The sequence below is a fragment of the Brachypodium distachyon genome, chromosome 4 (genome assembly GCF_000005505.3).
Source record: "Brachypodium distachyon strain Bd21 chromosome 4, Brachypodium_distachyon_v3.0, whole genome shotgun sequence".
NCBI classification, from domain to species: Eukaryota; Viridiplantae; Streptophyta; class Magnoliopsida; order Poales; family Poaceae; genus Brachypodium; species Brachypodium distachyon.
The window spans coordinates 28,854,377-28,996,973 of record NC_016134.3 but is presented as its reverse complement, the minus strand read 5'-3'; the positions used below and the strand labels follow the sequence as shown (position 1 = coordinate 28,996,973).

At 44.0% G+C, this 142,597-nt stretch overlaps 9 protein-coding genes and 1 pseudogene across 24 annotated transcripts; 2 read left to right on the top strand and 8 right to left on the bottom strand.

The window, feature by feature from the left end:
* Window positions 1–31,882: 31,882 nt before the first annotated feature.
* LOC104585050 (NAC transcription factor NAM-B1) lies at window positions 31,883–32,797 on the bottom strand. Its single transcript, XM_010240967.1, has one exon. The coding sequence runs from the start codon at window positions 32,795–32,797 to the stop codon at window positions 31,883–31,885; it is 915 nt and encodes a 304-aa protein (XP_010239269.1).
* A 26,674-nt stretch (window positions 32,798–59,471) lies between these two features.
* LOC100839327 lies at window positions 59,472–60,716 on the top strand (annotated as a pseudogene).
* Window positions 60,717–61,442: 726 nt separating this feature from the next.
* LOC100838720 (dirigent protein 22) lies at window positions 61,443–62,379 on the top strand. Its single transcript, XM_003576193.4, has one exon. It carries the CDS (start codon window positions 61,536–61,538, stop codon window positions 62,133–62,135), a length of 600 nt encoding a protein of 199 aa, XP_003576241.1. The 5' UTR covers window positions 61,443–61,535; the 3' UTR covers window positions 62,136–62,379.
* Window positions 62,380–63,433: 1,054 nt separating this feature from the next.
* LOC100838411 lies at window positions 63,434–66,894 on the bottom strand. 2 transcript variants are annotated; one of them, XM_014902101.2, is made up of 9 exons: window positions 66,399–66,894; window positions 65,789–66,120; window positions 65,569–65,661; window positions 65,353–65,506; window positions 65,019–65,207; window positions 64,760–64,933; window positions 64,354–64,470; window positions 64,193–64,269; window positions 63,434–64,091 (listed from the first exon to the last, which is right to left on the bottom strand). In XM_014902101.2, the coding sequence occupies exons 1-9, from the start codon at window positions 66,633–66,635 to the stop codon at window positions 63,734–63,736; spliced, it is 1,731 nt and encodes a 576-aa protein (XP_014757587.1). In that variant the 5' UTR covers window positions 66,636–66,894; the 3' UTR covers window positions 63,434–63,733. The 2 variants fall into 2 exon arrangements, with proteins under 2 accessions (XP_014757587.1, XP_014757588.1); XM_014902102.2 differs by having other exon boundaries at window positions 65,353–65,443; window positions 66,399–66,892.
* Window positions 66,895–70,757: 3,863 nt separating this feature from the next.
* LOC100838116 lies at window positions 70,758–89,207 on the bottom strand. 14 transcript variants are annotated; one of them, XM_024463471.1, is made up of 19 exons: window positions 87,640–89,205; window positions 84,946–85,100; window positions 84,585–84,839; window positions 84,248–84,469; window positions 84,019–84,142; window positions 81,611–81,775; window positions 80,900–81,492; window positions 79,717–79,747; window positions 79,160–79,477; window positions 78,678–79,028; window positions 77,853–78,068; window positions 76,247–76,337; window positions 76,071–76,153; window positions 75,760–75,897; window positions 75,097–75,219; window positions 71,902–72,050; window positions 71,675–71,816; window positions 71,353–71,471; window positions 70,758–71,025 (listed from the first exon to the last, which is right to left on the bottom strand). In XM_024463471.1, exons 4-18 carry the CDS (start codon window positions 84,334–84,336, stop codon window positions 71,370–71,372), a joined length of 2,715 nt encoding a protein of 904 aa, XP_024319239.1. In that variant the 5' UTR covers window positions 84,337–84,469; window positions 84,585–84,839; window positions 84,946–85,100; window positions 87,640–89,205; the 3' UTR covers window positions 70,758–71,025; window positions 71,353–71,369. The 14 variants fall into 14 exon arrangements, with proteins under 14 accessions (XP_024319239.1, XP_024319243.1, XP_024319240.1 ...); XM_024463475.1 differs by having other exon boundaries at window positions 71,353–71,447; XM_024463472.1 differs by lacking the exon at window positions 70,758–71,025 and adding an exon at window positions 87,347–87,466 and having other exon boundaries at window positions 71,155–71,471; window positions 87,640–89,207.
* A 3,518-nt stretch (window positions 89,208–92,725) lies between these two features.
* Window positions 92,726–98,612, bottom strand: LOC100837509 (protein-tyrosine-phosphatase PTP1; the record flags this gene model as incomplete). Its single annotated transcript, XM_010239586.3, has 9 exons — window positions 92,726–93,243; window positions 93,676–93,759; window positions 94,332–94,473; window positions 94,558–94,700; window positions 95,223–95,345; window positions 95,913–96,050; window positions 96,133–96,215; window positions 96,311–96,404; window positions 98,070–98,612. Coding segments are annotated over 8 exons (1,332 nt in total), but the record flags the coding sequence as incomplete, so codon positions are not given.
* Window positions 98,613–99,732: 1,120 nt separating this feature from the next.
* Window positions 99,733–102,733, bottom strand: LOC104584628. Its single transcript, XM_024455161.1, has 4 exons — window positions 102,475–102,733; window positions 101,983–102,387; window positions 100,841–100,996; window positions 99,733–100,133 (listed from the first exon to the last, which is right to left on the bottom strand). Exons 1-4 carry the CDS (start codon window positions 102,703–102,705, stop codon window positions 100,110–100,112), a joined length of 816 nt encoding a protein of 271 aa, XP_024310929.1. The 5' UTR covers window positions 102,706–102,733; the 3' UTR covers window positions 99,733–100,109.
* Window positions 102,734–103,055: 322 nt separating this feature from the next.
* LOC100836896 (F-box/FBD/LRR-repeat protein At5g18770) lies at window positions 103,056–107,472 on the bottom strand. Of its 2 annotated transcripts, XM_010240962.3 has the most exons (6): window positions 107,338–107,472; window positions 106,343–107,259; window positions 106,159–106,201; window positions 105,776–105,927; window positions 105,484–105,685; window positions 103,056–103,326 (listed from the first exon to the last, which is right to left on the bottom strand). In XM_010240962.3, exons 2-6 carry the CDS (start codon window positions 107,219–107,221, stop codon window positions 103,286–103,288), a joined length of 1,317 nt encoding a protein of 438 aa, XP_010239264.1. In that variant the 5' UTR covers window positions 107,222–107,259; window positions 107,338–107,472; the 3' UTR covers window positions 103,056–103,285. The 2 variants fall into 2 exon arrangements, with proteins under 2 accessions (XP_010239264.1, XP_024310928.1); XM_024455160.1 differs by lacking the exon at window positions 106,159–106,201 and having other exon boundaries at window positions 106,933–107,259.
* A 1,797-nt stretch (window positions 107,473–109,269) lies between these two features.
* On the bottom strand, window positions 109,270–114,495 carry LOC100833318 (transmembrane 9 superfamily member 1). The gene is made up of 12 exons (XM_003577727.4): window positions 114,271–114,495; window positions 112,974–113,166; window positions 112,764–112,868; window positions 112,615–112,632; window positions 112,432–112,520; window positions 112,203–112,355; window positions 111,895–112,029; window positions 111,080–111,246; window positions 110,636–110,730; window positions 110,111–110,484; window positions 109,751–110,024; window positions 109,270–109,667 (listed from the first exon to the last, which is right to left on the bottom strand). The coding sequence occupies exons 1-12, from the start codon at window positions 114,355–114,357 to the stop codon at window positions 109,600–109,602; spliced, it is 1,758 nt and encodes a 585-aa protein (XP_003577775.1). The 5' UTR covers window positions 114,358–114,495; the 3' UTR covers window positions 109,270–109,599.
* Window positions 114,496–135,605: 21,110 nt separating this feature from the next.
* Window positions 135,606–137,099, bottom strand: LOC100835967 (transcription factor MYB8). The gene is made up of 3 exons (XM_003576186.4): window positions 136,792–137,099; window positions 136,568–136,697; window positions 135,606–136,471 (listed from the first exon to the last, which is right to left on the bottom strand). The coding sequence occupies exons 1-3, from the start codon at window positions 136,922–136,924 to the stop codon at window positions 135,937–135,939; spliced, it is 798 nt and encodes a 265-aa protein (XP_003576234.1). The 5' UTR covers window positions 136,925–137,099; the 3' UTR covers window positions 135,606–135,936.
* Between the last annotated feature and the right edge of the window lie 5,498 nt (window positions 137,100–142,597).

Sequence of the window (142,597 nt, the reverse complement as noted above, 5' to 3'; positions counted from 1 at the left end):
CTTTTGAAGATCTTGATGGCCACCTGGGCGGTCACCTTCCGCACTGGTTCCACCTTTACCCACTTGGAGAACTTGTCGATGGCCACGAACAAATATTCATAACCGCCAACCGCTCTCGGCCGCTTGCCGACGATGTCGAGCCCCCAGACCGCGAACGGCCACGAGGAAGGGATGACATGCAGGGCCTGCGCCGGTTGGTTGCTCTTCTTCGAGTGAAACTGGCACGGTTCGCACATCTTCACCAGCCGCTCCGCGTTAGTCAGGGCCGTGGGCCAGGAAAAACCGTGCCGAAATGCCTTGCCGGCTAAAGCCCGAGAAGCCACATGGAGTGAACATGTGCCTTGGTGTATTTCCTCCAACAGTGCACGCCCTTCATCTTGCGGCATACAGATGAGTTTGACCCCGTTCGCACGCCTGCGGTAGAGGTTCCTATCCACCACAGTGTACATCTTGGCTTGCCGTGCTACTCGTTCCGCGGCAACGTCATCTTCCGGGAGAGCCTCCCCTTTCAAGTAGCGGGTGATCTCTTCCGCCCAGGGAGGGATCTCCCGGCCAACGTATGCCGCTATGTCAGCGGCATGGACCCCTGCTGTTGTAGGGGTTCCTTCGGTTGCCGGAGGGGCGTACCCGGCAGCCGGCTGGGGGGGCGACTGAAGGGGCCGCTTGCTTCTGACAGAATACCCCCGCCGGAGGTTTCCGGCGCTCTGCTGCCATCTTGGCCAGCTCATCAGCAGCGAAGTTATCCTTCCGCTTGACGTGCTCGAAACGCAAACCCTTGAACTTACGTTCAATCTTGTGGACTTCTTCCACATACGGTGCCATCTGCGGGCAATCGTAGTCCTTGTTCACCTGGTTGATCACGAGCTGGGAATCCCCGCGAACAACTAGGCACTTGATGTCGAGGGCGACCGCCGCCCGCAACCCGGCGAGCAAGCCCTCGTACTCCGCCGTGTTGTTGGTGGAGTTCGCGAAGTCGAGCTGGACAGCGAACCTCAACTGGTCCCCTGTCGGTGAAGACCCCAGCGCCTGCTCCTTGGAGACTGAACGCGCTGTCGAAGTAGAGGACCCAATGGTCCTCGTCCAGCTTGCCGGGCAGGCTGGTCTCTGGTTCATTTTCTTCCACGCCTGCAGACGTCCATTCCGCGACGAAGTCCGCCAAGGCCGTACTCTTGATGCTTTTGGAGTTGGCGAAGTGGAGGTCGAACTCTGACAACTCCATCCTCCATTCGGCCACCCTCTCGGTGGCTTCACGTTTGGTGAGGGCCCGCTCAAGGCAGAACCCCGACACCACTGTGACGCGGTGCGCCTGAAAGTAGTGGCGCAGCTTGCGGGACGCAAGGAGAATCCCTAGAAGGAGCTTCTGTACTTGCGGGTACCTCGTTCGCGCGTCGCGCAGCACCATACTAACGAAGTACACCGGGTGCTGCGCCAACCGCTTCCGCGGTGCCGAAGCTGCCGGTTCGGGGGTGGTCCCTGGGTCCGAGGCGGTTGGCGGGGGTTGCTCAGCCCTCTGCCCCGCCGCCTCAGTCCTCAGGACATCTTCCTCCCTCTCGGCAACCAGCACCGAGCTGACCACCTGGTTAGTCACCGCTAGGTAGAGTAGCAGCGGCTCGCCCGGCTTGGGGGCGACGAGAACGGGCGGCGACCTCAGGTACTGTTTGAGTTCCCAGAACGCCGCCTCGGCCTCGGGGGTCCAGTCAACCGAACCCTTCTTCTTCATCACCTTGAAGAAAGGCAGGGCGCGTTCGCCCAGCCTGGAGATAAAACGTCCCAGCACGGCAACGCAGCCGTTGAGGCGCTGGACATGCTTCACCTCGCGGGGGGCCTCCATCTTCTCGATGGCTTCTATCTTGCTCGGGTTGGCCTGTATCCCCTGTGCAAAACCAAGAAACCCAGAAACTGCCCGGAGTTGACACCGAAGGTGCACTTCTCGGGATTTAGCTTGAGCTTGATTCTGCGGAGGTTATCAAACGTCTCCCGTAGGTCATCAATCAGTGAGTCCCCACGCTTCGACTTGATGACGATGTCGTCCATGTAGGCCTCCGTGTTGCGGCCTAGCTGGGGCCCCAAACATTCGCGCAGGGCGCGCTACAATGTGGAGCCCGCGTTCTTCAACCCGAAAGGCATGCATGTATAACAATAACAGCCAACCGAGGTGATGAACGCTGTTTTTTCCTCCTCTTCGACCGCCATCTTAATTTGATGGTAGCCGGAGAAAGCATCCAAAAAACTCAGCAAACCACAACCAGCGGTAGTCTCCCACCAAGATGCGGCAGGTCCTTCAAGCAGGTGAGCGGCAAACCTCACCTTGTCAGCTTCATTACAGCCAACTGTCACTAGGCACTTACTCACAGAACGGAGCCAATCATCAGCTACAATCGGTTCCGGGAGCTGGTGAATGTTGGTGGACGCAGTCTCAGAAACCTAGTTAACATGTCCACTTGAGGTGGTGGGTTGGGGTTCTGGTTGTTGTGGTTGTTGTTGTTGTTGTTCATCTGCTAGGTCAAAACTTGCAGGATTTGAGTCTGTGCTGCCAGCAGTTGCTGCATGGTGGCAGCGTTGTTGTCCTGACCCTCCTCATTGTTGTCAGCACCGCGGCGAGTATCGCGTCTCGGCGGCATCTGTTTTGGGACAGCATAGATGAGAAAATAGATAGACAGGATCTAAGAGAAAACTAAGCCCCACAACACAGGCAATACAACAGTTCAAACACAATTATAACACAAGCATGACAATTCAATCACGAAACAAGTCATCTATAAAACAAGCAAAAACATTCACTAGGATTTTAACATCCAAAACGAATAGTTCACAAGGCGTACCAACCCAAAACACAAGTGAAAAGCTGCAAGTAAAAACACGAATCTACATTGCCATACCATAACGACGGTATGGTCAATGACTAATACGATAACGAATATAATATAATAAATAGTCTGGCGGCTCTAAGCTGAAACTAAGGAAGTGAAAGGAAGTTGGTGTTCCCGGAGTTCTTCGCCCTAGAACGGGTGCGGGTGGCAGGTTTGTCCATCTCCTGTGCCTCCTGAGGTTCCTCCTCCTGTGGCTCCATCTCCTCGTCCTAAGGGGGTGGTGGAACTTGTGCTGGTGCAGGTGCAGGGTTGGTGTTGTTGACCTGGGCCTGGAGCTGATCATACTGAAGTTGCAGGAGATCCTTCTCGTACATAATCTGCTCCATGATCGCATGCATGTTCAGGATAACATCTCCCCTGCGGTTCACCTTGTTTGTCTTCAGCGTTAGTTGACCTTGGAGTATCCCCACCTGGTCTTCAGCTATGTCTGCACGGGTCATCTCGTTGTAGAGACTCTTCCCCATGTCCATCATGTTCTGCTCCAGAGCTTGAAACTGAATATCCTCCATGTGCGGATCCTCGCCTAGGATCTTCGGTCCCACGGCATTCCCGCCAACAACTCGCCTTTCGAAGCTACGGAAGACAGAGTCCGGAGGCAGTTCATCGTGGTACGCCTCACACACATGAGCTATCGCATGTTGCATGGCGAACTGGAGTCCCAGCATGAAGTCAGGGTAGCGCACGGAGTAGGTGATGTCGGGCGTCAATGGAACAACAGTCCGTCCTTTGATCTCCGTGTCGATCTCCCAGCGGCGTGCACCTCCCTGGGATCCCACCGGCTCAGCACGTCCTCGGAAATAGGGTGCTGCCAGGTGTAGTGTCGTGCACAAAGTAGCAAGCTGTCACCCAAACGGGATGTCATCGTCAACTGTCGGGTAATGGACGTGTGTGAAAGGTGGCTCATCTCCGAAATTTGGTGGACCATTCATCTACAAGATTTATGGTGGAGGGAAGGAATTAGTCATATGATCAAATAGGTGGATGCATAAATAAATGTAATAATGACAATATAAGGTGTATGTTATGCAAACATGACGTATGATTGTAATAGTGGAAAGCATGACATTGCAGTATGAGGTGTATACAAATGCATATAAAATCTGAAGATGCAAGTGGATGAAGTAAAACACAAGTAGTACATAGGCATTGGACCTTGGTAGGATTGTAAGTGTATATGAATATGCATGTATCTCAATATGCAAATTTAGAGTGGAATGAAATGCATAGAACAATCTTATGGTCTCTTTTGGTCTAATCCATGCTAGGGTCACGTTCCTATAGGCAACACAATGCTCTGATACCATCTGAAGCGACCACCCCCGTACAAGGGTTCGATCTCTGTGCTTTAGTGCTAGTCCCTGGATCGACTCACTAGCACACACAGTTTCAAGATGTAATATCTTAGAACAAAGGTCTCAATATTACAACGTATCATCCAAAATTTAAAAGGTACTTACAACTCGCATACCGTCACAGGTTAGCTGGAATAAAACAACTGTTTAGCAGCAGAAAACGAAAGATACAAGGGCACATCAACACCACGGTGAGAGCGTCTTGGAATGTATGCCCGTAACCCAAACAAGCAGAACGTACATCTTACTCGTCGTCAGAGCTTCCTGCATCATTAAATGATGCAGCCACTAGGGTCAATACATTGAATGTATTGGCAAGATTCACCAGAAGTTATACCAGAGCCTACCAAATATATGCATAATGTGGCAAAGTGGGGTTCAAGCTGTTTGCGTGGAAGCAGAACATAAATTACCCTACTACAAAGGAATGTTATAGTAATGTTAACTAATGGACACGGGGTAGACACACCCATGCTCCTATTAACCTAGAGTACATTGAGGTGGATTCTTCAAGTACCCCTACCCTGTTCAAACCATTCATTTTATTTAAGAAATTGGAATGAGTGAGACTTTCCTTACAGCTCCACATCTAGTCGCTCAAATTGTCCGTTGCCGGGGACACGGCTAAGTACTTAGTTTTGACGCTCTCGAGAGTTTGTACACATTCCCCACAAGAAACCGACGTCTTAATCTCTTGCTGTCCTCAGGGTAGAGTAGCAACGGCATCGATTCCGAGATTTTCAAAGCTAATTCCCTAAACCACGAGAGAATCACGCTCCCCCTACACGGCTACCTCAGTACAATTCCTCGGGTCTAGGTTCATACAACTTACTCTTGTCTCGCCAGAGCCCATATAGCATTGTGGTTGTACTAGAAGCTTCTAAATAGGAAACTAGTCCAGTCTCAGTTACCCCAGGTGGCATTCCACATTTGCAACGTAGGCGCTCCCCGAATCCACGGGAGAGACGTCCATGGACGATCCATTCCTGAATCCACAGGAACTCGACTCAGAGGGACCCATAGAAATGGACCTGGCGCCGCTAATCCTCAAAATCCTCAAAGGAGCCCACCCAGGATGGTTCATTGAATTAGTTGTTTTGCCTTACATCTAACAAAGACATTTCATATAGCCAAAGGCATAACAATATCATAATGTAGTTATTTCCCCCACGATACTGCCAAAGCTTAGCATTCAACTACAATCGATGGCAATTAGGTAGCAAGGTAATGGCGAGGGTAAACTATACTACCTGAGATTTATAGCTAGCATAGAGGTACGAGTAATAGTCCTATCAATGCATCTCTACCAACAACATTAATGCATAAGTATTTTAAAACAACAATAATAATGGGATATGATCAAAGCGAACTTGCCTTGTCCAAGGTTGTGATAGTTCTCGCACTCTTCGCAACAACTAGGAATCACACTCCACACAATCTAAAATAAAAGAAACATACACACAATAAACACAACATTCAATACAAAAGCCATGCCATGATGCATATGCCATGATGATGCACACAAAGGTTACTTCCAAAGTATAAGTTTTGCTTTTGTTTTGAAAAGTTTTTCAAAAGATTTGGACAGATTATACAACATCAAGTGGTAATTAATATGCATGATACATGGATAGGGTTTAAAACAAAAGATTGTGCGGCTTTTGCAACATAGGGCAATATTTAACTTGCATGCCATGATTATACACAAAATAATTTCTTTTCTGGTCCTAATGGACAGAGAACAAGTTTCAATAATTTTACAGCAAGATAACATGTTCAAAACTATTTTGAAACAATTCATTTGAAATTTAAACCATATTCAATCATTCTGTAAATAGCTTCTGTCTAAGTTGTTCAAAACTGAAATTAAATAGTGCCAAAATATTCTACACGTTGTGACGATTCTAGAAAGGTGTAGATCACAATTTTTGGACAAACGGTCTGAAAGATATGATGCTCTGAAGTTGTAGGGTCTTTTCTGCAAAAATGGACTATCTAATTCGGCCGAATTAAAATAAAACAAAATGCTTTGCCACGTAGCAGCGCGGGATTGGCCCGGGGCTAGGGTTCCGGCTGGCGGGGTGAGCTCGTCGGCGGCGGCGTGAGGCGGCGCGGCGCGGGCGGGCGGGCAACGGAGGCCGCGCGGGCGAGCGGCGGGGGCGGCGGCGCGGGCGCGGGCAGGCGGGAGGAGGCGGCGCGCGGGGCGGCGCGGGCGCAGGCAGGCGGCCGGAGGCGGGGAAGACGGGCGGCGAACGGCGGCGCGCGGACGGCGCGCGGGCGCGGGTGACGGGAGCGCGGGCGGAGCGGCGCGGCGGAGGTGCTATGTCCTTCAGCTGTTTCCAAGATCCTGGTTTGTTTCTCTTCGTATGTGTGATCACTTTGAATCTCCACTTCGTCAAGTGAAACTGTATCCCTTAGTGGCGTATCAGCCATTTCCGGGTGACACTTCTTTAACTGTGACACGTGGTAAACGTCGTGGACACTTGTCAACTTTTCGGGTAACTCCAACTTGTAAGCAATCTCGCCTTGGCGTGCTAAAACCTTGTAGGGTCCAATATAGCGTGGCGCTAGTTTTCCTTTAATCCCAAATCTCTTAACTCCGCGTATCGGAGAAACTCTTAGATACGCTTTGTCACCAACCTCATAGGTGACCTCCCTTCATTTGGAATCTGCATAACTCTTTTGCCTGGATTGAGCTATCTTAAGTCTGTCTCGAATCAGCCTGACTTTCTCTTCGGTATCCTTTATCATGTCGGGCCCGAATAGACTGCGGTCTTCTACACCATCCCATAGCAATGGTGTCCTGCATTTCTTGCCATACAAAGCTTTGAATGGTGCCCTTCCAATACTCGCTTGGAAACTGTTGTTGTATGAGAACTCTGCATAAGGTAGATTCCCATCCCAGCTAGAACCACAGTCCAGAGCGCAAGCTCTTCACATATCTTCAAGAATTTGGTTCATTATTTCTGTTTGTCCATCTGTCTGTGGATGAAACGCTGTGCTAAACTCTAGTCTCGTGCCTAGAGACTCGTGCAATTGCCCCCAAAATCTTGAGATAAATTGGGTACCTCTGTCTGAAACGATCTCTTTAGAACTCCATGTAGGCATACAATCCTAGACATGTATCGTTTGGCCAACTGTGCACTTGTATAGGTAGTTTTCACAGGTATGAAATGGGCAATTTTGGTCAAACGGTCTTCTACCACCCATATTGAATCATAACCAGATCTTGTCCTTGGCAAACTAGTGATGAAGTCCATGCCTACCTTATCCCATTTCCAGTCTGGCACTGGCAATGGTCGTAGTAAACCAGCTGGTTTCTGATGTTCAGCCTTGACTCTACTACAAACGTCACACAGAGCGATAAACTCAGCGATGTCTCGCTTCAATCCTGTCCACCAAAACTTTTCTTTCAAATCCATGTACATCTTTGTATTACCGGGGTGGATTGAGTACGGTGAATCATGAGCTTCCTGTAGTATTAGCTTTCTGATCTCGGGATCTTGTGGTACACAAATACGCTTATCAAACCATGCGGTACCTTGATCGTCTTCAACGAATCATTTTGCCTTCTCAATAGCCATATTATCCTTTATCGTTCTAATTTCTGAGTCTTCTTTCTGGGCTTCTCTAATGCTGTCCAATAGAGTGGGTTGTACCTCCATGTTGGCTAAGTAACCTTCCGGGACTAACTCCAATCTGAGATCCTTGAACTGCTCACACAATTCATCAGGTAACTCTCTAGCGGTAAGTCCATTAACATAGCCCTTGCGGCTCAAAGCATCAGCTACTACATTACCCTTGCCTGGGTGGTATTGAAGATTCAGGTTATAATCCTTGATTAACTCTAACCACTTCTTTGTCTCAAATTCAATTCCTTCTGCGTGAATATATACTTCAAGCTTTTATGATCGGTGAATAACTCACATTGCTTTCCCATGAGATAGTGCCCCCAAGTCTTGATTGCGTGCACTACCGATGCTAGTTCCAAATCATGAGTGGGGTAATTTCTCTCATGATTCTTAAGTTGTCTTGAGGCGTATGCTACGACTCTTCCTCCTTGCATCAAAACACATCCCAGTCCTAGACGCGAAGCGTCACAGTACACTTGAAAGTCTTCCAGTAAGTCGGGCAAAACGAGGATGGGTGCTGATACTAGCCTCTTCTTCAAATCTTGAAAACTTTCTTCACACTTTTCAGTCCATTCAAACTTCTTTTCTTTCTTCAAAAGTTCAGTCATAGGTTTGGCAATTTTGGAGAAATTCTCTATGAACCTTCTGTAATATCCAGCAAGTCCTAGGAAGCTGCGAACATCTCCGACGTTCTTAGGAACTTCCCATTTAGTCACCGCTGCTACTTTAGTGGGGTCGATGGCAATTCCATTTCCTGACACAATGTGTCCCAAGAAACCAACTTTAGACAACCAAAATTCACACTTGCTGAATTTTGCATAAAGCTTATGCTCTCTAAGCTTTTTCATAATCAGACGCAAATGTTCTTCATGTTCCTCTTTGCTCTTCGAGTAGATCAAAATGTCGTCGATGAATACTACGACAAACCTATCCAAATATTCCATGAATACCTTGTTCATCATATTCATGAAGTATGCCGGGGCATTGGTTAATCCAAAAGGCATCACTGTTTACTCATACAGGCCATACCTAGTGGTAAATGCTGTCTTGGGTATATCCACTTCTCGGATCTTTAACTGAAAATAACCTGATCGAAGGTCGATCTTTGAGAAAACACAGGCTCCTTTCAATTGATCGAATAGATCATTGATTATGGGTAGTGGGTACTTGTTCTTTATCGTCACCTCATTTAGTGAACGATAGTCTATGCACATCCTTTGGCTCTTGTCTTTCTTTTCCACAAATAGAACAGGTGCTCCCCATGGTGATGAGCTAGGGCGAATAAATCATTTGGCCAAATGTTCTGCCAATTGCTTCTTCAGCTCTTTCAATTCATCTACAGCCATCTTATACGGTCTCTTGGCTATAGGTCCACTTCCTAGCAATAACTCAATAAGAAATTCCACATCTCGGTCCGGTGGCATGCCTGGTAATTCTTCTGGAAACACATCCGGATATTCCTTCACTATCGGTACATCTTCTTGGCTAACCCCCTTAAGAGAATTTACCTTAGGTAATTTAAGCTCATAGGTTGACTTGAAGCGAATTCGCTTCTTCTCTGGGGTTGTGAGTGTAACAGTCCTCTTGACACAATCTATAAGTCCTTCATACTTGGCTAACCAATCCATTCCTAGGATCACATCCAAGCCTTTTGATCCTAACACTATCAGGTCTGTGGGGAAATTGTGTTTTCCAATTTCTAATGTCAGCATTCGGCATTCATGAGCCGTTATCATCTCTCCCCCAGGTGACTTCACCTTCATAGGGTTCACTAAGGTACTAGTGGTCAATCCATTCTCATGCACAAAACTCCTTGAGATAAAAGAATGCGATGCACCGGTATCAAACAGTACGAGTGCTTCAAAAGAATTTAGACGGAAGGTGCCGATTATGATAGCTTGCTCCTCCGTGATTTCCTCCATGTTGACGTGGTTCACATTGCCCTTCTAGAATGGGTTGGGCTTTGCTCCCGCCTCATTAAACTTCTCAGGACAATCATTGCAGTAGTGTCCCATCTTGTGACACTTAAAGCATTGCACTTGGCTCAGATCTCTGCCAGTGGTGCGGTTCTGCCCTAGGTTGCCTCCATTGTTCTGGCCACTGCCTTGTTGTTGTTGATCCTTTGACGCTGGTGATGATGCTGGTACTGGTTATTCTGATTAATATTCTGGTTGTTGGTTATCTGCCAGGTTACCATTTGGAAAAGTTGAGTCTGAGCTGCCGACAGAGTCTGCACGGTCACTGCATTGTCGTTCTCTCCCTCATGGTTGTCACTGTTGTTGATGGCATGGCTATTGTTGTTGGGGACACGTCATGGAGGCATCTTTTTAGGACAGCATAGATGAGAAATAGATAGACAGGGTCTAAGGAAAAACTAAGCCCCACAACACAGGCAAATCAACAGTTCAAACACAATTATAACACAAGCATGACAATTCAATCATGAACAAGTCAACTATAAAGCAAGCAGAAACATTCACTAGGATTTTAACATCCAAAACAAATAGTTCACAAAGCATAACAGCCTAAGACACAAGTAAAGAGTTGCAAGTAAAAACACGACTCTACATTGCCATACCACAACGACGGCATGGTCAATGACTAACACGATAACGAATATAGTATAATAAATAGTCCAGTGGCTCTAAACTGAAACTAAGGAAGTGAGAGGAAGTTGGCATTCCCTAAGTTCCTCGCCTTGGAACGGGTGCGGGTGGCAGGTGTGTCCATCTCGTGGACCTCCTGGGGCTCCTCCTCGGTTGGCACTCCCTCCTGAGGTTCCACCTTCTGATCCTGCGGTGGAGGTGGGGTCTGAACAGGTGCCGGTGCGGCAGCTGGTGCGGCTGCGGCGGCGGTTGCGGCTCCGATGAAAGCCTTAAACTGCTCGCAGTAGTAACGGGCTTGGTCCATCTCATGAATCAGCTGCTCTATGGCTCCTCCCATGTTGAGGACAGCGTTCTCCAACACGGTCTTGTCCTCCTGTAGCTGGGCATTCTCCACCAGTAAATTACCGGCCTGTTCCTCGGCTAGGTCAGCCCTGGTCATTTCCTCACCGAGGCAGGTCTCCAGATTCTCGGTGTTCTTCTCCATGCTCTCAAATTGGGTGGCCACCTCGGACACCTCTTGGTCGTCGGCTGCTGGCACGGCCTGGCACGTGTGGTTCCGCCTTCCAAAGAGACGGAAGGGGTAGTAGACGCGGGTACATGGCGGTACGTTGCCAAAGGGTGGTGGTGGGATTTCCATCTATAGGAAACAAAGAAGGAAAGGTAAGGAAGTATCAGTGACATGATCAAATGGTCGGGTGTAAGTAGAATAAAAGGATAAAGGTAGACGGGTGGATAAAAGACAAGAATTATAATTAAATGTGGAATTGCAATGACAAAATCGGATGCATGATGATATGTGCACAACATGACAACATGATTATAGTGGTGGTTGGTATAATAAAATAAATATGCATCTGCGGTATAATACAATAAACATGCATATGTGGTATAGCATAGTATTGGGTGTATATGTAAAATAAATCAACAAACATGTCATGCATATGTAAGATATAAATGCAATGATTTAGAAGAATAGGGATAAGGAGTAAAATACTTATAAAGATCAGATAGGGATAAGAATTTATCCTAAGGTTTGGTCTCATGGTTTAGTCTTATCCTAATCCAAGCTAGGGTCACGTTCCTACAGACAACACAATGCTCTGATACCATCTGAAGCGACCGCCCCCTTACAAGGGTTCGATCTCTGTGCTTTAGTGCTAGTCCCTAGATCGACTCACTAGCACACACAGTTTCAAGATGTAATATCATAGAACAAAGGTCTCAATATTACAACGAATCATCCAGAATTTAAAAAAAAAGGTACTTACAACTCGCATAACCTCACGGGTTAGCTGGAAAGAAAACAACTGTTTAGCAGCGGAAAAGGAAGATACAAGGGCACATCAACACCACGGTGAGAGCGTGTTGGAATGTAAGCCCGTAACCCAACAAACAGAACGTACATCTTACTCGTCGTCGGAGCTTCCTGCATCATTAAACGATGCAGCCGCTAGGGTCAATACATTGAATATATTGGCAAGATTCACTAGGAGTTATATCAGAACCTACCAAGTATATGCAGTATTTGGCAAGGTAGAGTTCAGGCTGTTTGCGTGGAAGCAGAACATAAATTACCCTACTACAAAGGAATGTTATAATAATGTTAACTAATGGACACGGGGTAGACACACCCATGCTCCTATTAACCTAGAGTACATTGAAGTGGATTCTTCAAGTGCTCCTACCCTGTTCAAACCATTCATTTTATTTAAGAAATTGGAATGAGTGAGACTTTCCTTACAGCTCCACATCTAGTCGCTCAAATTGTCCGTTGCCGGGGACACGGCTAAGTACTTAGTTTTGACGCTCTCGAGAGTTTGTACACATTCCCCACAAGAAACCGACGTGTTAATCCCTTGCTGTCCTCAGGGTAGAGTAGCAACGGCATCGATTACGAGATTTTCAGAGCTAATTCCCTAAACCACGAGATAATCACGCTCCCCCTACACGGCTACCTCAGTACAATTCCTCGGGTCTAGGTTCATACAACTTACTCTTGTCTCGCCAGAGCCCATATAGCATTGTGGTTGTACTAGAAGCTTCTAAATAGGAAACTAGTCCAGTCTCGGTTACCCCAGGTGGCATTCCACATTTGCAACGTAGGCGCTCCCCGAATCCACGGGAGAGACGTCCATGGACGATCCATTCCTGAATCCACAGGAACTCGACTCAGAGGGACCCATAGAAATGGACCTGACGCCGCTAATCCTCAAAATCCTCAAAGCAGCCCACCCAGGATGGTTCATTGAATTAGTTGTTTTGCCTTACATCTAACAAAACATTTCATATAGCCAAAGGCATAACAATATCATAATGTAGTTATTTCCCCCACGATACTACCATAGCTTAGCATTCAAACTACAATCGATGGCAATTTGGTAGCAAGGTAATGGCGAGGGTAAACTATACTACCTGGGATTTATAGCTAGCATAGAGGTACGAGTAATAGTCTTATCAATGCATCTCTACCAACAACACTAATGCATAAGTATTTTAAAACAACAATAATAATGGGATATGATCAAAGTGAACTTGCCTTGTCCAAGGTTGTGGTAGTTCTCGCACTCTTCGCAACAACAAGAAATACACTCCACACAATCTAAAATAAAAGATACACACACAATAAACACAACATTCAATACAAAAACCATGCCATGATGCATATGCCAAGATGATGCACACAAAGGTTACTTCTAACGTACAAAGTTTCGTTTCTGTTTTGAAAAGGCTCTCAAAAGATTTGGACAGATTATACAACATCAAAGTGGTAATTAATATGCATGATACATGAATAGCGTTTAAAACAAAAGATTGTGCGGCTTTTGCAACATAGAGCAATATTTAACCTGCATGCCATGATTATACACAAAATAATTTCTTTTCTGGTCCTAATGGATAGAGAACAAGTTTGTATAATTTTACAGCAAGATAACATGTTCAAAACTATTTTGAAACCATTCATTCGAAATTTAAACCATAAACCACCATTCTGTAAATAGCTACTGTCTAAGTTATTCAAAACTGAAAATAAACAGTGCCAAAGTATTCTACACGTTGAGACGATTCCAGAAAGGTGTGGATCGTAAATTTTGGACAAACGGTGTAAAAGATATGGGGTTTTGAAGTTGTTGGGGCTTTTCTGCAAAATTTCATTATCCAATTCGGCCGAAATAAAATAAAAACAAAAACCTGCCACGTGGCATGGCGGGACTGGCCGGTTTCTAGGGTTCCGGCCGGCGGGGTTAGCTCGCCGGACGGCGGCAGCGGGCGACGCGGGTAGGCGGCGCGGGGCGGCGCGGCGCGGGGCGCCGGAGCGCGCGGGCTCGCGGGGCAGCTGCGGGGGCAGGCGACGGCGTGCGGAGGGGCAGCGGCTGCGCGGGGCGGCCGGAGCGGGCAGAGGCGGCGCGGCGCGCGCGGCGCGGGCAGGCGGCGGGACAGCTGGTCGCGCGGGCGGCGCGGGAGCAGGGGGCCAGAGGCGGGGGACTCGGGCGGCGGCCGGTGCCGGGGAAGATGGCCGGCGCGGGCGGCCGGAGGCGGCGGCGGCGGCCAAACGCAAAGGTGAGCGCGTCACGGCGTTCGGAACGGGGAGAGGAGACAGGCTAGGGGAGTGGCGCGAGCGGAAGCTCACCGGAACGACGGCAAAACGCGAAGAACGGCGACGTCCGTGAAGAACTTCGGCGAGAAATTAAATCCTAACCGATGCGAAATTGGGTGAGCGGTTTGGGGGAACTGGTAGAGGAGTTCGGGGGCTTCGATATGACGCGCGGGGTTTCGGATTTGGTGGTTCGTGCGCGAAGAAATCGGAACGGAATCGTGGGAGTTCGCGGACGTGCGTGGCCGGATTTTTCAGACGGAGGTTGAAGATGACGCGTGGGTCCCACCGGTCAGTGAGAGCGGGCGGCTCAGGCTGGGCTGAGCCGGTCCGGTTCGGTCCGGTTTGACCGGGTCAGTCCGGTTCGGCCGGTTTTTCCTTTTCTTTTATCTATTTTCTGTTTTTGAACCTCAAAATTGATTCGGAGTTCCGAATCACTCCAAATAAAATGCAACAAAAATTTTGAAATCATATTTCATATGATCTAACTTTTGGAGCAAGAATTTTCTCAAAATAAAATATTTAAAAATACATTTTCCTATAAAATGGCTTTTAGGGTCCTTAGGTTATCAAAACAAATTATTTTTCAAAATACTTTCAAAAGCCAATTATGGGATAGCTCTATATATATGCATTAAATCCCTTTTTACCACAATACCCTCATGGGTTAAAAAATGCAAATACTCAAGAGCAAGATCAAAGCCCAAAATCAAATAAAAGCATTTTTGCAAAAGGGTTTTCTGGGCAAACTTTAGGGTTTTGAAAGTGATCAAATGCAAGGGTGGCATGATCCTTTGTAGTAGGGTAATTTATGTTGTGCTTCCACGCAAACAGCCTGAACTCCACTTTGCCAAATACTGCATATACTTGGTTGGTTCTATTATAACTCCTCGTGAATCTTGCCAATACATTCAATGTATTGACCCTAGTAGCTGCATCGTTTAATGATGCAGGAAGCTCCGAGGACGAGTAAGATGTACGTTCTGCTTGTTTGGGTTACGGGCATACATTCAACACGCTCTCACCGTGGTGTTGATGTGCCCTTGTATCTTTCGCTTTCCGCTGCTAAACTGTTGTTTTATTTCCAGCTAACCCGTGAGGTTATGCGAGTTGTAAGTACCTTTTAAATTCTGGATGATTCGTTGTAATATTGAGACCTTTGTTCTATGATATTACATCTTAAACTGTGTGTGCTAGTGAGTCGATCCAGGGACTAGCACTAAAGCACAGAGATCGAACCCATGTACGGGGGCGGTCGCTTCAGATGGTATCAGAGCATTGTGTTGTCTGTAGGAACGTGACCCTAGCTTGGATTAGGATAAGACTAACCATAAGACCAAACCTTAGGATAAATTCTTATCCCTATCTGATCTTTATAAGTATTTTACTCCTTATCCCTATTCTTCTAAATCATTGCATTTATATCTTACATATGCATGACATGTTTGTTGATTTATTTTACATATACACCCAATACTATGCTATATCACATATGCATGTTTATTTTATTATACCGCAGATGCATATTTATTTTATTATACCAACTACCACTATAATCATGTTGTCATGTTATGCACATATCATCATGCATCCAATTTTGTCTTTGCAATTCCACTTTTAATTATAATGCTTGTCTTTTTATCCACCCTTCTACATTTATCCTTTTATTCTACTTACACCCAACCATTTGATCATGTCACTGATACTTCCCTACCTTTCCTTCTCTATTTTCTATAGATGGAAAGCCCACCACCACCATTTCGCAACGTACCGCCGTTTACCCGTGTCTACTACCCCTCCACCGACGACGAGCAGTTGTTCAGTGCCCCTTTGGCGGCACTATGTGTGTTCCTCGACCTGCCACCTCCCAGGTTCAGAGGCCGAGTCGAGCCCGCCGTGCTAGAAGGATGGTAGCCACGGTGGGAGATTGAGGTGAAGATCCGCGGGCGTGAGATCGCGCCAGCGACTCCGGATATCACTTTCATCGCCCGCTGCCCCACCTTCGAGCAGGGCCTTCAGTTCGCCATGCAGTGCGCCTTCGCGCAGGTGTGCCGGGACTATCGGCATGAGTTTCCCGAGGACTCCCCCTTCCGACTCTTTGGAAGGTGGAACCACACGTGCCAGGCCGTGCCAGCAGCCGACGACCAGGAGGTGTCCGAAGTGGCCGCCCAGTTTGAGAGCATCGAGAAAAACACCGAGAATCTGGAGACCTGCCTCGGTGAGGAAATGACCAGGGCCAACCTAGCCAAGGAGCAGGCCGGAGAATGCCCAGCTACAGGAGGACAAGACCGTGTTGGAGAACGCTGTCCTCAACATGGGAGGAGCCATAGAGCAGCTGATGTATGAGAGGGACCAAGCCCGTTACTACTGCGAGCAGTTTAAGGCTTTCATCGAAGCCGCCGCCGCCGCAGCCGCACCAACTGTCGCACCGGCACCTGTTCAGACCCCAACTCCACCGCAGGATCAGGAGGTGGAACCTCAGGAGGGAGTGCCAACCGAGGAGGAGCCCCAGGAGGTCCACGAGATGGACACACCTGCCACCCACACCCGTTCCAAGGCGAAGAACTCCGGGAACACCAACTTCCTTTCACTTCCTTAGTTTCAGCTTAGAGCCCGCCAGACTATTTATTGCACTATATTCGTTATCGTGTTAGTCATTAACCATGCCGTCGTTGTGGTATGGTAATGTAGATTCGTGTTTTTACTTGCAGCTTTTCACTTGTGTTTTGGGCTGGTACACCTTGTGAACTATTCGTTTTGGATGTTAAAATCCTAGTGAATGCTTTTGTTTGTTTTATAGATGACTTGTTTCATGATTGAATTGTCATGCTTGTGTTATGCTTGTGTTTGAACTGTTGTTTTGCCTGTGTTGTGGGGCTTAGTTTTCCCTTAGACCCTGTCTATCTATTTCTCATCTATGCTATCCTAAAAAGATGCCTCCATGACGTGTCCTCAACAACAATAGCCATATCACCAACAACAATGACAACCATGAGGGAGAAAACGACAATGCAGTGACCATGCAGACTATGTTGGCAACTCAGACTCAATTTTCCAAATGGTAACCTGGCAGATAACCAACAACCAGAACATCAATCAGAATAACCAGCACCAGCATCCAAGGATCAACAACAACAAGGGCAGTGGCTAGAACAATGGAGGCAACCTAGGGCAGAACCGCACCACTGGCAGAGATCTGAGCCAAGTGCAATGCTTTAAGTGTCACAAGATGGGACACTACTGCAATGATTGTCCTGAGAAGTTTAATGAGGCGGGAGCAAAGCCCAACCCATTCTAGAAGGGCAATGTGAACCACGTCAACATGGAGGAAATCACGGAGGAGCAAGCTATCATAATCGGCACCTTCCGTCTAAATTCTTTTGAAGCACTCGTACTGTTTGATACCGGTGCATCGCATTCTTTTATCTCAAGGAGTTTTGTGCATGAGAATGGATTGACCACTAGTACCTTAGTGAACCCTATGAAGGTGAAGTCACCTGGGGGAGAGATGATAACGGCTCATGAATGCCGAATGCTGACATTAGAAATTGGAAAACACAATTTCCCCACAGACCTGATAGTGTTAGGATCAAAAGGCTTGGATGTGATCCTAGGAATGGATTGGTTAGCCAAGTATGAAGGACTTATAGATTGTGTCAAGAGGACTGTTACACTCACAACCCCAGAGAAGAAGCGAATTCGCTTCAAGTCAACCTATGAGCTTAAATTACCTAAGGTAAATTCTCTTAAGGGGGTTAGCCAAGAAGATGTACCGATAGTGAAGGAATATCCGGATGTGTTTCCAGAAGAATTACCAGGCATGCCACCGGACCGAGATGTGGAATTTCTTATTGAGTTATTGCTAGGAAGTGGACCTATAGCCAAGAGACCGTATAAGATGGCTGTAGATGAATTGAAAGAGCTGAAGAAGCAATTGGCAGAACATTTGGCCAAATGATTTATTCGCCCTAGCTCATCACCATGGGTAGCACCTGTTCTATTCGTGGAAAAGAAAGACAAGAGCCAAAGAATGTGCATAGACTATCGCTCACTAAATGAGGTGACAATAAAGAACAAGTACCCACTACCCATAATCAATGATCTATTCGATCAGTTGAAAGGAGCCTGTGTTTTCTCAAAGATCGATCTTCGATCAGGTTATTTTCAGTTAAAGATCTGAGAAGTGGATATACCCAAGACAGCGTTTACCACTAGGTATGGCCTTTATGAGTACACAGTGATGCCTTTTGGATTAACCAATGCCCCGGCTTACTTCATGAATATGATGAACAAGGTATTCATGGAATATTTGGATACGTTTGTCGTAGTATTCATCGACGACATTTTGATCTACTCGAAGAGCAAAGAAGAACATGAAGAACATTTGCGTCTGATCATGGAAAAGCTTAGAGAGCACAAGCTTTATGCAAAATTCAGCAAGTGTGAATTTTGGTTGTCTGAAGTTGGTTTCTTGGGACACATTGTGTCAGGAAATGGAATTGCCGTCGACCCCGCTAAAGTGGCAGCGGTGACTGAATGGGAAGTCCCTAAGAACGTCGGAGATGTTCGCAGCTTTTTAGGACTTGCTGGATATTACAGGAGGTTCATAGAGAATTTCTCCAAGATTGCGAAGCCTATGACTGAACTTTTGAAGAAAGAAAAGAAGTTTGAATGGACTGATAAATGTGAGGAAAGTTTTCAGGATTTGAAGAAGAGGTTAGTAACAGCACCCATCCTTGTTTTACCCGACTTACTGGAAGATTTTCAAGTGTACTGTGACGCTTCGCGTTTAGGATTGGGCTGTGTTTTGATGCAAGGAGGAAGAGTCGTAGCATACGCCTCAAGACAACTTAAGAATCATGAAGGAAATTACCCCACTCATGATCTGGAACTAGCATCGGTAGTGCACGCACTCAAGACTTGGAGGCACTATCTCATGGGAAAGCAATGTGAGTTATTCACCGATCATAAAAGCTTGAAGTATATATTCACACAGAAGGAATTGAACTTGAGACAAAGAAGATGGTTAGAGTTAATCAAGGATTATAATCTGAATCTTCAATACCATCCGGGCAAGTCTAACGTAGTAGCTGACGCTTGAGCCGCAAGGGCTATGTTAATGGACTTACCGCTGGAGAGTTACCTGCAGAATTGTGTGAGCAATTCAAGGACCTCAGATTGGAGTTAGTTCAAGAAGGTTACTTAGCCAACATGGAAGTACAACCCACTCTGCTGGATAGAATTAGAGAAGCCCAGAAAGAAGACTCAGAAATAAGAACGATAAAGGATAATATGGCTGTTGAGAAAGCAAAAGGATTCGTTGAGGACGATCAAGGTACCGTATGGTTTGAGAAGCGTATTTGTGTACCACAAGACCTCGAGATCAGAAAGCTAATACTACAGGAAGCTCATGATTCACCGTACTCAATCCACCCCGGTAATACAAAGATGTACATGGACTTGAAAGAAAAGTTTTGGTGGACGGGATTGAAGCGAGACATCGCTGAGTATATCGCTCTGTGTGATGTTTGTAGCAGAGTCAAGGCTGAACATCAGAAACCAGCTGGATTACTAAGACCATTGCCAGTGCCAGACTGGAAATGGGATAAGGTAGGCAATGGACTTCATCACCGGCTTACCAAAGACGAGATCTGGTTATGATTCAATATGGGTAGTAGTCGACCGTTTGACCAAAGTTGCTCATTTCATACCAGTAGAGACTACCTATAAGAGTGCACAGTTGGCCAAACGATACATGTCTAGGATGGTATGCCTACATGGAGTTCCTAAAGAGATCGTTTCAGACAGAGGTACCCAATTTACTTCAAGATTTTGGGGACAATTGCACGAGTCTCTAGGCACGAGACTAGAGTTTAGCACAACGTTTCACCCTCAAACAGATGGACAAACAGAAAGAGTGAACCAAATTCTTGAAGATATGTTAAGAGCTTGCGCTCTGGACTATGGTTCTAGCTGGGATGAGAATCTATCATATGCAGAGTTCTCATACAAAACAGTTTCCAAGTGAGTATTGGAATGGCACCATTCGAAGCTTTGTATGGCAAGAAGTGCAGGACACCTTTGCTATGGGATGGTGTAGGAGACCGCAGTCTATTCGGACCCGACATGATAAAAGACGCTGAAGAGAAGGTCAGACTGATTCGAGACAGACTTAAGATAGCTCAATCCAGACAAAAGAGTTATGCAGATTCCAAACGAAGGGATGTCATTAATGAGATTGGTGACAGAGCGTATCTCAGAGTTTCCCCGATACGCGGAGTTAAAAGATTTGGGATTAAAGGAAAACTAGCGCCACGCTATATCGGACCCTACAAGGTTTTAGCACGCCAAGGAGAGGTTGCTTACAAGTTGGAGTTACCTGAAAAGTTGACAAGTGTCCACGACGTTTTCCACATGTCACAGTTAAAAAAATGTCACCCGGAGATGTCAGATACGCCACTAACGGATACAGTTTCACTTGACGAAGTGGAGATTCAAAGCGATCTCACATACGAAGAGAAACCAACCAGGATCTTGGAAACAGCGGAAAGACATACCCGTTCCAAGACAATCAGGTTCTGCAAGGTTCAATGGAATCACCACACTGAAGAAGAAGCTATGTGGGAACGCGAAGATGATCTTCGAGAAGACCACCCACACCTTTTTGCTAACCAACAGGAATCTCGAGGACGAGATTCATCTTAAGGGGGTTAGTTCTGTAACATCCCAATTTTCAAAATTCTTCATATGCATTGCATATCATAAGCATCATGCCACCCTTGCATTGGATCACTTTCAAAACCCTAAAGTTTGCCCAGAAAACCCTTTTGCAAAAATGCTTTTATTTGATTTTGGGCTTTGATCTTGCTCTTGAGTATTTGCATTTTTTAACCCATGAGGGTATTGTGGTAAAAAGGGATTTAATGCATATATATAGAGCTATCCCATAATTGGCTTTTGAAAGTATTTTGAAAAATAATTTGTTTTGATAACCTAAGGACCCTAAAAGCCATTTTATAGGCAAATGTATTTTTAAATATTTTATTTTGAGAAAATTCTTGCTCCAAAAGTTAGATCATATGAAAATATGATTTTAAAAATTTTGTTGCATTTTATTTGGAGTGATTCGGAACTCCGAATCAATTTTGAGGTTCAAAAACAGAAAATAGATAAAAGAAAAGGAAAAACCGGCCGAACCGGCCGAACCGGACTGACCCGGTCAAACCGGACCGAACCGGACCGGCTCCGCCCAGCCCGAGCCGCCCGCTCTCCCTGACCGGTGGGACCCACGCGTCATCTTCAACCTCCGTCAGAAAAATCCGGCCACGCACGTCCGCGAACTCCCACGATTCCGTTCCGATTTCTTCGCGCACGAACCACCAAATCCGAAACCCCGCGCGTCATATCGAAGCCCCCGAACTCCTCTACCAGTTCCCCCAAACCGCTCACCCAATTTCGCATCGGTTAGGATTTAATTTCTCGCCGAAGTTCTTCACGGACGTCGCCGTTCTTCGCGTTTTGCCTATACTACCTGGGATTTATAGCTAGCATAGAGGTACGAGTAATAGTCCTATCAATGCATCTCTACCAACAACACTAATGCATAAGTATTTTAAAACAACAATAATAATGGGATATGATCAAAGCGAACTTGCCTTGTCCAAGGTTGTGATAGTTCTCGCACTCTTCGCAACAACTAGGAATCACACTCCACACAATCTAAAATAAAAGAAACATACACACAATAAACACAACATTCAATACAAAAGCCATGCCATGATGCATATGCCATGATGATGCACACAAAGGTTACTTCCAAAGTACAAGTTTTGTTTCTGTTTTGAAAAGTTTTTCAAAAGATTTGGACAGATTATACAACATCAAGTGGTAATTAATATGCATGATACATGGATAGGGTTTAAAACAAAATATTGTGCGGCTTTTGCAACATAGGGCAATATTTAACGTGTATGCCATGATTATACACAAAATAGTTTCTTTTCTGGTCCTAATGGACAGAGAACAAGTTTAAATAATTTTACAGCAAAATAGCATGTTCAAAACTATTTTGAAACAATTCATTTGAAATTTAAACCATATTCAATCATTCTGTAAATAGCTTCTGTCTAAGTTGTTCAAAACTGAAATTAAACAGTGCCAAAATATTCTACACGTTGTGACGATTCCAGAATGGTGTGGATCACAATTTTTGGACAAACGGTTTGAAAGATATGATGCTTTGAAGTTGTAGGGTCTTTTCTGCAAAAATGCACTATCTAATTCGGCCGAATTAAAATAAAACAAAATGCTTTGCCACGTGGCAGCGCAGGATTGGCCCGGGGCTAGGGTTCCGGCCGGCGGGGCGAGCGCGCCGGCGGCGGCGCGGGGCGGCGCGGCGCAGGCGGGCGGGCGACGCAGGCGGCGCGGGCGAGTGGCGGGGGCGGCGCGCGCGGGGCAGCGCGGGCGTGGGCAGGCGGGAGGAGGCGGCGCGCGGGGCAGCGCGGGCGCAGCCGGGCGGCCGGAGGTGGGGAAGACGGGCGGCGAACGGCGGCGCGCAGACGGCGCAAGGGCGCGGGTGCAGGACGCGGGTGACGGGAGCGTCGCGGGCGGCCGAAGGCGGCGGCGGTGGCCAATCGCAAAGGCAAGCACGTCACGGCGTTCGGGACGGGGAGAGGAGACAGGCTAGGGGGTTGGCGCGGGGAGAACCTCACCGGAACGGCGGAGAAACGCGAAGAACGGAGGTGGCAGCAACGAACTCCGGCGAGCAATTACTTTCTAACCGGTGCGAAATTGGACGTGGGGTTTGGGGGAAGTGGAAGAGTAGTTCGAGGGCTTCGATATGACGTGCGGGGTTTCGGATTTGGAGGTTCGTGCGCGAAGAAATCGGAGGTGGATTCGTGGGCAGTTCGCGGGCGTGCGTGGCCGGAATTCTCGGACGGAGGTTGAAGATGACGGCGGGGTGCACTGGTCAGGGAGAGCGGGCGGCTCGGCTGGGCGGAGCCGGTCGGTCCGGTCCGGTTCGGCCGGTTTTCCTCGGTTTTTCCTTTTCTTTTATCTATTTTCCGTTTTTGAACCTCAAAATTGATTCGGAGCTCGAAATCACTCCAAATAAAATGCAACAAAATTTGTAAAATCATATTTTCATATGATCTAACTTTTGGAACAAGAATTTTCTCAAAATAAAATATTTAAAAATACATTTGCCTATAAAATGGATTTTAGGGCCCTTAGGCTATCGAAACAAATTATTTTTTTCAAAATACTTTCAAAAGAGAAATTATGGGATAGCTCTATATATGCATTAAATCTCTTTTTATCACAATACCCTCATGGGTTAAAATGCAAATACTCAAAAGCAAGATCAACGACCAAAATCAAATAAAGGCGTTTCTGCAGAAGGGTTTTCTGGGCAAATTTTAGGGTTTTGAAAGTGATCAAATGCAAGGGTGACATGATGCTCATGATATGCAATGCATATGAAAAGTTTTGAAAATTGGGATGTTACAGTTCTGCACGGGAGTTGTTCATTTTGCCGATGTGTTGGTCCGGGACCAGGTGGTCTGCCGGCCTGGCTTCTTTCATCTTGCTGGAGACCGTGCTGTTTATTTCACTCATCAGAATGAAGGTCATAATGCTAGGCGTACTGAGGGTTTGTTGATGTTCTATGTCATGTTCTTGGGTTGGCCGATTGATTACTGTGATGAGCGTCTCTTCCGTCAGGCAGTGCTTAGATTCGGTTTCCCCCTCAATTGGGTTAATCGACACATGAAGGAGGCCTATATCCTGATTCGGTGTTTGGTCAAGGAGCATCTCAAGGTCCCGCGTAGCACCATCCTTGAACACATCTGTTTTTTTGGTGGAAGGGGGCGTTCCTGGACAATGCCCACTATGCTGCTTGATGGTGATATGGATGGAGTGTTACCTTTTGAAGAAGAGCTTCCGGAGGCCACTAGGAACCGCCACGGTCCGCTGCCTCCGCCTGAACCTGAAGATGGTTGGGAGTTCTGGGGGAATAATGGTGATGATGCCAATGCCAAGCCGGCTGTGCATGGCTGGCCCCAAGATGAACAGGATGTTCTGATGCCTGATATTCCAGATGCGCCTCAGGATCACCGTGCTCCTCAGCGTCCCCTTAGTCTGAGATTGGACCAGGCCCCTGCTGCGTCTGATAGCATGAACTCCAGCAGCGAGGGGGCTATTGTGCTGCGCCTCGGCCCTGATTATTCGGCCCCAAGACGCCGTGCTCTGCCTGGTCTCAACATTCGCAGTCCTCAGCGTGCTTCTGTGTCGGCGCCTACTTCCTATCAAGACATGGATCATGAGCTTCAGGTCTTCAGTCAGGACTTGGGGATTGCGTCTGCTTTTGACCGTGACCTCCAGATTGCTCTCCTGGATCAGCATGATCAAGCTCTGGAACTGAAGAACGAGGCATTCGATCCCTCTGATCCCAAAGGTAAAAAGATTGTTGTTGGCCCCTCTCGTACTGTGGTTCCTCCTGGCACCATCAAGTGTTCTGAACCTGCTCCTGTGATCGATTTGGTTGGACGTGTCAAGGATCCTTTTATTGTGCCAGCCAGCTCCTCTGTTATTTGGCCATCTCCCATGTTTCACATCCTTGGGTTGACTCCTCAGTCTGCTGTGCCTGATCGGCCAACGCTGCACAGTCCGGCAGAGAATGTTCATGCTGATCAGTCTCTCAGTCAGAATCAGTTGAATACACTCCAAGATATTGCTCCCACCTCTGCTAAGAAGAAATGGCTTATCCAGTACTTAGCTGATTTGGTTAACAAGGAGGACTCTGCTTCTGCCGTCATGGGGGACTCTCACTCTGATTTCTCTCCCATCCGCAAGTTGGATCCTCTCCTGGTCAATGATCTGGCGCCGGCCTCGTCTCACACCAGCTCTGCTCTCAAACCTCGAAGTGCTAGAAGCTTTGGGAAGGTGTACAAAAGAAGAAGTAAGCAGGGTGGGGGTGATGCTGCTCTTTCCCGCCACAGGATGTTTCAAGCTTTGGGCCTCAATTCGCCGGCGTCTGCTGGTCCGGCCCTTTCTGGCCCTGCTCGCATTAGCCATGGGCCAGTTTCTGAAGGTGATGTCAGGAGAAGCTCCAGACTCAGTGCTCTCCATCAGGGCTTCAAGAAAGACTTTGCCGCCATTCACCGTGGCTCCACCAGTCAGCTACCCCGTGGCTCCAAATCCAGCTCTCGTTCAAGTTCTCGTTCTGTTTCTAGCAGTGCGTCTCGTCGCTCCATCAACATGGCGCTGCCGGCTGATCTACAGCAACATCTTCAGCCCTCAGACGAAGTTCCTGTGCCTGGACCGATTCCCATGCAGGTGTTGCAATCGACTGGGATCTCCTTTTGTGGTCTTGCCCCTTCGGCGCTGGAGACCGAGAAGTTGACCAACCCTGACGTGCCTGATGTTGCTACACCAGATGCTTAGAGGGAGCTGGGGACACTTAACTCTGTGGAGGAGACTCTTGGTGCGCTCCGCTTTTTGGCTGGTTTGCCGTTTATGTCCCCCTTTTGTGTCTAAACTGCTTATTTTGTCGACCACCGCTGTGCTTTGGTCGTGTCCGCTCTTCTGCTTAGTTTGTTTTAATGAATAGTACAACATCTGCTTCTCGGTCGTGGAATGTCCTTTGCTGGAACGTTCGTGGCATTAATTCGTCTAGTAAACATGATGCAATTCGTGCGCGTATTTTTGAAGGATATTGCTCTGTTGTATGCTTGCAGGAAACTAAAAAGGGTGCGCTTTGATCTTGCGTATGTCAAGCAATTCGCCCCTCGCAAGCTTGATCGTTTCGCTTCGGTGCCGGCCGTGGGGACTGTTGGTAACTCTGGGACCTGATCACCATCTGGGATGTTGCTCTCTTCAGTGGCACCTTCCTTGACTCGCTCCCCTTTGCCCTTCATGTGATGCTCAGATCCCACATGTCGGCCGACTGCTTTCACATCATCAACGTCTCTGGCCCTTACACTGCGGAGGCGAGGTCGGAATTTCAGGACTGGCTATGTTCTCTGGATATTGGGGATGAGGAAGATTGGCTCTTCCTAGGTGACTTCAACCTCTACCACTCTCTCGAAAACCGCAACCGCCCGGGTGGAAATATTCAGGACATGCTTCGCTTCAACAACGTCCTTGCTGCTCTCGAACTCAATGAACTCCCCATTCTTGGGCGTGCCTTTACCTGGAGTAACATGCAAGAAGATCCCCTCTTGGAGCAAGTTGACTGGTTCTTTACCTCTAACGCCTGGGTCGTCAACCATCCCAATACTTCTGTTAGACCTCTTGTCCGTGCTACCTCTGATCACGTTCCTTGTGTGGTTACTATTGCTACTTCTATCCCCAAGCCTGTTGTTTTTCGTTTTGAGAACTATTGGATTCATATGCCGGGTTTCCTTGACGTGGTCAGTACGTTTTGGAACTTACCGGTTCATGCCAACAGTGTGGCTGGCAGAGTGGTGGCACGTCTCAAGGCTGTGCGTAGCGGGCTTCGGATGTGGAGTAAGCGCTCCCCTCGCCTGGATGTTTGGATCGGTAACAGTGAAATGGTGATTGTCGAGCTGGACTGCCTTGAAGAACTTAGGCCGCTCGTCTCCTATGAGTTCAATTTCAGAATTTTACTTAAGGCTCATGTGGCTAGGCTTAGATATCTGAAGAAAATCATTTGGAAGCAGAGGTGCTCTATTCGCCGGGCCAAATTGGGTGATGAATGCACCAAATTCTTCCATGCTTGGGCCACCAAAGCCCGTCGGTGCAATACCATCCCTCAGCTGTGCGGCCCAGGTGGTCTGGTGGCTGACACGCATCAAGACAAGGCCCAAGCCCTCTGGCTGGCCTTCAGGGATCGCTTGGCCCAGGCCGAGCCTCGCGTCCTGATTCCGGAAATTGCTGCCCTTATTCATCATCATCCTGGGCTGGATGATCTGTTGGCCCCGTTCTCGCCGGACGAAATCGATGCTGCGATTAGGCTTTCCCCATGTGACAGAGCTCCCGGTCCTAATGGATTCAATGGTCAGTTTGTCAAGTCCTGCTGGCAGATCATTAGATTTGAAATTTATGGAATATGCAATGAGTTCTTCCTCAACAATGTCAGTCTTCGCTGCATCAACTCCTCCTTCATCACCCTGATTCCTAAGGTCCTGTCCCCAGAATCCGTCAATGACTTCCGGCCCATTTCACTCCTCAATACCTGCCTCAAACTAATCACAAAGATTCTTTCCCTCCGTCTGCAAAGGATCATTCTGCAACTTGTTCATGCCAACCAATATGGCTTTCTCCAGAGTCGCACCAATCAGGACTGTCTCGTCTGGACCTTAGAGTATCTTCATCAGTGCAGGCACTCACGCAGAGAGATTGTGGTTATCAAGCTTGATTTTTAAAAGGCCTTTGATTTGATTGATCACTCCGCCATCATTGCCATCCTTCAGAATCTGGGTTTCGACGCCCGATGGGTCGGCTGGATTGAGATCCTCCTTTGTTAGGATAATCTTGAGTTTGAGTCTAGCTAGGTGCATGTGTTTGTGTCCTAATCAGATTAGGAGTGTGTCTATGCGTGAGTTAGTAGTGTTCATGTGCATGTGTGATTCAGCGTGAGTTGTGTTCGAGTAGGACTAGTAGTCCGTATGGTGTTGGGATTGTGCGTGTATATATACGCATGCAACCCTCTGGCTTGTAATCAAGGTGGTGGGATTTGAGAAAGAAATAAAAAGAAAATAGAGGGCATGATACACGCCCTTGGCCAAATAATTGTGTGATCGTTTCTGCATGCGCGTCTTCATGTCTTGATCTTTGGGCAAACCCAACATTTGGTATCAGAGCGAGGTCCAAGATTTGAAGACATGCTTGCCCCAGGGAGGGATGTGCTAGCGCCTCGGAGCGGGCAACGGTGGCGGAGCGGCGTCCGTGGATTGAAGCGGTCAATCGGCGCAGTGGCGTCTGCAGATCAAAGCGAGTGATCTGCGGCTGTGCGGTGGAGTAGAGTGCAACGGATTGGATCGAGTTGTCGTTGTGGTGGGCCGATCTTCTAGTAACGGAAGATCATAATACTGATCGCCAGAAAGTACTCGGCATCAGGGCAAACTATCGTTGGCAAGCTCGTTGAGGAGTTATGTGTGTCCAGGTCAGCGTCTGTGAGTCGTGGTTGTGTTCAAGTACCCGTCGGTGCGAGGTTCTGTTGCAGTGGAAGAATGTCATGGTCGAAGGTTGTCTGGTATGGTGTGTCATCGGAGCAAGAGATTGACGTGCGTGCAAACGAGGTGGCATGTGGTCATCTGCGTGTCTCGGCGAGAAGATCAAGTTCGGCGTGTAGTGGGACCATGACCAGTTTAGTTGAGTTCCTGCGTGAGATTAATGGTGCGTCTAATCTGGATGTAGCACGCGAGATGTGTCCGCGTGGGCTGGTAGTCCGGATCATGCGTTGAATTGAGTCGACGAGTCGTGAAGCTGAAGAGAGAGCCAAAAGCAAGGGGAGCATGGAAGACGTCAACTTCCAGATTAGGGGGAGATTGTTAGGATAATCTTGAGTTTGAGTCTAGCTAGGTGCATGTGTTTGTGTCCTAATCAGATTAGGAGTGTGTCTATGCGTGAGTTAGTAGTGTTCATGTGCATGTGTGATTCAGCGTGAGTTGTGTTAGAGTAGGACTAGTAGTCCGTATGGTGTTGGGCTTGTGCGTGTATATATACGCATGCAACCCTCTGGCTTGTAATCAAGGTGGTGGGATTTGAGAAAGAAATAAAGAGAAAATAGAGGGCACGATACACGCCCTTGGCCAAATAATTGTGTGATCGTTTCTGCGTGGGCGTCTTCATGTCTTGATCTTTGGGCAAACCCAACATGCTTGCTTCAGGCTCCTCCTCCATCCTTCTTAATGGTGTCCCGGGAAAGCAGTTTAGTTGTCTTCGTGGGGTTCGTCAGGGGGATCCGCTTTCCCCCCTTCTGTTTGTCATTGCTGCGGATCTCCTTCAACTCATCATCAACCGCGCCTTCCACCTCTTCTGGGCCTTCCTATTCCAAATGGTGATGAGCACTTCCCGATTGTTCAGTATGCGGATGACACCCTAATTGTTATGCAAGCCTCCATCCTTCAACTCCTCTGCCTTAAGGCCTTCCTGGAGTCGTTTCATTAAGCAACGGGCTTGAGGGTGAATTACTCCAAATCATGCCTCATTCCCATTAATGTCTCTGAGCAGAAAATTCAAATTTTGGCTGGCACTCTTGGTTGCTCTGTTGGAAAATTCCTGTTCACTTACCTTTGCCTTCCGGTTGGCACCACCAGACCTAAGCTTCAGGAGCTCATGCCCATCATTGATCGTATGGACAGAAGGCTTGCCTCTTGCTCCTCCTTTCTCTCCTTTGGTGGGCGTCTACAGGTTGTCAAATCGGTCTTCTCTGCTTTTCCGGCCTACGCCCTTAGTATCTTCAAGGTCAGAGATGGTTTTATTGAGGCGGTGGATAAGCGCCGCAGGATTGCTCTTTGGAATAAGTCTGAAATCACCGAAAGATGTAAATCTATTGCTGCCTGGGACAAAGTCTGTGCCCCTAAAGCTTGTGGCAGGCTTGGTGTGCTTAATCTTTCAGTTTTCAATGAAGCTCAGATGGTCAAGTTTTTGCACAAATTCTACAACAAGACAGACACTCCTTGGGTTAATCTTGTCTGGTCCTCCTATTACCTGAACTCGGTGCCTCGCTCTGACAATAGCTTTGGTTCCTTCTGGTGGAGGGATCTGGTTCGCCTTGTCCCTGCCTTTAATGAGGCTACTAAAGTGCTGCCGGGATCTGGCTCCTCCATTGCCTTCTGGCAGGATGCCTGGGAGGATAACCTTCCTCTGTGATAGATTCCCGCGTGCATTCTCTTTTGCCATTGATAAGGATATTTCCCTTCACGACTTTGCTGCTGTGGATGATCACTTTGAGCTGTTCGCCCTTCCTCTTTCCACACTTGCCTTCCAAGAGTTGCAGGACATCCTTCTCATCTTAGAGGAACTTATTCTTCATCATCAGGAACATGATCTCTGGCTTTGCCGTTGGGGCACGGGTGCCTTCTCTTCTAAGTGCTACTACTTACACCGCTTTTCTTGCCTCCAGACCACTGGGAACACAAATTGGATTTGGCACAACAAGTGCATCCCCAAGATCAAAGGCTTCATCTGGCTACTGAATTGTGATCAACTCAACACCAGAGATATTTTGGACAGAAAACACTGCAATCGAGATGGACTATTGTCCTGCGGACTCTGCAATGGAAATTCAAGGGAAACTAGGGATCATCTCTTTTTTCTTTGCTCCTTCAGCTCTTACTGCTGGCTCCGTATTGGCATCCAATGGCCTGGCGATACCCCCAACCTCTCCTGCCTTCATCGACTGCGTCTGAACAAGGGGGCCTTCGCACCAGCGATCCATCGGGAGGTCTTTATGTCGGCGGCTTGGGAACTCTGAAAATGCAGAAATGACTTTAGTTTCAATAATGTGCCCCCCTCGCTTAATACTTGGTTGGCCAAACTTCGTGCCTCCCTTGTTTCTCAAAGTTGTAAGTTTAGTAGTGGAGCCCAGGAGGCTCTGCGAGCCTGGCTCGTCTCCACGGTCTCTGTCCCCTGAGTAGGTATTTTCCTCCTCTCTTCTGATTGTATCCCTCCGGTAACTTGCTTGTGATTGTTTCTATATATATATTTTTCAGTCAAAAAAACGGAATAGCATAACGAATGTATGCATCGAGTGTAAACAACTAGCCAGCCCGGTTAAAAATCTTCTGACATACCATTTCTAGCAAGTTGCATCCAAAAGCCAAAAGTTTCCGCTGAACCACCGTGAGCAGGAAGGGCCACAGATGAGTCACCAGCCTTGTGAAAGCAAATGTCGTGTTCTGTCTTCTGACGTAGAATTCGAGCAAGAACAGAGTAATAAGCAGAGCAAGATCACATAGATAAGTAGTAGCTAGTTTTGGTGATTTTGGATGGTTTCTAGTGTTTCTTTTTGGTAAGATTATTAGCCATCTTGAACAAGACAGTTCCTTGTCTAAAAAAATCTTGAACGAGGCAGTAGAGGAGTTAAAAAAGACACTGATTAGATAATTCTTTCACCCAACAATTTTCAGAGAAAATAACCAACTAACAATAAACTGTCTTGAATGAAAAATCTACTCCCTCCATCCAACAAAAGATGTCTCAAGTTATACATGACTTAGTGTATAGATGCATTCCAATTTAGTCAAAATTAAGACATCCTTTGTTGGACGGAGGAATACCGAACTTCCTAAAAAAAACATCTACTGAACAAAGTCAGCAGGATCCTTTCTGAATCTGAGAACAACTTTGAAACAACTAAATAAGAAGATCATCAGTATGTAAAATTGTTAAGCCCTTCTAAATGCTTGAATGTCAATCGTGCTTTGTTAATCGATCACGTCTGGTCACAAAGCAAATCTTGCTAAAAAATCAAAACAATTAGATAAGAAAATCATCAGTAAATGTTCTTTATTTTTCCTCCTTTTTTGGGGAGATTTAGAAAAAAACTGCGACTCGATCGAAGCAAAGAACATCTCATATGAGTTTAAAAATTCTTCTTCTTCATTGAAACAAAGACAAAGATTCCCCTATTTAAAAAAAACTAAATTAATTAATTAAGGACACCAACAAAACGTTCTGAAGAGAACTTCCTACAAGGACAAACAAAGAGATCTTCCTGCAAGGACAAACAAAGAGATCCTTCGACCGACATCAATTTCCTCATCACTCAGTCAGTGGTTCCCAAGCTCGGTATCATCATCGTAACCAGTCTTCGTTACCGAGCGTGGTAGAAGCCCTCTCCGGCATCGGCTCAGGCATCGGCTCAGGCACCGGCGCTGTCGCCGCAGTGCGAGATGGTCGAGCCGCCCGTGCCCACGTCGCTGCCGTGATCGCTCCCGCCGTCGTAGCCACCACCACAGAACACACCGCCAGCTTCTTGCTGCTGCTCTTCTTCCCCGCCGCCGCCGCTGGACCCCTCTCCGCCATTGCTGGGATCCCCGGCCTGCCAACTCTGCTGCTCCATCTCGTACTGCTGGAACAAAAGAAAATGCTCGTACTCCTTCTTCTCGTAGAAATTGTCCAACACAGCCTGGGTGTACCCGCCGCCGGCAAACTCGCCGGGGCGGGGGAAGACGGCCTCCAGCGGATCCACGCAGTAATCCCCTTCCTCTCCCCCGCCATCGGCAGCCGCGGCAGCTTCCTGGGCGAGCTTCCCCGCCATCCTCTCCCGGGCCTTATCGAACTTAACGCGCGTGAGCATGGCGTTTAGGTGCGGCGGATCCACGATCTCGAACTCGTGCATCACGAACCCAGTGCTCCTCTCGCTCTTCCCATCATAGAACGTCAGATTATACCGATTGAAGGTCACTTCGAGCTCGGCGCCGTCGCCGGGGCGGAGGAAGACGACGACGCCGTCCTCGCCCTTCTGGCCCTGCCAGAACCCGCCGCCCTCGACGATGCGCACCATGCGCCCCCCGTTGTGGTCCGGGTCCGGCGCCGGGCCGAAGAAGAAGGCCTGGTCGGCGGCGCCCGAGAACATGTCGATGCCGTGCCTCTCGAGGACTTGCCATGGCGGGAGCCCGCCCGGGTCGGCGTCGATGACGGCGTGCGAGTAGGGGAAGGGCAGGCCGAGGGCGCGCGGGAGGAGGTAGTGGATGACCAGGTCCTCGTCCGTCGGGTCGAACTTGTACAACGGGGAGCCGCCCGGCGTCGCGAAGCCGTACCGCGCCGCCTCCATGGATGAGAGATCGAAGTTGGATGGGGATTGATTTGCTCTGTTCTGGACTCTGTTTTCTTGGGGGAATCGATCGGGATTGGTGTGGGATTCCGCCGGGGTGTGGCATTGGGGGGGTAATATAGAGGAAGGAAGGACGGCGGGGGGAGGCCGAGCTCGAGCCGGCGAGGATTTTGCCTTGGTTCCCTTGCTCAGCTCGGAGACGGATTCAGAAATTAACAAGGAAAGGGGAACGGGAAAACGCGGGAAGGACTAAGGAGAAAGCACGCGAATTAGCCAAGGATAGCGTGCGTGCGCGTCAAGTTCTGTCCGCAAATATTGATCTTCGTTTCACATGTATCAATCCTCAGTGTCTTGCGGACAAGGCCAGATGGGCAGTGACTGGATTGAAGCAAACAAAAATTCGTGCGAGTCAAAAGAAATTTTCTTCTTCATCGGAACATAGACAAAGATTCGCCTCGTTCAAAACAATTAACCAGTGTAACCACTAAAACCACGACAAATATTTAGAAACGGAGAGAGTATTTATATACTAAAAGCAATATGAGGGTACCGAGGGGAATTTCGTTGATCCACGTCATCAGAATTATTCTGGCAGTTAGATTTGAGATCAAAGGGCCATTGAAAACAAACACGTTCAGATCCGTACAAGCGTTCCAAAAAAAACGAAACGTAATAGCAAAGTTGGTATTTGGTATTAAAAAAAAGAAAAAAAAACATGTCACGTAGGCTGCAAATGAAAGGAAACGACCGAATCCATTCTCCAAACATGTCATGTTGGGATTTTGGTAAAATAAAAAGAAGCATGTCACGTCTTTTTAGGCCTACATCTCTCGTAAAAGGAAACCGACTCCCAATCTTTTCCTTCTTATTTTTTTACCGAAAACTGTTGGAGAGTCCCGACAGTAAGTCTATTTCGTAAACAAGAAGTTATGTACAAATGGATAATTACAAAGCTAAGGTAAGGACCTCAGCCATTAAAGAAAAGGAGCAACCCAGAGTGGTTTAAATCTATGCTGAAGAGAAATATCCTCAATAAAGTCTATCTTCCAATTTCTAAAACTAGGCCTAGTGCCCTCAAAGATGCATCTATTGCGCTGTTTCCAAGTATGCCAGCAACTCATGGCAGCCACCTCCACAAAGAAAGGGTGTCCAAAAGATCTCTGCGTGTCCTTAATAACTTGCTTCAAATCCACATCAGGAGACCACTGAATTTGCAAATAATTCCAAACCCTCTGACCGAATTGACACCTGCTGCCAATCCTCTCGGACGCCAAAATGGCACAGAACACAAGTATAATCATTAGTGACCTGCCAATGCCTCCTGTGCAACATATCCCTAGTGTTCAAACGGTCGTTAATCAACAACCAAGTAAAAACTTTGATGCTAGGAGTGAGACCACACTTCCACACTTTCATCAAATCAGAGCGAACGGGCAGATGATCAAAATTCAGCCCATATCTTTTGGATGAAGAGTAATTGGCTCCCCAAAAATAATTCCGTCCATCTGGTTGATCATGTTGAATACTTTGAAAAAGGCCCACAACCAGCTGCTCATATTCCAAATAAGCCTCCTTCGAGAGAGGCAACTGTAACATGCTTAAGATAGTGTCAGCATGTGAAGCCTGAGCAACCGACCACTTAAAATCAGTGACAGTGAGAAAAGCCGAGGAAATTGCAAGCAAAGAGGTTCACCATGCTAGGGGTCAAACCAGAATAAAAGCGACAAGCCATCCCCCACCTGGCAGTTAGTGAATGGCAAGTACTGATCAGATATTTTCATAATATCCCTCCACCAAAAAGATCCACACAGATTAGCAGCATGAGAAACCTCATTGGCATAATAAGAGTTCCAAATAAGTTCCACCCACGGCACCTTGACACGATTGTAGAATTTATGCAGGTGCTTCATGAGCAGGGCATCATTCTGAAGCCTGAGATTGACAATTCCCAGACCACCCCTAGACTTTGGCCTGCAAATAGCCTCCCAAGCAACCAAAGATTGACGATGACGATTCTGTGCAGACCCACTCCAAAGACAATGTCTCCTTGCACGATCAATCGAGGCAATCACACCTTGGGGGATATGAACACTTATAGTAAGTAGGCAGTGAGGAAAGAACCGAATTCACCATCTGCAATTTACCAGCCTGAGACAAAAAGGAGCAGCTCGCAGTAAGACGACGCTCCCCCCTATCCAACAGGGGTGTGAAATCAGAGACCCGAGGACGTGTCCATCCGAGAGGCAAGCCCAAATAAGTGAAAGGAAGAGCCCCAACCATAGCCAAAATTAGCAGCCACGGTGTCCACCTCCCCATCCTCCAAATTAATAAGGATCATCGAAGATTTATGGAAATTGACACGCAGCCCAGTGGACGTTTCATAATTCAAAAACAATTCTTTCAGCACCTCCAATTGATCTTGAGAAGCAGGCAAAATTAACAGTGTATCATCGGCATATTGGATAACTGGGAAATCCTCCAAACGCCGGGCCGGCACTGGGAGGGATAATCTACGCTGCCTAAAAGCCTCATTGATCACAGATTGAAGGAGATCAGCAGCAAGCGCAAAGAGCAGCGGTGACAAATGATCCCCTTGTCTGACACCCCTGCGGCAAAGAAACCTCTTGCCGGTAGTGCCATTGAGCAAGACACTTGAGGTACCAGAGGACATAATTTCCTTAACCCAACCAATCCATTTAACAGGAAAACCTTTGGCTCGAAGAACTTGAAGGATGGCCGAGTGCTCAATAGTATCAAATGCCTTTTCAAAGTCTAACTTTAAGATAATGATCTTCTCCTGAGATTGCTGGCAGATATGCAAGTACTCAAAAGCCCAAGAAAGGCAATCCTGAATAGTACGAGATTTGATAAACCCATACTGATTGGCATGCACAGATCTTAATATCTGCCCCTGTAATCTATCAGCTGCAAGCTTGGTCAAAAATTTGAGGCAAGTATTTTGTCAAATAGATAGGCCTAAAATGATTAACAGATTCAGGCGAGTTCTTCTTGGGAACCAATGTGATAAAGGACCCATTTATACATTGCAAGGATAAATTTCCATGGAAAAAAGCCTCGGACAAAGCATAGAAATCCTCTTTGATAATGCCCCAGAATTTTTCATAAAAAGCCCATTAAACCCATCTGGCCCAGGAGCCTTATCAATGGGCATCTTCTTCACAATATTGTCAATTTCCTCTCTATCAAAGGGGGCCACAAGCCCATCCAGATCCTCAACAGGCCGAATGATATTCTACAGATTAAAAACCATCATGGGCCCAGAAGACAAGCCCATTCTCTGCCGATAACTAGCCCATAGCGCTGTAGCTTTTTCATCGTGATCAGTCACCACCCTTCCATCTTCCAAAACTAATTGAGCAATGGAGGTTTTACGATATCTTTCAGTTGCCATAGCATGAAAGAATTTCGTGTTCTCATCTCCCAACTTGACCCAACGAATAGTGCATCATTTCCTCCAATAAAGCTGCTTGAAATGGATCGCAAGTTTGTGCTAAACAATGATACGAAAGTTCATCTCAATAGTACACAAAAGCCTCTGATCCTCCACTGAGTCAATAACAAAAATGACCCTATTACATTTATCAATTAAAGCATTAACCTTAGAAATATTTTTGCTCCAATGCTTCAATGAGTAACGAACTCTTTTGAACTTTTCAGAGATAACCAAAGCAATATCATCTCTTCTAGTCGGAACATTCCAGGCCTCCTTCACAACATCCAAAAAACCAGCTTGCTCAACCCAATAATTCTCAAACAGGAATTAATGACCACAACACAGGGAACATGATCCGAGGCAGTCTTAGCCAGCGGAAGCACTGTAGTGTCCGGGTAGACATAGGTCCAAGCAGCAGAAGTAAAAAACCAGTCCAATTGTTCCAACAGAGGGTTAGTCTTCATATTACACCAGGTGTACCTCCTTCCTTTAATAGGAAGCTCCAACAAGCAAAGGCGGCTGATGATCTCATTAAAGAGAAAAATATCATTCATATCCCCCCCTGCTGGTTTTTGTTATTAGGGGACCTAATGAAGTTGAAATCCCCTAACATAAGCCAATTGTCATCCTCATCAATTTCCAAATCAAAAGGCCATTGCACAAAATTATCTCTCAGTGGCCCAGAACATGGCCCATATACATTAACCAAGGTCCAAGTTTCCCCAGATTGCACTGAGGTGAACCTAATGATGATACCAAAAGAATGCATATCAATTAAGACACCAGTGAAGACTGAACTATTCCAGACAATCAAGATACCACTAGAAAGACCAACAGAGGGAGAAAAGACAAAATTGTCAAATATCTTAGGGCAAAACTGGCGAATGTAAGAGCTATCAAAGCAATCTCTCTTGGTCTCCTGTAAACAGATCACAGAACAAAGACTTTCCTCAATCTTGTTTCTAATGGCACGGTGTCTATCAGCAGAATTAATACCCCTCACATTCCAGCAGAGGACACGCCAATTTTTAACACTAGGAATGTTATTCATTAAAACAACCATAATGCAAAGCAGATAATCCAAATAGACCAGCTAAATGGAGCACAACACAAGGTTCCACAGTGCCATAAAAGTAAAACGGCACAAAAGAAGCTCAACCAGGAGCTGAAGATAATAAAAAGTTTTAATTATCATTGGAACCAACTGGTGTAGCAGCAGAGGATGCTCCCATAAGGGAGGCATCAGTAAGATCCTCAGCAGCAATCTCAAGCTCAGTCCCAATTCTTCTTGCCTGCTGCACTGTCAGAAATGGAATCACTGGCTTATCCTCCCCTTTAGCTGATGCCCGAGGCCTCTTGCTTCTTTTGGCAGTATCAGTTGGACCAATCAATTTGAATCCACCCTGCTTGACACTCTGCCTAGTGCACCTCCTCAATCCAGTGGAAACCAGTGGAGTAGCCACCTTAAGAGGACAACCACGCTTCTTAGGAGTGGCAATTGGAGTCTGAGAAAAGACTGGAGCCACCACCTGTGCAACCTCAGCAGAAGAGGAAGCATCAAAACTGAGTGATCTAGCCACCCTACGAGGGGCAACTCTAGGAGACAAATCCACCTGCTGCCAGGTCATTGAAAAACCAGAATCTTGCTCAAAAGCGCGCAACAGTCCAAGATATCTTGCATAAAGTGACAGGCAGCAATGGGCCCAATAAGGAGGGCAGCTGGGAAGGGATCTGCACAACCAGGATCCTAGGAAGAGCAGAAACAAAGTTCTAGGCCCATGCCTTCAAAAGCAAATCAGACTCAATAGGCCTAGGAGGAAGATAAGGCACAATCGCCCAGTTTTGTGGCATTTCTTCAGATGTGGCCTCATTCACCTCCAAAGTCTGACTAGGCCCAGAAGCACGAAGCAAGAGACTAGAAGAGCTTGAGCTAGGAGGAGTGATGTTCATCTCATCAACCAACACCCTCCATATCATCGTCGTCATCATCCTGATGTTGGTGCCAATTGCCCCAAGGTCCAGCAGCTTGCTAGGCAGGATCAGGAATCCAAGCAGGAGGCTGCACAACTAGCCCATGACCAGGCAAAAGATGCTGATTGCCACCATGTGGAGGAAGCTGATCGTCTGGTGGAGGGAACTCATCAGCAAAATCACTATTCAAAATATAAACAGGGATTGTCTAGCTGATAGTTCTCCCCCCCCCCCCCAATGACCTCCCTAACCACAATGTCACGAGGAACAGTGAAAGCATCCTCATATATGACTTTAGCAAGCACTATAACATCAGTAGATTCTCTTTGGATCCAGTACTCAAGCTTACCAAAAGTTTCAACAGCTTGCGTGATGAAAGCATCATCATGAAGATCAAGGGGAATTCCCAGCAGCATAACCCAGCCATTACGAGTAATCTCAGTAGTGCAGAAGTTATTGGCCTCATCATGCTTGACAAATCTCAAAGTACGGCCAGGCCCAAAAGCCACAAGAGGGAAACTGACCACCACATCTCTATCAATCGCATTGCACATGCGGAATCTAGCAAGACTAGAGGGGTGGCAGCGCAGACTAACCACCTCATAATGCAGAACCACAACCATATAAGCATGCACCTGAGCAATGACAGCAGGTACCTCTTCAGTTGGCGGCGGCGCCTCAACCATGGCGATGAGATAAGACTCATGACGGCGCGCCAGCGCACCCACGAGCGTGATGAAGGTGCCTTGCAGACGGAAAGGCCCACCGTCTTCAATCGCCATATCGCGAGGGATGTATGGGGCAGGGTCGAGGTCGAAGTTCTCCATGGAATCAAATGAGAGCGATGGTAGATTGGGATTCTTGAAAACCCTCTCAACTGTAACATCCGGACTCTCCAAGGAGCTAGCAAGGTAGGTTTCCATTCGGAATTAGAGGAGGCGTGATTGCCCCGCCAAGACCGAGGAGGATAGCAGTGCGTGCTGATCTGAGAGAACATGGGCCTGGATGGGCACTCCTTCAGAATGTGGCCCATCTTAAAACAGCCCTTGCAACGAACTTTCTTCGTACAGTCCAAAGCAGAGTGGCCCATTCGCAGGCAATTACCACAATCCCAGAACCTATATGCAAATATCATCCACCACTTTGTCCAGCCGACATAGACGGTCAGTAGAAAGTCCCAAATGGCCATCCAAATTCAAATTATCAGAAAAACCGCTCAGGGAAGATTGAGCCGGATCAGTCGGGTCAAATGACGGGGCCGGATCAGTCGGGGCAGATAATGGAGCCGGATCAGTCGGTGCCGTTAATACCTCCTCGCGAGAATTCCGATCAAACGAACCGAAGTGAATCTGACATGAAGAATCCAGAGTAACACCGGGAAAAAAGATAACCCCCGGCAAATTGAATTGGCGTAAAACTGCAGCTCAAGCATCAGCATGATCATAACCCGCATCCAAAAGATCGAGAACCAATTCCTCCGGATCAGGGGCAGAATAACCCTTGTAAGCCTCATAAGAAAGAATCGGAGCAAATGACACATTCTGAATTTTTCGCTTGCCCCAAGAAGCAGATTTCAGAACAGGGGAAGCCACAGAACTCATAGCACGCAAAGCACGATTGACGTAGTGATGAGAAGGCCGAATAAGGGTCCATTCCTCCTGATTCTTGCGCTGCCAGGCCTTGAACACAGAAGTCCAATGAGGTCCTCCATTTCCCCAAAGATGGAAGAAACACTTAAACTGAGCACAAGAGAACTTATGCAAATTGTGAATCATGAAGCCAACAAATTTGGTGGAGATCGAAAAACAAAAAACTCGATCCCTTAGATGAACCACCAAAAACTCATCACGGAGTCCCCCAAGGCAACACTCCAAAGCAAGATTGGCCGAATCCACATCCAAACGAAATTTTGCACGTCCGAATGAAACAGCCAGGAAGAAGTGTTTAGATTTACCCTCAGGATGAACGGTAACTCCATGGATCCTCTTGACCTCCTTGCGAAACGCCACTCCTGGCGCAAAGTCCAATCCCAACGAGATGGAGGCGTGCACCACCATGAGATGGGGATCAATCGAAAGCGCCAAGGACGTCGGAGAGAATGATTGGAGGAGTCACAGCAAAAGGCCACCGATCAGAGAGATCGCCGGACGGGAAGGTGTGGGTGGTTTAGGGTTGCGGTCGCCAGAGCGAGGCCGCCATCGTCTCGGAAGATACTCTACTACTTTTTTTTGTGAACCATGAGAATATTAAGGAGCAGTAAGCACTTTTCTTTTTTTTTACTAGTAAAACACCTCTTTATTCATTGGAGATAATTGTTACATCATTAAGCAGAAGAAGTGCAATACTAGGAGGTGGTTCATGCGGCCACACTCCAGGTGTCTCAATGCATTCAGAGTGATCTACATTTTTTTTTCAACTAAGAGTTATTAACCGTAATCCTAAAAACTGCAACTTTGTGTACCAACATATTGTTAGTAAGATAAATACAGGTTACACATGATCTCAAATTTCCATTCACCATAATCTATAATTTCACAAAGATGAGTTATTAACGGTATATATTAATGCTAAGAATATTGTAGTGCACGTGACCTTAAATTTTAACCTTATATACTAACTTAATATCATTATGAGTGAATGACGCGACCAAACACGTCATTATCAAATATTGCTACAAAGTCCGTAGAAAAAAAACAGCTAGCTCAAATGATCAACTTTCATCCCAGTATCGATAGAATAATCAAGTAAAACTTTAATCTTGCATTATAATTTATCATCACAAAAATCCTTCTACTATTATAACTTGGCATAAACCAGAGCTGTGAGTGCAAACAACCAATCCTCTAGATTTTGTTAACAAATGTATATCAGGTGTGATTAATCGTCTCACTTAAAGACCAAGGTCGATAGGTGGTCTAACGTTTGATTCTAGATTTTAATATAAAATTGCATACAAATAAAACATCGTATCATGTTCAAAACAAATTTGGTTCAATATATTTTCGTACTTCTAGGGGTCATGAGATTCTCGACTGCACATAACCACATTGGGTGCGGTTCGAGCTCAAGCAAACTCACAACCGTGCACCCTCGGGCCACCCGATGCAATGGCGACTCTGACCTAGACCCGCGGCCCGGTATAATTTCTTACCAGACTCATGACCTGCTGGGGTATGCAAGACCGTGCGGGTCTATTTTCCCGCCCCGCTCAACCGTACATGTTTTCCATTACCAGACCCAGACCCTCCAGACGTGATGGGTCTAAATATTTAGGGCCACTTTGATTCGAAGGATTTCTAAAACACAAGAATAGGAAAAACACGGGTTAGAATGACAAGTACTCGTGAACCCTACATGAAATAAAGATGACAGGAATTAGCATCGATTGTGTTTGACACACAACCAGAAAAATAGAGGATTTGTAAAAAGAGGTTTGACTGGATGAAAATTTTCCTCCATAGGAAAATTTCCTATATATTCCCATATATCAAACGACCAACAAAGGATTTTTTTTTTCAAAGGTTTCATACCCTCTAAAAATTCTAAGAATTTCCTTTGAATCAAATGAGCCCTTACCATTTACAGACACGTGGTATTTTTTTGCTTATTAAACCGGCACCTAATCGGGTTCGCAAGTACCCATTGCCACTGTATCTGAGATTGGTTAATTTTGCTTTTCTAGATATACTGTGTTGATTAATAGTCTTTCTAACAAGCTATCATGTAAATATTAGAACAATACATATATACGTCACGTCGGGGAGCCTCCACGTGATTGCCAATTCCGACATAAAGTTATTTGGAAGCTTAAGGTTCCTCTTAAAATTAAAAAAATTGCTTGGTATTTATGTCGTGGGGCGGTGCTTACTAAGGATAATTTGGCCAAAATAAATTGGGGTGGTAGCAAGAAATGTGTTTTTTGTGATCAAGATGAAACCATTCAACATCTATTTTTTCAGTATCCGATGGCGTGTTTCATCTGGCGAACCATCTTTGTGACATTTAATTTACCTCATCCATCATGTGTTACTAATATGTTTGGTCGGTGGCTTCGGGGTGTTGAATTTTTTTTTGCTTCGCTCATCCTTGTAAAGACTTGTGCGATATGTTGGTCTATATGGAATTGCATAAATGATTTGGTTTTTCATAACAAGAAAGTGGCTAATTTCTTGCAGGTTGTTCTTCGGGCGTCCCATTGGCTCCGTACGTGCTCCCTACTACTTCGGACGGAGGCACAGGGGTGTATAGAATCTGGGTGCAACCGTTTGGAGACGGTAGCATGGGAGTTATTCAGCCGGTTTGGATGGCGCGCAGGTTTTAGGCTGGAAGGATATTGATGTTTTCCTTTCATTCTTTTTTCATTATCTTGTGTAACTCTGAGACATGTACTTTGAATACTTTTAATAATTTATGGCTGTGTGCATCGGTCGATGCAGTGGCCGGGGGATGTCCTCCTTTTCGGAAAAAAAAAAGGGAGCCTCCACGTTGATCCACATCACCCCAATAATTTTTAGTCGTTGGATGTGAGATTGAGGGTCCTAAAGAAATGTTACATATGTTAGGCCACCTTAGTACGTTCTAAACATGTTACGTGCTATGTTGGAAAAAAAACAAGTGAAGTGATGTTGTTGCTGCTAAAAAACATAATCCCTTTCCAAACAAACATGTTAGCTTTTGGCTTTTGGTAAAAAAAAACATATGACGTTGGGTCGTAAAAAGAAACCGAGTACTCAAATGACATATACGAAACAAAATCTTGCGGCTATGTTCAACACAAGATCGATAAATGAAATAAAATAAAATAAAATGAATTAACAGCATGCAAAGCCTTGCACTGCTCAATTCCAGCTTGAAGATAATGTGCTCGACGGAAGTTAGGTATTGCCACTGGCCATGAAATCTGAAGACTTGGACGAAGAAGAAGACAGGGAAAGGTAAGACAACATCACAAAGAATACAAGAAGACCCACCGTTGGAGAAAGAAGAGACCGGCAGGGCGTCAACAGACACCGGCAACGACGATATGAGGAGGCAGATATCCGATACGGCTGGTGGTGGCTCGCCAAACTAGCAACATGAAGCATTGGGGTGCTGCCAGATCTGGGCGAGGCGCCGTCGAGCCGCTGGACATGAGATGGGAAGGCAGTGGCCGAGTGGCATCGAGGCCGGCACAGCGGCAACGAATGATGAAACAGCGTTGGTTGAGCAGTCGGTGGCGGCAGTGTTGGGGATGGGAGAGACCGCGGCGGAGTTGGGGATGGGGAGAGGCGGTCGGTGGCCTCGCCGGTGGCAGCAGAGGTTGATTTTGGCATCAGGTGAGCCTCAGCCTGAACGGGGAAAGGAACAGAGAGAGAAAATGAGAAAAAGGGTAGAGAGAGAAGGAGAAAAGGGGAACAACCATTGCTGCATGTGATATTCTTCATGTAGAGATCAAGGGTAGAGCAATTCAAGCAGTAGTAGGGACATAGATGTTGTTTGACATATGTGTTTTTGTTGCTGATTCACGTGGATAATATGCTTGCGTAGAATAGTTTGTAAAAAACACACCGCTGATTAAAAAAACTCTGTTAATTAAATCATAATCATTATGATACTGTGTATAGTTTATTTAAGTGCGATAAAATAAAATGATTCGATTTAAATAATATGAATAAGTCGGTTGAAACATAAAAGTTTAGAAAAGCGGTTGAATAAAATACTAGAAGAGTGAAATATGGTGAGTGCGATATGGAGTCTGTCGGAGAAAACACAAATTTAGTGGAAGAATTTTTTATAAGGAATCTTCATATAGGAATTTGGGGCTTGGAGTTGCTCTTAGAAATACAAATTTCATGTCTTCGATTTTAAAATTACAAATGTGACGAATAAATAAGTACAAGATATAATCCAATATCATTGAATTATACTTTTTCCATCAGGATTTATAAGGCCCGCATTGAATTTTGTGCCGAACTTTGACAAACAGTCATGCAAAAAACATGTATGTATACACACATTATACTATCGATCGAGTTTCAATACGAATACAACTTTTGTGTCCCAATAACGTCATATTACCAAAGTAATGTTTTGCCAAAGTTCCGCATGATATCTCGTGCGGGCCTTATAAACCTAAACAGAGAGAGTATACCGGTATGTCAAGGATTCAAAAGACAATGATCATCAGCACACATACAAAAAAATAATACAACAATGATCATCAGGTCTAGCCCGCGCATTTCGCGCAGGCTACCGTTTAGTATAAGAAATAGTAGAACCTAACGAAACCCCAGTACGACTCGCTCTATCAACAATTTCAGAATCAGGCAAAGACACAAATGAAAATTTGGAAATTAAATTCGTGCCTGAGTTGACGAGCTCATCACGACAACGAGCTCAGCGGGTGGCTCGATCCAACTGGGTATCATCGCCGTCCGGCTGGGCACGAAGCCTCGCACTGGACCTCACCCCGGACACCGCGGCATCCTGAATCCCGCCGAACGCTATCACCTCCGCCATCCTTCCCGTTCTCGTGTCCGTCTGACACACAAACCGGAGCAACAGAGGGCACGAGACCCTCGTGGACGACCTCAGCCTCTTGCCGAGGACGCACATGCGAGGGCGTCGCCGGGCTAGGCCCAGCAGCAGCCTGCCACTGACTCTGAGCACCCGCCACACCCTGCTTCTCCACAGGCCACAGCACGCAGCAGCCCACTCCCTGCTGCGCCCGCATCCTGCAACACAGCAGCAGCAGCAACGCGTGCTTCGGTTGGCTGCTCCTTGACCACATCTGCGGACAGCGAACCCATGGGCAAGGAGATGTGTTTTCGTTTTCCCTCTCTATTCGATTTCGTTTTCCTCTTTATATTTATATCAATTTTTTTTCTAGAATATGTGTTTTCTCTTCCCATTAGATTTCAACAAAATTTTGCATTGTCAAGCAGTGCACCCCACACACGTGTATATATAGCACACATGACCTGACACCCCACACCATGCTATTCACTTTTTTTAAGAAATAAAATAAAATACCCATGCACTCTGGTCAACAAAATTATGCACGCAGATCACATGCACTGGACTCACTGTAGTCCATTGGGTGGGAGTCTGGGGAGCATTGGGTCAGCGGGAAAGCCGTCAGGGAAGCGGGGTCCATGTGGACTGTGGTGCACGTCGCCTTTATCTGCTAGATTGCACGATGCTGTAGTCCTGGACTGTATTATGTTGGGGCGAAGCCTTTATCTGCTAGAGTGCAGACCAAAGTCAGAGAAGGGAAGAGATGAACCTGGTTTTGTCATTGTTGATCTTGCGACACGGCATGCTGCATGTAGGCCCTAGCTGCGTGCAGTGAAGACTGGCAGGTAAATATTCTCCGTACTTCAGTTTCATACGGTGTGGGAGTTTGATGGATTATTTTTTTATCTTAGCAAAGATTTTGCATTTTTTCAGATATTAGTACATGATGTAGCTTTTATTCAGTCAACGGAAGCTATTTAGGCCCCCTTTGATTCAAAGAAATTCCAAAGGATTTTTGGAGGATTTTGAATCCTCAGGAATTTTTCCTACATGGTTCGTTTGATTCGAAGGATTTACAAACCATAGAAAATTTTCCTTATTTCTACTAGGTTTTGTAGGAAAAATTCCATCCAATCCAACCCCGTTGTAAGAATCCTATGTTTTTCATGTGCACAATCAAACATCATGTAATTCATGTATTATTGAATATGACATGCCACTTTGAACTTGTATTTCAGATTGTCTCCAAGGATAAGCCGGTTTTCTGCAAAATCAACTCATCTAAAAGATAAGAGGAAGCACAACCTTGTTTTATTCAGTTTATTCATAATTAACCTCATGTATACCCCCTCCCCCGAAAACCAGATACTATTGGTTAATGTTTTGTTGGGCAACATTTACATGAATAATTTTCTGTGTGTCTCCAGTAGGAACTAGGCAGTAGTAATAAGAACTAACATCTGTTTAAATATACCAAACTGGTAATGGTTTACATCATGAATGATTTTTCTGACTCCATTTCAGAACTAAGAAGTAATACAAACTAATTGAGTTCTACACTTTTATAGTACATAAAGAACTACAGATTACAAAAGGACCCAAAGGTAGAGCAGGAGGAAGAGGGAGGAAAGAAACATAAGAAATACAGTCTTTTAGCTAGGCTGGTCAAGTAGCAAATCAGCCAATGCATATATTTTGTTGATTTTTTGGATCTATATAAAATAAAAGTGTTTAGTGCCATGCCAAAACTAATGTCATGAGATGTACTCAAACTTATCTTGAGCTGCATCTTTGCTAGGCATCAATTGAGTTTCTTCACAAGGCAGGAACAATGTTTGCTTGTCTATCTTATGGCTCAAATTGGTGGCTAGCACTCTAGGGCCTCCTTCACCGCGCTACAAGTATGAAATAGAGGAATAGTAGGTGTTTTGTGCAAAAAATACGAACAGTGAGTGTTTTGCGCAACAAACCTCACAATGATGGGTGGTTTGTGCAATTTCCTCTGTTTCAATGGGCTCCTCGGGTCGTCCGCATCTGGCTCTGGCAAGCCCCACCGCCACCATCCATAATCAGGCGCGTGCATGAGGTGTACATCAAGGGGTAAGACGAGGTGGATGCGACTGATGATATGATGACAATGAGTAGGACAACCTCGAATGACGAGCAGGAGCTCTCTAGGAGATGTCTCATTGCCATGTTTTTTTCCACCCACCTGCCCGTCAACATGACGGACGCACTCCATTCAAACAACATGAACGGGGTACAAATTTTTGGCAACTTTTGGCATGACCAAATATTTGGTAAATGGATGTTGTTTGGATTGCAACCATTACAAGGCCAATTTTTTTTTGGCGAGCTTTCTGTTCTTACATTTTGATTTGCAGTAAACTGAACTCAAACCTTTAAGAATAATGCTACGTACAATTATCATCGGAAAACTTTAGCATGAACTATTTCTATATTCTCGAGGTAGATCTAGAAGTGCCGGACTTGTAAAAGGTTGCTGAACTTTCTCTTTGATGCACCGATTCGTTTTTTCCTAGAGCAAAGCACCGGTTCACTTGAAAGGAGATAACGTGGAGATACTTTACATCTGATTCCATGTATAGGAGATCCAAATCATCATCAATTCTGATTGTATGGCGGTTATCGATGCTATGGAGTTTCCAAATAATTCCCTTGGACCGGCGGCGGCCATTTTTGAAGATTGCTCTTTTATTAGTCATGGTTTTGCCGATGTTTGTTTTATGCATTGTCCAAGAGAATCTAATAGGGCGGCGCATGTTTTAGCTAGTTAAGGACAACACAAATCGATCTGAATAGTTCGGTGCAGACCAATCAACAAACAAACGAAAGATATCCTTCAGCCAAACGTGGTAGAATTGAAGTCCTCGCCGGCATCGTCGAGGATGCCATCGTGAAATTCTTGATGACTCTTGCTCCTACATGGAGGCCGGGACGAAATTCCATTCTGGTATTTCCAACCACTAGACTAATATTTTCGATAAGCCTAGCAAAAGGATCTTAAAACCGATTGGATACGAGGCTCGAGGACATTGTTCGCCGGTGCATGTGCGTGAGATGAGTTGAGGCTGGAGAAATGGGAAGAAAAACAACCGAGAGAGTTGGGCTTTATCAATGGAGCGAAGGTGGAGGCATGTCAGCCACACCTCCTATATAGGCCTTTACCGTGTCAGGCTACAAATGCGTAGCGTTGAGCTTGCTGTTTTGACAACCTAGCGTTAGGTAGCTGGATCCGTTTGTCATATCATGCTTGGGAGTAATAGCAAACATATATTGCGCGCATTAATCCTTGTAGTACGAAAGGAGAAATGAGAATTCAAGTCCGATGGATTTACATACTCTCTCGTGAATCTCTCGTGAAGGGAGAGAAAGGCGGCTAGAGATGACATATTTCTTTAGGGAATGCCATAACGGCTAGTTTTATTCAGTAAATTTCACAAAATCACTACTTCAGAGGCTAGGATGTCATAAAGTTACCACTTCAGGGGTTGGTATCAGTTGACTACTACTCTAAGGGTAATTATTTTCAGTTTGCCCAAATCTGACCAATTAGTCCATTCGACAATAAAAACTGACAATTGGGGCCACATGTAAGGTCCACGTCACACAGTCTTTGTTTCCCTCAACCCCTTCAGCTTCATCTTCTTCTCCCCTGGATGGCCGGCTGGCCGGCCACCGCCGCTCTCACTCCGGCTCAGTCTCTGGACATCGGCCACCACATGGGGAGCTGCGTCCCAGAGGGGCTTCGCCGCTGCCCCTAATCGCCGTTTGCAGCCTACTGCCGCCTCACCCCGCCGCCTCCTGTGATTCGCAGCCGCCGGCTGGCTCGATTAGTTCCAGCTCTCCTCCTCTGCCCACACCCGCACCTACGCGCTGCCTGCTTGCCTGCACTGGCGCGTCGTCCGCCGGCCCGGCCCGCCCCGCCCCGCCACCGGGTCTGCAGGATGCTTTTGCTTAATGGTGATGGAAGAAGATGACAGGTCAAGGGAAAAAAAAGGTCAGGGGTTTTTTTGAAAATGGTGAAGACCTTACATGTGGGCCCATATTGTCAGTTTTCCTACCAAATTGCTTAATCGAACATGACGATAATATCCCAGCCGGGTGGTCGAATGCCGACTGCACGAGGCAGCCGACTGGAGAAGCACAAGACTAGGAGGATCCGCTACGTGAATAAGGAAGACGCCGTGCCAAAGAAGGAACATGCCGTACCAGAGAAGGAAGCCTAGTATAGGTTTTAATATGTATCAATTTTGTATAGGAAGGATGCCATACACATATCTTGTAAAAATAATCCTTAATAGTATAGAAAGGTGGAGTCCTAGTTGGGTACGAACCCGGCTTCGCCCCAAAACCCTAGTTGTTAGACTATATAAAGTCAAGCCAGGGACCCTCGATGGGCAGAACACAACTTATAAAATCATACAAAAATAATAAATTGCCAACAGGACGTAGGCTTATCTCCACGAGAAGGGATAAACCAAACCTGTATAAACCCTTGTCTCTTTTGATACTCGCACATCCCGATCTCGATCGCTCTCACCTCCTTATGTCGGCCCTGCTCTATGATCATGCATCCTTCGTGATGGTATCTGTCTCTGAGATTAATCGACATAACATGTTTGGGAAATTTCAAAATAATTACCCCTAAAGCAGTGGTAAACTGAAACAAACTCCTGAAATGGTAGCTCCATGAAAACACTAGCCCCAAGAGTAGTGGTTTTGAAAAATTTACTCAACTTTATTAATTAGAAAAAAGTTACATCATCCGTAAAACATCCACAAGGAAGTTCGATTCCCTCACAAACACACGAAAGGGCCGATAAAGGGCCATCAGCCTGCTAAAACTTGCGCTGCCTTATTAGACTCTCTCGGATATGCAGAAAGCACACACCAGCAAAGCCGTGACTAATGAAAGAACAATCTTCAAAGAGCAGGATCCAAAGAAATACCATTGTTCTTCGTAGCATTGATTAAGCCAATTCTCAAACATATTTGTGATATCAAATATGGATATATTGACACAAAATATGTACACTCATATTGAACTTCTTTTCCACTGTATCAGTCCTCGGTGTCATGCGCACAGGCCAAATGGGCACAAAATATAAATTTTCACTGGATTGAAGCAAACAACGTCGTACGAGTAACCGAATCTTCTTCTTCATTGGAACATAGAGACAAAGATTCCTAGCTCAAAACAATTAACCAATAATTAATTAATTAAGGACAACAACAAATCGGTCTGAAAGAGTTCAATGCAGACCAATCAACAAACAAACAAAGAGATTTTGCTACAGGAACAAACAAAGAGATACTTGGACCGACGTCGACTTCATCAATTCCGTCTTCCTACTCAGGCACTGGCGCCGTCGATGGTCGAGTCGGTGCCCATGGTACTAGTAGAACATGCCATACTCGCTACGTCCGTCGAGCAGAGCGTAGTAGTCCCCGTTGCTCCCGCCAATGAAAGGGGCATCGCCACCGCTATCGACTTGCTACGTGCCGTCATAGATCAGTTGAGGCCGGAGAAATGGGCAGGAAAACAACAGAGAGAGTTGGCTTTTATGAATGGAGTGAAGGTGGAGGCATGTCAGCCATGCCTCCTATACCCTCCTATATAGGCTTTTACCTTGTCAGGCTAGAAATGTGTAGCGTTGAGCTTGGTGTTTGACAACCTAGAACCGTTTGTCATATGAATGCTTGGAACATAATAGCAAACATATATTGTGCATTAATCGTTCTAGTACGAAAAGAGAAATTAGGATGCATGGAGAGCCTATGATTTGAGAAGCACGATGGATCTACGTACTCTCTCGCGAAGGAGAGAAAGGCGGCTAGAGACGGCATATCTTTTTTAGGAAATGCCATCACCGCTGACCTTTAATTAGTGGAAAAAGTTATATCATCCGTGATTACATCCACAATGAAGTCGGTAGGATGCGAATCCCACACACACACTAAAGGGCCATTGACCTTAGAGCATCTCTAACAGATCCCGCAAAATCTAATTCGAAAAAACACACATTCTATAAGCTGAATCCCTGTTTTTCGGGCCTTTTTGCCGGATCTGTTCCGCCCAGGTGGGCACAAAATTGTAAAACTCGGTCCGTAAATTCAAGTCAAACCAAAATCAAGCAACAAATCCAATCCAAAATTAGTTGCGATCCATTAGCTGCGCGATTGCGTTCCTCATGAAATTAGCAACAAATCCACGATCTCAACTCTTGATTCGCCCACTGAATCAACCAAATTGGCATGCTGCTGCTGCTGCTGCTCCTAGCCAGAAGAAATTAGCAACAAATCTCTAGCAGATACCGCGTGTTGCTGCTGCTCCTCTCCCTCGCGTGAGGGCTACAACGGTGCCAGAGGGAGGCCGCCGGAAGGCTGGTAGGCACGGGTGGTGCAGAGGAGGGCACGGGGCAGGGAGGAGGTAGGAGCAGGGCCGGGGGAAACGAGGCGGCAGCGGCGGCCTGAGGTGCGGATGGACGGGGCGGCGGCCAGATGCGGGCACGCTGTGGCCGGAGGCGGGGAAGAAGAAGGAGGCGGCGGTGGCCGGCAGAGAAAGAAAAGGCACGGGATGAAATTTCAGCTCGCCAACCGTTTTTTAGGCGATGGGGTGTGGGTGTTTGGTACGCCTGCAAAACTTGACATATTGGGCGTAGGGGGCCTTCGGCGGGATGAAATCCGATTTGTTTTTCTACGGATTTTGTAAATATAAGTATCTATTTGAATCGTTTCTTTTCCGAAACCGTAAACTAGCGGTTTTTTTGCAGATCGGTGCCTTTTGCGGGATCTGTTAGAGATGCTCTTACAAGTTAAAACTTGCACTGTCCTATTAGTCTCTCTCAAACAATGCAAAAAGAACTGACAAAGCCGCGACTAATAAAAGAATAATTTTCAAAGAGCAAGACCCAAAGAAATACCGCCGTTCTTTGTAGCATCGATTACCCCCATGCAATTGCAATCTGAGTTTTATTTCAAAGGAGGGCTCCGGCCTCTGCATCGATCGATGCACACGACCACTTTTATTGCAGAGATACAAAGTGTAGTATAAATCACAGTGTGGATACACAAATCGGTTGATGGAACCGATCTACCATAACGAGCCTATGCATGAAGTAATTTCTGTCCAATTGAAAGATATATCGAGATACCATCTCCAACCAGTTGCATCCAAAAACCGGAAGTTCACAATGAACCACCGAGAGTAGGAACGACCAAAGACGAATCTAGTGGGTAGCACTGTAAATAACATGTACTCCGTATCATTTTTAGCATTCTAAATCATCTAACATAACGCCGCAACTCTCACCTGAACGTGAACTTCAGTTTTTTCTTTGTCAAACTCATTAAGCCAGTTCTCAAGCATATTGGTGATATTCAAATATGGATATATTGATACAAAATATGTACAGTCATATTAATATTCTTTTCTTTACTACTCCCTCTGATCCTAAATTCTTGACTCAAATTTGCCTAAATATGGATGTATCTATTCTTAAAAAACGTCTAGATACATGTAATATTTCGACAACAATTTAGGATCGGAGGAGTACTACTTAAGCCCCAATTACGTCCGTAGTTTACCATACGTCCTCCCACCCCCCACTGAAAAAAAATCCTGAAAAAACCGGTCCCCCCACCCCTTCCGAGGAAACATTTGCCCACAAGGAAATATTCAATCAAGCATCAATCGATTGAGTTCAGAAGATGACCCAACGCAGAGATTTCAGGATAGTATGGAAAGATTTTTAGGAGTTGGCCGAGTTGTGGGAGTGATTTCAGGAGAGGCACATCTCGGTTAGTTGCACGTATAGCGTGAGTTTAGGGGCTAGCGGCCTGAGATTGGCTGTTATTTAAGGCATGCTTTGTAATCTTGTTTTTGGAAACAGAAAGAGGAATAGGAAAAGAGAAAATCTCGGGCTGTGAGTGGCAGCCTCGAGGCCCAAACCTTGCCTTCCTTATGTTCGTGGTGTTGCCAAGAAAAGAGATATCGTGAGAGAGGGAGCTTCAGCGACAAAGAAGAAGAACTGGAGTTGCAGATTCCTGCCGCGGCAGAAAACCTGCAGGCTGGAGCTGCGTGAGGCAGACGAGGAAGAAGAAGGGAAGCAGCAGCGGTTAGCTGCTCCAACATAGCCTTATCAGTTGCCGGTTATTAACTGGACAATTCTTGATCATGGTTCATGAAACGGTGCTAAAACATTGTCCCGTGTTGCAAGTCCCAACAATCCTAATGGATTTCATTCTGCCGAATTATCAAAGGTATGTGCTTGTTACTCCTGATTCTGATCATAGTTATTGTAACGTGCTTCTATCTAGAAGCCGAGGTAGAACTATCATGTTTGTCGGTTATAATTTTGTATGCTTTAAGAAGATCTATTTTGTACTTTGGGCTAGGTATTTTCTACTTGTATGCTTCAAGGAAGGTAAGTGGCTGAGATGAGATGCATAGTGGTTGCCAGAGAGAAAGGGAAGTTACCACGTGGCAACCGTGGTTAGCAATAACAATCAGAGAGAAGGGCAGTTGGAGAATGAAACAAATATTTATTCGTGACAGGTCAAAAGTTATACACAATTAGTGTACATATGTATTTTTATTTATTTATTATTTTCCGTTGCAACGCACAGGCACTTCGGTAGTCTACTGTAGTATCAATCCTCAGTGTCATCTATATCAATATATTAAATTGGAGTTGATGGTGATGGTACGGAAGCCGCGGTACGTCACTTTATCGAAATTACAAATCTGCCACGTTGTCCCAATGCACCTTTTAATCCCGGCTCCCGCAGCCCTCAAGCGCAGAAAAAACACGTACCGCTCAAAAAAGAAAAAAACAAACCAAGAGAGCGTTCCTCCTTCTCTTCTACAAATCTCACCTCCACCCCCTGCCCGATCCGAATCTCGCCAGCGCCCGCCCCGCTGTTGGTCGCCTCCACCAGCTCGTGCGTGTCGGCGGCGTCCGTGTGCGGAAGGCGGCCGCGGACCCGCGGCTCCGTCGCGTGGTCCGACCGCCGCCTCCACCAGCTCTTGCGCGCCGGTGGCTCCCGGCGGGACTAGGACGACAATGGGATGAGCCTGAGGTCGGGATGGTGGTGGACTTGCACAAGGCAGCAGGGACCAGTGGCACGCGGCGACCAGTGGCCGGACTGAATGTGGGGCGGCACGCGGGCGCGGCGAACGGACGGACAAGGCTGCGAGAAGACGCAGGCGGGCGGCGCACAGGCGTACCGGGCGGCAAGTGGGAGCAGACGGCGCGCGGGAGTGGACGGGCGGCAGGAATCTACGGGTGGAGGCGGTGCGCACAAACGGGCGGCCGTGTATGGCGGCGTGATGTTCGGTGGCGGGATGAATCGGCACGAGGAGAGGAGAACTTTGCACTCATGGTGGATGGAGAGGATAGTCAGAAGGAGAACGAGAAATTGGGAGAAGAGATTTGAGAAATAAAATACGGAGTTGGAGTAATAGGAGAGCAGGGCAAGGAGAAATATAGAAATAAGACATGTGAAAAAGAGAAAGAAAACTAAGTATAGCCCACGAAAATAAACATATCATAATCGCTATATACATATGTGCTCATGAAACACAACATCATTTAATTTAACGTTTTGATACAATTTTCCGTTTTCCATAGCAACGCACGGTTCTTTTGTTAGTGTGCATTAACATGACACTTCCTCCTCTACCATTGGATTAAACATGTGCATTAACATCGAGCGCAGGATCAGATCGTTGGATGCTGATCGGACAAGTACACCTCCTCTACCATTGGATTAAACATGTGCATTAACATCAAGCGCAGGATCAGATTGTTGGACGCTGATCGAGATCGAACAAGAAGCATTCAGAGTATTTTTTTAAATATACTTCCTCCATTTCATAATTCTTTGTCTCAAATTTGCTAAAAAATGAATGTATCTATTTTTAAAAAATGTTTAGATACATGTAATATTTTGACAAGAATTATGGATTGGGAGGGAGTAAATCTTAACTTGATTGAAGCAAAGAACCTCGTACGAGTAAACAAATCTTCTTCAATGGAGCATAGATAGACAAAGATTTGGCTAGTTCAGAACAATTTACCAATTGATTAAACTAAGTACAACAAGCAACAACAAATCGATCTGGATAGTTCGATGCAGACCGATTAATCAACAAACAAACAAACAAGAGATCCTGATACAAGAACAAACTAAGAGCGTGGAAGAATAGAAGCCCTCGCCGGCATCGGCATCGGCTCAGGCACCGGCGCCGTCGCCGCAGTGCGAGATGGTCGAGCTGGTGCCCACCTCGCTGCCGTTATTGCTTCCGCCGCCGCCGCTGCACCCCTCTCCGCCATTGCTGGGATCCCCTGTCTGCCAGTACTGCTGCTGCTCCATCTGGTACTGCTGGAACAGGAGAAATTGCTCGTACTCCTGCTGCTGCTGGTAGAAATTGTCCCACTCAGCCTGGCTGTAGCTTGTGCTCTGTTCCAGCTGTGTGTCGAGATCCGGGACGTAGCACCCGCCGCCAGAAAATTCACCGGAGCCAGGGAAGACGACCCCAAGCGGAGCCCCGTAGTAGTCCCCACCATACCCGCCATTGAACAGAGCATCACCGCCGCCATCAGCTAGGAGCTGCTTACCGGCGCGCACGGATTCCTCCGGACAACCACCATCGGCAGCCACAGATTCCCTGGCGAGCTTCGCCGCCCGTCTCTCCCTGGCCTTATCGAACCTGATGCGCGTGAGCATCGTCCCGGGAAGCGGCGGATCAACAATCACGAACTCGTGCATCACGAACCCGGAGCTCGTCTCGTCCTTGCTCTTGCTCTTGCTCTCATAGAAAGTAAGGTTAGACACCTTGAACCTGACATCCACCTCGCTGCCGTCCCCGCGGAGGAGGACGACGGCGCCGTCATCACCCGACTGGCCCTGCCAGAACCCGCCGCCCTTCACCCGCCGCACCATGCGTCCCGCGTTGTGGGCCTCGTCGGGGACGGGCCGAAGAAGAAGGCCTCGTGGGCGCCGCCCGAGGCGAACATGTCGATGCCGTGGCGCTCGAGGACCTCCCACGGCGGGAGCCCGCCGGGGTCGGCCTCGATGATGGCGTGCTCGTGCGGGCCCGGCAGGCCCAGGGCTTTCGGGAGGAGGTAGTGGGTCACCAGGTCGTCGTCTGTCGGGTCGAACTTGTGCTCCGGGTACAGGCCCGGCTGGTTGAAGCCGCACGAAGCTGCCGCCGCCATGGATGGAAGGTGGAAGAAGATGCGAGGTGGATGGGGAATTCCTCTGTTCTGGGCTCTGTTTTCTTGGGGATCGGACCGGATCGGATCGCGGGGGGAATTCGATCGGAATTTGTGTGGGATTCCGGCGGGGTGTGGGATTGGGGGTAATATAGAAGGCGTCAAGGCGGCGCGGGGACACCGAGCTCGAGTCGGGGAGTGCTTCCCTTGCTCATCTCGGATTCAGAAATTAACAAGGAAAGGGGAAGGGGAAGACGCGGGAAGGAGAAAGCGCGGCAAGGATTAGCTATTGGGACAGCGTGGGCTCCAAGTTCTCAGGAAATAAGGAAGGAAACCTGCAGACAGCCGTTATGACGAACATGGATTTTGGCTTAGTTCTGAGAGAAGTAAAACTAGAGAAGAAGCCTTCTTTCCTTCCTTCATGGACTATTTGCTTTTCTTTTTGGAAGTTTTGCATATAGCCATTAGTTGTAGAGAAGTCTCTTCTTTCCTTCCTTTCTATTTTTCGGATCTGGATTTGGAAGTTGCACGCGTCTATACTTGTTTCAGGGAAATTTATGGAAACCCGCAGAGAGACAGCCGTTAAGTACGGAGTACTAGTATCTAAGAACAGAGTAGCCTCTCTGTCGCGCCTATAATTCATATATGGAAACCCGCAGGCAGCCGTTAACCCTCCATGTCAGGGTTGGTAAAGATGTTAGGATCCTGATAACTGATTTTTGAGTAGTGCAACAACTATAATAATCTGGCTATACTTAATTGTGGCAATTTAGTTCTGGTTAAATCTCAAGTGTTTATTTTGCACGGCTCCACAAAGTTTAACTAGGAGGGAGGCTGTGCAGTCAGGTGAAGAATTGTGCTAATTTGTAAACTGAAGATGCCAGTTGATTTTTGTGGAACCTGTAAGCATACAGACCAATGGTTGGAGAAATGACAAATGCCAAAGTTAAATACACAACCTCAGCTTCTAGTCGGCAACTGATGTCCAAAATGGTCATGTGTACTGTCCACATTTTGCAGACAATCTTGAAGCAGTCTTTCAAATACAGAGAAACACCACCAATAGTTCTTATCTCGCAGGTAAATTCTCTACTGTATTTTCTGTTGATTGTGATCCAAATCCCAGTGGCCGGAAGTTCCGGTTCAACTTCCGGCCATTCCAGGCACCGGAAGTTCCGGCCCAACTTCCGGCCGAACCTCCGGGTGCTCTCTGTTATTTTTCGAGAAATTGCGGAACTTGCTACAGAACTTCCGGATATTCAAGAATATGCGGAACTTCCGGCCTCCAACCGGAACTTCCGGTGTGACCGTTACGGATCTGAGTTGCCTTAATGTTTCTGCTATATATACTCCTTGTATGCCACCATCTTGGGCAGAGTTTGCATGAGTTGAGTTCGTGAAATCTCCCTGGCGTTGTAAACACTTTCATATAATGAAGTTTCACTGGCTGGTGTCCGTAGTTTTTCCCTCTCATTGTTTGAGAGGGTTTTTCACGTTAAATCCGTGTGTTCTTGTGCTGTGATTTTTTCTTCGTTCTTCGTTTTTGCTTGTCGCGTTCATAACATTTTCAAAATATGCTACAGGACAAAATAGCTCCTATACATACTAAGCTGGCCTCTTGTACAGGCGCTAGCTGGACTGTAGCGGTAAGAAAACGGGATGATTGTAAACAGTGCACTTAAGTCATTGCGGATCAATGATCTCAGCCGTAGATCTTGCAGATTAACACTTGGCACTTCTTCAGTCTAGCAGAAAAGGACATCAGCGTCTAAAAAAAACAGAAAAGCACATTCAGGGCCTGACAATGACATCCTCCAATATCCTCGTTCGTTCCACAAGACAAGGAACGAATGTTCGACCCATAGCATTTCTGCTACTGGAACTTAGAGCAGTCCCAGCGCTCATCCCATGACACCGTTTTTTAGAAAAAAAGTCTACGTGGCAGGTGGCACTGCAGTTATTGTAAAACAGGAAGAAACGATTCTTGTGGAGAGAACGATTCTTGTCCCGTGCCCCTAGACGCAAATTGATTTCCCCTGATCCCGTGCGGCCGCTCCCGATTTTCTCTCATCCCCTTTATCCCCCAATGCAATCTGGGCAAAGGGCGGCCGCCTCCGCTCACCCTCCACCTGCTGCAGCACCCCGGCCGCCTCTGCTCCCAACGGCCAGCGCACCCCATCTTCGTTGCCGCCGCCGTCGAAATCCCCTGCTCCGCTGGCCCTCTCTGCCGCCTAATCCATGGGAATGGACCGCAGTAGGGAGAATGCACACGGAGCACTATTCATACCTCCGCACTTCAATTCGACCGATGGCAGCAGCTCCTCCACCAACAGATCTCTAAATCAATGGTAAGCAAAATCTCCATATTTGGACCTGTATGTGTGTTAATCACCATGCTTGTGTGGTCTAGAAGAAGCATCTAAAATCAGGGGGAATCATGGTAAATATATATTCTGTTTTGTCTTTGGATACTATATTTGTTATTGCCAAAACTGAACTCAGAAGGGAATTCAGATTTGGGTTCAGTTACAATTTTAGTTCGTAAGTTTCTGATCCTGAATGAAAGTTAATTCCTTACAAATAATCAAATCGTATATGAGTTTAGTGTTGTCTTGATTTACCTTACTTGAATAAATTGATGGCAATGCACAATCCGAATTAAGAAAATGGTGAACTTATAAGTAATTTATGTACAGTAATCTTTGGAGACAAGTGAATTGCTTTGTATGTTGCTATCTTTGGAGACAAGTGCAGTTAGTCATAATTTACCTCATTTTAATGGTAGCTTCTGTAGTTGCCTCACTACTTTGTTATAAATTTCCGGCCAATGTATACCCATTCTCCTGATGCTTTGCTAAGTTTGTTACAGAATCAACAAACCACACCATTTCGCCCCACTCATCCATCCAATTTCCAATCTCCCCAACAAGGACAGCCTAGTATGGAGAATTTCCATTTTGTTGGTGTTTCCCCACAAATTGGCTCATTTTCAACACCACCACTACCTCCCCACAACAAATCCGGGTCTGCTTCGGCTGAAGTGGCTCCATCGGTTAGAGCTTCTAAGAGAAAGAAAATACCCTCTGTTAATCCTAAAGAGGAACCAAAGTGTAACAGGACGGCACAACATATGGCTTGGACACCGGAGGAAGAGAGGAGATTGATAACTGCTCTGTACCGTTGCCAAGCCTATGCATCAGTGTGAATGGATTGTATGCATGCATTGGTGTGAATGCGATTAGTACCCATGTGAATGCGAATTGATGCATCAGTGTGAATGCAAACTGATGCACACGTACATGTGTGTGTGCATGGATGCCAGATTTCAGAAGTTTAAAGGTGGAATGGATGCATGTACTCATGTCACCTAGCATATATATATGTGTGTGTGCGCGCGCGCAGACGCAAGTCTCGCACATCTCTCTCTTCCACACAACATGTCTCATTCCCCTGATTTCCTGATGACACACATCAAGAAGATGCCGAGGAAGAAGATGCCGAGGAGGAAGCCATGGACCCAGCTGACCTGTACACACTAGGTGATTTTTTGGCCGAGGAGGACATGTTGGACTCCTTCGCCGAGGAGCTCGCCGTGAATCTGAAGAGAAACATTGATACTATGCAAGCAGGATCTATCAAGACTAGGGGTCCGAAGAGGTACGTGAACAGGCCTCGTGAACTATTCCATCAACATCTAGTGGATGATTACTTCTGCGAGAATCCTCTCTATTGCAAGAAAGTTTTCCGCAGAAGATTCCGAATGACAAGACCACTCTTTCTACGTATTGTTAATGCTTTGGGCGAGTGGTCTCCGTATTTCACTGCAAGGACAGACGCTCTTCACCGTCAAGGTCTTTCTCCGCTACAGAAATGTACAGCGGCTATTCGCCAATTGGCATACGGCACCCCCGAGGATATGCTCGATGAGTACCTAAAGATCGGCGAGAGTACGGCAATTGAATGCATGCAGAATTTTGTGGAAGGTGTGATTGATATCTTTGGTGCAGAGTATTTGCGAAGACCCAATACCGAAGATACGGAGCGCTTACTTCATATCAGCGAGAGTCGTGGGTTTCCCGGCATGTTAGGAAGCCTTGATTGTATGCACTGGCATTGGGAGAGATGTCCGGAAGCATGGAAGGGACAGTTTACTCGTGGGGACAAAGGTTTTCTGACACTTATTTTGGAGGCCGTTGCATCACAGGATCTTTGGGTATGGCATGCCTACTTTGGTGTTGCCGGATCGAACAACGACATCAACGTTCTTAATCAATCACCGTTGTTCGTTGAGCACTTGCGAGGGCAAGCTCCCAAGGTGAATTACTTTGTCAACGACAAGCAATATCAACATGGTTATTACCTTGTTGATGGAATATACCCAGAGTAGGCGGCATTTGTGAAGACAATTTCCCTCCCGCAAACAGAGAAGCACAAATTATTTGCCAAACATCAAGAAGGGGCTAGGAAGGACGTGGAACGCGCGTTCGGCGTCTTGCAGGCTCGATTTTCCATTATACGTCACCCAGCACGTATGTTTGACCGCGGCGATATTGAAAATGTCATGATGGCTTGCATCATTCTTCACAATATGATTGTTGAAGATGAAATAAAGAAGGCGGCCAATATCATCGATTTGAACGAGATCGCAAGCACGTCGACCGTTGAACCATCGGTATTCACTCATGGTGACATTCCACAGTTTGCCGAAGTACTACGAAGAGATGCTAGCATCCGGAATCGGTCGACTCATAAATAACTCAAAAGTGATTTGGTGGAGCATATTTGGAGAAATTTTGGACCAAAGTAATTTATTTCCACTATTTTTATGAGCGTCTTCAAATTTAAGTTTCTGTGTGGATACTATTTGTATGAACTACTTTGATATGTTGGTTCATGTCACAAGTAGCATTATTTATTTCTATGAAATATTTTATGTGTTGTTTTATGCCACAGATAGCCACAACGTTGAGGTGCAAGTACTAATCCCAAATCTAATTAATTGCAGGCTCACAAAAGACAACACCTAAGGGACAATGCATTGGACATGTTGTTTTTTAGCATTTATTATGAAAAGAGACACCACTTAAGGAACGATGCATTGGAGGTGGCCTTATAGCTTTGCTAGTGCGCGCCTGCGTGCACGCACGATCGGACAAGAATTTCAGTTGTGCAGAAGGCTGCTTTGCTCGGCGTGGAAGCCAAGCACTACTGAAGCTATTGCACATGCCAGAGCCTCTGACGACGACCAGCTGCAACACAATGGTCACTCACCATTGAATTTGCTCCTCTGCGTTGTGCGTGCTCCCCCACACTGTCCCCTGCAAGGTGCCCATCACCACTGGCTACGCAAAGCGTTGCCCGGCCATTTGCCCTGCCATTATTCAGGGACCGAGCAGCCTTAAGAATCCCCAATCGCCGCCCGCCACGTGTCGTGCCGGTTTTTTTCTTCCTTCTCCTCTCCAGCCCACTATAAATAGATCATGAGCTACAGCCTAGTTACACTTGAACGAGTACATACAAGTGACACCCACACGCTCACACAAGCAGATCTAGATACATTGCCTGAGCTTAAAAGATGGCCAAGGGAATGGTGGTGATGCTTGCGTTCTGGCTACTACTGCTGCTGGCAATGGTAGCTGCTAGCGAGGCCCAGCTGCACCACGGGCCCGAGCCGATGGCCGGGGTCCATAGACATCGTCGTAAGGCCGAACCCACGCCGACACCATCGTCGTCGGAGACGACGCACCTCCACTTCTACTTCCATGACACGGTGAGCGGCGGGTCCCCGTCGGCGGTGCACGTCGCGGGACCTGCGGACATGGCTTCCCGGACCATGTTCGGGCTGGTGACGGTTATGGACGACCCGCTGACGGAGGGGCCAGAGCCCGGGTCGGCAGCCGTGGGCCGGGCCCAGGGCATGTACCTGGCGTCGGACCAGGCCCAGCTGGGCTTCCTGCAGGCAATGAACATTGTGCTTCAGTCTGGCCCGTATAACGGCAGCTCGCTTGCGGTGCTGGGACGGAACTGCCCGCTCACCGACGTCCGGGAAATGCCTATAGTTGGCGGCACGGGCGTCTTCCGCTTCGCCCGTGGGTACGCCCTGGCCCGGACCCATTGGCTCGACTTCAGCACCGGGGATGCCACCGTCGAGTACGACATCTACGTCATGCAGTAGCACTTGGATGTGCTTTGAGATTCGTGCATTTCCTTTTCCTAAAATTTATTATGTCTTTGTTTGGGTTAATTTGGCGAGAAATAAATGGTATACTTTTTTATCAGGGAGCAATGTAATCTCACTTACCTTTGGGAAAATGAAAACATAGTTATCGCATTTAAAAATGTGCCTGCTTCTTGCAGGTGGTTCCAGGTAATAAGACCCCCAATGTTAGACAATTCACGCTTATGAAGTAAATTGCACATGGAAAGTGTTGTTTATAATTGTGAAAATTCATAGAAGGAGGTTACCTTTGGGCCTCCGAGAAAATAAAAGTTTAACGCTCGAAGCTTCTCTAGAGCAATGCATACATATTTTTTATGTTGGGTTTGCTATTTCTCAGACGTTCGAGAATAACTATTTCTAAGTCGTTGCTAATAACCAACTAACCTAAACATGAGATTTGTGCAACTGCAAAAGATATGAGAAGATCTTGATCTGATAGAACTATTTCTAAGTTGACTGGGCTGTAGACGCTTTTTAAGTGCACAATATTTCTGAAATTATTTTATTCCGTTGGTCGCTGGCTCAAAGCAGGGTGATCGAGCACATGCTTCTGGGAGTCATTTGGCTCCTGCGTTTGTAATACTTTCTGAAGAGTGCAATCTGAATCCATGAAAGGTCAGGAGATCTTATCAAGATCATGATACATCTTAAGAAAATGAGGCACTAGCTATAACTTTCATCCATGAGTGTGCTCCTGTGACAGCTCCACTATAATCAGAAAGAGAAGTGGTGAAACATAAATCAACCAAACAATGGATATGATGCAATAGATGTTCTCAAGTAGTAGTGATTAGACACGATCTTAAAATTAGTGGAACCTCTCTCTTCTACAAAGTGTGTCTTGCTCTACAACCTTGACGAATCGTATGACTGGCCGAAAAAACCTAATCACCTCGTAATTCGTCAGTTCCAGCAGGTGTGAGAAAGATTAAATTCCTTGTGCAAGTAACTCTTTCTGATCTCCTTCTTGATTTCTCAAATATGATACTTCTTTATGAAACTAGCGAGATTTCAATGATTTATCTTTCTTATTTCAGAAAGCCATGCAATCTTTCCCTGAAGAAAGAAATCAAACTTGGACCTTTTTTTATTTTCAGATTTCATAACTGTTAATTAAGAAAGTAATTCTAGTACTACTACAGTCGCAGAGTACTTGCCAATATTATCCATGAGAAGGTTTAGGGATCTAACCAAGATTATTTATATATTTTTCCAAAATAAATCGGGCACTGCTTCAGCATGACAATCACTGATTAGAGGAGAGAGAACCTTCCCATTTCAGGCCAATATTCATTTTGTTCCAACCATGTACATCTGAGTTCCATAAAAAAGAAAAGGTATAACTATAAACTGATGTACCTGACAATGTCTAATCTCTATCTCTTTTCTTTTCTCAAAACTGTCTGATGAGTTCTGAGCTAAAGTCCCTGATTTCTAAACTACATTTTTTTTTCTTGATTTCTGCTACATTTTTCAGTAAGTCTCAGATAAACCACCTTCAATTTCAGAGAACGATTCTTCTATCAACTGCCCGATCCACCTGGATGTTAAACCTAGCATTCGATACTGTTATGGACCTTTGTCGTTGGTAACGGAACTCGAGGGCTATCCATCCCATCGGCAACAGAGCTGGTTGACCCACCATGGCATGGGCTACCTGAATCGGCCACCACCCTTATCGCCAACTGATCAGTACTGTCCAAGAACTTGTCGAGCCTCTCACGGGTTGCACGTACGAGATGATGGAGAGCCAACACCGCGTCCAGAATGTAGTCTTCAGTCTTCTCCTTGTCAGCGTGGTACAACGTCTGAATTTTAAGCACTCTGCCGAAATCAGTTCCGTTGGGCTTCCTATGAGGATCAGTGTTATTCCCTTGGTCCTGCCATTCTCCGAGCATTCGACGTCCCGCCCTGATTTTTGGAGTGGAGAAAATGAAAGTGATGAGTGAGATACTGAGATGGTTGGATGAATCATGGGAATATGTTCAAATAGTAAGCGCCTTTGCGGTTACCTTGTTGTGGATTCTGCCATTGGCAAAAGCCATTTCAGTATACTGTTCACGTCATCTGTGAGCTGTTCTACTGTTCTCTGAAAGAAGCAGATGCCATGATCAGGAAAAAACAAAAGGTAGACACGATAAAAACTATCAAGTTGGCAGAATAGGGTGGCTACCTTGTCTTCAGACTGATTAGATTTCAACCTGGTTTGCAGAGCTGATTTGATGCGAGGAGGCAATGCTTCATACAACGAATCTACACAACTTTTTGGAATCGAAGGTACAAACGATGCCTGGCAATGATAAGCCATTAACAAAAACAGATCAGACAAATTTGACCATCTATTTGGGGCATCATCATAACTCAAAAGAGTAGAACAATGCTTAGCCAGTATTTGCTATTGTTAGCAAACAGATTATCATTCCAGAAACTGTGTGAAGAACAAAATGTCGATGATGTGTTTATGTCGTCTACGTCTACATTGGATAATCATACAGAAATATGGTTTAATCACCAGTACTTGACATGATAACATGATAACATGTAACCTGATAAACACAAAAAGAAGACAAGGAACGTACCAAAGTTTTTATCTTGAAAATGATGTTTGCATAATGCACCGTGAGATTAATGGACCCTAAAGTTTGCTGATTCCTCATTGCTGCCTTCACAGATTCTTCGTCTTCTTGTTTCATAACGACCCTATTGATCTCAAAATGCAAGAAATGAACAATGCAAACAAGTTTATCCACAACCTGCAATAGAACAGCATAGAGTATTTGTCATAAAACAAATTACTTGACACTGTGAAAGTTAATCTCCAACATGGTATAACATTACATGTTCCAACTTCTTGACCCAAAGTGTTGTCTTCTTCAAGTCCTTGATAAATTTTCTTTCGATCTCCATTGTATTCGAAAGAGATTCAATCAAACGGAATCGGTTCTCCAATCCTTCATTGTACTCCTGGCATCTTTTCTTGTACATGTCCTCAGAGATGTCAAATCGTCGCATCCCATGGTACAGTTGCTGTGCAACAGAACATTCAGAAGAGCGACAACATCAGAATTTCAGTGTTTCTGGAGGAGCAAAAATTATCAAGGACGTCGGCATACGAACTACACCACTGATTCGACTTCTAAGAAAATATATGAACTGTGAATTTTTCACTGACCACAGTCTGCTGCGCAGTCGCCATCAGATACTTCATATTGAACACCGCTGATTCTTTGGAATACTTCTGGTGTGTGGGTTCAGAGTCCAATCTGTGCATCGACAAGAGCCATAAAGGAAACACACAAGCAGCATGAGACATGACGACCTGTAGTCTGTAGAGCCATCAGTTTTCTAAGAATCACTAAATTGAAGTGGTGGCTGTAGGAGAATTTACCTGGAGAAATGCTGATCCAAGTTATGCCATTTGGGATCTCTGCACATGTTCCCGAACCGGGCAACGTCTGCAGCAAACTCTTTAAACTCCTCCCTGCATATATAATTATACCAAAATTTGCATAAGGAAATCTTTAAAATCACTGCTAATTGATCTGTAAAAAGAAAGAAAGAGAAGCACGGCTAGTTAAACTAAATTTCCTGAAAATACCGTTACTCACCTTTTGTCGGCGCCGACAAGTGTAAACAACTGTATGTGATCATCTGAAACCAGGCACTGGACGCCTTGGGACTGAAACACCACATCTTTCATGTGCCTCATGCTTTGTTCAGAGAGGGCTTTCATCAGGTTGGACCCCTTGGAAATTGTGTTGGCAACCTCAAAGGCCATGACCTCTACTGTCCTAGTCTCTCTGGCAGCAATGCAAGACATGATGCAGGAAACGGTGTTTTTCGGGGTCGATGTTTGGGACCATTCTATGTTGGGAGTCCCTGGTGACTTCAATGATTCTAATTTCCAGGCGTTGCTAAAAATTGAGTCAACTTCGGATGCCTGTAAGATGACAGAAAACGAAACAATAAGAAAGAAGGAAGAAAAAACAGAGACGGCATAGGAGAATCTTGTACTATGACAATTTGATGATCTACAGTACATGATTAGTAACTTAAGGGACTATAAATCTTTGGACAAAGAATCAATGGTTTCTATATAAATCATAACTTGTGAAAATTTCCATACCAAGAGAAATATTAATGGATGGAACAGGAACTATATCCAACCAGGACTACAAAACCAGGCAAGAAAGCAGAGTAATAATCTGTATCACTTGCCTTTGATTTCCCATTGTTGGGCAATGCCGTCTCCTCCGCTGCCAGCGGCGGCGCTCCACTGCCCTTCCCGTTCTCGCCGGCCGCTTCCGGCACCGTCCTGTTCCTGCTCCGCCTCTTCCCATCAGACTGCAACTTCGCCGGCCACCACCGCCGCCGCCACGGCTGCATCTCCTCCTCATGGAAAGCAGAGCTTTCTTCTTGATCCGCCAAGGGCCCCGAAGAGCAGACTCCGCCCATCGATCCCAATCTTCGATCAGCAAGAAGAACCCAAAACTGTATGATCTCGACTGCGAGCTGTGGGACCTTTAGGTCAGATCCGATGTTGTAGTACCCTGGAGCCCATTTAAAAGGGTCGTCGAGATCAAGAACCCCGCTTTTATGCGCGCAAGGACGCCGAGAGACGGCAATCGGCAAGAAACCGAAACGGGAAAGCCATTGATGGAAGGAAGGGAGTTAATGTATATGATTTTGTAGAAGAAGAGGCGCAAGTGGATAAAAAAAGTCTACTCATTGGAAGGGAAGGAGGAGAATCATGGTTTGATCAGATGTGTATTTTTATTTGGGTTTTTATTTTCTTTTTGTTTATTGTTGGGCTCTTAGTTTAATGGTTGACTTGGGTATCCAGGTGGGGAGGAGAGGTGGTCAAACCCAACAACTCAGATCTAATATATCTCTCCTGTTACACAAACACATGCATATGTACACTTTTGGTAACTTTGGTTGTGTTGCATATAACATTTTTGGGCAGCAGGTTAAATTGCAATTGGGCCTTATAGTCAGCCAACAGACATATATCCCTCCGATCCATATTAATTATCTCAAATTTGTTCAAATATGTTTGTCGAAATATGTGATGTATCTAGACCTATGTTCCAAAATATGTGATGTGCTAAAGCTAGGGAATCGATAACGGCCACGAAGGAAGCGGAGATAAACCGGGCGATGAGCTTTTAATATCTCCGAGATCGAGAAAGTTTTAATTAACCAGGATTGCGGATGCGATAAGGAGGAACAGAGTGATAAGCTTTTAAGCGGAGAGAAATTAATGAGAGATAACCCGGCGTACTTTGCGGTAAGGAACTACATTGTGATATGGAACGAGTATCTATTTAACCGTAACTATCTAGATTGTTAGAAAAGAAAGTACCACTAGATTTGTCATGGAAAAATGGTTTTCTGATACAAACCGCACATCGAAATACATGGCATGTTTAAACCAGGGAGGCGATAACGAACACAGAGGAAGCGGAGATGAACCGGGCAAGTAGCTTTTAATTTTGTTTCCGAGATTGGCGATGTTTTACTTATCCGGGATTGATGGCGATAAGAAGGAAAAAAGAGACCAGCGATTAATTAAGAGGGAGTGGAAATAAGGACAGACAACCTGCCGTACTTTGCGGGAAGAAACTCGAATGTGATATCGAATGACCATATATTTAACCGTTAATTAATAGTGAACTATCTAGATTCTTAGACAAAAAGTACCATTAGATTTGACATGAAAAAATGGTTTTGTGGTACAAACCACCGTTGGGTGGATTCGTTTATTTGGGCTGAAAACAATACAACTATCTTTCTTCTAAACTGAATGATATGTTAAAACCATGGAGGTGATAACTGCCATGAAGGAAGCGGATATTAACCGGGCAAGTTGCTTTTAATATCTTTGGGATCCGGAGAGAGAGAGAGAGTTGATAAGACCGTCTTCTCTTATGTATTACACATTATTTAGAAAAGGCAACAAAATATATTGTATAATAGGTCATCTCTTAGTGCCATATCTTACAATTCATGTTTAGATGAATAAAATTTATTAAACAAATGTTAAGAAAAGGTGAAATATAGTACAAATTTGCATTTTGTATGTCTTATTCTTCTTGCAAAGAGATCATCTCTTACCTAAGAGAATACTCATGTCTTTCTTCATTCCTTTCTCTTTCACATCAACAATTATTCCACGTGGTATCGTTAAGAAAAGGTTGACGTCACACCATTATACACGCCCTAAGGGGTAGGGAAATTAGAAGGAAAAATGAACAATGAACTATCTAGGTTGTTAGACAAAAAGTGCCATTAGATTAGTGATGAAAAATGGTTTTCCGGTACAAACCACCCATTGGGTGGATTAAGCGTTTATTTGGACTAAACAAATACAACTATCTTTGTCCTCAAATGCATGATACGTTAAAACCATCAAGGCAATAACGGCCATGAAGGAAGTGGAGATAAACCGGGCAAGTAGCTTTTAATATCTCAGGGATCAAGGGTGTTTTAATTACAAGGAGTGAGGACGCGATAAGGAGGGAGAGCGATAAGCTTTTACGGGGAGGGGGGCGGGGGGAGGGGAGGAATTAGGAGGAGAGACAACCTGCCGAGCCTTGCGGTAAGGAACAAGATTGTGGTATGGAACGAGTATACATCTAACTGTCAATCAACAATAAACTATCTAGATTGTTATACAAGAAAGTACCATAGATTGTCATGAAAATGGTTTTTGTGATACAAACAACCCATAAGATGGATTGAGCGTTTATTTGGACTACACAAATACTACTATCTTTGTTCTAAAATACTTTGCGGGAAGGAACTAGATTGTGATATGGAGTGGGTATATCTTTCAAAAACTAATACTCCAATAAACTATTTACATTGTTAGATAACAAGGTACCATTAGATTTGTCATGAAAAATAGGTTTGTGATAGTTGAGGATGTTTTAATTATCTATGGATGCAGACATTAAAGGGGAGAGTGCGATCGGTGATTGGCATGGAGGGGGATTAAGGAGGGGAGACCAATCTTATCTGCCTTACTTTGCAGGAAGGAACTAGGTTCGGTTCTCATATGGCACAAGTATATCTTTGAATTATAAACTATTTAAATTGTTTGAGAGGAAAGTACGATTATATTTTGTCATGACAAATGGTTTTGTGATATAAACCACCCATCAAATGGATTAACCGTTCATTTGGTCTAAAAGGTACTACTATCTTTGTTCTAAAATACATGACGTACAAATTAATTCATACACTGAAATAAAATTATTTCCGTCAACTAAGATGCATGTACATATGTCAACACTGTGACTCATCCCCTGTTTCCATATGAAAATAGTTGACTGAACCTGACATGTTTCTTAGTTATCAGCTATCACACCATTTGAACACACCAAATCGTGATGTTATTATTAGTTCCGCAACTTGGTTGAATTCGCGAAACCCTGTGAATTAGTATCAAATTAAACAGAGAAGAATAAGCTGATCTCAAAGGTTTATTCCTTTATTCCAAAGCTTGGAACCCTATGACTTCATGGATTCATGCTTGTTTTTGCAGCAGCATGCACACCATGCAATTCTAGCTGTTCTATCATCTGTGCAGCTTAATTAGATATCATCAATCGTGTCAGGGAAATAAACTATGTGGGGATCCAAATGGAATTATTCCCATGTCCTTCGACAGTCAATAGTCTCGAGCTATTGTTAATTGTCGAGACACATCCATGTCCATCCAGAAGGATTTAAATGACTGATTCTAAAATCTGTGTTCCCTGGATTGAATGAACATGGGCCAAAGTCAAATATTACAATAAAATGCTCTCTTGCACATTAAGCGTCAAATATTTTTTAAACAAGTAATCTAGTTTTGTTTCTTGTCAACTAGTACTCCCTTCGTTCACAGCAAAGTCGAGAGTTTGAACACTGACACGGTGTTCGAAAAAATGCAACTTTAATTGACCACAGACTTGTATTATAATATTTATAAACATGAGGTTAGTCAAAAGAAAATTATGAAGCCTAATAACACTTCGATATTGCAAATACATGTTTCTAGGCAACACAACACATATTGGTCTCAAGTGTTCAATCAGAATAATTTAACAAATGCTTGTAGCAAAAAATTTCAATGTTTTACTAAGTTCATGTCAAAATTTCATCTTCTTTGTGAACTAGGTGAGTATTTTAAAAATAACCTCTTATCAATCATTACATTAATTGACAATGGGTCTAATTAGATAACCTTATTTTTTTGGCTTCGGTCAGCACTAACAAAGTCTTCAACTTGCACAATGACGTTTGGGCTTAGGTGACCAGCTAAGTTTAAAACTGGTACATGCTAGACTAGTTTCGATTTACCTTTGTTCTTCACAACACCATCTTCATGTGTTGCTCCCTGCAAAAGTTGCCTCTAGAATGTCTTATGAAGCAAATTTTGTTTTCAGTGCCACTCCTATTTGCTTCCCATACAACCAAAATTTGCTTCGATTCGAAAGAAGCTTTGTTCACTTGTGTAGAAAGCATAATGCACTTGGACAAACAAATTCACAATCATATATATGACACATGCATGTTTTTAAAAATTCTTTTGGCATTTTAGAAACCTGTGTTGCCCGGACAGTATGACAACTCATAACATGAGCCAAAGTGAAATGCCATTACAATATTTTTTTCCCTTTTGCACATTAAGCGTCAAATCATTTTTTTTAGAAACACAGGACAAATGCAGACACTCACAAACACGCGTGAACACTCACCCCTATGAATGCACACACGCACACCCTACTCGGCGGGTCTTGAGAGATCGACAAAGTCACCACAGACGCTTCGTTGTTGACGAGTACGTCACCTACCACTGAAATCAAAACGCTGGTGAAATCATGGATTAAATCCAGATAATGTGAGCACCCATGCCAAGTCTAGGACTTGAACCTGGGTGGATTGGTTTCACCACAAGAAACCACACCACCTAAACTAGGCTCAGTTCACCAGCAATATCAAAAATTTAATTCTCAGCACATTTGAGTTCACTTCATTCATCTAGTCAAAATAAATAAACAAGGCACGTAGTGCCTTACTGCTAGATATTCCAACTCTGTAGTACAGTTCAGGATGAAGAATAGTACAGATGAATACATGGCAAGGAAAGATCGGGGAATGGTTAAACATCTGAAATAACTACCTTCTGGTCATGGAAAGTTAGAAAAGCTTCCAGCTGAACGACGAACTTGGTACCGGAGAATTTTGTACAAGTTCTTTCAGCTCATCCACAATAGCCTTATAACAGAACATGAGTTGTTCCTCCAAAGCAGAAGAAGACGCCATCAGGGAAGAGTGCAAGTAACCCTATCTATTCTGCATTACTCTTTGTAAACAGTAATTGTACAATAAATGCTACCACATTGCCAGCCTTAAAGGTGAAGTGTGTGTTTAACCTACTAAACGCATGAGAAGGGATATACACACTCGCCCGCTCGATATGGCAACAGAATTAGAGACCGTACCTCTGTTTGGACGACACCAGCTCGCTGTGACCTAAACTTTCTGACAGTTTCAACAACATCCAGAGCATCCTGTTCACCAAGTAAAATCCTCTCTATTGTATTATGGATGGTTATATAAGCACCAGTTCTCCCGAGGCCTGCACTGCAAAATCCAGAGAGAGAATGCAAATAGCATTTGAGTGTGGGAAAGGGTGCAGAAGAAAGCATGCTCTTAAGTTGAAACCAACCTGCCATGTACAACTATTGGAAATCCCCTTCGAGATTTGATGTGATGCAATCTTTTCATAATTTTTCGTACAACACTACTGTCATTTGGCACCCCATGGTCAGGCCATTCAGAATACTGTATGTGAAGAACAGTAGTGAATCTATCCGACTGTAAAATGGAGAATTATCAGATAGAGACACTTCAACCATAAATTTCTTCAGTGCAGTAATTCTAAGGTTAGTATACATGTATACTCTCTTATACAACTACGCCAAGGGGTGCTTTTAAGGAATGATATTTCTTGGTAAATTAGGTATTTAAGTGTACTATATAGTATGGTTTTATATTTTGCATAACTGTGGAAAAATAGTTCAGGTTATATCCATTTCAAAGTTCTCAAAATCACAAACCAAATTGTGGAACATCATGACAATAATGCAAGATCCACAGGAGTAAATTACTAATTTGAATACAACATTTCTTTTTGACTGAGACCATGTACAGTCATATTTTTCAAAATCCTCCCGTGGATCGTCTTGTATTGTTGTCATGATGCTCCACAACTTGTTTCATGATTTTTTAGAGGTTTGAAATAGTCAAACGCCTGGGCCATCTCTGGGGAGCAGTAACATGTGAGAAGCTTGAACTGTTCATGATTTTTGAAAACTTTGAAATAGTGAAGAGGGCTGAAAATTTTAATGTTGGTGGTAGTGAGTTGTAAGTACAAACTACAGATGACCGTTGCATTGGCGGAGAGAACTTCTAAACTAAAAATGGATGTACTACTGCATTCTACTATGACATTGGAAGACATGGTGGATTGGCTGACAGCATTTGCAAAGAATGTTATGACATGTTTCAAATAAAAGAAAGAGCAGTAACCAAGTCTCCAAAGATTTTTTTTATACCATTTAGTTCTTTAGAGCGGGTGGAATTGGTGGTGGATTATCCACATGTCTATCACCTCCATCCACCCTTGCTGAAAAGTATTGAGCAAAAAAGACTAACTTGACCACTTCTGATCTAAAAAATCTCTAACAAAAAAGAGGTAGTATGCATGACACAAGTCACAAGAAGCATGACCAGGCGTGGCGTTGGAGATGAGAACGCAATGTGTAGGCCAAGCATGAACAGGAGGTGCAATACCAGCTTAGTAGAACTTGGATGAGCAAGTCGACACACTGAGCTGACAACAACGGCTTAACATGATCGTGTATAAAGATTATCCATAAAAACACATGATATTAGGTAGTGTTATGGTATATACTTATGCAGTTCTATGGCACTATGGCAGAGTGTAGAATACACTATTCTACACCCCGGTAGTAAAACTGTGTACATAAGTCATACATTTACGAGGAGGTTTTACAATTGTTTTCGTAAATAGTTCTAGAAATTTACTACCATGCAGTTGTGTTTTCACTACCACTTATTTGAACATGTTTTTGTGATTGTTTCATGACTCGAGTAGTTTTAACTTCAGCCAAGTAAAATCAGTGCGAAATCACTAACTTCTGTACGTGGTATTACTATTTCTGGAACGACTATTTACTGCACGTCAAACCGTAACGTATAAAATATGTACTACTTCACGTACTTCTTCACAAACACTTGCATGGTCCAGTGGTTAGAGTGGCAACAGTGTGTGAGTTAGGCATATGCGTAAGGCTTGGGTAGATTATATTAGAAAAGGCATAGATTAAATAATATATATATCCTTATTGGATATTTTATGTCCACTAAAAAACTCAAGTTAAATTACAGAGAGTCCAATTAGATCTCATGCTTTTGGCATTTTAGGCCAGCTTTTAGGTCCCAAGCAGAAACCCGAAAGAAGGAAAACGGGAAGAAACTGGTCCGCACCAGCTTCCAGCTTCTCTCGTAACCTAATTCCTACTTACCCACGGCGAACTGTTATTACGGTGGAAATGCCACCGCCCAGTTCCACCGGAAAAAAAACCCGACCCCGGACCCCCGAGCGCTCGTCCTCCTCGTCGCCCACATCCTTTCCCATGGATTCGCCGCCGCCTACCCCATCGGGCACCGCCGGCGGCTTCCCCATCTCGCCCGCAACCGCCGCCCTCTCCATCCCCCATGCTGGATCTCGCGCCCTCGTCTGTTCTAGCAGTTCGCTGCCGCCCTACCCATCTCCCCCGGATCTGCTGGATCCGCCGCTGGAGCTGACTTCCAGGCGCTCGTCGCCGGCCGCCAGGAGCCCAGGAGCACGTCGCCTCCGCCGCTCTTCCCAAGCCCCGTCGTTCCCAGGCTCCTAGGGAAGTCGCCGTTCGTTCCCCAGATCTATTTGCCTGCGCAACTGTTGACTGTTTTGAGTTCGAATCGGGATAAAGGATCTGGGGGAGGTAGAGATATGGTTCAATCTTGAGTTCGAATCGGGATAAAGGACTAGCTTGTAACAGTTTTATGCAATGAATCAATAATAAAAAAAATCCCAACAAGCCTCAGAGCCTCTCTCCCACGTCAGGAACGAGCCCTGCCGCCTGTTGTTGAGGGCGAGGGCCCCTTCTACGGACCATTCTCCTACCTAATTTATCCTGTCGTGGACCAAGGTCCATAACAATCTGAGTAAACTATACAATATAGCTAAACTCGGAATGAATTAGCTTTCGGGATGAAAAAAAAAAAGCTACTCCCTCCGTCCAACAAAAATGTTTCAAGTTTGTTAAAATTTAGATGTATCTAAACATAACTTAGTGTATAGATGTATTCAAATTTAGTCAAAGTTGAGGCATCTTTTGTCGGACGGAGGAAGTACAAAATTGTGTGACATAGTAAATGTGTGTGTAAAATATTGTAAAATCATCACAAAATGTAGAAATTTCAAGTCACTGCAGAATTTCAGCAGTAAAACCCATGGAAGATTTACTGTCAAATGCAGAATTTCCCCATCAGAGTGCATAATAAGCACGCTGGTGCAGAATAGCACTGCTGATATATAGGAAAATGCATATATAATGTGTTTATTCATAATCACTTTTTAAAATCCAAGGTCTAACTTTAGATTTTGCACGGGGACCCAAATCCTCAGGTACGGCCCTGCACATTTCCTCTTTACTTTTCCTTTCACTTGGCCCCACGGGTACTCGTAATACTTTTGTTCATCCGTAATGAAAATTAGCGGTGCTGCCACTATTTCTTCAAGAAAATCATAAAATAAAAGCAACACGTATGTGATAGCTTTATAGTACATCTTTACCTCGTTACATTGCACCTTCAGACTTCGCAACACTAACTGACCATCCATTCTGATCTTCATGATCTTGATGCAAAATCTTCCATAATCTCCTTCCCCCTCGCTCAATGGAAGATATTCATCACACTGTCATTATATGACATCACAGGTCTTGTTGAATAGGATTGGATACAAGGAAATATCTGTAACTATGTCTAACTATAAGATTACATAGAAGAAGTAGGAGTATATGTTACATGCTAAAAAATAGAGGTACGGTGTTTTTTTATCCATTTGAGTTCCAAAATTCCCTAGGCAGCCTAAGAAGTGTATATGTGCTGTCTCCTTAGATATTTTTATTATGCTTTCATGCCCATTTCGTTTTCATGTTCCGGACAACTGAATCACATATGACAATCTGAGAAGTGTATGTGCAACCACATCCATAGAGCGATGCAACAACTGTTGAGCATTAAGTTTCCTTCACACATACTAAGAAAAGTAGCTTTGTCCATAGAGGCATTGAGAAAGGAATTAATAAATGGAAAAACTAACTGATAATAAAATAGCACAACAAAGTAGTCGAACATATGGTGTAAGGTTGTGGAAAATTATGGAAGACAAGAGACAGTCAACACTATGTCAACTGAATGAAACTCACACGCCACAAGTGTTCATCATTCATACCTTAACATTGTCAAATTTGGTGATCATAACAATTACCGGACAGCAGTTCTCAAAGACCATCTGCCAGAAGTCTTCGAATGTATTGACTAGCGGACCTTGAGTGGAAATGAACTTTGTTTGATTTCTGTTATCAAGCTGCTAATTTTATATGCAACATGCCAGTTAGGATTATAAACAAAACGGTAATACTCCCTCCCTCCAACAAAAGATGTTTTAAATTTCTAGATGCATTCGAATTTAGTCAAAATTGAGACATCCTTTGTTGGACAGAGGGAGTAGAAAAAGTATACCAGAGAATATTCCATTTTTACCTTTGTAGGACTTGCATTTATGTAATCGTTCTTTGCAGTATGATTGCCTGTTGAGGACTGTAACCTTATCCTGGTTTCATCAACTAAAGAAGAAGTCAGAGTAAATCAAACGAATGATTCCACATGGTGGTCTTGCAGGCTACACACGACAGCCTATACAAGTTAATGATGCTCACATGGCAAGACATCAGTATAGCAGTTCTTTTCCCTATTAGCAGGACTTCGGGCAACAGAAAACTTCTGAGTCAACAGAGCCGTTCTTATGGCCTGAAAAAATTACATTGAATCAGTATTTGCAGATCTGCTTGGTAAAAACATTTCTTAATTGGGAACGTATCATGTGAAGACCTCTAGTCAGTAAAAACTTGAAAATTTCTAATCGTAGCCATTAGATTTTAAATAAACGGATCAGATTAAAGGGACACATGACGCCTCCTGCTGAATATTATTATACTCTGTGGTAGGAGGTTCTCTCCTGGATCGGATCCCCGGTTCGGCCGCCGGCTGCCGGAGATGACTTCCTGGACTGGTGGCAGCAAGCTTACGACTCCACCCCAGTTCCTCTCGCTAAGGGACTTCCTCGCTGATCATGCTCACAGTTTGGTGGATATGGAAGCATCACAATGCTGACGTCGACAATGCACAACCCTGCATCTCTTCGCTGCTCAACACCTATTCGGGCCGAGGCTCGTCAATGGTATTTGGCGGGACTGTGAGAGCAAAGAGTTTGGCAGCGGTCTTCCCGGCAGGTCCCGGCATCTCGGATGTTGAGTTGTAACTCTGGGGTGTGGATCTTCCGTGGCCTTGTACTTAACCTTCTTCCCATCAATGCATCAAAACAAAAAGCTTTTGTGTTTTCCCGGAAAATAATAAAGATTACCGGTTGTTATGCAACATTTGATATGGCCATGATATATTCGAGAACACATTTCCATTTAATTGGTGTTAACATCAATTTGTCTCATAAAAAAAGATGGGAAACAATTACGTTTCAGTTCCATGTCAACATGAAATTGATATTCTTCGACTTGGAAATACAGTCATTTGGTTACAACTTACTGAAACAGAAAAAAAAAAGTAGAGAAATTAAGACACTCCCAAATTAATATGAGTTGTTCACTTTTAGTGTATTCCAATGTCTAGTATGTACTATTCCAGGGGAAGAGGATGTCAATAACTCTGTAAGGTTAATTGGACTATGCCCTTTGAACAGTAAGCAATTAAATAATGATGTCACTAAATCATGGTGTCAAACAAGGAAAGATGTGATAGTGCTAATTAAAGTGCCGCATACTTCCTTTTTGTTTGCATCACAAGCACGTTTTTGCATTGTTTTTCTGTAGATCTTGATTAATAATTTGTCAATTTGGACTATCAATTTTATTATCATATAAAAGAAATATGCGTTGCATATTTATGTAGTGAGTAAAATACAGGGAGTAGTTTACTCTCCTCTATACGTCAAATATTTTCATGACCAAATCTTTCCTTGATCAATAGATGGCAGAGACATAAAAAAAAACATTCAGTTGTGCCACTTAGGAGGTGAGTCAGAGCACCTTAAAAAACCTCGAACGGAAACATGGACACCTAAGATGAAAGAAACTGCACAATGGTGATCTCACCGTCTAGCCGGACTAGCACTAAGATGAAGGAAGAGGTCAAGAGGCTCCTATACCGGGAGACTTCTAAGAAAAAAATCACTTAGGAGGTAAGTCGCTTGAGTGATCTCATCATGCAGCGTCGGACTAGCACTAAATAATGGAAGAGAATTATATATACCGGGAGACTTCTAAACTCCTGCAGGATTGTGGCCCGCTGCCTGAGCTTTTTGTCAAGCACCTTGAGCGCCTTCTTGCAGCGCTTCACCTGGTCCGGGGTGATCATTTGTGGCGGTGGGTCCATCTCGGGGTCGAGGCAGTGAACCTGATTTTCATACCAAGCCTGGAGCGGCGAGCTGCTGCCTGAGTAGTTAGCGTCGAGATCATCAAACCAGGCCTGCAGAGAGAGCCTTTTTTTTCATCAGAAATGTCTTTCGTCTCTAACAAAGCTATAATGTTAATGACTCCTGACTTCCTTCAGTACAAATACTAGCTATGGCTCCAGTCTTCACTAACAAAACAGTTTTGCCAACCAGGGAACCCGAAAGTTGTATTTAGATGTTGTTTAAATTTTGTAACTGCTCATGGTTGCTTGGGTCACACTGTGTATATTTAAATAAAATATAGTGAAAACATTGGGCAAACTTGTACCTAGACGACCACAGGTTTTATTTAGGCTGCTTGGTCCAGTGTTTGAGCCAAACAAAATGAGTACTTGTACATTAATCAATGTAAATCAGAAATAGCCCCAGGGAACGGAAGAACAAGAACTGAAATTAAACCAAGATGCTGTGAAAGAAGAACATGTGTTAGTTTGGTTGTGGAACTTGAGAAACACAAGTGGCAACTCTTGAGTTTTGCTGCCGATATAAAATGATCTTCAAAGCTGCTATGGAATGAGGATGATTGAATCGTCAGAAATAGGAGTGCGAGGTGGCTGAGGGTGATCCTGGACCTATGAAAGAAACAATAAGCAAGAACGATTCTGATATTGTAAGCATCTTACACTGGAAGTTGATGAGCCCTGCAGGACTTCCAGCGTAGGAAGAAGGTTATCAGGGTTTTCGTCAGCCACCACTTTCGGTGTAGTAGGCAGGCTGGGGGGGTGGGGAACCGTAGTGCCTCTTGATGGTCTGTACACAACCTTATTGTCAGTTGGCGAAAACAAAAACTTGTCAGAAACCAGCTCATCAAATGGCTTGAATATCCTAACCAACGGGCTACTCGCTACTGTACCACCGCCTGGGAGGTGGGTGGTATTCAAAGTGTGGTGGAACTCATAATCACAACGCAGCTTCTCAGCTACCTCCATGAAGTTCGCAAACTCAGAGCCGGTAAACTCCAAGAAGATGCCAACCTAAACAACTGCAATTTGTTAGTTCAAGTTCTTTTTAGTTAGGCTCAAGTGAGAAAGGCAGTTCAAGATAATCAACTCAGCACGAAAAATATTGAAAGAAGAAAGATACTGAAGCACGGTAGAGGTATTACGATATGGAGTTTATCGTCATTGAAAAGTTCTGCAACATCTTTTGCCGACTTTATCTCCATGGAAGCAGGACGAATCTGCCTTTTCGAGTATTCAACAATGCCATCAGCATCTCTAGGGCCGTCGTACGTTTGCATATTCATCCCCTCATTTGTCACTATCTTAACGGTCGGGATGACTTTGACCCCAAGTTTAGTAAGTATTGACCTGTTGTTCTTATCACTTGCATCAAGCTTAGCAAGAACAATCGGCGGATTGTTCTTGCTCAGCACTTGGGCTGCCTTCTCATACTGAGATAGATTACACAGGGGAAATGTGTGCTGTTAAGGAATGATGTTATTCACTCTGTTTAAAAATTATGAGGCGCATTTTGATTGTCTAAGCAAGCTTTGATAAAAAAAGTATTTTAATAATATGCATATACGTGACGCAAAAAATACTACTAGATTCATATGTGAAGGCACTGTTGCCAGAATATTACACAAAAAATTTAAAGCCAAAGTTTGAACTTAATCAATAAAAAACTGCGTGGTATTATAAGAAAGAGTTAAAGTCTTACCTCCCTGGCAGATATCTCGAAGTCTTTGAACCTGCAGATTTGGTTAACAATGTTTCGGACTGATTAAATAAGACAAGTAATAAATAAATTACCAGGAATAAAATCAAACTAAAATATTGTTAATATATCAGCTCTGATGCTATGAAAACATGCCATGCATATATACAAAGAAAGCAAACTTGGTATTTGCATGTCTTTTTTTTTTACCGAAGTATTTGCATGTATTGGAAATTGCAAATACCAATAGATCTCGCCAAAAAAAAACAGAATGCCACAACAACACTAAACCACCCTGTCCATGTATATAATTATGATCTACAGAACAAACTTACTGAAACAGAGCTCCGCAGAGCAAATATTTTAGCATTTCAAGAATTAAAAACTTTCAGAATTTGTGGAGTTAAGATCACAAATCTATGAAATCTGATATAAATTTCAGAATCAGATACCAAAATTGTTATCAATAAAATGTTGTATAGCCAAATACATATATAAATTGATGACTAGTATATTAATTCGCTTATTTTGTGCGAGATTATTAATTAGAGAAAAGTATATTCTTGGTCCCTCAATTGGCAGCAAAGTTTAGAAATGGTCCCTCGACTCAAAATCGTATACATTTGGTCCCTCAATTGGCAAAACCAGATACCTTTAGTCCCTCTCCTAGATTCAAACAGGTTTGATTCCATGTGGGGCGTTTTTTTTTAAGTTTTCCACGTAGGATACCACAATGCACAGTTGATGGACCAAATGTATGCGCTTTCAAGTTCAGTGACAATTTCTATTGGGAATCTGATGCCATCGTGGCATACAAATTGGGAAATTCTACAGGAAAACCACCCTCACGTGGAGTCAAAACAAGTCAAAACCGTTCAAATCCGGTAGAGGGACCAAAAGTATATAGTTTTGCCAATTGAGGGACCAATTTCGAGTTTAGGGACCATTTCTAGACTTTGCTGCCAATTGAGCAACTAAAAATATACTCTCTATAAATTAGTTCATTTAGTGTTTTGCTGGGCATTGGGAGTTTGAGAAACTTTTCTCCCAACCATTTTAAGCACACAAGGGTGGGGATTGTTTTTATACTAAGATGGATAAATTTAAGCTTATAACACAATAAACCCATGATGTCCAAAAAAAAACACATACATGTAACCTGGTCAACAATTTCATGTTTTCTCACCATGGAACACAGAACTCAATGACGATGAAGGGATGAGTGGCGATGAGTGCATCAAAGTTGGTCGCGTCAAGGGTCTGTACGATTTCTGACTCTTCTTTGTCATCGTCATGCTCACATAATGTGGAGTCCTCTTTGTCTTCATCTTCGTTACGATTGCATAATGTGGCGTCTTTTGTGTCGCTATCACCCTCCCATACTGTGGACAGCTGTTGGGATGGGGCAACATAAGCAACAGACACCTTCACCTCATCCACAATTTTCCCCATCTCTTTGTTGAATGTTTCACTGGTGATATCCTCGGTTGTACAAGCCTCGCTCACTCTAGTGCTCTGCACGAGGAATTTGTCACTGCACTGCATATGCAGTGGTGCCTTCTCCTGTGGTTGCATTGTCATGACAACCTTGCATGTAGACTGTGGAGGCAGAATGCCTCTGTTTGGATCTGTACGGTATTTCTCTGAATGTGCTGTTTTCAAGTTAAAAGCAACATATCCATCTGTCTTGTTAGTTAGCTGCAGGGAGGATGAGACCTGCTTATTTACCTCAAAAGCAAATTGCAGCTCTCGGGTGTCCATCTGGATCAACTCCATCGACTCAGAGCGCACCAATGAGAAATTAAGTTACACTATCAGTGGACCACACAGAAAAGAAATTTGACTGATGTGATTGGAGATTCCCTCTCGAAATCATGTATGACTCGATTGAGCTTACCTTGTTTACTGGAAAGACCGTTTGAAACATAGTTTCCTTCTCGTTCAGCATATCAATGATGCAATCTATAGAAGGTCTATTATTTTGATCATCATCCACACAGAGTTGCGCTACTTCAATGCACCTCTGTACTTTTGAGCAGTCTATGCTTATTGACTTATGCCACTGCAAGGTCCATATAACACAAATAGCCAACTATAAATGCTACTTCATATGTTTGACATATTTATTGTGCACGCCATGCGCACAAAAGGAAACACCAATTCTAAGAGAAAGTGAATGATATGCTACAACTACCTAGCCTCTTTCATAGCATTCAAGACTATGAATTACAGTGGAGATATCCAGAAACAAGAATGGGAAACTAGTTGTGAAAGTTTTGTAAGTTTTTTAATAATGTGTATAAGATTCATAGACGGGCACTAATTGTAATATTAGTACTTGCAAAAAAAAAGTATGACTAACTTTGAACCATACAAAATAAAATAAGGCATCGAAGTAACCACACTTTGGATTTTCTTAATGGGCAAATATGGAAATACACAAACACTGAATGTATTTTGGCTTAATTAACATGGGCAACATATCCTGTGAATCCGAGGTATGTTTTGTATCCGTGCATCCCTTGCTTAGCAGCCTAACGATTCTGATCCTACTTCTTACATCCAAAGCAGCCAGCATTTGCAATTACATGCCCGCCTCAGGACCAAACGTGTCTCTTTTTGTGAAAGTCCCCACAAACCTTCCAATCCTCGAATCCTGAGCCCATGGTCTCTCATCCCCTGGGCCAAATCTCATCGGCCAAAACCTAATCCCAACCCATACAACAACACCCTGAATTACTCATCGGTGGAGACGTCAATTCTCACCAACAAAGGCTTTGCAGCGATGAAACCAGAATCTGGAGGACCGCCCTCGACAGGAACGCGACGCTACTTAGATGAATCCCCCACGATCCCTTTACTGGACAGTGACACTCATCCCAGAGGAAGCAATAACAGGCGTAAATTGTCTCGGTGTTTGCGGCGCATCAAATTGTCTCAGGCGTAAATGGTCTGACATTCTTGAATTGTGTTGGGACGTCTCGACATATAAATCTTATACTGTACTTCGAATTAGATCAAGAGAGTCGGAGGATGGAGGCGATGGGACGCTAGACGGGGATTATGTCGTCTAGTAGGCAAAGAGGCTCAGATTCCACCTGCGGATTCAATTGCAGCTCTTGGAGAGACAAATATTAGTAGCAGGGAGTCATGGTGATTGGATTTCTGCAGCATATCTGCCGAGGAAGACAAACGGAGGTCTAGTACGTGCAGTCTGAACATTCAAGGGGGTCCGTGCAAAAGGAATTGCAGATTAGGCTATAGGCGGGCGTATTAGTGCAAAACTGCCAGCAGATTAAGCTAATACACATGATTTTAATCAGACGACTCAAGACGAGGGGATGCAGGGATGCACGCGTCCCGTGGATTTACAAGATATGGTGCCATTAACATGTTCTATATGTCAACATAAATACTCTCACCAGTGAGTATATATATACACCACTATTTATTGCAATCATATATTTTTCACAAAGGAATTTTTATTGGTATTCTGTGATAGTGCATACATGAAAAACTTGCAAAATTAATATATGAGCACATTTGTATAGAAAAAATGGTATAGTACTTTTTTGTACTCGTGCATACATACTCTAACATGATTTAGCACCTCTATTCCCTTGGAAATGTTATGAGACAGAAGTACAACCAAAAAATGCTTTCAAAAATAAGTACTGGAACAAATTGTGGGTGTAGATACTCCCTACATTGGTGTATGGATGATTGGCACATAGGTCAGGTCATGCTTGGGGTCAGGCTATTGGGTTAAGGATCAGCACTAACACACACGAATGGAAAAGAAGAAAGACATACCCCAAAGACGTTTATTTGTTATGTATGAAAAGTTTGTCATAAATTCTAAACTATGGTGCTTTGTTCAACTTAAAACTTGAGCTATAAAATAATCTAATATTAAACCTGAACTTTGTAAAACACTTTGACCTGAACATCAGCCTTAGATGGTGATTTGAGAAATAATAGATGTAGAGAACGCTATGAAATGAAAACATGCAGAAGTCCATCCAAATATATGATTATTTCAATCTATACAAGAACAAGAGATAAATATTTGTCCTGCATAACACAAATTGTAATGTTTTTCTTATTTGCAAGTTCATATTGTTCAGCATTCTCTATGTTCATGAATTCTTTCAAATTTTGCTGACAAAGTCGAACATGCAAAGCCACTCTAATATTCTTCCATTGTACCAAGGTTACTGAAATAATACTTGTTCCGAGTAACTCAATAACAAAACCTAATATGATTCAATAAAAGCAGAAAATGATTAACTAGATTCTCCTTACATTTTTTATGTCGGGCAAATCTTTACTCCCTCTTAATAATTTCATGATTATAATGCCCAAACTGTATATGTCTGACTTGAACGATATTTCTCCTTTCTCTTGGTACTCTGGTGCCATGTATCCCCTGTGTGGCAATATATATGATAGCTGAAGCATCATGGCATGAAGAAATTGATCAATTGGTTTAATCTAAAAATAAGAAATGGAGTCCTGAAGTTGTTTAGCTCACATTGACCCAAAAATATTTTTAGTAATCAGTCTGGATTGTTCTCTTCCAAAGAGTCTTGACAAGCCGAAGTCAGTTATTTTTGGTACCATGTCAGCATCAAGCAAAATATTTTCTGGTTTGAGATCCAAATGATTAATCCGTTCTTTGTGAAGATAACGCAAACCATTGCAAATACCCTCAATCAATTGATAGCGTGTTTCCCATTCACGTCACGGGATTCATCTGTAAAAGCAAGCATAAGAGCACTCAAATAATAATAAGGTTCCAGATACTCAATATTTGGATGCTTTGCACATGAAAGAGGAACCCTCAAATAAGTTTTTTGCAGCTTTCATACCATTAAGATAATCTTGAAGGCTTTTATTAGGTACATATTCAAAGCAGAGCAGCCTTTTTCGCAGCTCTGCAACAACATATTGTCCATTGAACGGTAAGACCTGCCCTTGTGTATCTGAGCAATACCCTAGAAATCTTACGATGTTTTTGTCCTTCACGTTTATAAGGCATGTAAGCTCATCGTTAAACTGCTTCTCAGTAAAGTCATCATTTTTGTAGAGCTTCTTCACAGCTACCTTCCCTTTTGAACAACTCCCTGCTTAAACCATAATACAACACCACATTAACGTTGACATCAGTATTTAGCTCCAGTTGAATAGATATTTTTTTAAATCACCATTTCCAAATAAAAAGAGTCATACCATATAAACCACTCCAAACCCACCACTACCAATCTCTTGAGAGAAATCATTTGTAATTTTTTTTAGAAGTGCATATGATAGCATTGTTGGCTCCGCATGTTCATCAATCAATATGCGCTCCAGGATTTCAAGTTCTTTCTCTATGTCATCCATTTCTGCAATACATAACCAAGTGTAATTTTGCTTCTGCAATATAAAGTGCTCGTATACAGTACTGACTGTAGACATGAAACCGTACTATATGTTATTACTCCTTGATGAAAATTAGATATTTGCACATAAAACAAATTGTCTCAACGATGAATGCACAGAATAGTATTAGGACCTCCAATGCATTTCACTCAATTTCCAAAGCTATCACATGAAAGCAATAAACAAACCTCTTATAGAACTGTGTTAAGAATATGCTGCTAGGAAACAAAATAAAGTTTACAATGCAACATATGATTTCTCCGATTAACCTGTACAACGTCTAAGTAAGAAACCAAGAATCTACCAAATCAGTCCCTCTTGAAACTCATGCTTCAGCTCCTCTATCCATAGCATGGCACTGGATTTGACAAAGTCTATGTGAAGACCATTTATTCAAAATAATCTATGGAACTGCATGGACCATATGCACAGCATGACAGGGAATTTGACAGTTAGGGCTCTCGAAATTGGCATTATTGATGGCTTTCTATTCATGCCCAGGGTGTTTGAAGTAATGGGGAAATAATGAGAGGCACAAAAAACAGTATGGTCAGTAGCCTCGGCAAGTTGAGTTTCTGCCAGGAAAACGAAGAAGGAAAGGCCTGGTGGAGATCTGAATTAGCCACAGTAACCCCAAGCCATGTGTGTGTAAGATACTAAGATATTTGCAGCAAATAATTGCATAGTTAGAATGGAAGCAAATAACGCAACAGAAATGTAATGAACCAGTGACAGTGAGAATGAGAAGGGTTGCTTGGGAATGGGAGGGTCGGCGCGGCCTGCCATGGTTGGCCTCCAGGGATTCGGCCCGGGCACAGAACCAATTGATGTCTGGTTCAATAGAAGGCACGGATGCAGGCTGAACGGTGGTGTTTAGGCAAAGGGCGGGCTGAACCCGTCAGCAACACTGCCAGTGCTCCCCTTTCCCCTCACCGCACGCCTGGCAAGAGGAACATGCCGTGCTACAGATACAGAGGCAGACGAAGGGAAGGGGAATGGTAGGAGTAGAGTAACTTTTTTCATAACCAGATTTTTTTGAAGAAATTTAAAAATAAACTTATTTGAAAACTATAACAAAATCTCATCATTTCCTATTGGCGCCAAGCACGATGAACATCGTAGTGTCAACCACCATAGCATTGACTTTTGACTTAAGGTTGTGTTGCTTTGCACCTTATCGTGTTCGGAGAGGTTGACAAACCGACAAAGTGGGTCAAATTTAATCATGGTTTTTAAACAATGCCACTTAGTTTTAAAAACCAATTTCACTTTTGAAAAAAAGAAGTAAAAACAGATGAGATTGTAAAAAAGAAACAAAAACAAGGCAGGAATGTCAATGACGGTAATGACACTTTTGGGTGGTTTTGACGAACGAATCATCTCAACCGCCTGATGAGTTTGTGTCGTCATGACCATGTAGGATGGTCCGTACCTCAGGTCTAGTTTGGCTATGTTGTGGGCGTAATCATTGAGTTGAAGGTTTTCGTATGATGTTTTGCTAATTAACTGAGGAGCTAACTTCATCTTAAATTAACAGAGAATGCAAAACTTTTGTATAGGTTCAAAAGTGAAAATACTTATAGGATCTTTTGTTAGAGAAAAGACCCTTGTTTCTTCCGCAAAGTTGAAGTGCAATCAATACAAAACCGTTCATAATAATTTATAGCCTTAATAACAAGAGATGAAGAAAAAAAACTTTTGCTTAAAATTTTGTTTTCTCTCCCTGTAGTGTCCAGCTAAGGAATACTAAACTGTTGCGGATCTAAGGAATACTAAACTTATACTCCCTCCTTCCCAAAATAAGTGACGTGAATTTGTACAAGAATCTATACAATTCCACGTCGCTTATTTTGGGACGGAGGGAGTAGGATCTTTTGCATAGTTTGAAAAGCTATCTAGCTTATCTTGTCTGCTTTATTAAGGTAACTAAGGTACAGTAAGTGCTTGGTTCTTACTCAGTCTGTTCCTTTTATAAGATATTATAGTTTTGTCCTAGGTCATGCTTCTTAAATTTGACCAAGTTTATAGCAAAATATAGTAATATCTACAACATCGAATAAAGATACAATGAAGACATATGTCACGATGAATTTAATAAAATTAAACTAGAGTTATAGATGTTGGTAGATTTTTCTATAGACTTTGTCAAACTTAGAACATAGCTAGAACATCTCATAAAAAGGAACACGGGGAGTAGATTTTTACATACCTAAGCGTGTCAACTGTCTACATACGTTTGACTGTTGACCAAACTCTGTTTTCCATCGTGAAACTTGACTCTATTGGTACGACAATACGCTTGAATTCGCCGGCCACGTGGTTATATTTTCTGGAACAAATTTTGTTTTTTATGCAACAACTCTGGAGCAAGATTAGTCACTCTGAAATTAAACAGAACCTAGCTAGCTTAAGTATGCACGCAACCATGGCAAATGCTTTGGCAGACGGGAACAGTAAAGTCAAAGCTATAGGGATGCATATTTCCATACTGATATGCTTAACCTGGAGAAGGAAGAGTACAGGCCGGCCGGGAAGGTCGGTTGATGGAAGATCTGACGGAGCGAGCAACCAAGACGAGACGGGGGAGGTGGTCGGGGCGGCGGCAGCAGCTTTCATGGAAGAGGCTCCGGGCCTGTCTGCCGAAGGTCAACGAAGGCATCATCTGAACCGAACTGTGCTCGATGAAGATCTGTTTGTTAAGAAGAGGGGGAGGGTAACGCGGAGGCGGTAGCTCGGGAGCGATCTCGACCCACCGTCCGAGCCACACGATCTACCATAGGAAGGCAACTTTTTGAATTTTTATTTGCTTCTCTCTTCTCTCTTGTTTCCTTGCTGAAATTTCGAAAGTGCTTGCTTATGTATGTACCTATCGGTACTAACAAGAATACATGATGGTATTCAAATCACAAATGAACATCTACCCAAAACAAAAACGAGTACCTCTTCAATACTTAGTTGTGCGTGATGGTACTCAAATAACAGTACATACATCAACTCATAATTGTACGTCATGTATCAAGAAAAAAAGCAAACATTCATGAAAATTATTACACCGTCATGTACCCATGGTACATCACAGATACACCAAGTACCAGGAAAAAAAAATTAGAAACATTCGTCAAAACTTAATTCCTTCTCGTGTAACCATTCATCAAAATTATTACATCGCCATGTACCCATGGTACGTGATGGTGCATCACATGTACCTTAATAATTTTTAGGTACCTCGTCATGTCTTGACAAAATGACTGCACAAAAATTTATAAAAAAATAGTACCTCGTCATGTACCCATGATACATCACCTGTACCTTCTCGTATACACATTCATCAAAATTACTATCTCGTCATGTACCCAAGGTTCATGACGGTACATCACCTGTACCTTCTCGTGTACATATTCATCAAAATTTCAAATAGTCTGTATTTTCGATTCACAGAAAAAACACAAGATCCAAAATCAAAAGAAGAACAGCTTCCCTTTGTCCACATCGCGATGGGGATAACGAAATCAATACAATACCTTACCTCTCAATAGGTACCAAATCAATGAGATAACAAAATCAAAACAACAACACCAGATCCGAATGAGGATGGGAGCGGAGGCCACACGCGGTTGAAGGAATTCTAGAGGACAGCAGCGGTTGAATCCATGGCCAGCTGCAATGGCAGCGAAGGCCGAGCCCACGGCCCGCGCGCGGCGGCGCGGACGCGAAGACCACGGCCCGTGGCAGTAGCAGCCTTGCGCCTTGCAGCTTGTGGCGCCCCTGGACCTTCCTCTCGTGAGAGAGAGAGAGAAAGAGAGAGAGAGAGAGAGAGATTTAGTGGGGATGGCAGGTGAATAGGAGAGATAGAGGATCGGAGGAGATGGAGCGTGGGAGAGAGAACGATGGGATGGAGATAGGAAAAGGCTGCCACCCATCCACTGCTAATCACACGAGGGAGATTAAGAAAAACAAAAATCGCCATGTGATTGGTGGACACGATGGGGCGAGATCGCTCCGGAGCTACCGAGAGGTTTTGCGGGGGAGGGGCTGCAAAGCACAGCAGTTCAAGGGAAGAGGAAAGGGGTACTATGGTCTTTTTGGAAGGGGAAACTGACTGGTCAAGGACTCGAGGGGCCCTGTTAGATAAAACGCCTGGATGCAAAGCTTGAAAGGATAGAAGATGCAATTGCGAATTTGCGATGCCACTGATGGCGAATTTGCGGAAAATATGTACCTCCGTTCTTTTTATAAGATCTTATCTTTGTTTAAGTCAAAAATTAAAATTTGACCATATTTACAGAAAAATCTATCCACATTTACAATTCTAAATTAGCCTTATTAAAAGTCTCATGATATATATCTTTACAGTTTAGTCATTTGATATTAACATATTTTTCTAAAACTTTATTCAGGTTTTAGAAGTTTAACTTAAGACAAAACCAAATTCAAAAGGACAAATAAGACAGTTTTGAATCAAGATGAATCTGGTAGGCATAAAGTACTGGACATCACATCTGCACCAACCCAACCGGATATCTTATTAGGAGAGACGGATCCAATGACGTGGGTCAATTGACTTGGGGCAACTGACATGTGGTCTGGTGGAACAAAAAAAAACAATACAAATCTCTCTGGTCCATGAGGTTTTGAAAACACAAAAATATACTCGCTCCGTCCCATATTAAGTGACACTAGAACATAATGGCGCGCATTGCCACGCCCGACCTTGTATTTGCAAAGAATAGGTTCGGGTGTAATACGATGATGTAGTGGATATAGAAATTGTAATGACAAATGCATTAGAAATGGAAATTATATTGTATTAAATAACATGTCCTTATACATGGATTTGGAAAGTGACATAAGCACCATGGAAATAAACCGCTACCATATGTTTGATTTGTTTTCTCATGGAAGTGGACGGTGCTCTCAAATATCTTCTGATCAAATCCATTCGTGCAAACAATTTGTTGCAATTAAGTTCATTCTATGTTCATGATGCATTTGCACTAATTATTCTATGAAAATTACTGAGAGTAAAATGAAGTGAAGTTCAGAAAAGAAGAGATCCCGTGTCCCTTTCAGTAGGGGGCGACCCGGGAGAAATCACCCTAGCTGCCACCCTAGCGGGTCATTGGCTTCAGCAACGTGGCTGCCACCCATATAGGATAAATATTTCCCGTGTGACCATCTCTAGTTGGTTTATATAGCCCTTTATCTGGATCCATTAACGTTTCTTTTCAACAATGAGGCTTGAGGCCGAGGATGACAATCCCTCCTCAGAAAAAAAGGAACAACCAGCAAAGCAGATATGTCCAAATAGCAAATCTGTCCATACATGACCACAACCAGTCTGAGATGCACACTTACAAAAATATAGATTATCAAACAAGAATCGTAGAACACCAAAACTGAACATGAAAGTGGAACCAAAAGGGTGGCACCGTGGCAGACTCATGTATAGAATGCTAAATAAAAAAATTAGGCCTGACCCCTCCGTATCAATCTAATTTACTGAAATGCAGACACGGAACTTGTTTATATTCCTTCCAACTTTCCAGGTGACATTTTGTAGCTAAAAGAACCATTTTCTTACTTTTAAGCCTGCATGTATACCTTTGAGCCTACTGAAAGAACTCAAAAGATAAGGTAGCCAAGCAATCAACCAGCCGTTAATTTGTAGCCAGAAGCAAGTGAGCTGAATTCAAAAGATCATGATTTAGCACTGAAAATATATGTATCGTTGACCTGAACTGCAAGTTCTATTGTAACTCCAATCAAAACCCCTCGTCGTAATATGATACAAAATAAAATACACATTGATGTCCCTAATTTGGTTTCAACTATATGACATACACAATCTATACCAGTGGATACCGTAGGTCCGTAGCCCATCAGTCAGCTTGGATTCGCTAGCTTGTCATGCGGCCATGTCCCTTCGGTAATGTTTGAAAAAACAATGTTAAAGCCTGTAGATCCAACACCTGAATGTTCTAAAGTGGAGGAGGCAAAAATTAAACAGATGAACATTACATAGGAATGGATGTAATCTACAAAGAAAAGAGGAACCCAGAAATTAGCCAGCAAGAATATTGCTACTTCCATCCATCAGCAGATCGTTTGAGTGCTTTGAGACCGGGTGAGTGGTCTCGTTGCCCATCCAGCTGCACGGGAAGAAGAAGGGCCATAGGGGGAGTGGAGGTACCATATCACCCTACTGGTGTGGGTCACCCGAGGGGAGGGTGGGGTGAAGGGGTCAGCAGCTTGCCAGAAGCTGCCGGCCGAGCACCATGGCAGTCAATGAGCTCTCAGAGAAGCGACCGCATAGTCGCGTGGCTGCTCGCCGTGGCCATCCCTAGACACCGGAGGCAGGGTTTCTCCTCCACCGAACTGATCGCCGTCCAATGGAGGTTCTGGATATATATATATATATATAGGTCGATCAAGGAAAAAGAGGTGAGACAAGAGGGAGAGTGATGGACCTCCATTACCATCTTTAAGGACGGGAGGCGAAGGACCATAGGAAACGGGGGAAGAGGAATCGAAGCTGGCTGCCACTGCCGCCATTGAAGGCTGGGGGAGACACACGAAAGGGGAGGCGAACCAGGCGAGCTGATGCGATGCAGCAGAGAGGAGAGATCGGCAGACGGGAGGGCAATGTTTTTTCAGTTGGACAATGGGCCGCCGGCCCAGTTAACCAAAACTTTCCGATTTTTCTGGAGGAGCAGCGGCTCAGTTAATGGGATCCGACGGTGGGCGATCATAGTGGCGTTTAATCGGACGGTTAGCACCATAGATGGCCTGAGAATGTTCGGAGTCCGCTGAGTTTTGTTGTCTCTAATGTATCTAAACGTATTTTAGTATATAGATACGTCTATATTTAGATAATTTTGAGTCACTTAATATGGGACAGAGCGAGTAAGAAAAAAGCAATACCCCTGGATTGTCGAGACAAAAATAGTAGAAAAAAGTAATACTCCCTGGATTGTTAATTGTCGAGACACATCCATGTCCATCCAGAAGGATTTAAATGACTGATTCTAAATTATATGTTCCCTGGATTGAATGGCACCTCACAACATGAGCCAAAAGTCAAATTTATGTGCAAGAGAGCATGTCAAAATTTCAATGTTTTACTAAGCTCATCTCAAAATTGCATCTTCTTTGTGAACTAGGTAAGTGTTTTAAGACTAACCTCTTATCAACCGATAGATCAATTGACAATGGACCTAATTAGATAACCTTACTTTTTTTTGGCTTCGATCAGTTTGTTGGGGTTCTGCTCCATCTTTTGGTGCTTCTAACTCTCTAAAAAGTACTTCTCCCGTTTACACGTAGAGAGCTAGAAGCATCAAAATCTGAAACAGATGTCCAAACAAACATGACCTAATTTTGTTTTCAGTGCCACTCATATTTGCTTCCAGTGCAACCAAAATTTGCTTCGTTTCTAAAGAAGCTTTGTTCACTTGTGTAGAAAGCATAATGCACTCACGTTGGAAGCAGTTTATGACTGTATTTGAAGCTTTGCTCGTCCATATAGAAAACACAATGCACTAATCTTCTAAACTGCATACGTAGGAAACAAGTAGCTAGACCAATACCGTTGGACAAAAAATTGATAATCATATATATGACACATACATGTTCTTAAAAATTCGTTTGGCAATTTAGAAATCTGTGTTGCCCGGACACGACAACTCATAAGATGAGACAAAGTGAAATGCCATTACAATATTTTTCCCCCTTTTTGCACCTTAAGTGTCAAATCATTTTCTACTTGAGGGAAGACAAACTATCTAATACTATTAACACCAGCCGTATCAAAACCTTAATTCTCTGCACATTTGAGTTCGCTTCATTCATCTAGTAAAAAACAAACAAGGTCCGTAGTGCCTTACCACTTTGATATTCCAAATCTCCAGTACAGTTCAGAATGAAGAATAGTAGAGATGAATACAGGACAAGGAACGATCGGGGAATGGTTATGTCCGAAATAACCAACTTCTGGTCAGGGAAAGTTAGAAAAGCTTCCAGCTGAACAAGGAACTCGGTACCGACAAATTTTATACAAGATCCTTCAGCTCATCCACAATATAGCCTGATAGCATATCTGTATTGTTCCTGCAAAGCAGAAGACACTATAAGGGAGGGGTGCATCCGTGCATGTAGACAACCTAATCTGTATTACTCATTAGGTAATTTTAATTGCTCAATCAATGCATAAAATTATCCTCCTGAAGCACCTTGTTTATCAGAGCATCCCAACTAATCCCTGCAGAGCAGGTTTTTTCATATATTTATTTATTTTTGAGAGAGAGGGGTAAACAGCAATTGCTTGCTGGTAGCTGCAGAGTGCAGACTGCTGCTACCATGGAAATATTTGTTGGAACATATGGGCTTGCCCATATTCTTAAACAACAAACTCTAGTAGCCAGTAAATCTCAAGTGCCCACTGTAAGAGCCTCAAACCTTTATGCACGAGAAGAAAGGGCTGTACACATGAGACGAAAGTGTCAGAGTGGTATGTCACGCATGTTTCTGCATAAAACCTACCTAAAAAATGGTTCCGTGCTATAACTTTGTAACCAGATCTTTCAGCTCATCCACAACTGCATGATAGCAAAACTTGAATTGGTCCTGCAAAGCAGAAGAAAGTGCTGTTAGGATACATAGTGCTAGTAGCCAGTATACTTTGTAAGGCCATGTACAGCGCTGACGCTTAGCGAGGCGCTAGGGAAATAAATCGCAATGATCTGGCCCCTGCTACCCTTAATCCCAGTCTTAGGCTGGCGCTGGCGCAAAATGAATCGCCGAGCGCTTGATGCTTTTTCTCTCTGCGGCGTAAAAAACGGAGCCAGCTTTTAGCGCCTGGAATTGCGCCCAGCATTGGAAGCCCAAACTCTTAGCGGATGTTTAATTTTTTCTTTTCTTTTGTTCAGGTTTAAGCGCCTATCCAGGAGTTTAGCACTGGACATGCCCTGATGCTCTAGGCACTGGTAAAAGGATAATATCCTGCCTAAGACGTTTTATTAATCTATCTTGTCCATGAGCTACCTGTATATTAATTGAGAAAGTTTCTATATGAACTTCATTAAACACTTTAATGATCTATTTAGCACCTGCCTAGAACACTTCATTAATCAATCAACTTGAGCTGAGAGGATCCTATCACTGATTTAGAAACAGAAATAAAGAAAAACCAACTGCACCTCTGTTTGGACCATTCCAGGTCGCTGGGACCTAAAATTCCTGACAGTTTCAGCAAGATCCATGGCAGTTTGTTCACCAAGTAAAATCCTCTCTATTGTGTTATGGATGGTGATATAAGCACCAGTTCTCCCAATGCCCGCACTGCAGAAAAAAGACAGGGAATGGAATACTATTTGAGTGTGGAAAAGGGTGAAAAGGGAATCATGCTATTAATTTCAATCAAACCTGCAATGTGCAACAATAGGATGCTCTTTTGGAACGGAATGTAATCTTTTTAGAATGTCTCGTACAGTCTTGCTGTCATTTGGCACACCATGGTCAGGCCATGTAGAGTGCTGGATGTGGAGAACAGTATGCACTCTATCTGACTGAAAAATGAAGAATGATCAGTCAGCAATGCAGCAACTCTTGTACGATTAAGTTAATGTTGCAAGCTACAGAATGTCCAATATGTGTAGCAATATGACAAATATGCACCAGTGGTGTAAAGCTAACATGTATCCCATCATAGCTTATGATGGATCTATGCCTTAAAAGCTGAACTGAAACCTTCACTACCGCGTACCACCAAAGTTTAAGCATGAGCATCCTAACAGAATGAGAAATTTTCTGTCCAGCAATAGTATAACCATTCCTGAGATATAATTCAACATGTTATATGAAAGGAATTTTTCCTCAAATGTGAATTACATCAAGCTCCTCTAAATGGAAGTACTATCCACTGTTAACCGATCCTAAAAAAGAATTAAGTCTGTGCATTTGTACAAAATAACATATCCAAAACATGGAAGAAAATAGTCCTTCGCTTGTACAGCACATCTTAACACTTTTATCAAGAACAAGGAGGCAAACCATATACAAACAATATACTAGTTTTAGTATATCTTTACCTCGTTAGAATGCACCTTCACCATGCGCAACAATAACTGACCGTCATGTTTGGTCTTTGTGATCTTGATATTAAATTTTCCGTAAGCACCTTGCCCCTTCCTCAATGGAAGATACTCATCACACTGCCATTATTGCCATTATTTAAATGTAAATATTGAATAAATAGGATCTTCCCTCCCATGAGTGCATCAGGAAGGAGGAAAAGACAAGCACATAAAAAATTTATTCTATGTTCTGAATTGCATAGGAGAACTAGGGAACTATATGCAACATGCTCAAAATTAGAGGTACAATGTCCCTGTCCATTTGAGTTTCAGAATTCCCTGGGGTGAGCTGAGAAGTGTACATTGTGCAGCTGTGCTCGCTCCATACATATGTTTCATCATGCTTTCATGTCATTTCGTTTTCATGTTCTGATCAACTGAATTACATATGACAAGCTGAGAAGCATACATGCCACCGCATCAATATAGAGATGCAAAAATATTGAGCATTTAGTGTCAAACATACTAAGAAAAAGAGCCTTGTCCACAAAGAGTAGAAATTATAAACAGAAAACTTAAGTGATAATAAAATAACCTGGTGCTATAGGCGGACAGGTGGAGTAAGCTTATGGTATAATTATGGAAGACAAGAGAAACTGAATATCAGGTCAACTCAATGAAATGCACGACGTTTGTTATTCGTACCTTAACACTATCAAATTTGGTGAGCATAACAATTACAGGACAGCTGTTCTCAAAGACCATCTGCCAGAAATCTTCGAATGTATTGACTAGAGGACCTTGAGTGGAAATGAACTTTGTTTGATCGCTGCCATCATTCCGCTGATTTTATATGCAGCATGCCAGTTAGGATTCGAAAGGAAAGGGCAAACAAAAAGTATACCAGGACATACATCATTCTTACCTTTATAAGACTTGCATTGATGTAATCATTACTTGCAGTCTCATTGCCTGTTGAGGACTGTAGCTTTATCCTGGTTTCATCAACTAAATAAAAAAAGTCAGATTAAATCAAACCATGGATCCCATGAGGTGGTCTTGCAGGCTACACAAGACAGCCTATACAAGTAAATGATGCTCACATGGCAAGACATCAGTGTAGCGATTCCTTTCCCCATTAGCAGGATTTTGAGCAACAGTAAACTTCTGGGTCGATAGGAGTTGCTTTCTTATGTCCTGAAATAATTACATTGAATTACTCGTTGCACGATCTACTTTGGAAGAGATGTATCTTAATTCTTATAACGGATAATTTAAAAACTAATCCTTGTATGTAGAACTGGAGAGAAATAGTAATTCCAAGACCTACTGTTCCTGCCAATACATATATCTGAATTGTTTCTTTCACTTGCATCGAAATGGTGTGGGCAAGCTAGCAATGTACCACAAAATTAAGATTTACATGAGATTGTGATACACTTTCCATACCCATGTTTCTTTTCTTTTCTACTTCAGAATTTTGGAGTTGGGGAGTTCACTCCTACCTCCACTCTTACATGTGGGAGTTGTTGCATAAAAGCAGAAATAAGACCCTTGAGTTCTCTAGACTAGTCTAGCTTCCTCTGCCTAACCAACTGTCCAATGCTAGCAATACTGACACAACTCATTCTAATACAGAGTAGTTAGCTCTTCTGATGCTGTTCATCCTATCACCTTTCTTCCTCATTCCATCTCTCCTTTCAAATACATTCTCCTGCATTCTCAAAAAATTATCCCGCTTCAAATCATGCAATGGCCCTCCCTGGAGCAGTTATTCTCTGGGTTGTGCCCATTATCTGGTTGTTCTCTGGGGTGCGAACTAATATGTCATTATCAGGTTGCACCCATTTAGCAAATTATATTCCCGCTCTTTTCTTGTGGTACCATGGCAACGCACGGGCACTGCGCTAGACTGCTAGTCTTGCCAAAAAGTTGACTAGGAGGCCAAGGGCAGATAATCGAGTTGTTCCAAGTTTGTACAGCACTTGATATGGGACAATCCCATTTGAGAATACGTCTCCTTTTTAATCAGTGACAGTATATAGATATATATGTCCCCTTACAAAAAAAGATTGTTCCAAACAGCACAAGGGAGCTTAAAGATCACATGAGCATATCCCGAGGCAATCAATCAGCAGTAATGATGAAAGATCAGTACCATATAAAAAAACACCTATTCAGGAATACTTGCTTTGTCTGTGACCTAGGCAAGCAAAATTGGTGATCTATTTTCCCCAAAAAGAATATTGAGTTATTTTTCAGCATCATGTGAAATCCATCGTACAGCGCGTAAAAAGAATGGCCATGCACAGGTTCACTTCAAGGAACAGGCAATACCATAAGAGGAGCGGATGATTCTAGTTCCGTTTGCTGTTTCTGCTAATTTGACACGGTATTCTGAAGCTAGCAGCATAACTCCTCAGCATAATTTTGGCACTTAGCAGTCCAAATAGGGGACTTCAGTCCCAGTTGCCTTGCAAGTCCACATGTTACGATGTAGCTTTAGAAACAACCTTTATTTACTCCCTTAATCATATCCAGCACATTCCCTTCAGGCCGTACAGCTATTGTTCACCTTGACGCTTCGCTTGGAAGCAAAGCTGCGCTAACCTAACGTGCAGGATCATACGGCAGTCACAATCATACAGGAAAATCCACCGCCTACATTATTCACGACTCTAACTTGTATTCGCAATTGCAAGACTAGAAAATCATGGCTAAGGTAATTTTCTTATTTTCATTCAAAAAATATGGTGATCTTGATTTCGCAAAGAAAAAGGAAAAGGTCGGTGATATCAATTTCGCCATGTTGTAGCGTCGGACTAGCACAAAGAAGAGAGTGGATGGCGAGGATTTCTATACCTGAAGCGCTCTGAACTCCTGGGAGATCGCGGCCGGGTCCTTGAGCTTTTTCTCGAACACCTTGAGCGCGTTCTTGCAGTGCTTCACCTGGTCCCGCGTGAGCGTCCTGGGCGGCGGGACCGCGTCGGGGTCGAGAGGGTCGAACCCTGCAGGCGGCGGCGGAGTCGCAGAGCGGCGGCGCACGGAGGAGGCCGCCGCGGCGCGGCCTCCCCGGCCACCGCGCAGCGGCGAGTTCCCCGTGGCGGCTGCGGGGTCGGGAGTGGTCTCCCGGCGGCGCTTGGGCCTGGGGGCGGGCGGAGGGGAAGGGGAGGGGGACGCGGGGGAAGCCGTCGGGGTCGCCGTGGTGGAGCCGGGTGGGTTGGCCGAGTATAAATAAAGGCGACGGTCTCTTTGCTTCCCCGGGGGTGGTTGGAATTGGATTTTTGGAGAAGACTTGACTTGGGGAGGAGAGAATGCTGATGCCGCGGTTGTGCAAGTGGGGTTGGGGGTGGGGGAGAGAAGGGATGATGCGGGCTGCTTTGCTCGCGGAAGGGAAGGAGAGGGTCAGGGGCGGTGGAAATGGCGGACGCGGTGGCCCGTGCTGCCGGCGGCGGGGCGTCTGGTCGGGGATTGGTGGGCTAGACGAGATGCGAGGAAGATGCGAGGGAGATTTCGGGGATTTTAAATAGTGCTGCTTCTGGTTCAGATTTTGGGACCTCATTCACACGATTTTTGAAGAGATTTTATTACAGGACTTGAATTGAATTCTTGTGGTAATTCTGTAATGGCTCGTTTGGCTCCCATCATTTGATTCAGGAATTCCGCAATGCATTTTGAATTTTAAAAACAAATTTGTTTGGCTGACATAAATTGGCTTGGATACAAGAATTGAATCTGGAATTCCATGGAATCACACTTATACCTGACCACAATTTCTCTCTAAAACTAAAAGACATCGTTTATCTGGAATTTCATATCATTCAACTAATCCATGTGGCAGACAAACATATTAAATCCGAGATACAAATACAGCCAAACGAAATCGTATCAAATTTTGATTTCATTTCTACCAAATGAAATGAAATGACGAGCATCAAACGAGCTATAAGTTTAAAAACAACTGCCTTACAAAATTTCAAGAATTAGATATAGATGTGTTGCGACCCAATTTTGATTCTAATATTTTTTTAAAGGTTTTTAAATCGAATGTCGATCCCGTGCATCTAAGAAGCAAACAAGATAGATTTCATCCGATTTAAATGAACACTTAAAGTCTTATTTGGCATTAGTGTATTTTTTTAGTGCATGTGTATTTGATTTTTGGAGGATTGGGTGTTCAACCAATACTCTCAAAGAACTCTTCCACCACAAAATCACTTGTACGAGAATCGTTTTAAATTGATACAAAAAATGTGGTGTTTAATCTCCTGTAATCCCTCCTTACCAAACAACTAATTTGAGGTTTCTACTCCCCCATTTGGGTTTATAAGGCCCACGTGGAATTTTATACCAAACTTTGACCAAAAATTGGATTCGTAATACGAGATTATTGCGACACAAAAGATATATTGTTGAATTAGTATTGAAAAACACTGTCTAATGGTATAACTTTTATATACATATACTAAATATAAATTGAATAATTGTTGATCAAAATGTGGCACAAATTTCAATAGGAGCCTTATAAACCCAAACGGAGGGAGTAGTGTTTTTGAAGTTGGGAGGATAAAAGTCTAAAAACACAAGAAAAACACTAATGGTAAACAAGGCCATAGATGTTACTTTTAGTGACCTTAAGCAGGCAAGGTCAGACTTATGCTAACGAACACAAGCCTAAACAAACTCCAGCGATCTTTAAAAAAGAAAAAACTCCAGCCGCATCCATGATAGTCAAACATATTGACCGTTAACAAAATAAGTCCTACATAACACACTGATTGGTAGTTGAACAATTACACTCAGGTTGCTACGAATGGAGCGCCCCTGGTACACAATCTGCATATTCTGCTATGCAAGTCTGAACAGACAAGAGACAGTAGACACATCAAGGGCTGACCTGCTTTACCGTCTGCTAGAAACTGAAGTCTGTCGAACAAAAAAAAAAGAAACAGTAAGCACAGGAAAAATCCAAGCTAGGTATCATCTCATATTTGTTCTGGAATGCAAAAAATGTATTCTTCTTGCTACTTGATTAATCAAAAAGTAGGTAGCCAGACAAACAATTATCTAAAAGACGATCATTTCAACAGGACTATAACAATCAATCGCCATGCCAAACGGATCCTTAATTTTTGATGATTCTCACAACAGGCTAGATTTTTTAACAGCATTATCAAGCACCACATCAGCTGCTTAATTGTTCAGCCTGAAGACAGTGCATAAGTAAGCAATACTGCAATCACCCAGCTTTATATTTGTATTGAAAGAAGTTTGGTGAATGTGATTTAGCTGACTGTTTGGTTCTTTTCTTCATTAAGAGTGTACTTACTATGAGAAATCCGTGAGGTTATACGTTCAATGATAATTTTCTTTGAAGGTACACCACAAGTAATCAGAATCTTTAGAACTTGCGTAAGCGCAAGCAGCTCATCCTCATGATATTTTACTTCAACAACCTTGAGGTGTTTAGATGCTAAGAATGGTTCCTTTTGGTAGCAGCTTCCATGTGTTTCAAACAAGGTTCTGGTGTCTGTGGCAAATAAAGCATCGGTATTCAACAGAAATTAATCAGCCATACAAGATATCTAAATAAAATTATACTCCGTATCTAAGAAGTTGTATTACACCCCTACCGTATGCAATTCAAGACTAAGCTTCTCCAGAACTGGTGAGTGTTGAAGAAAGTACAATAGTGCACCAAATTTAGCAGCAAAACACCATTCATTGAGCATTAATGTTTTTAGCTTGCCAAAAGAAGGACCTTTCTTCATATCCTTCCTGAAAATGTACTAGAGAAAGCAGCACAAAGGAGTAAGAACAATGCAGAGCTATAAATTTAAAATTCTAGATTCATTATATATGAGCATTCAAAAGTTTTCGATCTTATTTTTGACAAGTAATTATTTGTACTCAGATAGATAGGTTTGTATCCCATACCAGGTTTTGCATGTTTCTCATTTACTAAAAAGAAATACACCAACCAAATAAGCTAAACTTTTGTAGAAATCAAAAAGCTCGCTAACAAATTACAATATGATGCTTTTGAGTTTTGAGTCAAACTACATAAGACTAAGAAGAGAACTGCAAAACTATTCTGGACAGATATTCTCCAATGTACAGTACTGGCATTCCCTTGAACCACCTATGGGGCTACTGCATAGAAACATAATAAATAAAACGGTTGATTGGTGACAAACAGGAAGCGCACAGACAGGACTTGTTATGACTTAATGGATAGAAATAAACAAGATGTAGCAGATGGCAAACAACAATTGAAGTGGAAGTTAGCATAAATTTGTGGCATTCGACAAACCATCAAGAAGCACAGAGTCATCGCTATGAACCGTAGTTTCGCCACAGTCATCAGACCCGCAATTCCCTAATAACTGTATGTGCAATATTCACTACATTCCACACCAAGCCTGACAAATGCTGTTACCAATGATGGCATGAAGTCAAGCACGGGAGTCAAACCATCATTGCTAGCAAGTTCCAGTGAAATGAGTCTTGGGGTAAAGATACGCGGGCAGGAGTCCCGAAGAGAAGTGCATCCAATCATGCTCAGATGTCTTAATGATTGGGACAAGATATCCGATTTGTATGTGCAATAGTTCATGTTTACCACCTCCAATTTCGGACAGCTCGAGAAATCAAGAAAGTGGTGCCCCTCCAAATCCACACGTCCAAGTTCTAGCCTAACTAATTTCTCGGCGATGAGATTCTCGTTCATTCGTTGCATGTAGTTGGTCGGTATGTTGAGATCGATTCGAAGCACCTGAACTCGGAATAATAAAGCATAAAGGATCAATGGCGAGATGTCTACGGTGCCCTCGTAGGTGTCGATTTCACACTCACGGAGAGGAACGCGGTCACGGAGGAGCAGAAGGTGGTTGACAAAGCTGTGCGGCGGCTGTGCGCGCTCGATGTCAAACCATGGGAGGCGCAGGACGGGCACGGACTTCCACTGGTGGCGCCAGCGCCGGGCGAGCACGCACGTCCCCACGGCCAGGCGCGAGGGCAGGAAGGACAAGACGTGCTGCAGGAGGGTCCGGGAGGGCGCTGAGGCGGTCCTCGTGTTCCTCCCCGCCGGCCGTGGTGGCCGCTCTCTTGTTTGCCTGGTTCTCGGACCCGCGGCGAGGCATTTCGCCGAACAGTTGTTTGGGACCGGCGTGAGATGGAGCTGCATGAAAAAAGTGGTCAGCGACTGCCGAAAAGGGCCACCGGGGGGACGGACCGGCGGAGGGGGAAGAGACGGAACGATTCTCACCGCGTCAGCCGTGCCGCCGGCCGGCCGGCCGCCGCCGTGCTTGGGGAAGAGTAGTAGACGAGAGGACGGAGCTCCCCCGCCCCTCTCCTCCCTGGACGGCGCACGGTTGTTGGAGTTGCACTGCTCACTTCTCTGTCTGAGCAACTTTGCGCTCTGATCCGGCCCATATAAATCCGCGCCCCGGCCCGGCCCGGCCCATAAGTTGCTCTCTCGATCTCTCTCCTCGCCCATTTCTGAAATTCTCTGTTCCCGCCCAAATCGGCAAATCCCCCCATGCCTCGCAAAAATCCCCCATTCCACGAGACTAGCGGACGCTGCTTCGGTTACTTTACTTTGGCAACTCACCGAGCGCTATAGCCTACTGCAGCTGACGTCCGATACAATCCAGTGGCTGAGACACATCGCAAGGCAAAAACAACTCTGAGCCTTTCAGACTTAGCAGTTTCATTGGAAAATCATAGCAGAGCACGATAAAATCATCGTAAGAGAACCCGAATTTGCTTTACCATCCAATCCAACGTCACCTTGGCGGTAAAGTAGGTCGGTCCGCCTACATGGCGTTTTATGGGCAGGAAAGGGGGTTGGGGGGTAAAATTAACTTTCCTTGACGGTTCAGAGGTGTAAAATTGACGCATTTCTACATAATATCAACCGTTGAGAAAATAAGTCATACATAACACATTGGTAGTTGAACAATTCCACTCAAGTTAGCACGAATGGAGGCGACACACCACCCTGCTGGACAAAATCAACTAGGTCATGGTGCTAGATTCTGCTATGCAAGACTGAACAGCCAAGAAACAGTGGACCATCAATGGCTGAACTGCTTTACCGTCTGCTCGAAATTGAATCCTGTTGAACAAAAAAAAAAGACACAGTAAGCACAGCAACTAGCTTGAACCTTTCCAACTTTGGACTTGTTATTTGATTACTATACATGTAGCGTATTCATTTAATCATCTCCGGTTAGGATTTTTCAGTTACTGAACTGATTTCTTAAGCACCAGCAAAAAAAAGAAGCTACAAAAAGTTTATCACTCTACTGACAAATCAATTAAATGTACTCCCTCCAGTCGGAATTACTTGTCAAAATATTACATGTATCTATACGCTTTTTAAACATAGATACATCCATATTTGGCAAATTTGAGACAAGTAATATGGGTCGGAGGGAGTAGAACAATTCTGTTGCACATTCTGACAAAAAAAAGAATTCTGTTGACCAATGGTTGCACCGTTACCTATCATCTCATATTTGTTCTGGAACGCAGAAATATATTATGTTCGCAACTTGATTAATCAAAAAGTAGATATCCAAACAAGCAATTATCTAAAAGACGCTAAACTCAACAGGACTATGATAATGAACCATGTGAAACAGAGCATTAGTCTTCGACGTGGCAACGAATGCACTCCTTAATTATGACAGCAAAAGAACTCATTAATTCTTTTTAGTGATCCATATAGCCGGTTTACATGCTAATGATGGAAAGTACCAAACATAGAAATATCTCTAGAGGATCTAAACATTCTAACATAAGGATAACTGGAATAATATCCCTTAGGGCTGGCGCATTGGCCGCCCCTGCACAACGGCCCTACGTCTAGCCCGACGGTCCATCCGACATTGAGGCGAGCCAGGTGGATTCTCAAAATCACACTTTCTTCAACTTTTGGTTATCTAAAATGGCCGAATGTCTCTTTTCTAGGAAAATAACAGCAAAGGTTCTCACCAGCAACAAGTTTTTAACATCATTATGCAGTGCAGCACACCAACTGTTATCTGCCCAGCCTGAAGACAGTGCCTAAGTAAGCAATACCGCAAGCGCCTAACTTCATATTTGTATTGACACAAGTTAGGTGGATGTGATTTGGCTGACTGTTTGGTAGTCATTAAGAGTCTAGCTTCCATTTAAACATGAACCTTCAAGTCTTTATGTTGTCTTGAAAGATTTGAGAAGTTTTACCTTGCTAGATTTTAGAAGAATAAAAAATATTTAGAGTTAAGACATATAAGAACCAATGAAGAATGTCAACGGTTAACTTACTATGAGAAATCCGTGAGGTCATATGTTCAATGATAATTTTCTTTGAAGGAACACCACAAGAAAGAAGCTACAAAAAGTTTTATCACTCTACTGATAAATCAATTAAATGTAGAAGAATTCTGTTGACCATTCTGACAAACAAACAGAAAGAATTCTGTTGACCAATCGTTGCACCTTACCTATCATCTCATATTTGTTCTGAAACGCAAAAATTAATATATTATGTTTGCAACTTGATTAATCAAAAAGTAGATATCCAAACAAGCAATTATCTAAAAGACGCTCAACTCAACAGGACTATGAGAATGAAACACTCTTCGACGTGGCAATGAATGGACTCCTTTAATTCTTTGTAGTGATCCATATAGCCGGTTTACATGCTAATGATGGAACGTACCAAACCTAGAAATATCTCTAAGAATCTAAACTTCCTAACATAAGGATAACTGGAATCTTATCCCTTGAATAGTAGTGGTTGCACCTCCTAGGACTAGCGCATTGGCGGCCCTGCACAATGGCCCTACATCTAACCCGACAGTCCATCCGACATTGAGGCCAGCCAGGTGGATTCTCAAAAGCACGCTTTCTTCAACTTTCGGATATCTAAAATGCCCGGATGTCTCTTTTCTGGGAAAATAACAGCAAAGATTCTCAAAGGCAATTGACATCATTATGCAAATATGCGCACACCAACTGTTAACTGTTCAACCTGAAGACAGTACATAAGTAACCAATACCACAAGTGCCTAGCTTCATATTTGTATTGAAACAAGTTAGGTGGATGTTTTGGCTGACTGTTTGGTACTTTTGTCATTAAGAGTCTAGTTTCTATTTAAACATGAACTTTGAAGTCTTTTCGTTGTCTGAAAGAATTGAGAAGTTTTACCTTGCTAGATTTTAGAAAAACAAAACACATTTAGAGTTAAGACAAACCAAAGAAGAATGTCAACGGATAACTTACTATGAGAAATCCGTGAGGTCATACTTTCAATGATAATTTTCTTTGAAGGTACACCGCAAGTAATCAGAATCTTTAGAACCTCCGCAAGCGCAAACACCTCATCCTCATGATATTTTACTTCAACAACCTTGAGGTGTTTAGATGCTAAGAATGGTTCCCTTTGGTAGCAGCTTCCATGTGTTTCAAACAAAGATTCTGATGTCTGTGGGAAAGAAAGTATCAGTATTCAACAGAAACAATCAGCCAAATATTTAAATAAAATGGTATATTACAAGTTGTCATACACCCCTACCGTCAGTTCAAGACTAAGCTTCTCCAAAACTGGTGAGTGTTGGAGAAAGTACATTAGTGCACCAAATTTATCAGCAAAACACCATTCACTGAGCAACAATGTTTTTAGCTTGCCAAAAGAAGGACTTTTCTTCAAATCCTTCGGAAAATGTACTGGAGAAAGCAACACAAAGGAGTAAGAACAATGCAGAGCTATAAATTTAGAAGTCTAGATTCATTATGAGCTTTCAACAGTTTCTAATTTACTAAAAGGAAATACATCAACCAAATAAGCTAAATTGCTGTAGAAATCAATAGCTCGCTAACTAATTACAATATGATGCGTTTGACTCAAACTACATGAGACTAAGAAGAGAACTGTAACTATTCAAGACAGATATGCACCAATGTACAGTAGTGGCATTCCCTTGAACCACCTATGGAGACACTGCATAGAAACATAATAAATAAAACGGTTGATTGGTGACAAGCAGGCAGCACACAGACAGGACTTGTTGTGACTTTAATGGATAGAAATAAACAAGAGGTAGCAGATGGCAAACAACAATTGAAGTGGAAGTAAGCGTACCACTATAGGATCAGCTATCAACTCTAAATTTGTGGCATTCGACAAACCATCAAGAAGCACAGAGCCATCGCTGTGAACCATAGCTTCGTTACAGTCATCAGACCCGCAATCCCCATAATAACTGTTCAAGCAATATTCGCTACACCCGTTGCCAAGCCTGACAAATGCTGTTGCCAATGGTGGCATGCACTCAAGCACAGGAGTCAAGCCATAATTGTCAGCAAGTTCCAATGAAATAAGTCTTGGGGTAAAGATACGAGCGCAGGTGTTGTCCGGAATCAAAGTGCATCCAGTAATGCTCAGATGTCTTAACGATTGGGACAAGATATCCGAATCGTATGCGCAACAGTCCATCTTTACCACCTCCAATTTCGGACAGCTCGAGAAATCAAGAAAGTGGGACTCCTCCAACTGCACACATTTAAGTTCTAGCCTAACTAATTGCTCTGAGACGAGATTCCCGTTCCTTAGTTGCGCGTAGTTGCCCGCTATAGTGAGATCAACTCGAAGCACCTGGACTCGGAATAATAAAGCATACAGGATCAATGGAGGGATGTCTCGGCCATTGTAGGCTCCGATATCACACTCACGTAGAGGAGCACGGTCACGGAGGGGCAGAAAGTGGTTAACAAAGCAGCGAAGCAGATTGTTATTCGCAAAGTCGGAGCATTTGACGCGCACGGCGGGCACGGACTTCCACTGGTGGCGCCAGCGCCGGGCGAGCGCGCACGTCCTCACGGCCAGGCGCGAGGGCAGGAACGACAGCACGTGCTGGAGGAGAGGGTCCGGGAGGGCGCTGAGGCGGTCCTCGTCGTCGTCCCCGCCGGCCGTGGTGGCCGGTCTCTTGTTCGCCTGGTTCTCGGACCCGCGGCGAGGCATTTCGCCGAACAGGACTCGGGGACCGGCGTGAGATGGAGCTGCATGGTGAATGGGGTCAGCGATGGCGAAAATTTGGCCAGTGGAGGCGGAGGGGGGAAAGAAGGAACGATTCTCACCGAGTCAGCCGTGCTAAGGGAAGAGTAGTACACGAGACGAAGGAGCTGCCCTCCCCCTCTCGGACGGCGCACGGTTATTGTAGCCGAGGGTTTACGGCAGACGGCAGCTCACTGAGCTACCTATTTTTTTTGAGCTAGCATCCGATCCGGCCCATATAAACACCCTGCCTTTTAACCCTCGGCCCGACCCATAACTTGCTCTCCCTGCCGGTATTGCTGGCCAACGGGCTGGCCCGTCTCTTAACAGGCTTAGCCCGGGCCAGGCCCGTTGGACCCGTTTATAAGTGGGTCGTGTGTCGGCGCACTATGTCTGAACCTGCCGCTTGGGCCAATTTAGGGCCAATTCTTTTCGGCTTCCTGAACCGATTTCTCTGTCAAGCTGCTCTCACCAAGCTTCCTGGAGAAACCGCCACCTAAATTTGATTAGGCTATCAAACTAGTTTGCTCTAAATTACTTTAAAAACCTAGCTAAATCTGATATGCGGATTCTCCAGAAAACTAGGTAAGGGCAGCTTCTAGAAGAAACCGGTGCTAGAAGCCGAAAAGAACGCACCGTTAGTCTTGTGGAGAGGAGATGGGATGAAATGTAAATAAAATATAAAATAAATACTAAATAGGTTGTGTCGTGATGGCCCGCGACCTCGACGCCAAGGCCCAAACACGGTATTTTGGTATGAAAATCTGACTTGTAATGCTATTTGAGTGGTATTTCGGAACTTAAGGTTTTGCATACAATGGCAATTCTTTCTTTTTTCCACTGCAGGGTTGGTATGGTCGCGGGGTCTGATTTAATCCTTCTATAATTCCAATCCGACGGTCTAAAATCAGTGGACGAAAAATGGGGAGGGACATTCTTAGTAGAGACAGAGACAGAGATGTGATTAAACCTCGGGACAATATTCTTGTTCTAAAGATGACACAAGCAACAACAAAGTCTTTTCATATATCCGAATCACATATGACTTACAGAACAAAATAAATACTCCTTCCGTCCCATAGTAAGTGGCTCAACTTTGTTTAGATACGATGTTCTCGTCACTAATAAACATTGACCTTCTCAAATTATTTCTGACCAAAAATTTAATTACCTCAAAATGTCTACCGACTAATTTGTTTTCATGATCATCTGGGTGATGCAATAGGATCTGGAACTGGAAGAATGGAACATGTCATGGATTCGCTGCAAGCTGAAGCAATGGCATGCATCAATGCACCTGAAGCTGCCCAACTACGGGGGATGATGCACATTGTGATAAAAACTGATGCCATGTTGCTTGTCCAGGCGATCACCGGTTCTGACCATGATCTTGGCCCCAATGAAACAATGTTTCAAAAGATCCGAACAAATGCTATTTTAAACTTTGTATCATGCCGATCTACACATTGTAATCGTCGATGTAACTATGTGGCTGATGCCATAGCGGCATCAGGTGCGAAGATGGAGCATGTGCCCCAAGCCGTGTGGTCAGGCCGTGTTCCTACCTTCATGCAGTCTCATGTCGCCTGTGAAGATGGAGCATGTGCCCCAAGCCGTATTCCTACCTTCATACAGTCTCATGTCACCAGCGATTTGGGTGGCACGTCTAAGTAACGAATATATTTTTCTATAGAAAAAGTCTACAAAAAGGAACTCTACCGTAAACTAACCGTTGGATGAACGGTAATTTGTTAGCAGATGGAACTGAATAGCTGATGTGTTGGATGATTTATCGGATTAGCACATGCACACAAACGAACACATTACTTGCCGAGTAAAATGCACCCACAGCTTGGTGGCGAAGCCCAATATAGTCCTCGAATTTGCAAAGTGTCCGTACAAAATCGGTTTGAATGCAAACCACTCTCTCTGCCCGCATACGAATCTAGGTGTCAGGTGAGATCGAATTTGATTGCCAGAAAATAACTCCACACAAGATACAAACTACAAAGTCATACTAGAGGCGAAATCTAGTCAACTGGAACCTGCACTGCAGCAATATTCATCAACGATGTCTTGCTATTGACCAATGTAGGTCGCCGCAAAAAAGAGACCTAGATGTAATTTTCAGTACTGAAGCTAGTTCCTGAACTAATATAGGTATACATTTTATGGGGCCAGTTCCATGTCAGAGATAGACCAAAAAGAAAACAGAAAAATGTAATGGAGAGCAACCTCCTGTATAATTCCCAAAAGTTAATTAGAATACGTTACTCCACACTGGACCTGCGACAACACATGATCTGCTAAGTGCTAATGGCGTCTACCAGCATCAGAGTGGCAATTTAGTCGCATTTAATGTTTCTGTAGATTCTCCTCACAAAGAGAGTAGACCCCAGATAGCCAATAGCACCTAAATACAAAAAACAGGTGTCAGTTCAAGAGACCTAATATCAATTTGGAATAGAATGAACACTAGTAAGTTTGAGAGCTCACCACAAAGTATCCCTAGCCCAAGACAGAACATCAAGGTGTAGCCGAAGTAGAAGCTAGTCTGGAAAAATCCTGACATCTTTGTCTTCACGTGATAATAGTATATAGCATACAGATATACATACAAGGCAGTAGATGCAGCAGAGAAGAACGATGTCCATTGCCAATGGTAGTTCTCAGCGTTCAACAAGAAATAAGTGCCCACAATGGTGACACATATTGTGACTATTAGGAGAATGACAAAGACTAGTAACATGAAACCATAAACATAATACACCTGCCAAGGACATAAAAAAATGGAGCAAATATACGTCAAATAAAAGTTGAGGGGTACAGCAATGTCCACCAATATATTGTTTTTACCTTGTAGTTCCAGAATGACGTGAACACGAAATACATCTCAATGAAGATGCTGCCGAAGGGGAGAAGCCCACCCATCAATGAGATAACAGAAGGTGTAAGGTACCACTTCTTCTCAGGAATAGGACGAGGGATTGTCTTCACGCGGCATGGGTTATTGGGAGCACCACTCCAGTTTCGACCAACTACAGTTCCCAATAGCACCAAAGGGAAAGAGATGAAAGCCCAGAGAACAAATATGACAACCATCGTGCCAAATGGTATAGCCGCTAATGAATGGTAGAAGATAGCAATGGTGTTCAACACTAGTCCAATTGAAAAGCATAAGAATGGGAAAAGGGACGCAGTAAGGATCATAGACTTTATCCAGTTTTTGCCTGCCATTGAATCAAGGAATCCACAGTAAAGTTGAGAATAAGAGAATTTAAACAGGCATTATCAAACTCAAGAATTCAGGATAGCAGAAAATCATGGGGAAGGTTATCAATAGAAATATTCCAAAGAATAAAAACTTGTGGAGAACCATACCACCATTCCTTGAGTAAAGACCGCCACTAACATATCCAGAAATGAAAGATGTAAGAGCGTAGCACACGATGAAGGTTGTGATGATGGCTCCTCGTCTGACAAATAGAGTATTAACTAATCAATCATTATTGTACATCAAGAAATAAAGATGTAAGGGCATAAACGCATGATAAGGTTGCGAAGGTTCTCCGGCAAATACAGCATAATACTATAATTAGGATAAAAGGCCAATGGAAACTCCTACTAGCTGACTAAACAGTATTAATGAAGTCAAGGTCAGTTTTAGAGATTGAGTTGCTTTAATTTTATAATCTATAGCTCCTTGTAGAAATGTGCAAACATCAATGTACAGAAGAATATATCCATGGCTTTCAAAATGTGTCTTCTACATTTTTCAAATGCATTGCAGAAAAAAGGAAACAAGGAAGCTCGTTTTGGGCTAACCCGACGTATAGCATGCCAACAATGGCCAATACAATAACAAGCATGATAAGAGCCGCCAACTGAGTGCCAATACCGACAACAGCAGAAAGAAACATCAGGCTGCGAGGAGGCCGAAATACATCTCCGTGCACAAGCTTCCATCCAGATTCCTCACTAACATCCCTCTCCTGAAAGGAAAATCATAGCTTAACACCACGATCAAGTGGAAGTACATAATTGTGCCAAAAGATTTGCTGCGAATATTCAAATAATTCCTCCTGTCAATATCAAGTGCCCAAGTGGGAAATCTACTGCAGACGTTGAGTTTGAAACTGGCGGAGCCACCTCCTGGGCAGGGCAGGCAGCTACCCAGGCTCACCAGCAAGTTCACATGGCTTATTAGCCATAGACCAATGTACATTTCGAGAAGACTATTTTTCCTGGCTCTATCCGCCACCGGATAAGTACCTATTTCGATCTGAATGTTATATCCCTAGCATGGAAAGAATAGTCTACTGCATGCATTGAGTTTGAAGGTGGCGGGGCCACCTCCTGGGCAGGGCAGGCAGCTACCCAGGCTCGCCAGCAAGTTCACATGGCTTTTTGAGAAAACTTTTTCCTGGCTCCATCCGCCACCGCATAACTATTTCCATCTGAATGTTATATCCCTAGCATGGAAATTATGAGTAGATCCATCTTTGTATGATCTTATAATGTTATTTATACACCTACATTAATGGTCAATCTTTCACTGTAGACTATGATTAAAAAAATGAGTTTTGTTAACAGAGGAAGTACATAATAATTAAACGGAAATGCTCAGATTCAGATCTTACAAGCGACTCCAGATCATCATCTTCACGTGCATATTTTGCATAATCATTTCTCAGGGTCCTCATCAATATCATTGATACTAAACCAGTTAAGAAAATAACCATCATGAAAGAGTTGAAGATGGAGAACCAATGAATCTGAGAATAAAAAATTGCAACAGAAGTTAGTGTTCTAGCCATTTCGTCATACAGAATAGCCTTCCCCTTTGTCAGAACTCAGAACTAACATAGAGCCAAGAAAATGAAACATCACAAAATAGGTAAATACCTCATAAAAATTATTGCCTGCCACCGGTGCGAACAATAATTACCTGGTGTTCGAAGAACGGATAGTCCAAGTAAACTTCAAAACGCCGCGCAAATGCCACATTTGTCTGCACCCACTTCACTGAATATGTCATGTCCAGCTTTTTACCAGCTTCAAGAAGCTTAGGTGACTCTTGAGTGAGATTGACATGAATTATCTGCAAGGGAAATTTACTTAACCAGTATATATAGTTTCTGCTAAATTTTAAGATCCTAGATAAGTCTAGTTGGTACCCTGTTACCGTTGTATTTAACAACAACGTTCTTGTGAGTGTAAAGATAGTGCTTGTTTTCATTATTTTTGTCAGTCTCCCCAACAAAACCTGCAAAAAGGACAACTCAACCCTAATTATCAAGAGGAAATAGAGTGTAGAAAGTTTTTCAAAGGCATAGTCATTCAGGTTTAGAATTACGTACCCCACAATGGCAGATCATCTACGTGATTGACCACGGCAAGCAAAGGTGAGAACATTGCATACAAAGATGTTAGAAACAAGAAATAGCATCCAAAACAAGGACATTATGTGCAGCAGCACATAACTAATTAACTAAATACAGCCTCATACCTATGAAAAGCTCAAACCAATATGAACTTTCAATGGCATCAGTAAATTGCTGAACCTTTTTAGCATCAAGTTCAATTGTGCAAATGGGGCCCTTCTCCACATGTTCTAAAATAACAGTCAATCAGATAAATCTGTTAGCAGAAAACAACATGCACAATGCAATTAAAACTGAGCAAATATCCAAGGAGGGTGCAAAAATGATCAACATACTTAAGAACTTTATATCAATCTGACTATCAATCAGCTCATTTCCACCTAGGACCTCTCCAAGACCACCCCATTTGTGTGCAGGGTTTTCAGATGGTAGACAAAACGGAAGGCTGTAATAGTTATACGTTTCTTGAGGATTATTGTACGGGCCAACCTTGTTTACCCAGAGCTTAACCGATTCATCAACTTTGTACTGCACACAGAAATATAAGAAGAAGCTGCAATGTTTTAGTAATGACGAAACATGTTCTCTGTATGATTGCACACGAAAGAAATAGTGAAGATGACAGTGAAGTTAATAATATTTCCTTTGTTTGAGAATATGAGGTCTACAATTTTAGACAATATAAGGTGTGCATGAGAATTGGATGGTATTTTCTCTTTCTTTTTCCCTTATATTATGTTATTATCCATCTACTGAAGGATGTCCTAAATCAAACTATTCCAAATACCTGTGACTGTGGTAAACCCGATCCCCGATTAGTCCCTGAGATGTGAGATGGTCTAAAGAGGAAAATAACCTCCAGTTTCTTCAACAGTGAATTAAAAAATTGAGTAACAATAAATGGAGCATAAATTTGATTTTTCAAATTTAAGTGACATCTCACGACATCAATGTCCAACTAGAACTAGTATAGTCCCTAACGTGAGCGGATTGAAATAGAATGGCAATAATAATCCAACCAACACCCAGGGGGGCGACGGCTACAGCACAACATAGCATATCAAATATATGTCCACAGATTACTCAAGTGCGACATCCCATCCCAAAAAGGGCACCACATCTCGAAATTTAAATGCGGCACGAAGAAAGATCCATTTCCCGAGTACCCGAATGCAAGCCAAGAGAAGCCACCTATCTATCTAGAATCTTTAATAAGCCCTGATATGAAACTGAACGACAATATGGCTAGAGGTGTTTCCTAGTCCAGCCGCATAGCTTTCTCGAAAATCTGATGCCACCGAAAAAAGTGAGCCTTTTTTTGTCCGAATGTGCCCCGGCTGTTCTCTTCCGCCTGTCTCGCAGCGAACGAGATCAAGTAGCTTGCCAGAGCAGCTAACCCTCCTCTCTTCCATAAACACCTGATTCTTTTCTAAGCGCAAAACCCACGGCGTGACGGGACTACAGAGCCAGATGCCGCCGCCGCCGCCTCGAACTAAGCACGAGCACACGACTCCCAGGGCAGCACACACTACCCCATAACAACAACCGCGCCCAGATCCGGCGCCTCGACGGATCCGGCGGCGACGGTCGGATCTAGGGTACCGTAGGGAGAGCGAAGGAGGGGGGGCGCACCTTGTGGTCGGACTCGGAGGCGGACGCAAGGGGCGTGCACGCGACGGCGAGGAGGGCCGCGATGACGAGGACGAGGAGGAGGCGCATCTCGTCGGCGGCGGCGAGATCTGGGCGGAGATGATGGAGGGTTGATCTCTCGACTCTCGTCTCCTCTCTCAGTGTCGCCCGAAGGAGCACCACGAGCTGACTCGTCGACTCGTCGTAGTACGCACGAACGACCGAACCGGGACAGGGGAGTCGGTCGGTCGGGGGTGGCGGTTTTGCGGGGAGGTGCCTGGGGAATGCGCTATTTCTGGGTTTGGCCTCCCCCGTGGCGATGCAACAGTTGCAACGGGAGTCGTGCAACACCGTTGACATTGGCATGTGACCAATGCCGACATGTGATCTAGCCCCGCACAGAAATGTATGGCCGTCCTGGAAAAAGAAAGCGTTGAAAGATCCGAAAGATCAAGCTGTTTTGTGTAATATTCTCTCCGTTTCATTATTCTTGTCGAAATATTGCATGTATCTGAATATTTTTACGATACATTTATTTATTTTTGTCAAATTTGAGACGAGAATTATGTGTCGGAGGGAGTACTGTATAGCTTACTTTCTTGAGATTTTTTGCCTACTAGCATCAGTTTTGCTAGCGCACAGGCGCCTAGTTTTTGTTGACAAACCAATCGATTTCTGAGCCGTGGATATGTGCATCAAGATCGCGACAATTTTTGTTGGTTACTCTTTTTTCTTCCTCCGACTGTTTCTTCTTCTCACTTTCTGTCCATTCCCCGATCTGTGTTGTTCCGCGCGGAGAGCTCAAGGCTGAGGAGGGGAGAGGGGAGGCGATTTTGCTCCACGCGGCGTGGGGTCGGCGTCGTCGCGGCCGCTCCACCCTCGACGGTGACGCTCGGCTGCCGGCGCGTCCCTCGAAGCGCGCCCGTCGGGAGTCCCTGGAGCCCCTCTAATCGCGCCCGCCGGGAGACCTGACCTCCGTTGCCTCAAGTCCTCCTGCTCCGCAAGGTCGCCGCTGAGGCCTCGGCCGCCGGGACACGCGTGCGTATTCTCCGACCTGCAGGCTCTCGCGGGGACCCTGGCCGCGATGTGTCGAGGTGAAGGAAGGCAGCATAGGTGCCTGTGTCTGCTCGTCGGCAGCAAATTTTTGCTTGCTCCGGTCCAATGAATCCCTTCCCCTTTCTGTTTGTCGACGACTAATGGTGATCTTATGATTCGTTTTGTCTGTGCTTTGCGGCGGAGCCCATGAGCAAGCATCCTGCCTTCAAATTGCACTGCATTATGATTAAGATTACACTACCTTCATTTTCGCAATTTCAAGTCCGCCAAGGTGCAATTGCAAATTGAATTCTGTAAGACTTATCTTCTGTTTTCCAGTAGTTTTACATTTAGTTGTGATTTAATTTGCACTCCTTTTTCCTTTATGCCAATCTGTACACCAAGATTCATGATTATTTTGGTGGGCTGCATTTTTCCTTTTGTTGCGACTACTCGTTTTTTAAATCCGTGCCTGTGTGTGTGCTTGCTGTGGTATTAACCTTGTGAGTTCTAGACAGGGTGAGGGGTGATTCCGAGATCCCCTAGTCGGCGGTGGGAGTCACCTCCATCTTCTTAGCTTGCCCTCCCCTGTTGTTGCTCTCTAATGGCTACTGTGGTTTGTTTCTCCGCGTTTTTCACCGGTAATTTTTGCTTCGTGAGGCGAACATAGAGGGAGTTGGCTCGGTTGTTTTCTTCATGCTTGATTGGTCGTGGTGAAGGCAGCGGAGGCGTGTGTGGTTTTCCTTCTCATCTCATCACCGGGCGCCGAGATCTAATGCGCATTTCTAGTGAGTTCCCGTGACATAGGTGTTGTAGCTTGGTTGCGGGGTACTCTCAGCGTAGCCGATTTTTTGTGGCGGGGTGGGGTAGGTTTTTGTGCTCGAAGTTGTGTCTGTAGCATGAACAGAACAGGAGTACTGGGTTCTACCTGGTATTCGTTTTGGTGCTCAGAACTGCAGGTATTCCATCTGAATAGCGGCTAGCTGTAGTAGGGTGTAGCATAGTTCTTGTGTTGTGGCCGTAAATTTTCAAGAACTGAAACAAACAGGACCAGAGATTTTTTTCTGAAGGAGAAGGTCAAAATTTCATTCAAATTGTACTGCTTTTTAAACTTAATTGTATGAAGTTTATTACTGCAATCCCAGTTATAACAAAGTGCAATTGAACGTTAGAAGGTTAATTACTACATTTTTTGCTTTTTGTATTCATATTTTCATAATTGCAACTATATCCATGCATTTTTGTTGTTGCAATTGCAGAGTTTTCACATGCATTTTTCAATTCAAGGATCAGCTATTTTTTACTTGTGCTTCATGTCCCTATTTTTCATCTTAATAATTTAATTATTTTATCCTTTTTAAATTGATATGTCCAAGGGAGTCACAACTCAAAATAATTATGTCCATTTTTGTCCTTTACCATATGTATTTAAATACATTTGTAATTAGTTTGGTCCATTTTGTTGTGTGCACCATTTTTTTTATACCAGCCAAGTTGTAAGGATAATGAACGCATCATTTGTTTATGTCTTTTTATAATTTCGAATGTCAAATTGGTTAATTGCACTACCGCAACCTTTTGCGGTCCCAAGCTCGCCACGATGCAATTGGCATCTTAAATATTCTGCCACTGAAGGGGTCGCCCTGCCCGCCACTGATATACTTTTTCGTCCGTATTGATGTCATGTTCTGTAGTAGTGTTAGGTTGTTAGTCGGCGAGGTCGGGGTATATGCTTGTCTATGCGTGAGGTTTGCACGACGGCGGGTGAGATTTTTTTGCCTGTCTAAGGGGTACTATGCATGCTTGTTAGTGGATTTGCTTGCTGATTTAGGTTGTTAGTCAGCGAGGTCGCGGTATATGCTCGTCTGCGCGTGAGGTTTGCACGGCAGTGGGTGAGATTTTTTTGCCTGTCTATGGGGTACTATGCATGCTTGTTAGTGGATTTGCTTTGTTGAGTTTATCTATGAATTTTTCGGGTGGCTGGAGGGATCTATGAGTTGGCGCGTGTTGTCGTTGGGCTGTTTACTGCGCTCCGCCGATTTTGTTGTTATTTTAGTGGATCTATCTAGAGCTGTTTTTTGGATCTACCTGCGCTCTGTTGTAGTGGTGGGGTGGTGGTTGTGGGGACCTGGGCTCTTCCAGTGTGAATTTAGTACTGTTTGTGATGATGATTGATGCTTTGTCTGTTCACTTATATAGCTAGAGGGATGGTATCTCAGGTTGGAATTTTAGGCCTAACCTGCAACACTGTTGATCTTATCTCATCTTTCAGGGGGCTGTCGAGGCTCATACAACTATCTGATCTAATTTTTGTCGCAAGTGCGCACATGAAAGTGATATGCTCATCACTTTTAGATTGACTTTTTTATGTTTAATTTTGATCTGTTCATACCGATCTTTCAGTAAGTGTACTTGTGTTTCAGCATCATGCAGGTTGCACTGTGTAATATCTGTTTTTATCCTACCGCAACTTAAATTATTGTTTCAACATTATAATTTTTGGGTCCAATGTAGAATTTTTCTGTGCACCACTCTCACACCACCCCGTAGTTTGATTAAAAAATTCATAGCAATATGAGTAGTACCTTTTCTGTCTATTGCTCTTTTTGTGTGACTGCTAACATCTAATATGTCTTCTTCAGAATCTTTCGTAGGCATCCATTTTTTCAGCATGCTCATGGAGGTACGAATCTCCCCTTGTGAAACTATGTTTCACCCTTCACTTATATGTTTTGCGGATATTGTTTTGTGTGTTTTATGATTGAGATTATATGGTTCATATAGTCATGGGGTTTGTTGTGGTGGTGTTTAGGGTATCTGTTGCAATTGCAAGCTTAGAAACTTGTAATTGTTAATGCAAGTTGTACCTCCTTTTTTGGAAATGATTTCTTTAAACAAACTCATATTTTGCACTACACCCCTGCCTTTAATTACAGCAATTTTAAGCTTACTAACTTGCAGTTGCTAAAATTCTACTATTTGATTACACACACATTTAAATTGCACTACACTCTACCTCTAATTATAACAATTTAAACATGTGCAATTTTCCAGGTTTACTGAATTGCAATCGCTAATACTTTTTGTTGTTTTAGCATCCTTTTAATTTATGTGTTCCATTTTTATAACAAATATAAATTGCACTATACTCTACCTTTAGTTACAGCAATTTCAACATCTGCAATTTCTAGTTTACTAAATTGCAATTCCTAATATTTCTCTATTTTTTAATATCATATGATTTCTGTGTTCCATTTTTTTGTAATTCAAATTGTACTACACCCTGCCTTAAATTACAGCATTTTTAACCTCTGTAATTTCACTTACTAGGTTGCAATTGCTAATATTTTCTGTTTTTTGAATATCATATGATGTATGTCTTCTGTTTTTAAACATTTAATTTGCATTACACTCTGGTTTAATTACAGCAATTTAAACCTATGCAATTTCTAGTTTACTAAATTGCAATCGCTAATATTCTCTGTTTTTTTTACTTTCCTATGATGAATATGTTCCATTTTTTTTTCTAAATTCAAATTGCACTACACCCTGCCTTTAATTACAACATTCTTAACTTCTGCAATTTTCAAGTTACTAAATTTGCAATTGCTATTATTTTTTGTTTTTTGAACATCATACGATGCACCCTCTATGATGTATGTGTTCTATTTTAAAAAAAATTATTCTACTCTACACTCTGTGTTTTAATTACAGCAATTTAAACATGTGCAATTTTTAGTTTATTAAATTGCAATTGTTAATATCCTCTACTTTTTTCCGGCTTTCATTTGCTTGTGGAGGGTTTATGAATTACTGTTTCTTCTTAATTGGCATCATGGCATGGGCTTCCGAGCACTCTATATATATCAAAAGAACTATTGCTCATTTAAAATCATTTTTCAGTTCATGTTCCCCCATCTTGGACATCGTGTATATTTTCAGCTCTCTATTGGAGTTATCTCAGTCGAAATGGTGGTAGCCTTGTACTATTACTGGTTCTGTGAGTGTTCAAATCAAAATTCCACCCAAGACAAGTTTAAATCTTGTTTGGTTTGTGTTAGGGTTTCAACCGGTTGCCATTTATGGTTTGGTACGTTGAGATACAGCTCTCACATGTAATTCGTTGCATTTTTTTTGCCAATGCCATTTCGTTGCATTCATGTGATAGAAAACTGCTTCTACTTTGTAGATTCTTTTGAACTCATGACATGATGAGCTTCAATATCAGTATTGGCTTTCAGTTCAAAAGGTTTTGCACATCTTTTCACAATATACGTATGATATATCCTGGTCCTGTTATCACACAGGGTTCTGTTCAGGGGGAACTGATACTTCCACAGATAAGAAATTCTATACTTGTGATCGTGATATGCTTTTGTCCTCCGTGTTTATTTAGTTTGTGCTCACTCCACAATTCATCATGTGCAGTTAATCAGCCTGTCATGGGTCCATCAGCTTTCTCCCAAGATAATGGATACTTCAACCTTTTTCTTATTAATTTTGGGCATTTTCCAGGCTTGTGGAACCCAAAATTTGTTTCATAATGATCACTTGTGCTTGCTCAAGTCTCAAGAATTGTATCTAGGTATGCAGAGTTGTAGGTGTTATGTACATTTTGTCTTTACATTTTTGCACGATATCTTTCTTTTCAAAAGCAGTCATTGGCTAATGAGAAGAATTATATTTTAGACTTTTAGTGATCTAGGATACAGTGGACATGTAATAAATCCTATGATGATTTAGGGGATAAGGTGTTTCTATCTGTAGTCTGCGATTTTGGTTTTCTGTTGTTTTACATTTTCCAATTTTCAGACTAAAATTCTTCTTTGGTGTAAGTAAATTATGTTCCAAGCTGTGCTGCAATTATCTAATTTCCACATCTTTTTTTTGTTTTTGTCATGGGCCAGTTCCCTTGCCACCTGCTGAAAACTTACCTTGTGCTTTATGTTGCACCTCTAGGACCTGGTGAAGTGGGGATCCGGAGATGTCTTTGGTTTGGGCAGACCTTCAACTAGTCCAACATCGCCTATGGCCAACTAGTCAGTTATGTTCGTTTTCGCTTCCTGCACTGGTTCAGTTTAAGGCTTAAGCTCAAGATTCATGCTAAGACTTGTGTGTTTGAAAATTTGAAGTAACTGTAGGCTGGGATCCGGGACTTTGCAGGGCCCTGCCTAACTGACGATCGATAAGGGGTAGTGGCGGAACCGCGGTAACGAGGACTCGAAGAGGCTATCTCAGCAGTCTATGTCAAGAGGGTTTAAATGATCTTTGTCGGTCAGAGTTTCTATGATGTATATATATGGTTACCCTATGGTTATGTTTATGGTTATTGATGTAGGCCTTCATGTTAGCAAAACTAAGTAGTCGAAATGCACTTAGCATCCAAGCTTTTGGTCCTGTAATCTAAGGTCAAATGGTATGGTGTGTTTTGCAAGTTGATTCTATCATGTGTGTATCTAGAGACTGCTCTAGCTCTAAGCCTTGCTTATGCGTATATAGCCCACTGATGAATGTTTGTTTTTGGGCTATCCCGGAAGGAATTGGAGTTTGAATGTTTTTGTCTGCGCAGAAGATAACACGCTTGCACACAAAAAACCATAAATCACCTCTGCATTTTGTACCTTCATTACATGTTCATACAGAATGTTGCTACTGCAGTTTGCAATTATGTATTTTTTGGCGTCAAAGCTAGCAGAATTTGATTGTTGTTTTTTGGCGCCAAACCTTGCAGATTATTACTTTTTGGCCCAGCAGGCTGAATCATATGAGATTTGACTGATTTTGTCAACTAAACCAGGCGACTGGTTCAGAAGCAACAAAACAGGCGCCTGTTTTTAAGCCAGAAACCAGGCGACTAGTTTCAGCTTAAAAAACAGGCGTCTGCCCAATAGACACACCCTACTAGTATATATTCCAAGAATACAAAAGTCTGACTTACAACAAAGCAGTGTCCATCCAGAACAAGTCAAAGGAAAAAAGAGAAACAGAAAAAAGAACACGAGCTTAAAATTGTACTACTCATCTCGGAGAAGATGCCGAAGCATGACATCATCTTTGTCCGTTCGTACGCTCCAGAGCTGAAGGGTGTCAATAATTTAGCAAAAAAAAACAGCCGAAACGTTTCCTTGCAAAGATGAAAGACATGACGATCATTTTTATCAAGGGAAATAGTTGATGTAACGCTTATTCGATGTGATGAAAATCTCCTTGTTGCAAATTTCTAACTACCATCTCCAAAGAGAAATTGGCTAGACTCACGCGCCGAGGTGTCTGCTTTGCGATCAGTCTTTGGAGACCATGAACCACCTCTTGGTCGATTTTAATGGTAAAACTGCCGCGAGACAAATAAGGCCTCCACCTATCCACAGCCATCATGATAGCCAGAAACTCTTTTTCATAAATGGATAATTTCTGATTGTTAACACTGAGTGCCTTGCTGTAAAATGCCACTGGATGTCCTTCCTGCATCAGCACTGCTCCAATTCCTGTGGCACATGCATCAGTTTCCACACAAAAAGACTTTGTAAAGTCAGGAAGGGCTAACACTGGTGTTGCACTCATTGCTTGCTTCAACTGATCAAAAGCTTTCTGAGCACTATCTGACCAGAGAAATCCCTTTTTCTGTAACAAGACAGTCAAGGGTTTGGCCAAGATGCCATAGCCTTAACAAACTTTCTGTAGTACCTAGTGAGCCCCAAGAAACCTCTCGACTCAGTAACAGTAGTGGGAGTTGGCCAAGCCAGCATGACTCTAGTTTTCTCACTATCAGTGGCAGCACGTTTGTCAGAAATGATATGGCCAAGGTATTCTAACTGAGATTGAGCAAAAGAGCATTTACTGAGCTTCACATAAAATTGATTAGTCTTCAACACTTCAAGCACCATAGATAGATGGTCTACATGTTCTGATAGAGTTTTACTATAGACCAGAATATCGTCCATGAACACAAGAACAAACTTCCTGACATAGGGTGCAAAAATGGAATTCATAACACACTGAAAAGTGGCAGGTACATTAGTAAGGCCAAAAGGCATGACTCTAAATTGGTAATGCCCATGATGAGTCTTGAAAGCAGTTTTAACCTCATCTGCTGGCAGCATCCTGATCTGATGGTACCCAGCCCTTAAGTCCAGTTTAGAAAACACAGTGGTGTCAGCAAGTTCATCTAACAACTCATCCACAATGGGCAAGGGAAACTTGCTCTTAACAGTGATAGTGTTTAACTTTCTATAATCAATGCAAAAACGCCAACTACCATCTTTCTTTTTAACTAACAGCACAGGAGATGCATATGGACTGAGGCTAGGAATAATAGTACCTACTTGAAGCATTTCAGTCACTTGTTTCTCAATCTCATCTTTCTGAAGTGGAGAATACCTGTAAGGTCTGCTGTTCACAGGAAGAGAATCAGGTAACAAGTGGATTGCATGATCAAAGACTCTATGTGGAGGCAAGTGAGTTGGCTCCTGAACACTTCACTGAATTGGTGCAACAGCTGACTGACAGATGGTGGTAAATCAGAGCTGAACTGCAATTTGTCATGTTCTACAGTACTCAGTTCTGCCACTGCCCAGACATCATTCCCCTTGATGAGTTTAAGCAACTGCTCCATAGTTACAGTTGTCAATTCTGCAGGAGGTGTGGGGTTAATACCTTGAAGCCTCACCAGTTTGCCCTCGTAAGCAGACTCTAGCCATTTTTTGTCCCAATTGCAGCACATTGTACCCCATCTCTTAAGCCAATCCATACCAAGTATCCCATCATAACTTCCCAGTTGTAACACCCTCATGTCATGCTCAAAAGTATGACCATTGAACCACCACTCAAATCCCTTGATTTGGTCAGTGCAGAGTAAGGTATCTCCATTAGCCACCTTCACTATAGTAGGAGTTAATGGAACGGGCTGAACCTGAAGTTTGGACACCATGTGAGCATCCAAAAAGCTGTGTGAACTACCAGAGTCCACCAGTAAGAGCAGTACTTGGTTGCCCACTAAGGCTCTCAGTTGTATTGTTCTAGAATCTCATGCTCCAGACAAGGCATGTAATGAAACATGGCAATTCTCTTCCTCATGCTGACCCCCCACCAGAACATCTAACACGTCATCATATAGTATTTCTGATGTTACTAGGGCCTTAATTTGACCTCCCACAGCGGGGCACTGATGGCCAGGAGCAAATTTATCACCACACTTGAAACAAAGTCCATTAGCTCTCCTGTAATCCTTTAGCTGTTTAGCCTTCCACAACTCTCCTTTTTCAAATTTAGGCTGATTAGTGTGTTGCTCCACTGTATCAGTTTTAGCCGGATGCTTCTTATGATAACTCTTAGTAGTCCAGAGCTTAGTCCTTTCCAGAACACTTTCCTGTACAGCGGCAAAAGATGCTGCCTCTGCAACTGAATCTGGCAACTGCACTTCTATAGCAGCTCGAAGTTCTTGTTTGAGCCCAAGGATAAATCGCTGCACAAGCATCATGCCTCCCACATGGGGATCATACAACCTAACTTGATACACCAGCATATCAAAGGCACGTTTATACTCCTCCACTGTCCCACTCTGTTTCAGAGTTAACAATCCCTAGTCTTGTCTCTCTGCAAATAGCCTTCAAATTCAGTTATAAAAGCTGCAGAAAACACTGGCCAGGTGTGCCAAGGGCTAGCGAGTTTGTAAGATTGATACCAATGGGTAGTATTTCCTCTCATGTACATCGTTGCTGCTGACACTTTGAAGCCCTCTGCAATATTGTACAGCTGAAAGAAGGTGTTACAGGTGTCCAGCCAAATCCGAGCATCAGTGCCGTCAAATTTAGGGAAATCCATTTTTGGCATCCATGCTCGCCTCCCGTCCTCGCCACTGTCCTCCCTGAATTGACCACTTGACTCTCCCAGTATAGCATCAAGGGTTGTGGGCGAAAAGGCTACCCGAGGTATGGTAGTGGCCGCGCCCTTTCCCGGTGGTGGCGGCGGCGGCGGTGGAGGTGGTGGTGGTGGCGCAGTGGGTATGCCATAGGGCATCCCCATGATGCTCCGCTCCTCCTGTCGCGGCACATGGAGCGGTGGTAGCCCAGATCCTCGCGGAAGGCGCACTCCTCCCGCCTGCTCCTCCTTGGAATTACTCATGGAGTCCATAGTTAGATTCACCTTGACTTGCATCTGCTCTAGTGCCTCTGCGTGCTGACTCAACTTCGTATCCATGGCTTCCAGGTGACTTTTCATCGTCGCCACAGACTCCAACTTCGTCTCCAGCGCCGTGAATCGGGCCAACAAGGTGTCCTTCAATTCCTCCATCTCAGTCAGCACAAAGCGGGTCTGTGCGGACGGAGTTGAGGGCTTCGACGGCGCCGTTGCAGCCTCCTCTGTACTGACCCCACGCCAATCTCGGATTTACAGCGAATCACCGAAGTGTCTCGCTACCGATTGGTTGATGCTACGGGAACATCGTCGAGTGGTGAAGCGCAAGCGGTGGTCTAGGCTCTGATACCAGCTGTGATGAACCTTCACCCTAGCGATGTGATGGTCGCCGGCGAGATCGGGGATTGCGTGTGGAAAGGGTAAAGCAAGGAGGAACAAGGAGGAGAACAGGGAATCTATTTTCCTTTCATCTTTTCGATAATTCCAGATATCATTCTGGTGCCGCTTATAACACACGGTCACCTTACAAAGCCCAACCACACAGGCTCACACACACGGCCCAAAGCCCAATAGCACGGCATACACGGCCCAAGCTACAACACTACATGTGCCGGACTGGCTACAATATCATCAGTAGGTGTTACACTCTGTCGTCCGTGTTTGATGCGCGCTACCGGACGCTGCACGCCGATCGCTCGGAGGGGTTCCCGTGGGGAAAGGGGCTAAGCTCGTCAGGTTTTGTTGGGGTTTTGCCCGTGGACCCGGCGGAGCAATCCCTGGGGTTGGGGAACTTGCGGGGTTGAGATTCTCGGGGGGTTCGTTATCGGTTTGTTGTCTGGCGTTGCGAGGAGCATGAATGAGTGGAACTTGCATATACGTAGTCGCGATTTGATCGGCGTGTTTGCTTGCGTTTCTGTGTGCCTGCCTGGCTTTGTCGATCATGTCTCTCCCACGCCCAACACCTGCTTGGTTTATTGACCAATCGGTTCGTCCACGCCGTATTTAGTAGCGCATTGTCTGTGTGTGTATGCCTGCGCGTCTGCACACATGTAGATGCTTCAGCTTCGACTTGCTGGCTGTTCGATTTTGCTCTTGATCGAGGAGCATAGATCTGAAAAGAAAAAAAAATCATGAACATTAAGTCAGTTTGGGCGTTGTTCCGAGGCGTGTAGATCAGTTGCAGGGTTGCAGCCATCCAATGGGATCAGTGACCATTCAGGTGTCTGAAATCAGCGGTTGAGGTTGTGAGGTCTCGGCATGCCACTAATGACAAATTTGCTCTTGGTTCCTTGTGAGAATCTGTAAATTTCTGCTCCATATATGATTTCGGACGCATGATTTTGCGATCAGATGGCCCTTTGTGGGACTGCATGTCGTCCTCAATCATGGAAGGCTGTATTGTACCTGTGACACACCCTGTTCATAGAGGCATTTGCATGCTACTATTTCCTATTGAGCCGGCTTGTATATTTGGTCACCAAACTAATGTTGATCTCTGGTCTTTCCAGGTTGAATACTAAAAATTTTTTTGCAGGAAACAAATTTTTCCTGTTATTTGAATCTGTTAGAACAATAGGAGATCCTTATGGGCAATATTCACAAAATGTTTTTTAAGTTGATTCGGCTCGTGATTTGTAGTTCATCTAGAGCTTGTGGCATGTTCAGACTTGAAAGTGGCTTTAAGTATTTGTGTCCTTGAATACAACAATCTTTTGAAATGTTAACTACTGTTAGGCTGAAAATTGGGCAACCTTTTTTAGTCACCGTAATTTCGTGTCATTTTCCTTTTCTTTTATTACGTGTAGTTTGAACCATGTTGACAACACTGTTTTCTTTGCATTTGTGCAGGGGTGAACATCTGCACAGATCGAACTTTCGAGAGACAATTTGATGTTGCAGTCACAAACACAACATGCATGGAAAAGCCTGCTGGTCTGAACAAAGGCATCTGTATTATTCAACAGTGATTGGTAAGGAATTATTGGTAGGATATGTTGTCCCTTGCCTCATTCTTACCACCTCTGATTATTCGCTGTTTAACAAGCACCCATTAACATTTCTGGTGCATTGAAACTTTGGTCTTGTATATTTGAATGGTCTCTTTAAAATTGCTCACAGTTCTCGTAATAAATTGTTCTAGTTTCAATTTTCTATTCCACGTCGGCCTACTTGTTTTATAGACCTCAAAGAGCATATCATGTAATAAGCCCACCTCGGCCCAAAGAAATAACCCGATGGTGTTGTTAATAAGAAAATCTAAGAGACATGCTAAGATGAACCAAAGAAAAGCCCAATTTCCCTGAGATCGCTAAATTATAAAATGACAATGTTTTCTTCAGTTCTATTTGTAATTTTGTATTTTATGAGAAGCAGGACATGTTTTTATCCTTTTCTTGGCTAGCATGGATCATGAATTCAAAATCTTGGTTTAAATGGTGGTCGAGAATTCAGGGCCAAGGCCCAAGACTGCCATATTCTTCTAAATGCTTAAGCATGAATTCTAGTGATCAATCATAGAGGAGAGAATATTCTGTGCTCCCACCCGTTTGGGTGCTACCGTGCTACCAACACACGGTAGCACCCCTTCTTGGTTAGCATGGTCTGTGAATTTGAAATCTTGGTTTAAATGGTGGTCGAGAATTCAGGTCCAAGGCCCAAGACTGCCATGTTTTTCTAAATTCTTAAGCATGATTTGGTAGAATAACATATGCTTTGGATGAATTGGCTAGTCATTTTTTTTGACTTTAAATGGTAAGTTCTGTGCGCTGGCTGACCACCCAAGCTACGGTTGGTTCTCATTGGCTAGTCCATTCAACGGTATTTTGTATTTTTAACCTGTTACCAAGTGTACAACCAAATGGTACAAGATGTTGTGTTTGCCTATGCTCTAATATTTGTCACCTCATGCCTGTTCTTAGGATAGGATGACTTCTTCAGATAACATTGCATTTCCTGGACCTATCAAGTTTTTGCACAGCCATTCTCTTTATCAGACATTTGGGATATATTGTCCTTACATGGCATCATTTTTCCAGCCGATTGCTTCGGGACTGTGCCTCTGAACTCAAACTTTTCTAACTAAGCTTCTGTCACAATAAACATTTATTTCTTAGCTAATATATTACTATAAAAAGGCCTAGCTTCAGCTCTACATAGGCTCCTCTTGTCCACGATGCCATACAAATTTTGGTACCTAACCAGCACAAGTCGTGTGATTACGTACATGATTTAGATATTCACCTTATTCTTGCGCTACCATGAGAGGGTCAGAGTGACATCAATCTCTATATTAACTAGTTGCTAGTGCTTGAAAGTAGAACAACTGAAATGCAACAACTAGATTTATTTATTTGTTCTTCTGTACCATCAGCTGGAAATGGTAGTTAGAAAGGGACAGTGGTGCAATAAATTACCAACAAAACGTTCCAGTCATGGTGTCAGCCTTCAAAACATGAATAAGTATGTTTGTTTATCTGCATGTTAGGTAGGCCGGATGATGCAACGACAAAGATCCATAGAAGCTTCCAATCCATCGAGCTTACCCATATCTTCATGCTTTTTATCATACCAGAGTGGCCCGGTGGGTGCACTGGAGCTTATAATATCTTTTGTTACATCTCTTGTTTGGTGCACGTTGTGGTGCAATGACAAAGATCTCAAGTATTTTTTGCACCTGACCTACCTCATTCTAGAAGGGGTTAATGCACTCTTCATCATTGATGTTGCGGATACATCATATTCCCATCTTTCAGTTGCTCAGACTGTGGTGTTAGGTAAAGCTATACTGGGGTTTGCATCATATCTGCATGCCTCCACAATATCATCCCACCTACTTTAGTGTGCTGGGTCCTTCTCATGGTCATGGGTAGAACCTTCTGTAGACCTAACTTATCCTATGCAGTATGAATTCCAAAACATGTTTACTCCATTTCATCTCTTCTGCTTCAGAAAGCAGATTTGCCCAAAAAGCTTATAATGGTCTTTCAGAGGTCAATAAAAGCAAAATAAAGCTGCTGAGCACCTGTCCGCTCACTCATGTCATTAGCGCAGCATGTCGGAAAAAGATAGAGAGCAATTTAACATCCAGTCAAACCAGCTGGGCATTTGGCCTTGTTGATAGGAATAACCTCACCAATTGTTCTAGTGCTCCATAATGGAGTACCTATGCCATGCATATTAGTGCAGCCATGAATAAAGCAGTATTCCAAATTATTAAGAAGAAAAATAAATATGTGCCCAATGTACTGTCCTGATCTTTCCAGATTCATTTCCTTTTTCTGGACAACAGTTTCTGTTAGTTACTGAAGTATGTGTTCTTTGACTTTGTTGTAGGAATAGCACTACTGCTAACTAGCTCGATGGTTGTGGAAAAGTTACTCACATGCATTGGCTTGGGGATGTTAATTAAGTGTAACACTGGACCTATTTATTCTCGAGCATTACGGCAATAAAACTTAAGCACAACAATGCACATCTGATTATTGATGGAGAAGCTTGCAAATAATGCTTCCACAACAGCCAAACTGAAACGGAAAACAAGCTAAGGCAACATGCCGCGTTTCCTGCTAATATGATGTAAAGATGGCCATAACTCTGCCCTCAACTATATATTCGTTTAGTTTCCCAATCGTTCTCCATTTTCATTGGCCACCATTCTTCTTAATTAATTGCGAGGAGAACTGGAAACAAAGTCATAAAAGTCTCAACGGCCATTTGCTGTACTTTGTATGCGTAGCATATACTATCTGCATGATTTAGCACTGTAAAAATGGTTAGACACCTTTATCTGGAAGATCAGATCTACTAAAAAAAGGCAAAAGGTATATATAACACAAAGTTCAATCTCATAGAATCCAATATGGGCATGGAGACAGGGACCCTGATAGGCTGATCATGGTTTCGAAACAACTATAAATGCATATTTTTGCCACTTTTCTGTTGCACTATCCAACAGATTCATCAACTGTACATAATTCTTTCTTGCGGTGATTAGCATATATAAATACTGCAAAAGGGTGTTTATGATGTCATGTCTCGGTCTTAGCATTTCTGTTTGGACATTCCTCAGTCTTCAGGCTACTATGTTTCCACGTCTTGCAGTCGATGGGACTTCTTTTTCAATAGTACATCAAAGTTGAAGAAGTGGTAATCACTAGCATGATGCCTTGATCGAAGGAGTTTTGACTTCTGAAATAGTCTAAGTGGATACAACTTCAGCTAGGACCACCGTACTGCTAAGAAGCTCTTGTAAGGTACTGTTCTCTCAAATAATTATCCAGAAGTACCTCGAAGCAGAGTTTGATGTAGACTGGAGGACATTGGCTGCTTGAACTTTGGAGCACTGTTGACGTATGGCTTGCATGTGGTTTTCGTAGGTTATATATGTGGTGCTGGTGCAAGCATGTGGCTGGATTGCCTCTACCATGCTTCCAGCATGCTCCATGTCTCCTGCATAACCAGGTATGTACACAATACGCCAACCACTAAGATACATGGGCAAGGAGACAAGATCTTAAGGGGATGAGCCATCACGAGCGTGTGAATGTGATGTTGGGTTGGTTAGGCAGAAGGGATAAGAAGCTCACTTTTGCATCCTCTTAACAAAAAAGACCAGCTAGCACACTCGATCACCACCAGTAGTCGCGGGCCACTCACTTGCGAGCACGCAACGCGATAAGATCTTACACATCGATCTGAGTTTACCCGCCTCGATCGATCTCGACCGCAGATCACCCATTAGAAAGTTGAAAGTTGCAGAGTGGAGCTGCTTGCAAATTGCAATGCTGTAATACTAATTGGAGTTAATCGATAAGCTGTTGAATTTTGCCCCTGCCAAGACTAGGAATTGGCCGGCTGTTATCAGTTCCAACGTTTTCTTTCTTAGAGTACAGTACAGGACCAGATGCGCCTTTTTTTTTACGAAAACGGTAGCGCGATTCAATTAATTAAGAGTTGGATTTTGCAAGCGCAAAATGCGCGAAACAGAAAAAAAAAACAGAGAGCAACACAGATAGCTTACACAAAGAACATCGCCACAAGAAAAGCACACACGTCACTAGAGGAGCGCTCACAGCCCATCGAAGGGCATCTCAACACCGAGACATTGCGACGAGCACAAACATCGCCACCCTACTCGGCAGCCATCACCATGACACCGGAGTGAACATGTCAACGAGTGCCGCCGTCGCCGTCGAAGGACTGCCAGCTGCCGAGACATACGTCGAAGGGCATTAGGAAGCCGAGACCCGACACCGCGCACGAACCTTGACCGCCAATCCTGTCACATGATACCCCAAGCACGCTGTGGAGATGCTGGCCATTCCCACTGCCGAAAGGCACCGAAAGCCGAGACGAAGCGAGGAACACGAAACTCAAAACAACACAAGGTAAAAGATCGACGAAGCCGGAAGATGCAAGCCAAGCCAGAACCTGCTGCCCAACAACCGCATCGACCAGCAGTGAACCGACAGCTCCAAGATGGCGACCCCAAGGAGTCAACGACACACGCATGCGCCGCCATCGTCCGGTCCAGAGGACCTAAGGCTTTCACCCGGATCTGATGGAGGGGCACAACAATGCCTTGAAGAAGGACCACGGCGCCCACAGGCGTCGCCATTGTTGGGACTAGCAAACGCTGGCCCAGGCTTTCACCGAGCCCCACAGCACTCCACTGCAGGCCACAACAAATGACAGCAAGAAATCGAGCCCGACGGCCGCCGCCGCGCCCAAACGGCCACCGCAAGCCACAGAAGAGGACGGCCGCCTAAGCTGCACGTCACCCACAGCCAGAAGAGCAGCAACACCACCACTGGGGGGCGCCACCCCAGCCTCCACGGACGGACAACACAAAGCCCGCCGTCGCAAACCGCTGGAACCGGGCAACTCAGATCTGGACGACCGAGTCGCCCCAGCCACCATCGACCAACTACCGGGCACCACCGGCGAGCAAGCTGTGCCGCCACACCTCACGGCCGCGCGGCCGCCGCACACCAAGTATCCCAGCCTGCCGCACGCCAAGGGAGGAGCCACCGCGCCCTCCGCTGCTCCGCGAAGAACGCTGCCTGCCGCCTAGATCCCCGGCCACCACCTTCGGAGGCAGACAGGGGGCCGCCGCCACCATGGAGAGGCCGACGGCAGTGGCGGCAAGGGGGGGATCGAAGGGATTCGGCCGGCGGCGGCTAGGGTTGGTATCCTCCGAGTCGCCTCGAGCGGGGGTCCGGGGGATATTATGAAAGTCCCCTGCCTTTTTTCTTTCTGAATTTTTTTTTAATTAAACTGCTCGATCCGGCTATCAATATTGCCGGTGAGGTAGGAGGTCACTGACAAAGATGGTTTTTTTTGCAAACGGATGCTGCATCCACTGACCATTCATGGAGAAGTCATCTGGGGTGGGGAGGGGGGTCACTTGTGCTTCTAGAATGTTAAGCACACCACAAAAGCCAACACTTTCTGCAAAAGCCATCAAAAAGCTCTCACCCAAGCAAATGGAAAGTAACCTTTGAAAAGGAAGGCTGGGGGATGAGACGGGAGAGGAGCAATTGGCAATTTGGAGGGGGCGCTCACCACTGGCTGCTGCTGTCTTTTGGGGGTGACGTCATGTGGGCTACCAACCACCAACTGCCACCGCCCATTGTATCACTATCCCCCCCCAGCCCAAAACCTTAGCTAAGTTCCCTCATCTACCTCCTGTCCATCCATTGCTACCATGATCTCCTCCCAAGTTGGGGACTAGCTAGTGGTCTTTCGTGCTCCAACAAAGATTCAGATTTCTGGAGAATAATGCGGGTTTAGGGTCATCGATTTGAGCGGTTGGCATGGCGCAAGCAAAATCTCTGGTGGGTCAGGAAGCTTCCCAAGCCTCTATCGATTAAAAGCGTGAGAAAGGAGCCCATGCAAATGGCTGCTGACTGGCTTTGATTAAATGATTCGATCGTCATGGATGTAGTACGACGTACCTCCGGGACGTTGTCTGCTGATCAAAATTCGCCTCTATCCGCTAGGAACCTGGTGAATCATCATCAGCTGTAAGAATATGGATGTGGGGCGCACGATCGTTCGCAGCATCTGTGGGCGGTGGCGGGAGAGAATAAATCACTTGGGTTGGGTGGAACTGTTTCGTCATCCGTGCTGCTTTTCGGAGGCTGTTGAGGGGTAAGAATAGATTTGCCCCCACTATCTGATTCAGGTGGTCAAATGAGAATAAACCTTTAGCAACATACCTTTGTTCACTGGGAATCTCTAATCCGGCCTCTAAGCTCTAGCTTTCTTTTAGACTCTTTGGCATAAGAAGTTCTGCCTCACTGTTTACATTTACCGACTTTTGTATACTGGCTTAAAAGTTATACATAAGGCGAGTATATACAAAACAATTTCTCATATTGCGAGTTGATTACAAACTCTGGTCAGTATAGGCTTACGTGGCTGTTCTTTAGTCTTTACAAATCACTATAGCTATAGTTTAGCATTCTCATGCATGGATGAACAGAAGCATCGGGTGGAGGGTTAATGTCATTTTACGTGGTTCTTCTTTCCAGCAAGAAAAACTGTAACTCTGAGCAAAGACTAATAATTGGTTGAGCCACCTGCCTGCCACACATTGTGGAAAATCTGTCGCTGCGGTCCATTTTACACAAAGCGCAAGTTTTCCCAGCCTCACAGGCACGTTTCAACGGAACTATCTCCAAGATTTTGTGCAGGTTTTCATGGGCATATCTCAACAAACCTATCTCCCAAGATTTCGAGGGTCTTAATTATTGCAGTGTGTTGCCACTGGGTCCGGCTCCTTGTGGGGGCCATAAGGGCATGCGATTTGACTGCAAGACAAACCTGTTCTTTCCACAGATATTCTTCGGTTAAGCAAACGCTTAGCTTGTCATTTGCCAGATACTCGTCTAAGCATACCAATTTTAAAATGATTGAGCTGGAGATCCTAGAGAGATCCAATCTCCGAGGCCTTGAAATATTTGCTCTCCTGCATGCATGTGACTGAACTTCCACGAAGGGGGCATATAATTGAGATTTGATCAAGTAGGAACAGCCACAAAAGGGTTTGTTCGTTCCTATGAGGGCAGGTGTCACGTGAATATGCTTTAGTAATACAGATCTGGTGAAATGTGTGTACTGCTGATACTGACTACTGCATTATCTTATTTTGCTTAGTTCTACATGTGTGTGACTTATTTTCTGTAACTGCTTGTTGCAGCTTAGTTCTTTTGTCATCTCATATTCTGCATAGAGGGGCTTACATGTGGAGGAAAATGAGGTATGCATCTGACAACCTCAGCTTATTTATAGATTACATGTTTGACTTTCTCTATATTTTCGGAACATTTTATTTTTTGAAAATTGGTGTTCAGAACGTTATGGGGCGTGCAGCCACTTGATTGCCATGAAAGTCCAGTCATCTTGTGTATTACTGCCTTAACAAAATTAAGAACAGACATCCACTGGTATTATAATAGAAGTTTCCTAGCCGTTCTTATTTGCTGGCCTTCTTTTTTAATGTGAAAAAATTCAGAGGTGATGAATCCTGTAAAAGATGGGTAGCGTGACATATGGCTACAAAGGAAGAATCGACACCATTTTTTACCTAGTGCTTTGCTTTCGTTTCAAGATTAGCGTTATGGAATATATATATACAGAAAAAAAATATCTCTGCTCAGCATTTTGACTTTGCGATGGCATCGGTAATTTTGTGTTAACACTAACCTTTCTTCTATTTTCACAAAAAAACATGACGTTTAAGAATAAAATCTGCCACTTTAATGATTATATCATGATTACTCCAAACAATATTGTCACATTTAAACTCTTCTCCTACCACGAATACCAACTTTGTGCCTTGCTTGCTCACAAAGAAGGGAACTAGTATACCATCATTTTGTAGCAAATCCTTTGCATGAAGTGACGCGCTTCTATATATATGCTTTCTTGAAGGAATTTCTGAATACATAACTCCAAGTAGACTATAGAATTTCATGAAACTCCCACAAAGAAACTTCGTGCAAGAATCACACGTTCTTGGCATGTAATATCATACCTAACCTGACTTTCAACTATTGGACGTCCTGGTATGAATCTTCGCGATTACTCCCTCCGTCCTATATTAAGTGACGAAATATTACATGTATCTAGACGTTTTTTGTGTATAGATACATACCATATTTGAGACAATTTGAGTCACTTAATATGGGACGGAGAGAGTAGTAGTTTATATTTTACATATTGAACATTTGCACTCTAGTTAAGATTTTCTGAGGGAAAAGTTGTCAATGTCTGATTCAGCTCTTAGCTTTTGACCGCTGCCAAGTGTTAGCTTCATCATAGCAAAAATAGGTTAGGAATTGTGTAGGAATAACATGCTAGTAGGCCGGCACCATCGCCCATTGCCCATTGCCCATTGGTGTAAAGTGCAAGACAGTACTAGCTGGACTATATTTTCAATAATGCAATTTTTTAACTCAAAGTTCTATTTTTCAATGGAATGAGAAGAGATAACTAGCTGCGAAACAAAGATATATAATAATACTAGATCCGGTAGACCACTGATAAATATACTCTCCTTGTGCTTAAACCTCTGAAGGTCACTCTGACGGGCTTCCCACTCTTCCTCAAAACCTGAAGTTAGCCTAGAAAAACCATACCAATCCATGATTAAACTACTAATTAGCCCACCAACCACCACTCTCCAGCCCTCGAGACACACCACACGCCAAGCTCTGACCATTAAGTCATTAACTAACTAAAAAGATCCTCAATCCATGGCTCCATGCATGCCCCTCCCCTCTCTCCCTCCATCTCCATGGCACTTTATCCCCTTCATTAAACACCTCTCCCATCCCTTCTACCTACCTACCTAACCAGAGAAAAAAAAGGGCATCTCACATGCTCCCCACTCCCCCCTCTCTACAAGACAAAACATTTTTTTTGTATATATTATACTTATAAGTAAAGTCCTTCTCATGTCATGTGCTTGCAGGCATCGAAGAACCTAACTTCCCATAACCACCAGCAGAGCACTGATCACTCTCACTTTCACCAGTGTCCATCACTCACTCCCCAGCTTAATTTGCTTTGTCCCACATCTCCGCCAACCCCAAGAACATCTCTATAAAAGCCAAAATTAAGGGCATGTGTTTGATGAAGAACTTGCCATGGTACACACATTAAAAGAAAGAAGATGCAGGTTTAGGTATAGCATTAAAAGAGGCAAGCAAAAGTAGTTAGGTAGCACTACTAGTATAGCCCGAGTCATGAGCCCAGATGACTGATGATGCACGATCAATACACTAATTTGACCCAGGCTAGCTAGCTGCAAATGGAAAAGAAGAAAGAAGAAGAGTAGATTTAATTTCCTCATGAACATGCTACAGAGAGCTACTGATGATAGTTAACTAGTTAAGCATGTGTGGGTTTAGTTAAAAAAAAGTAATATATGTCCGATCGGTCGATTCCCTCATGTCAATGTTACTGTTTACTACTGGGACTACTAATCCTATATTACTATTGGCCTCCCTGCTCTAGTGGCGCGATGAATCTGAACATGTGCTGCCGCTGCGCGCTGGCCTGCTGCTGCTGCTCAGCGGCGCCGCAGATGCACCCTTTGCCGCCGGCGTCGTCCTGGAACAGCCCGAGCCGGTTCAAGCACAGGCACACCGCCGCCGCTGGCCGGTCCGGCTCCTGCGACGTCGGCTGGTAGGGCGCGAGGCTGATGGAGAGGTTGAGGTCGATGCCGAGGCCGGCATGCCGCGACGGGGGCGGCGTGGCGGACCCGGACGGCTCGTCGTCTTCGTCGCTGCCGCTGCCGCTGCTGCAGGCCGGGGGATGGTCCTGCTGGTGGTTATGTCCGGCGGCGGCGAAGTGCGGCTGGAGTTGTTGTTGGTGGGGTGGCATGGCGTTGGCGGCGGCGGCATTGAGGGGGCGGTGGGTGTGCGGGTCGACGCCGCGGGCGAGCAGTTTGCGCTTGATGTGCGTGTTCCAGTAGTTCTTGATCTCGTTGTCCGTCCGCCCCGGCAGCCTCCCCGCGATCAGCGACCACCTGCACACACGCACGTGAGTACCCTATGAGAAACACCATTGGATCGATACAAGAAAAGGAAGAAAAACTAGTAGTAGTAGACACAGTAGTACATACTTGTTGCCGAGGAGCTGGTGGAGCTTGATGATGAGCTCGTCCTCCTCCTCGGTGAAGTTTCCCCGCTTGAGGTCCGGCCGCAGGTAGTTGATCCACCGCAGCCTGCAGCTCTTCCCGCACCGCAGCAGCCCTGGAACACCACCATGTCCATGTTCAACACTCATCACTCATCGGCCCTACTTCTTCGGCATAGCCGGTGGATTCTCTTCTAAAACTCTACATACCTGCGGCTTTGGGGAGGGATCTCCAGCACCCTTCGCCGTGAGCCTTGATGTAAGCGACAAGGCGGCCGTCCTCCTCCTTGGTCCACGCGCCCTTGTTCGTGTGCGCCTTCTCGCAGCACGGCGACCTCCCCATCCCGCCCACCGCCGCCTCAAATCCAACGTAAATATATGTTGGAAGAAGCTCTAGCTATTGGCCGGTGTGTTGTTGTTGGTGGCGGCCGGTGCGCGCGAGCGAGCTTTTTGTGAGCACTACGGAGAAGAGAGGGATGCAAAGGATAGAGGGGAGCTGGTTTTATACGAGCTGAGGGAGGGAAGAAGGGCCCCATTGACGCGGATCCCTCTGGGCCATTTGACCGAGTTGGTGACGACGGGAGAAAAGGAAGAGGGTGGGGTGAGTGGTTGAAGGAGCCCGGCCGGAGCTAGCTACGAGTATTGCGTATTGGGGGGAGCTGGATTTGGTAGGTAGGTAGGTAGGTAGGTATGCTGCTTCTTCTTCTTCTTCTACTCCAGTGCGGGGTGCCATGCCATGCCAGCCGCTTGTCCTATGCCCTTCCCTCCGTCCATCACTTCTCGCTTTTTTTGTTTTGTTTATGTTTTATTCGTTATGTGGTTCTTTAATCTATTGGGAGGGGTGGGTGCTTGTGGTATGTGTACCCGGCGAGTGTACCTTATTTGTGAGTTGGCAAGTGGGTGTGCAGGGATTGATGGGAGTTGTGTGCGGTTGGGTTTTGCTCCGTTGTTTTGGAGGGATTTCGGTTTTCTTCTTTCTTTTTTAATGGTGAAAGACTGAAACGTCTCTTTTTTGTGTGGCTTCAATCCGTGAACAACCAACAGTTGGTTAAATTGTTTGCCTTACGACGTTATCCGATTTCGCATTTCTTTCGTGGCCTTTTTCATAAGCCATAAATGACAGACGCAAGTAAGAGAGAATAAGCCAACATTTGTTCATGAGGGACCGTTCTCTATACATTATCTATCACGAAAAACATGTAGACGTAGCACAAATTAGGGGAGGTGGGGGGGTAATCATTGCTTATTACTGGTATTTTGCTACACTATATTTCCACTTCTTTATTTTGTTTCAATTTTCCTGTTATTATTGGTTTTACATTATGACTCAATGGCTCATTGTTAAGAATTATTAATTTACACTATTCATTACTTCTAAAGCACCGAACGGTTGCCTAGGCAAACCGTTGGGTTGCATTTTTGCGCGCTCGTGCTTTTCACCGAGCGGACATGACTTTTGTTCGCATTCCTCTCGGACGGACACCCCTTGTACCACTATAGATAGTGGATTCATCATCAATGGAGCCAAGATTTGGAATCATTACATTTCATTCCAAATGTTAACAACATTTGACTCTGCGAGAAATACCAATCGAGACAATAAAGGAAGGAAGAAGAACAGAAGAAAGGTGAGATGATGAAGATTCGCGTTACAATCACCCTTTGGACCTCTCTTGGACCCTTCACTCGTCGTCGTTGCCGCCATCGTTGCGGCCCCTCACATAGTGGTGCATGACATCGCTCCTACTGTGGCTATGGCTCCCAATCTAGCTGCACCACTACACGACGACATGGTCCTCGATATTTTGAAGTGGTAGTGGCGATGGATGAACGGTCCGGGAGAGATCCCGAGGGGTGATGTAACGCGAATTCTCGCCATCTCTCCTTTCTTCTGTTCTTCTTCCTTCTCTTGTCTTGATTGCTCTTTTCTCGTAGGGTCGAAGTGCTGATAATGTTTTGAATGAAATGCAATGATCCGAACTCTTGGTTCCATTGATGATCGAGTGGTACAAGGAGTGTGTCTGTCCGGGAGGGAGGTGAGCAAAGAGTCACGTCCCCGGCAAAAGCATGACTGAAAATGCAGGCCCACGGTTTGCATAGGCAACCATTTGATGCTTTACATTACAAGTAATGGTTAATCTAAATAATTAATTCTTAACAGGAATCAGTTCCCAATGGTTCTACACGCACGTACACATCAGCAGCACATGGCGACTGACACAGTATATGCTCAATGGCTATGAAAAGTGTTTAATTAAGTGTTTATTCCCTTCCTCAAAATTATGCTATGTAAAATATTTCCTGGCTCACCCACCGACATTTTTCTATCACCCCACGCTAAGCTTCTCTTTTCTGAGATTCTAGAAACCCATATCAATCAATCCCTTCCAGCAGCATGCATATGTCTTTCTTTGTGTGTGCGATCGTGCACGAAAGGGAGGGAGAGAAGCAAAAGAAAGGGAAAGAAGCAAGGAAAGGAAAGAATCTAAATCGATTTGGTGAGCTACCCTCTAATAACCCCCTCCTCCCTCTTGATATGGATAGCAACTTGTGGGCGATCCTGTGTTTTTCTTAATGCATGGGATCCACTAATATACTATTGCTCGATCCATATTTCTCATCTCCTAAGTGCGTGCTTGGTTGGTGTGCATGTTTGCAACTACAAGCAGCTTGCATCGGAAGTCGCACTCCCAGCCACAGGCGTTATTATGTTCGCGTGGGACTTATAAACCCAAACGAAGAGAATATTTGTTATTGTTACATCATAATTAACATTTTAACATGGAGTGCATAAATTGTTGCCAGGTAAATACTATGTGGTCTAAAGAAAAAGGTTTGAATTTAAGATGATTTAAACCTTGCACATGCATGCGAGACGGTTTGAATTTAATTTGGCCTATCCTACAAAGTTATAAAAACCTTGGTTTAATATCGATAGTCTTTTGCACACGTAGTGCTGCAGCCCTTTTTTCCTGAAAAAGAAATATCAGAATTCATGCCCAGTCTGTGTAAACCTTGTATGAAAATCTCACAGGGAAAATTAAGATTCCAAGCCTAGGGAATAAGGTTGTACTACTGTCCCTGATTGCACTCCTGGAGTCTTGACTACACAAAGTTCTGGTCACTCTGCCCTATCTGTTCTTCTAAGCAAAAAGTGTCATTCCAAGGACGATGTTTTCCCGTAGCCTTAAGAATTTGTTTACTCATATGGGTTTGGTGGTGATAGTGGTGATACAGATAATAGTTCTAGAGAATAATCCGTGGTACTGTCCCATCCCTCTGGTCTTAGGAAACCTCTCACTACTACATGTATACTAACACATATTTGGAACTTCTCCTTTGAAAAAAAAGAGAAACTTCTTGATATTAAGAAACAATAGCCTATCAATTCATTTTTCTTCTGTTCATTTTCTCTTGGATCTATACGAACACAAACTCAGTCTGGGTGCACACACATATATAAGTATCCAAGAACAGAGAAGAAAAGGAACAGGACAAGGCTTGTTTTGGCCTCTCGTGTGGAATGGGTAGCTAGGGAATTGATTGGCGAGGAATGACTCCCGGTGGTTAGGTAGGTTTTGCTCTTCTCCTCCTTTGTTGGGTTGTGTGTATGCCTGGCCAGTCATTAGCTAGCTCCCCATGGCACACAAAGATCTGGTAGTAGTACCAGTACTGTCCAAGGAAAGGCAGAGCTTATTAAATGCATCCATCACCAACCTCTCACTAACTCACTCACTCACTCACTCTGTCTTTCTCTTTGCTTACTCCAGCACCATGCATCATCCATGCACAGGAGCAGTGTACAGTTTAGTAGTACTAGTAATGGCACCCTCCCTTCCCTATGAACTGATGATGAACCCAGTCCATCAGAAGGACACTACAATGTCAAACTCAAACATCTAGGCAAGTGACGGTAGCTTCAGTGTACAGTTTATGCATGAACTGATCGAACAGAGAGTCCTGGGAAGTAAAATTTGTGTCCTTGGCTCGCGTAGACCTGGTCCACGCAGGGGGTTATGACATCCTAGGAGGAAGGAAAGAGGAGAGGAATTGAAGCACAGAAGCAGCTGCTAGCTGAGCCTGCTGCTGCCTGCTGGTAGTGCTAATGTCATGAATGTGAGGCTGTGAGCTACTGTTACTCTTGGCCATATCCAACAGGCAGGTAGGTAAAGTTTCAGAGAAAACAGAACAAGAGGTAGGTAGTGTGGGCTTCAATAAATTGGCTCACCTGCACCTTCTCTTCAGAACTGAATGCCTATAGCTTTGCTGCTGTCTCAGTCGAGACGGCGTGTGGTCTCTCTGTGGGCTTGGGAGATCCTCCAAATTAAGCCGGCCTGAAGGTACGTTTGGTCAATGCAGTATATATTAAAATCAAGATGTTTACTTAGCAGTTGGTACTTACGTATGTGTACAAATATATTCCCCCGTTCCATAATTTTTTTTCGAAATCTTACATGTATTTAGACGCTTTTTAGAAATAGATACATCCATTTTTGGACAAGTTTGAGACAAAAATCATGAAATGGAGAAGTACCATCAAGCGAGCAGTGTCACCATACATTTGGCTGGAAAAGTTTTCATGGCACTTTCTCTGAGCAACCATGTCACAATTAAAGGTAGACCATACCAGGGAAATATCTGCCCTGTGGTGCTGACCTCTGGGACAAGAGATGGACTACGCGTAGAAATGCCAAGAAAAGTACCTTTACTTTTGCATGCATCAGCAAAAATGCAGGTTAAGTAAACGACGATGAACTAAATAATTTAATTAAAGTCCATGGAAAAGACTTGGCTTAGCTACTCCTTAATTAGTCCTTGGTTTTCTTGTTGCATGCAAAGGCAATTGGCGCCACATATAAATGCACAATAATGACGTGTGTGTGTATGTCCCATGCATATAGACATGACAAAAAAGGGGTAGATATGCTTTCATCTTCTTTCCTTTCCAATTACGCACGTACATCCACGTGAGGTTCACCCCTCTAATCAATCATGCATCATATAAGTTTTTCATTTATTTATTTGTTATTGCGGGCAGGGTTTGTTAGGCCGAAGACAGAATAAATTCCCTGAATGACAATAAACTTCTATGGAGAAAACAATCGTTCGTGTGGAAATGTAAATTCCAAGATTTAAACCTTGATGAAGGATATCGATCCTCTTCTTTTTCATTGGTTTTAATTAGGAGAAAACCAAAGATCTTACGCGGCAGGTTCATCAGAAAAAACTCAAAAGAGAAAGAAGTCACTCATGCCTCGACAACTACAACAAGGACTCACTAAGAGAGTGGTACGGTTCCGTACACACGCTTTTCCTTTGATGACAACGCTAAGCATTCGTTCCTATTGGAAGAAGAGCTTCCTTTTCGATTTTATGTCATGTTTTTTCAAACGGAAAGCTTTGAAGGGGATTAAAACTGCCGTGATTTTGCAGCAGCTAGCTCTTCCAGACACAACGTTGTTGTACGGTCATGTCGTCCGTACGGTCGAAAAGGAGAGAAGAAGAAAAAAAAGGTGAGGGAGAAAATGAGAGGCATGCAGGGACTAGCTAGAGTAGAGCATGACAGCTTTGACTTGTCAAAAATCCCCAGCCGAAACGTTTCTAAAGATTGATCGAATTCGTGTTTGGTACAGATCGATGCCTGTCAGGATCGAGCATTTAGTGTAATTTCGGTTGCTGCCTTGCTTTGTTTTGTTTTTCTTGAGATCAACAGTGTGCCGCTGGGTACAGCATCATTATTTGTCTCTGTCTTTGTTCTTGGCAATATATATAGAGCACTTGTGTGTTTCCACTTTTTTCCAAAATAATAATGTGTTTTCTTTCGTTCTCTCGGTTGGCCTTTTTTTCATCTTATATTTTTGCTTTGATTTTTTTAGGTTTTGTTCATGTACATGTTTTCTTTTGACTTCGTTATGGATTTTTGTCCCGCAGCCAGGTTCTACTCCCCCTCTGAATGCTCCTTTCTTTAAGAAAAGAAAGACATTTATTTCCATCCCTCAAATTGTTGAAAATTAAG

What these genes read in the sequence shown, in the direction of transcription:
- LOC100838116 (XM_024463472.1), bottom strand. Translation starts at nt 84,336, where the DNA reads ATGGTACCAAAAATAACTGACTTCGGCTTGTCAAGACTCTTTGGAAGA. An exon ending in AGGAGTTTAGAAGTCTCCCG is followed by an intron (nt 76,338 to 77,852) that starts GTATATATAATT and finishes TAATTTTTTCAG; the next exon opens with GCCATAAGAACGGCTCTGTT. An exon ending in TAAATGCAAGTCCTACAAAG is followed by an intron (nt 75,898 to 76,070) that starts GTAAAAATGGAA and finishes ATATAAAATTAG; the next exon opens with CAGCTTGATAACAGAAATCA.
- LOC100838720 (XM_003576193.4), top strand. Translation starts at nt 61,536, where the DNA reads ATGGCCAAGGGAATGGTGGTGATGCTTGCGTTCTGGCTACTACTGCTG.
- LOC100836896 (XM_010240962.3), bottom strand. Translation starts at nt 107,221, where the DNA reads ATGCCTCGCCGCGGGTCCGAGAACCAGGCGAACAAGAGACCGGCCACC. An exon ending in AATGCCACTACTGTACATTG is followed by an intron (nt 105,928 to 106,158) that starts GTGCATATCTGT and finishes TGCTTTCTCCAG; the next exon opens with TACATTTTCCGAAGGATTTG. An exon ending in AGCTTAGTCTTGAACTGACG is followed by an intron (nt 105,686 to 105,775) that starts GTAGGGGTGTAT and finishes TCTTTCCCACAG; the next exon opens with ACATCAGAATCTTTGTTTGA.
- LOC100835967 (XM_003576186.4), bottom strand. Translation starts at nt 136,924, where the DNA reads ATGGGGAGGTCGCCGTGCTGCGAGAAGGCGCACACGAACAAGGGCGCG. An exon ending in ATCCCTCCCCAAAGCCGCAG is followed by an intron (nt 136,698 to 136,791) that starts GTATGTAGAGTT and finishes GTGGTGTTCCAG; the next exon opens with GGCTGCTGCGGTGCGGGAAG. An exon ending in CACCAGCTCCTCGGCAACAA is followed by an intron (nt 136,472 to 136,567) that starts GTATGTACTACT and finishes GCGTGTGTGCAG; the next exon opens with GTGGTCGCTGATCGCGGGGA.
- LOC100838411 (XM_014902101.2), bottom strand. Translation starts at nt 66,635, where the DNA reads ATGGGCGGAGTCTGCTCTTCGGGGCCCTTGGCGGATCAAGAAGAAAGC. An exon ending in TTGGATCAGCATTTCTCCAG is followed by an intron (nt 65,507 to 65,568) that starts GTAAATTCTCCT and finishes ATGGCTCTACAG; the next exon opens with ACTACAGGTCGTCATGTCTC. An exon ending in TTTTCAAGATAAAAACTTTG is followed by an intron (nt 64,471 to 64,759) that starts GTACGTTCCTTG and finishes TATCATTGCCAG; the next exon opens with GCATCGTTTGTACCTTCGAT.
- LOC104584628 (XM_024455161.1), bottom strand. Translation starts at nt 102,705, where the DNA reads ATGGGCGAGGAGAGAGATCGAGAGAGCAACTTATGGGCCGGGCCGGGC. An exon ending in CCGGCGGCACGGCTGACGCG is followed by an intron (nt 102,388 to 102,474) that starts GTGAGAATCGTT and finishes TTTTTCATGCAG; the next exon opens with CTCCATCTCACGCCGGTCCC. An exon ending in CTTTATTATTCCGAGTTCAG is followed by an intron (nt 100,997 to 101,982) that starts GTGCTTCGAATC and finishes TGCTTTCTCTAG; the next exon opens with TACATTTTCAGGAAGGATAT.
- LOC104585050 (XM_010240967.1), bottom strand. Translation starts at nt 32,797, where the DNA reads ATGGAGGCGGCGCGGTACGGCTTCGCGACGCCGGGCGGCTCCCCGTTG.
- LOC100833318 (XM_003577727.4), bottom strand. Translation starts at nt 114,357, where the DNA reads ATGCGCCTCCTCCTCGTCCTCGTCATCGCGGCCCTCCTCGCCGTCGCG. An exon ending in ATCCGTTCTTCGAACACCAG is followed by an intron (nt 112,030 to 112,202) that starts GTAATTATTGTT and finishes TTTTATTCTCAG; the next exon opens with ATTCATTGGTTCTCCATCTT. An exon ending in TGGGCTAGGGATACTTTGTG is followed by an intron (nt 109,668 to 109,750) that starts GTGAGCTCTCAA and finishes TTTTGTATTTAG; the next exon opens with GTGCTATTGGCTATCTGGGG.